At 43.6% G+C, this 125,289-nt stretch overlaps 4 protein-coding genes and 1 long non-coding RNA gene across 9 annotated transcripts; all 5 read right to left on the reverse strand.

The window, feature by feature from the left end:
- Positions 1 to 534: 534 nt before the first annotated feature.
- On the reverse strand, positions 535 to 70,040 carry MYH9 (myosin heavy chain 9). Its single transcript, XM_083860512.1, has 41 exons — positions 69,912 to 70,040; positions 54,356 to 54,708; positions 49,344 to 49,500; positions 39,209 to 39,236; positions 38,388 to 38,481; positions 33,431 to 33,523; positions 32,680 to 32,743; positions 32,053 to 32,151; positions 31,040 to 31,183; positions 28,031 to 28,126; positions 26,808 to 26,926; positions 25,565 to 25,717; positions 24,201 to 24,374; positions 23,233 to 23,406; positions 22,616 to 22,730; positions 20,283 to 20,476; positions 19,830 to 19,951; positions 19,397 to 19,466; positions 18,291 to 18,451; positions 17,447 to 17,555; positions 16,353 to 16,484; positions 15,513 to 15,719; positions 14,883 to 15,020; positions 14,264 to 14,387; positions 13,303 to 13,474; positions 12,482 to 12,694; positions 11,891 to 12,035; positions 11,266 to 11,472; positions 10,236 to 10,340; positions 8,669 to 8,821; positions 8,078 to 8,326; positions 7,413 to 7,625; positions 6,524 to 6,736; positions 6,010 to 6,171; positions 5,194 to 5,322; positions 4,784 to 4,872; positions 4,454 to 4,577; positions 3,189 to 3,397; positions 2,661 to 2,769; positions 2,192 to 2,364; positions 535 to 2,025 (listed from the first exon to the last, which is right to left on the reverse strand). The coding sequence occupies exons 2-41, from the start codon at positions 54,686 to 54,688 to the stop codon at positions 1,908 to 1,910; spliced, it is 5,883 nt and encodes a 1,960-aa protein (XP_083716638.1). The 5' UTR covers positions 54,689 to 54,708; positions 69,912 to 70,040; the 3' UTR covers positions 535 to 1,907.
- Positions 70,041 to 75,108: 5,068 nt separating this feature from the next.
- LOC310908279 lies at positions 75,109 to 83,045 on the reverse strand. The gene is made up of 3 exons (XR_014589825.1): positions 81,496 to 83,045; positions 80,737 to 80,798; positions 75,109 to 78,595 (listed from the first exon to the last, which is right to left on the reverse strand). It is a non-coding gene; the product is annotated as an uncharacterized lncRNA (long non-coding RNA).
- A 10,739-nt stretch (positions 83,046 to 93,784) lies between these two features.
- TXN2 (thioredoxin 2) lies at positions 93,785 to 101,160 on the reverse strand. Of its 2 annotated transcripts, none has more exons than XM_083859907.1 (4): positions 101,112 to 101,160; positions 100,386 to 100,570; positions 99,244 to 99,367; positions 93,785 to 94,541 (listed from the first exon to the last, which is right to left on the reverse strand). In XM_083859907.1, the coding sequence occupies exons 2-4, from the start codon at positions 100,568 to 100,570 to the stop codon at positions 94,425 to 94,427; spliced, it is 426 nt and encodes a 141-aa protein (XP_083716033.1). In that variant the 5' UTR covers positions 101,112 to 101,160; the 3' UTR covers positions 93,785 to 94,424. The 2 variants fall into 2 exon arrangements, with proteins under 2 accessions (XP_083716033.1, XP_083716034.1); XM_083859908.1 differs by lacking the exon at positions 101,112 to 101,160 and adding an exon at positions 100,939 to 101,103.
- Positions 101,161 to 101,693: 533 nt separating this feature from the next.
- Positions 101,694 to 111,211, reverse strand: FOXRED2 (FAD dependent oxidoreductase domain containing 2; the record flags this gene model as incomplete). 3 transcript variants are annotated; one of them, XM_083859104.1, is made up of 10 exons in its annotated part: positions 101,697 to 102,664; positions 103,108 to 103,165; positions 104,273 to 104,443; positions 105,268 to 105,509; positions 106,002 to 106,167; positions 106,808 to 106,974; positions 107,652 to 107,921; positions 108,387 to 108,638; positions 110,122 to 110,667; positions 111,137 to 111,211. In XM_083859104.1, the coding sequence occupies 9 exons, from the start codon at positions 110,643 to 110,645 to the stop codon at positions 102,583 to 102,585; spliced, it is 1,932 nt and encodes a 643-aa protein (XP_083715230.1). In that variant the 3' UTR covers positions 101,697 to 102,582. The 3 variants fall into 3 exon arrangements, with proteins under 3 accessions (XP_083715228.1, XP_083715229.1, XP_083715230.1); XM_083859103.1 differs by having other exon boundaries at positions 101,695 to 103,165; XM_083859102.1 differs by lacking the exon at positions 111,137 to 111,211 and having other exon boundaries at positions 101,694 to 103,165; positions 110,122 to 110,693.
- Positions 111,212 to 111,401: 190 nt separating this feature from the next.
- EIF3D (eukaryotic translation initiation factor 3 subunit D) lies at positions 111,402 to 118,979 on the reverse strand. 2 transcript variants are annotated; one of them, XM_083858687.1, is made up of 15 exons: positions 118,875 to 118,979; positions 118,444 to 118,577; positions 118,102 to 118,147; positions 117,585 to 117,721; positions 117,402 to 117,487; positions 116,836 to 116,908; positions 116,585 to 116,697; positions 116,244 to 116,376; positions 115,535 to 115,682; positions 115,170 to 115,300; positions 114,637 to 114,722; positions 114,282 to 114,411; positions 113,658 to 113,800; positions 112,564 to 112,844; positions 111,402 to 111,568 (listed from the first exon to the last, which is right to left on the reverse strand). In XM_083858687.1, exons 2-15 carry the CDS (start codon positions 118,564 to 118,566, stop codon positions 111,555 to 111,557), a joined length of 1,644 nt encoding a protein of 547 aa, XP_083714813.1. In that variant the 5' UTR covers positions 118,567 to 118,577; positions 118,875 to 118,979; the 3' UTR covers positions 111,402 to 111,554. The 2 variants fall into 2 exon arrangements, with proteins under 2 accessions (XP_083714813.1, XP_083714812.1); XM_083858686.1 differs by having other exon boundaries at positions 116,585 to 116,700.
- Between the last annotated feature and the right edge of the window lie 6,310 nt (positions 118,980 to 125,289).

Consider the following 125,289-nt stretch of genomic DNA (forward strand, 5'->3'; position numbering starts at 1 on the left):
TTTGGGAGCAGCAGCCACATGTGCTCTCCAGGGAAGGAGTTTCCTGTAATCCTCCCCACCCCTTGTTTGCCAGAGTCGTCGTGGCAGCAGCCTCTGCTGGCAGCACAGGCCCTTCATGGTGAGCGCCAGCACCTCCTCCCCCATCGCTGCTACCCAGGGCCCAGCCCAGCCCCAGCTGCAGCTCCCAGCTAAGACTTTCTCAGCAAGGTCTAAATCTCTGCCAGCACAGGATGAGAGGGACAAGGAGTTAGGAGCTGCTGGTGTTGCACTCCAGCTTCTCCTGCCCTGGCTGTAGGACCAGAATGCACTTGTAGAACTTCAAGGGGCCAGGAAGACCAGAATATAGGCACAAGTTTCTTACTCGATTTCTGGCAAAAATGTAACAAAAAGCAGAGTTTCTGTGGCTACACAGGGTCTTCACTACACCGAGGGAAGGGCAACACACGCATACAATTGCAGCACATGGATAATCTTTATTGGTAACATCAGTGGAGCACCAGTAAACCATTACTGACTGTAGTGGTGACACACAGCTGAGGCACATGCTAAGGCACTTTTATTATATAAAAAAAATTTAAATTCTTCTGTGACAGCAATTGGGACAGGAGGCTCCTGTGTTAGGGCGCTTCAGGCATACAGTATGGTGCTTCATATTTAAATCTTACTTTGCTCAAAAGTAGGTCTAAATGCAGCATATACAATATGGTTAAGAATACAGGTAAATCCAGCAACCAGTGTACGGTGTAGAAAAGTAAAGATTATCTATATATAACCATGGTCCCAAGAGAAAGGCAGTGATAAAGACCTTTATTTTTTTTTTCCTTAATTGCTTATTACAAGAAATACAAAGGCCTTACGTATGTCTGTGCAGATTAAAGGATTTTTAATATACTCTTAGTCAATGGTGCACAATAACTAATCCCAACCCCTGGTTACAGAGCAGGTGCAAGAGGCTTGGACATGTCAATAAGAGGAATTTCCCTCCCCTTATCCCTTCCCTCTGCCCACCACCCTACTAAATTCCTCTAGATTCTGTCTATTACCATTAAATATATTTGGTCCCCTAGAGATTCTCAGACAAGCACAAGGACATTGCTCTGCTCGCCCAGCCTGTCATTAACTACTGGTCCACACTACCTTAGATGAAACCACTCAGAGGCAGAGACACAAACAGGACATCATTGCACTTCAAAGATCAGTCCAGACAGGAAAAAGAAGAAGGGAGTAAAAAAAGAAGAAAAAAATTGGGGGGGGGGGGGGGGGGGGGGGGTGGAAAGAAAAACAAACAAACAAACAAAGACAACTTTGGCAAGTCCCCCAGGTAAGTGGTCCGATGAGGAGTTTCCCTCTTCAGCCCTCCCTGGAAACACATGAAAAAAGAAAGGGCAAATTGCCATGGCCAAAGCACACCGTTTTTCCTGAAACTGCTCTCAAATCACATGGGTGGGCAGATTAAAAGAGGCAGAAGTCTGAGGTCACTGAACATGATTGCCAAAAGCAAACAAAGAGGGAGGGGAAAGAATACAGGACAAAGCTTCCCTGCAGCTAGAATTGAAGACAAAAGGAGATTTACAACAAAAATAATCTTTCCCTAACCCCACCCCTCCAAACTGTGTAAGGATTTACCAGCAGACATGGCACAGACAGTTCTACAGGCCTTTGCAGTGGCCAAACTGCTGGTCGAATTTCAGAGCCCTGACTCTTTGGCATTAAATACAAAGAGGATTAGGAAACTGCAAAGAGGAGAAAACTAGGAACACAGATGCCCGATGGCTCCAGGTACACAGACCTGGGCTTGCTCTGCAGATCCCCAGCCAATTTGGGAGAGGGTTTGCTAAAAGTCCAATGGAAGAGGAGAGGGTAGGTGGGTTGCTCCCTCACGTGTAACCTGGGTCAAATGGGAGGGCTTATTCAGTAGCTTTGGCATCACCAGCATCTGCCTTGCCATCCACTTCCTCGTCAGAGCACTCTCCTGTTCCCTTCCTGACCATCCGGCGTGTCATGACAAACGGCAGGTCCCCACGCCTAGGGAAAGACACAGGGCAGGTCAGTAACGTTCCACAGAATTCACAGGCAGGACAGACTCTGGGAGGAGGTGAGGAAGCACCTGGCCCGCTGTTTGCTGTGGGCAGCTACACAATGCCCATGCTGCACTAGCTGACAAGGTGTGGCACAAAATGCTCCTCCCTACCTGAGTTTACTCTTCAGGGAGCTGACTTCTCTATTCATTGCATCCGCTGTTTCAGTGGCATCCTCAAGCTCCCGTTGGAGCTTCCTACGAGATGCATTGGCTCGTTGGGCCTCCTCTTCTGCTTCCTCCAGCTGGCGCTTCAGCTGCTTCAAGCGCATGTTTGCCTTGTCCGCCTGAGCGTGTTGGGGCAAGAAATAATAAGTACTCAGTATTTCCCCCGAGCTGCAGCACAGTAGTTAGAGTAGGAAAAGCAGAGTTTCCAAAGCTCTCTCTTGCCTTTCTGAAGGGAATTGCCTAGGACTTGAGAGGTCCTAGTTTTTCTTTAAAAGAATTACATTTTCATCCCTTTCATCTTGTAGTTATTACAGTGACGGAGAAGTGAAATCCATAGAATGGTGAATGCCTTGGTCATAGAAGGGAAAACCTGCCTCCCAGAAGACTCACAGACACTGCAGGTCACTGTACCCACCTGATCTTTCAATTGCTCAGCATTACGCCTCTCATCATCCACCTGTAGCAGGATGTCCTTCAGCTTCTTCTCGGCACGGCGCACCTGCTTGCTGGCAGCCTGGCGCTCCCTGAACAGAAACAAAGGGGGGCTCAGACAACAGCTTATCTCCCACTGTCCCCAACAAGATCACCTGATCTGGGCAAGTTAGAAGTGAGGAAGATAGCAAAGGTCCTCCTTAAATTAGGAAGAAAAAGGGATGGGAAGCAATGTTCCCCAGAAATGACCAGAAGGCTGATGTCACACGGACAAGAGCTACAGAGGAGGAGCAACAAGTGTACCACAGCAACAGTTTTAGGAGTGGTTAAATTCAGAAGAAGCTATAAGTGTCTACTATGAAAAACAAGGAAGGTGTGCCAAGATCTTACTTCTGTAGTACCCTGTATACCTAGGATGAAGCTCTCACTCAGACAAATCAGATTTAAGAAGTGCTTAAAATGCCAGAAGGGGTGGAAGATTGTAAAGCAGACAGTTTCTCCTAGTACATACTTTGTCTCCATGTCCAACTGCTCTTCCAGCTGTGCTATCTTTGCTTCCAGGGCTGTGATGGTAGCCTTGTACTTGGACTTGACAGCACTCTCCATCTCCTGCAGTTTGAGCTTGAGCTCCTTGTTCTGTCGCTCCATCTGCTGGCGAGCGTTCTCGTTCTTCTGCGCATTGCTGCGCTCGGCGTTCAGGTCTGCGTTCATCTGATCAATCTGCAGGGAGAGAGAGATAAGTCCTCAGCACAGCCAGTGCTCCTGCCTGAAAGGCTCATTTATTTCTCAGACTTAAAAAGAACAAGGACTCTGAGGGTGAGCTGAATACTTGGAATAACTCCGATGCAGAGGGAGCTGTCTGTAGGCAGGACAGTTCTCTAAGTATCTTAGTTTACCCAGATTTTCAAAGTAATTCCTTGAATAATAGGTTTATCAACATCCTCTTAGGGATAACTAAACTTGCCAATCACATTCACTGTCCCCTGGGTCTAAGGTCATGGTCTGGCACTTAACATAGTAATTATCAGTCTGACCCAATATAAATGTTTTACTATTTTTTTTTTATTTGCTGTCTGTCTACTTCCACTACAAAGCAGCAGCTTAAAAATACTGACTTTCAGAGGTAAAAGGGCAAGAACTTGTCTGCTTCCAAGCCAGGGCTCTGGCTGATAGTCAGCCAAGTAGAGAACTACACTCTCATCTATCAGAATGAATGGACCCTTTGGAAAACGATCAGCCCAGCTCCTTACCATGTTGGAGTGGTAAGAAAACAACATGCTTGACTCTCAAAAAAGTTGGGCAGATAAAGTATGGCACACAACAGGCATATCAAGACCATGGTTTCTATAGCAGCCTAACAAATTTCATATGTTCAGTCCATTTGAAACAGCATAGAACTGGCAGAAAAATAATTTTCCAAACACACTGTGGCACTCTTCAGCATGTCAAGCTGGAGCAGCATGCCACACATCATCTTTCTCAATATCCCTTAATACAGGAAAAAGGGACTGGGAGGGGGTTGGTTTGGTTTAAAATAAACTGGGGAGATTGTTCCAGCTACCCAATAATTTTAAACAGCCAAAGCCAGTGAGTTAACATCAATTTTGGCTGCTATTTTCTGTACTGTGATATTCAGCTGTTTCATCTTGCTCACACCTGTGGCCTTCTGAGGGCCTGCACTGTGCACAAGGCAGTTGCTGACATTACTCAGAGCACAGTTTGACAATTCACAGACACCAGAGAACCCCCATGGACCACTACAGCCTAAACAGGTACCTGAAGATTTGCCTTCTTGAGTCGGTCATTGATTATCTCCGTGTTGCCCTGTTCTTCTTCTAACTCCTCCTCTAGCTGAGCTATCCGTGCCTCCAGGCGCCTCTTCTCCTCCATGGCCAGGGCCCTACAGGACACAGAGTGATGAAACCATTAAAGCAGCACTGATAGCATCAATATCTTGGGGAAAACTCATCACTTGTATACAAAATTAGCTCAGTCTTTAGAAATCAGAGAGAATACAGTGTGTTCTGCACTCTACATAAGAATAACAGGCTGAGAAGTGTTTTCTCACAGCAGCTCCTCCTCCCTTAAAAGGGGAGCATTACTCACCCTTTACCACTGTTGTTGGCAATTTCATCAGCCAGCTCATCCCTCTCTTGCTGGGCCTGGCGCTTGGCACGCTCAGCAGCTGCAAGTTCCTGGAACGAAAACAAGACAGACAGTGATCCAATAGGAAGCTACCAATTAATGCAGCATAGGAAAAAGGAGTTACTGGTAATAATGGCTGGTATGGTCTCTAGCATAATCCAAAGCTAATTATATGACGTGGTCTGTTCCCTGTCCACCCCACAGCCTCCTTTGCTGTCAGGAAATGGTCAAGTTCTGCATTTTGAACTGGACCTCATATTTGAGCAAAAAGTACAAAAGAAAGGAAATAAACACTCCAGCTTAGACTGCTGCATATAGTTCTTCGCCGAAGAAAACAAACCAACCCTTGACTTTCATGCATATTCCATTACCTCCTGCAATTGGATCATCTCTGCCTCCATACTTTTCAGCTTCTTCTCATTTTCTTTGGCCTGAGCCAAGATCTCTTCTCTGGAAGTACGTGTGTCCTCCAGTTCCCGCATGTAATCCTTCATTTGTGCCTGAAAATGGAGAACAGAAAGGGATGAATTTCAGAGCATTCATATTAAGAGATGTGGTTTGTTTGTCTTATGGGAAACATGGATGGAAATCAGAAAAAGGGATTCATTACTTTTCAGAAGCCACAAAGGTTGCTGTAAAAATAAAAGGAATCATCCTTTTTGCATTTCACAAGTAACATGTAAAAATATCAATGAAAGCAAACAGGATTGCTTATTTGTAGAAAAAAAAAAGTCAGATAAATGGAGAGGAGAAGGGAAGGTACAGGAAGCTTTCTAGTGAAGCAATGGAATGAACTGTCTAGGGAGGATTTAGTTTTTCCTAAGAACAGGTCAGACAACTGCTTGCAGGAATTTAAAAAGCACAGCGGAGCCATCTTGGGGCAGGAGTAGGCCTCAATGTTATTTAAGGTCCTCTAGCTTTGCGGCTCTGTAATCCTTTCCAAAAATACAGCACTAGAAGCAAGCACTAGAGTGAACTTTGCCTACAGCTTGTCTCCCAGGGAGTTAAACAGGCAGATTGGGATTAGAAGGATGCTTGAAATGCCAAAAAAATCTTCACAGTGAACTGCTGCAAGATTCTGCTGCTCTTCTGACACTAATGAATTGTTCTGGCAAGGTGAAATCTTGCATGCTGTTTCCCTGGGTAAAAAGCCTGCCCTGACAGCTGAAACAGCTGCAATGTTTCACCTGCAGTTTGCGCAGCTGCTTGATGGCTTCTTCACGATTCTTGTTAGCAGTGTCTATATGGCTTTCCAGATCCTTCAGGTCCATCTCGAGCTTCTTCCTGGCAGCCACAGCCATGGAGCGCTGTTTTCGTTCATCCTCCAGTTCTGCCTCCATCTCCCGAACCTGCGTGGAGCAGCAGAGGCATCAGCATTTCAGCTCCTTCATTTGCCACACACACTTTTTGCATTCCCCTCTCAAAGGCTGAGTAAGTGCATGCATATGACTTGTCTTCATTCCCCCTGGCAGGGAGATGGGGCTGATATTCTTCACTAATAAGGCCTCACAGGTTCCTGTGATAGACAAAGACTATTGGAACATTCACCCACAAAGGAGGAAGTCTCTCACAGCTTGGCAATATTGCCTGGAGTACTAACATTAACAACAATCTTTGGCTTGGCACTGTCTGACCGACCATCTTTGGATAGAAGTGCCTTTGTGTACAGAATGCTTTGAGGATTTACAGAGCAGTTCTTACTTGTCTGATCAGCTGTTTCTTCTTCTCTTCATTCTGTTCATCACGCCCTTGGAGGTCCCGGTCAAACTGTGCCTTCATAGCCTGTTGATTCACTTCTAGCCGCAGTTTGGCATCCTCTGTGGCCTGCAGTTCATCCTCCAGCTCTTCCAGCTGTGTTTTCATCTCCTCCACCTGCTGCTCCAAGGCTCGCTTAGCTTTCTCCAGCTCATGGACCTACAAGACAGTACCGCATGTGATGCTTCCGAAAGAGTGCAGACAATTTAATCTACCCAAACAGAAAAAAGGCTAAGAGCAGCCACTCACATCAGACAAGATACAAGAACATTCCACCTGTCCCTTGTATTAGGGCAGAGGCATGCTGCCAGTCTGAATCACTGCTAGTGGTAATTACCATCAGTTCTGGTTTTGTGTGTGTGGTGGTGGGGAGAAAGGGAAAAGCATTTGTCAGCCCAGTCCTGACTTAGTGAAGACTTATCAGAGCTGGACTACCCTGGTTCTGACTGAATTCAAGAAAATACTTCTTAGCCTCTGAATTTATTCTTTTCCTTCATTAATGTAACTTTTTTTTTTATTTTAAATTGGGAGATAATGTCTTCCACTGCCTGGTTAATTGCTGTATTTTACATATCAGATTCATACCATATTTTCATTTCTGTCACAAGGATACTAGGTAATTTTCAGCTTTGCCACTGCCTCATTTGGGTCATTTCCAATTCACCTTTACCACTTACTGATGTAATACAAACATAACATTTGCAAACTCACAATGTATCCAGTATTCCCTACAACTTTCCTCTGTGTTACCACTGGCATCAGCTTTTTGCAATACAAAAGTAACAGTATCGACTGTGTGACATTTCCTGCCCAGACACTTTAACTGAATACTTACACTTTTGCCAACATCATCCTTTGAGCTCATGAGATCTTCCATCTCTGCACGAAACTGCTTATTGACTCGTTCCAGCTCAGCCTTCTGCTCTATGGCTTCTTCCAGGGCTCTGGCCAGGGACAGGGCCTTGGTCTCCTTCTCACGGGCCTCTGCCTCAGCGCGGTCCCGTTCCTCCGCATACTTAGCAGAGATGGTCTTCTCCTCTGCCAACAGCTAGAAGAGCACAGCATCATTATTCTGAGAAATTATTGATCATTTGCTAAATAGGTAAATATGCATATTTTCATTAGTGTTCTTAACAGTGTTCTTCCATGGATAGAAGGAATAAAGAAAACGCAGCTTAAGAGAATGAAGCGTGCCATCCCACCTCTAACAACTGTGCTGACCCCAAGTAAACAAATCTCTGATTTCCTAGGCCTCCAGCCTATTATTTTCAACCTTCTCTGAGATGATTTGCAAACAACTTCAAGCTCAATCTTGGTTTTGATATAAAAGTTATCCCTTTGGAAAAAGGAACAGCTTAACTTCCTATTCATAGTACAAAATTAATTTACACCTATTAAAGCTTTTTTCTCCACTCTACGTGCTCTGCCTTAATTCAGAAATAAATATGCATTCTCCAAGCAGTATTGTTTAGGTATTCTTAAAGCAGACTGAAGTCATACCTGATCAAACTTCTTCTGCTTCTTCTCTAGATTGGAGACTATCTGCCGCTGATGATCCAAGTCCACAGCAAGGTCATCTAGCTCTTGCTGCAGGCGAGTCTTTGTTTTTTCCAGCTTGTCATATGCAGCTGTCTTCTCTTCATATCGCTGGCTCAAGCCCTCCAAGTCCTTCTGCAGCTTCTTCCTGGCTTCCTCTGCTGACTCAAGGCAGCCCAGACCATCATCCATTTTCTTCTTTGCATCTATTGCCTAAAGGACCAGGATTGCACATGAAGCCACAGAAAACGTTCTGTGCAGTTTACCAGCACCAGAAGTTTAGGACTTCCCAGTAAGAGAGTCTGCTAGTTTCTGAAGGTACTACTCCCAGTTCAGATAGTGTATGACTGAATTCCTGGATGGAAATCTATGAATGGTTCATATGATTATCAGAGACCTCCTCATTTCTTCTCTCACTCAAATCAGCAAAATCACCCTTGCCAGGAAAGGCTGTGCTACCAGAAGTCAATTCTGCATTTAAATCTTACTTCTCTAAAGACAGACATGTACTTATCCTTCTTCTCAAGTTGCTGCTTTACAGGATGCAGACTCTACCTGTTGCTGAAGCATAGAGATCTGTTTCTCCAGGTTTCTCTTTGCCTCCTCCTCTTCTTCCAGTTGTTCCTTGAAAGCATTCTTCTCATCCTCCATTTGCTTCAGCTTAGTGCTGAGGCTCAGTTTGAGGCGAGTCTCCTCCTGCAGCAGCTCCTATAAAGCAAACATCCCAGTGGAATTCAGTACCACTCGTTGGATTGAAAGGCTCACAATCCTCCCCCACTCTCTCCAGGAGTGCTTCTGAAGTTGAGTTTAAGCATGCAACTAATTTCGCAGATAAGACAACTGAAGACACAATTTAAATAACTGCCTTTCAGTGAGTCAGTATAGAAACAAAATATTCAGAAGGGTCCTATTCTCTCCTACACTCTAATCATTAAAGTATACTCCTTGCCACACAGGCCTTTCTCAAGGACTTACCACACAACCTTTTCCACAGTCCTTTCTCAAGTCCCCCAAACAGCACTGAAAGCATTCAGACTTTTTCCAACAATAGCATGACTGTACTCTGTTACATGTTTCTCTCATATTCCAGTATCAAAGGAGCACACATCAAGCCCAAGTGCTTGTGCATGGTAAAAACAATGTTGGTGTCAGCAGAACTGTACAGCGCTGGTCATTTACTTACAGCATTACTGTTCCTAATGCTTAGGACACAACAGCATTGACTGACTTATGCTGCCAGTGCTTGAGCTGAAGGATCTGTAAAGATTAACCAATCTTCAAAGTAGTGCAATTTTTTTGTACTGTGCCTTGTCTTTGAGTCTGTTTTTTAAAGAGTATTAAGTAGACAGAACATCAGTGACTGTTCAAGGTTACTTATTATTGATATGCTCTTCCTTTCCCTTCCAACCTTCTTAGCACTCCATGCTTGACCTTATGAGTCATATTCTGGAAACTGTAAATGTTTGTTTTTCCCGAAGTGTAAGACTAAGGATGATTTATTTCCTGAAAAAATACAAAATTTTTTCATTCTATCACTTCCCCAACATCGACTGGGAAATAAAACTTTCTGCTTAATTTGACAAATTTACTGGAAATCACACACATGTGCACACACACACACAGAGAAACCCTGTCAAACATTTAACTCTGAAGATCTCAAACAAAGAACTTCATTCCAGTCAGTTGAAGCATGAAAGTGCTCTCAGCTGTAAAGGTGATAGAGCAGGACTTCTAAGCCCAAGACAGGGAAAGTCAGATATGTTCCACTGCTGAGGAAGCAGAAGGAAGATAACCAGCTTGTTTCTGTAAAAATGCTCTCAATATCATGCAGTATAAACCCCTTAGTGCAAAAATAAAAAAAAAAAAAACAAAAACAAACCAAACCAAAAAAACCAAACCAACAAACAAAACAAACAACAACAGCAACAAAAAAACCACCCCAAAAAACCAAAAACAAACAAACAAACAAAAACAAACAAACAAACAAACAAAAAAAGGAAAATCAACGAAAATCCAGACCCAATCCTTTGAATTGTTGTATAATCAGTACTCAATGGCATCCATTTCTCCCTTTAGCAATTCGTAACAGACACACAGTTGCCTTGGTTTTCAAAGCTCTCACCTGTGTATCCTGAAGCTGTGATTCCAGAGCAGAGAAATCCTTTGCTAATTTGATTGATTTACTGTCAGACTGGTTCAGAAGACCTGTGACATTGTCCAATTCAACCTGAAGGAGATCAGAGTATCAGTTACTGAACAAAGGCAGGAAGAGCTCAGCACCTATGAGACCTAAAACTGAAAATGGAGACACTTCTCAACAGGAGGGCACGTGTATAATCTTTCAAGGAATAAACACATCATTTCTACAGTCCCAGGAATTAAACATGAGAAGGTGAAAAGAGAATGTTATTTCAGATCATCTCTATTGCAACGGCCTGCTGATTTTGGTTGGTTTGGGTTAAGGTTTATATGAGATTTTAGCCTGGAAAGCAATTGTAAAAATTTTTATTAAACTGTCTTCTATTTTGTACTATCTGCTTCAAGATTATATCTAAAATCTCAAAATCACATTTTCACACTTCAAAAGGTTGTGCATATGTTGACAATGTTCAACTTTTATTGATAACCCTCCATAAAGGAGAAGGCCAAAGACAAGGTTTCGTGTCACTCTAAAGGATTTGCTCCTCCTTTGAAGAAAGGAGGAGAAACCTGTAAATTCCCACATCATCCTTGAGCTATCAACCATGTGACAAAACTTCCAGACACCGCCTTCTACATGAGTTACACAACCACCAGTCTGTGTGTGCCAGTCCAGGTGCTCCAGCAGCTGAGTGCTCACAGAGCTGTGCAAACCACTGCCTGCCTTCGGGGGCACAGACACTGACTCCTTGAGCCTTATAGAATTCAAACAGCAACTGGTTATTTCACCTTCTCAGGGCTGCTCAAAATAAGTAACATCAATCCAAATATCCTGATCTGGCAATGAGTTAAGGAGTTTGCATAGTACTTGGGAAGCAAATGATGGATTTGCTGTTTGTAGGAACATTATCCTCAGGAAGAACAGAATTTTTGAACTAGCCATGGGAGACACCACCCTACAACCTTTTCTCTTGAGCCCTGGTCTGAAGCTAGGGAAAACCCATGCCACTCACCTGCAGTTTGTTAACCCTCTCAGTCAGTTCAGTCTTCACTCTTTCGCCTTCTGTAAATTTCACCTGCAGTTCCTGGAGCTGAGCATCCACTTTTTTCCTCTTGTGCTCAGCATCGCCTTTGCCCTGCAGAAGAGCCTTCACCTCATTGGATAGCTCAACCTTCTCACTTTCCAGAGCTTGTTTTGCTTTTTCAAGATTTGCTTTCACCTGAAGAGGAACAGGCAACAAAACGCTGTATGTTTAGCAGTTAAGTTTCAGACTGCCTACTCAGAAAAAAACCAAGATGAATCAGCCTGTCACTGATTATCAGGAGACAATCTAACAATTGGAGAAGACAGCAATGCAGAAAAAAGTCCTGCACTATGAGATTTCCAAATTAAAGGTTGCACAAGCTAACAAGTGCTAGCAGTAACAATGTCATGGCTGTGTAGCATAACATGCCTAACAGGAGAAAAAAACCCCAAATTTCACTATTTAAAACAGCTTTATATATGTTTCATGGAGAAAAATTATCTACCAAGGGAAGAAGAACACATGCATAAGTATCATGAACACTTTGTGCTCCTCTGCACTGTCATTTCAGGGAGGCTGATTGCTTTGGCCTTGTGTTTTTTGTTCCACATACCCGTTTGGTTTGTTCTAACTGCTCTGCCAGCTCTTCAATAGCCTGTGAATGTTTCTGCCTCATCTCTTGTATTTGAGCCTCGTGAGTCTTTGCCTCATCTTCAAGGGTCTTCTTCAAAACCGTTACTTCTTGTTCTCTCTTTGACCTGAAAAATTCACAAATTCCATTTAGATGCCAAGGAGGGAATCAAACAGAGGTGTATATCCACCAACAGCATCTCTAATGCAAAAAAAAAAGCCAAGATCTGTTTAGGCTACAAAGATACTTTTCAAAGGTAGCACTAAGCACTGCATCCTTCTTAAGTGCAAGCTGGCAGCATTATTTCTGCCTAAGAAGTAACAGCCTGAAAGTACCAATGTTTCAAGGGTGCTACTAATAATTTGGTTATGGAGAAAATCAACTTTCTGACATCAGGTGAGGTAATGCAGTCTTGACTAGGGCTTGCACACCACCTCCCTTCTGTAGCCACTGAAGCTGCTAACCAGTGATAAAGGCAGACTTGCTATGGTAAGAGACTGAATACAGCAGCATTATTAAGAACAGCCAAAACCAAACCCAAATAAAGATAACACAGCCCCACGCTGGAGTTACCTCAGCTCCTGCTGAGCAGCTGTAGAATCTAGTGTGTCTTCTAGCTCTGTTTTCAATGCTTCCAGCTCTTCTCCCAGATCCCGCTTCTGTTTTTCAGCTTTATTCCTGAATGCTCTCTCTGACTCCAGGTCTTCCTGCAGCTCAGTGATCTGGGATTCGAGTTCCCTGATCTTCTTCAGGGCCATGTTCTTCTGAGCTGCCTCTTCTTCCACTCTGTGTTCAACAAGGATCTGGTCAGAGCCAGACTAAAACCATACACAAACTAAGACAAACTGTCCTACCAAAAACAGTCAAGAAAAGCTGGTATTGGTCAGCTCTACAATTGTATATTCAGATGTTGATCCACACACAATCTACAAACTCTAAGCTCTATCTCCCAATACTTGAAACAGCACAATTACTCACCTTAAGGAAGAGACAGCACAATTACTCACCTCAGAGAGAGACTGACAACAGAAGAAAGCAGAAGAGAAAGCACCACTTTACATTGGAAATTGGACACTTTACTGAGTAGATGAACACAGCAACTACCAGAGAGACAGCGTGTTGCCTCTACTTTTTAATCCCAGTTTAAGGATTACTACTACAGTCAAATGCATGCAGTGCCTATTGCATCCATAATCAAGATCTGTACAGAGAATGTGGCAGTGAGCAGCAGCTAAAGAACTCTAATGCCAAGGACATGGATCTTAAATAGTTCACAGCCTAAAATACAACATCCACAGGTTGCATTTATCCCTGTTCACCTTATTGCAAGTGACACAAGACAAGAAATACTTCCCAACCAGGTGGCCCTTGAACCTCACAAGTCAGGTTCTCACCTAGCTAAGGCTGCCTGCAACTCCTCTTCCTTCTTGGCCAGCTGCATTTTGAGTTCTGCAATCTGAGCCTGCAGCTCAGCAATCTGGTCATGCAGATCAGTGGAGTCCCCTTCAAGCTTCCGACGAGTCTTTTCCAACTCTTGCCTCTGTTTTTCTTCGCGTCGCAGGCGTTCTAACAGAGATGGGGACGCATTAAGTAACACAGATGACACACACTCAGAACATTTTATGAGCACAGACACAAATAGATCTATTTATACTTTCCTGATAACCCAACTGTCCAAACTGTAGCTGGACTGCATTATTTTGTCAGGACCTATACATGCATCTGCTCCATATTTTGCCCTCAAAATATATCTGGGCAGTTTTCCTTCCCCTCACCTTGCAGCCAAACCTCCTTTTCCCGCTTTCACTGTAACTGGCAAACACAATGCCAGACTCATGCCATGCAGGCATAAGAGCCCATTTAGTGACGCTGAACACAAGGTCTGCTCTCCCTTTACTGAAACTAAACAGGCAGTCTCCAGAATACCCTTCTAGAACTCTGAAGAACATGTGCAAACAGGCTATCAGAAACAGCACTAACCCTGACAGAATGATGCTGCTGGAAGTAGAAAAGTGGAGACACTTCCACAGCAGGAAAAGAAAGAGAACCAGCCTCTCTTCTCCATTTGCCTGGCTGTTTTGGAGAAGATTTTTATTTAGATCAAGGGCTCAGCTGACAAGGCACATAACCTTCAGCCACACAGAGCACAGCTCTATCAAACTGATCAATAGTTTACACACTATAGTCTAATTTTTAACCCTTCAGAAACTCAGGAGGACGAAAACTCTTTCAGAAATGAAACTGAAGTTCAAAAAAATTTAGCAAGAAATCACCCAGAACTAATCAGGCAAAGTTTTTACAAGATCTATCTTAAAAAAAAAAAAAAAAAACCCAAAAAAAAACCACCAAAACCACCTTCAAGGTCTGTGATCATGGCCTCATGCTTATTCTTCAGTTTGGCTAAACTCTTAGATTTTTCCTCTTCCTCTGTTAGGTTTGTTGTAAATTCAGACATTCTGTCTTCCAAGAGTTTCTTTTCCTGCAAAATTGAGAAGGCAGAGTGAAAAGAGTTGCTGGAATTAGAGGGTATTTTTCCAGATCTGACTGCTTAGAAAAGTCAATGTCATAAGTGCTTATTCCTGCTACAAGGAAACTCAGAAAGAAGGAAATACTTTTAGGATCACAAACAGAAAGTTGCAATTAAATTAAGGATTTGTATACAATAGCCCTTTCAAAACTAGAAGGGAAGTCTATTGATAAAATAATTTGACACTGTTTGGCATAAAAATGCATCAGAAAAAGTTTGCTCGTGGATCATTATTTAGTCAAGGTTATTTGAATATCATACAATACTGACTGTTGAGAATACAGGCAGGCAGTTACTTTCAAAAGTTCAGGCCAGAATTCTCAAAGACAAGACTGAATTTATTAGTAAGTTTCCCTGTAATAGGGAAAAGGTCAGCCTTGTAGTGGCTTTGTCCAAGAGAAACACCGATGCAGCTTTAGCTTGTGGAATAAGATGCAGGAGTCTTACCTTAGCCAATTTGAGATTCTGATCTTCCAGAACTAGCACATCTTCTTCCAATTTCTTCAATTTGGCCTCCGTGGTCACTTTTTCTAGCTGCAGCTTCTGCCTTGCACTTTCCTCTTCCTCAAGCTGCTCCTCTAGTTCCTTCACAACACCCAAAGAAAAGCAAGGTATTTGTCAGTGCTGCTCACCAATCCATGGAACAGCACAGTTGCAATACTAGAATGGAAGGCTTCTTCACCCTTCCTTCAAGATACTATCAATAGGTCCTAGACTGACATCTCTGCCACGACTTAATGTGACATACTGCATGCCAATCAACATATTTTCTAGCAGAAAAAAACAATGCTATTTTGCAAAGAATACTACCATTCCTAAAACAAAGCAAAAACTTGTCTAAATTATTTGAGAAGTGGCCATCACCTTCAGGAATGAAACAGCTCATTCCAGATGACTGACTGACTGCCTCAGGCTCAGCACCAGAACTGCTGCATTCTATTGCTGTTTTCACAGATGGATTTTCCTATGCCTCTTTCCCCACCTTCTCTTTAATTTCCCTGCAAACTGAGGCAAAAGAACTACTGTAACCCTTACTATCCTCTTTACTGACAAGAGATAGCTTTCCTCAGGCATCACCTGGATGTTCTGCTGCATTTTCTTTTTTTCAGCCTGAAGATGCTGACATCGTTCTTCCTCTTCCTCGACTCTTGCTTCCAGGTCATGACATATCTCCTCCAGTTCTTGTTTCTTGGCTGTCAGACGAGCTCTTATCTCCTCAGCTTCAGCACACAGTTCAGTTTCTGCTTGCAACTGTTCCTGCAGCTGCATCTTCTCTGCCATTAGCTACATTGGATGCAAAACCAGAAATCAGACAAGCTCCAATTTACCAAAGCACTTAGCAATGTGTGTTAAGTGAAGTTCTGTGCACCTCTGTTTCACAGTTACAGTCTTACACATTGCAGTAGTCCCCTGCTGTTAACCAAATGCTAAATATTAAAACACAGTTTTAAGTGTGTGTTCTCCTTCAGAAATCAGGTGCTGCGACCACAAATTATTCACAAATTTCTCAAGACCATATACATTTGAAATATGGATATTGTCTATTTCCCCTTAAATAAGTAACAAATTATTATCAGCCCTATGGGAAAAAATAACCCTGCTCCCACCTTCTGTGTTCCAAACAAAAAGGATTCCATTAATGACAAGACTGAATTCAACCAGCTTTCTGTAACACTCAGCTAAAGGAGACTTTTTTTCCTATAATGGCTATAGAAGGGCAATAGGTATAAAAAGACCTACTGCAGGAAATGAGCTGCAAGAAGGGCAAAGGAAAGTGAACAAGAGGCAGCCAAGTCATGCTCCAGACAGTTGGAATCCTACAGTTTGTCCATCAGACCAAGAAAGCAAAGGAGGTGCTCTCAAGTAGTTGGACAGGTGGAGAGAGAAGAATTTGTATACATCAGATTTGCAATTCACCTGGGCCTGGAAAGTCTCCATCTCACTCAGTCTATTTTCTGCAGCCAGCTGCTTCTCCTTGACCTTTATTAGTTCTTCTTCCTTGGCCATCATCTCCTCCTCCTGTCTGCTCACTTGCAGAAGGGGCTTCACCTGAAAGAGAAACCAAGGGAATGAGATGTGTATAATAACAAAACCATGAAGAAATGCAAGAAATGCTCTTGTACTTGAGATAAGCACTGAACAAAACAACATTTCAGATAAGTGTCTTATATGAAGGACCAATTAACTATTTTGTTATGAACACTGGGAGAATCATACAGGACTAGATATCAGCTAGTCTGCCAATAGCACACTTTCTGCCAGCCCATTTATTCACCTCCAGGATGGGATTCTCCTCCAGGAAAGAGTTCAGTAAATTTCAGACCCTCAAGGGTTAATAGTGAGAGAATAAAAAGTTACCATACAATGGGGAAAATCACAGGTAAGTCAATGTCATATAGGTGAACTTCTGTAAGGCCTTTGGCATGGTACCCCACAAGATCTTTCTCTAAACTGAAGATATAAGTATTTAATGGGTGGAGTGTTTGGTGATTGAGGAACCAGCTGAGTTGAATCCAGAGAGGGATTCTGCCCTTCTGCTCTGATAAGACTATACTTGGGAGTGTTGCATCCAGGTCTGGGGTCTTCAGCCCAGGAAAGACATGGACTTGAGTAGATCCAGAGGGTCACAAAAACAATCAGAGTGCTGGAGCACCTCTAGTATGAAGACAGGCTGAGAGAGTTGGCTATTCAGCCTGGAGAAGAGAAGGCTCCAGGGAGACCTCAAAGCACCTGTCTGTACCTAAAAGGGGGCTCACAAAACAGAGAGGGCTTTTTGTGACAAAAGGGTAATGGTTTTAAGCTAACAAAGAGAAAATTCAGACTAGATATAAGGAAGAAGTTTTTTACAATGAGGGTGGTGAAACACTAGAACAGGTTTTCCAAAGAGGTGGTGGACAGATGCCTGATCTCTGAAAACATTCAAGGTCAGGTTGGATGGGGCTCTTAGCAAACAGATCTAGTTGAAGATGTCTTTGCTCATTGCAGGGGGACTGCAAAGGGAAAACTATTACCTTGGTGAACAACCTCCACCATTGCCAGTTCCGCAGTTTCAAATAGGCAGCACAGTTTCTCTGAAGCACTTTCATAGCTGTCAGCTGCTGCTGGCGCTTGGCAAATGCCCTGCAAAGCAAGTGAGGATAAGACGGAGGAACCCAGAGCAGCACACAATTCACACCATCAAGCCCTTTCTTACATACTTCTAAGAAGTATCTTAAGTGCTTTTTCTTTAGAAAGTTTCCTCTCAAAAAACAAGCCGTTTCCAGTGAACTTTCTCCCGATTTTCATTTTTTTTCTGCTCAGGTAAGAGTGGCTATTTTTTCCTTAATCTAATTTCCTATTTTAACAAAATTTCCCTCATGTCTTCTGCTCTGAAAAGCTTTACTATCTTCACTTCCAAAAAGGGAGATCTGAAACAGAGGTGTGTTTTTCCACCAAACTGACAAGTTCTACTTTTGATCTTAGAACTGTACCAAAATTGTAGCCCTACCTGATAGCTTAAAGAAACCCTACACCTCCTGCATCAGTACTGCAGTAAGACTTTTCCATTGGCACCTTCATAGCACTTCTGTCAAAAACTTGATCTGCTGCGTGGCATTCTTACAGAGAGGAAGAGACTTTACTGCTCAGGTATTTTCTGGGATACAGCACAGAGATTCTTGCACATGCCAAAAGTCTGGCATTACAGAGATGAGAAAACCCTAAAAGACCATCAACTGTTACGCACCATAAATAAATCATGAACTTTCTGACAGAAAATAATTTCTAGACATAACAATTACTTTTTTTGAAAATAAGCTTGTACTTGAATGGGAGAAATACATGTTTATGATGTACTTTAAAAATCATGGTACTTACTTTCTGGCCAGGTAGCCTCTGCAACATGCTTGGAATCCAATAATAACATCTGTGATCTTCAGGTCTCTCTCTTCTTCAAGATGAGCAAGGACTCCAGCTCTGAAAAACACTTTACTCTGTCCAATTCTGTAAAGGTTGGAATCTAGCTCCAATGCTTTGATCTAAAAAGAGAGAGAAAAGAATTCATGTTCTGCAAAGACTGTTTCATGTGAAACATTACAAAAGATATTTGTACCTCGTGGCTCTAAGACAGCCCTTCTCGACAATGAGCCACTCAGGCAAACCAAAGTTGTTAACTCCCAATAAATTCCTGGCTTATCCCAATTAGAGAAGATGGACCTCAGCCAAGCACAGCATCAAATGGAGGCAATCAGAGGCAGAAAATATGACAAAGTATCATTTAATACGGTATCAAGTACTCAAATTACAAGGATGCTGTGAGGAATGCATGTCCTGACAGCCTTTTCCTTTCCTAGAAGAAACACATCTGTTGATCCTTCCCATTTACTTTTTCTCAGTCCTATCTTTGTCAAAAAAACACACCCCAGACCAACTTTCCTTCCAAGGATTTGCTGCCATTGCTTATATTAGCTAAGCTAAGAAGAATCAGCTATACTCCTGTAAGACAGAAAAAAGGGAATCCCTTACAGCCAAGTTCAGTTCCAACCTAGTCATCAAGCTAGACCCAAACCTTTCCCTTTGACGTAGGCACTTCTACAGAAAGTAATTGGAGCCTTTATTGAAAGCATTTGTCAGCAGTAGGCCATTACAAAAAGTTTACTGAAGCTCATACTTTAAGCATGTACTAAAGATAGCATTAATACTTCTAGGCATTTTGATTCTATGAATACTGCTGGCATCTCAAAGTATGCATCTGTGAAAATAGAAAGGTCCTCTTTGCCTAGGATTATTGAATCTCATGCTAGACAAAAGCCTCCATCCATGAAGCCAAGAGGAAGCTTTTTGCACCCTTTTTCTCAGACAAAACATTTGACTTTGGAATTTCAGTCTGTGAATATAAGTTATATTTAGCATAGACAACTTCAACTTTTAAACCACACCCATGAAGTTTATCCTATTCAAGCTGAGTTTCTGGGATGTTTTACCATCAGCACGCAAGCCTGCTTTCCATCCATAAATCCTTTGGGAATTGCATTTGGAGTTAAGATTTCATATCTGAAAACAAGAAAGCATCAGACTAGTCACACAAGTGTACTTGAAAACAACAAAACAAAAGAAGTTAGTGTGCATTCCTATGCCATTATGAGTTCGACAGTTTTTCAAAAAACACTGCACCTCTAGACAGCAGAGTATGAAGCAGCAGCCTTGGACAGGGTTCTCTCTGCCTCACCTTAGCTACATCCTTACCAGAGAAATCAAAAACGTTTTTGGGAGGCTTTGTGCCAGGGAATACCAAGATACAGATGTATTGTCTTTGGAAAATTGGCAACCTAGTTGCAATAAAAGACTTCCGTTTTTGTACTTATATCTTAACTTTGCCAGGCTAAAGACTGCTTCAGATTCTTTTCTAGGGCTCACCTTTGTCTGAATTCCTGGAATACCACTCTGTTGGGGAAACCTTGACGACAAATACGGATTCCCTCCAGCACTCCATTACAGCGAAGCTGGTCAAGGACCAAGTGAGGGTCCAATTTTCCAGCCTAGTGAGAAAAATGTATATTTTATGAATATCACAAAGCTTTTATGAAAAGGCTTACCCCCTTGCCTCTCCCCCTCTCTTTTTTGTAAAGCAGCCAGTTCTCCCTTCTCTAGTTAGAAGCAATGGAAAGCTTTTATACCACCTTAAGAACTGCAAAGATGAGTTTCCAAAATTTTAGTAAGCATATAGTTATTTAGGATGAGAAAATACCCCAAGAAAACAGGGCGTCTTCCAGATGTCCTGTAAAACTTGACAAAAGCCATCAACCCAGCCACATGCCCCAGGAAGACCATGTAAGAATGCATGGGCTGTGCTGTTATAGCTGCCTTTACCTTTTTCTCATGGTTGGGGATAATGCAACGGACAAAGTTGGGATTGGTGTTCCTCAGTGTAGCCATCAGTTTAGCCAGCTGTTCTTTGTAGAGCTGTCCCACTGTCCGGAACATTCCCTTCCTGGTTTTAAAGGCCCCTGGCAATGCTGTATCTGACATACCAGCTACTTGATCCAGCCCAACAATACGGTCCACTAGAGAGAGCACAGGAAAGAGCATTAAAATTCTCCCACAAACAAAGGAAGTATTGGGGCATACAAAGAACATTTGGGTAGAACAGGATCAATGAGAGGAGATCCTTTTTGCTTCATCTCTACACAGATGTCAACACCTGTAGAAAATTTGTGCAGGGATAGGAGCAGGAAGGAAAAGAAAGCATCAGCTCACTACAGGAAGTTTGAGTGATGGAGTCAAACTTAATCCCAAATATATTCTACTGATGCCCTGGATGGCAGCACTGGAAGAGCAATCTAGAAGGGAGTTTCAGACGCTTCTACTTGCTTAGCTTAGAATGAAAAACAACAAGAGTTCTAGCTGCTAGCCCAGCAGAGTGAACTATTAGTCAACTCTGATCCATAAGGGGCCACAGATAGAGAAAAAGCCCAGCTTCACTCTTGCATTACAAGCAGGACTGTCATAACTGATGATCAGGAAAGTCATATCTACTCATAAACTGAACACGCACAGTAAAAAGCATGACAAACTCCAAACTTCAGGATACCCTGCTTGAGTTGTTTTTGGAGTACCAGTATTCTATGACACAGACATGAACAACAGCACTAGGAGAAAGTCAGAATTCCCTGCCCCAAATTTCTCCACTATGCCACAGTGACATTCCAAGCATTGATAAAACTATCACCTTGATGGATGGACAGATTTTTTTTCCCCCTCAACAGAAGCCAGCTAGATCTGAGAGCAGCAGCAGCAAGAAGAAACTAAAGTTTTACTTTTTCCTATTCCGTTTCTATGTGGAGACAAAAATTCACCCATCCAGCAAAAAATAACTGTATCACTATAAATTTCCACACCTCCAATACACTTTTATTAAGGGCTTTAAGCTACCATCTTTAGTGGTTGGCTGATGACTACACTCAGGCTCCCAGTTTTCACTTCAGAAAATACACCAGCTTGTGCTCAACTGTCTTCTGATTAAAAAAAAAAAAATGCAGCTGCTAAAAGACACCCCTACAAAAGAATAAACTAGAAAGAATATTCTAATTTACAGCTAATATTAGCTAAAAACTGTTCACTTCTAGAGCAGATGCTGGAATAGGGTCAAGGTTGTCTTATCAAAAAGAAAAGAAGGTTATATTACTAGATGACATCACAGGGAAATCCACAGACGTGCATCCCAGACTGTGGCTGTGTCAATTCTCTTCATCTTGGACCCTGCAATCTACTTCAAGATTGTGAAAAGGACAGTCACTTGCAACAGAAGATCTAGCCAAGAACAACAAATGGAAACTGCTAAGCTGTGGTCAGTTGACTTTTCAATGCCTAAAGTAGTCTCACACAGCAAAGGCCTTGTTAGGCACAACTTGTCCTGGATGAAAAATGGCCATCAGCAAGTTCCTTTGCCAAACTTTCTTTTAAATGATCAGTTGCTGAAGGGAAATCTCCATACTAAAACCAGTGTTCAACTGGATTTCAATTTCTATGCAGTCTCAGAAATCTTCCTTCCGTATCTTGCAAGAAATACAGCTGTGCTAGCTCTACATTCAAACAAGTTGACAGGGATTTGCTCCCACCCAAGTTATGCAAGAGCAACTTTTAGCATCTGAGTGTGTCTATATTTTTGTATCCACTTTCAAGGTGAATTTTATTTTTGTTTTAAAGTCCATGAGGAGCTACTAGCACAAAGCAGAGGAAATGAACAAGAAAGACAGGCAGGTATGACAAAGGGACAAAGAGAAAGTAACGGAAGCATTTCTTGCATGGCTCTAGGATGCATCACACACATGACACAACAGCTGGGTTTCTCAGTCACCTGGTTCTAGATGAAGAATAGGAAAGTGTTGATAGAAATAGGCTCTCTGAACCTTCTGCATCTCTGCAACAGACAGAGACGTCAAAGAAAACCTACCACAGAAAGTGACAGTAACAGTAAGACTCAAAAGCAGATAAAACCCAGAGAAGATAGAGTAAAATACTGAACAACACTGCAGAAGGGGCACACTTAGTTGCAGGACTGAAAACAGATTCCACCTCAGATCTTGAGTGTTGCAGCTATGCAAGCTGCTGGCTCATAATGGTGCATTCATATTTTATCCCAGTATTCCTCATTTTGAGATAGAACTGCGAGCAAACAAATGAAATTAAGTTTAATTACATACCATCTTTCCACAGCTCAGACACAAACTTATCCGATGACTGGTGGAGAAGAGTAGCAATGTTATCATTCAGTGGATCCATGTTCTTCATCAGCCATTCATCTGCCTTGTAATCCACCTGGAGAAGATAAACACATCAAGAATCTGGGGGGAAAGTGGGGGGGGGGGGGGGGCGGGCCGAGGATTTTCTGCAGCACCTAAGTAAGCACACCTATGAAATTCCAACCCTTACAGAAAGCTGCATGTTCTATTCTGTCAGTAAATTCTGTCTGGATTTGCAATGCTAGTTTGTACCATCCAGAGTGTGACAAAAAATAGCTGCATCAGCATTTTTGGTGATGAAGTCCTGATGTGGGTTTCTGAGCAGTACCTCCAGTCTCACCAAGTCACAAAGAACAAATTTCAATTGCTGTCAGTTTTACTTGTCTTGAACTTTAAATATAGATATAACTTGCAAGCAAATCTCCTTAGGCCCTCTAAGCTCCTCTGCAATGGAACACTTTCATGAAATCTTTTGATGGTTTCTCATAGGCAACCATTTTGGTAAGTAGCCATTTCTAAGAAGCAGTAGCTATGAATTAAATATTCCAACCTTCACATTTTAGTTATTAATCCTTTACCTTGCCAGCATAATGTATGATACAGAAGTCAGCTTTGTCTTTCAGCTGTTTTGGCTTCTGAAATTTTGGGTGCGTGCCTTGTTCTTGAACAACTTTTTCCACAAAGCTTTTGTCTGTTGCTTTTGGGAACCAACACTCTTCATCCAGCAAGGCCAGTATGCCAGGAGGCCCAGCCTTAAAGAAGAGAAACATCAAAACATCAGTAACTACATGACTACAATGATAATTAGTACCTTTAGATGGCTAGAGGAGGAAAAAAAAAAAAAAAGAAGCCTAAGCCTGATCCACGTCACATCCATCTCTTCTGTGATATCAGTTAAGCTACTTCCGTTGTAAATACAAATTGTTAATAGTTCTTCAATATCGTCATCTGAATTCTGACAATTTTTATGAAAAAGTCTCTTCTGTGACATGTCTAGGTTGTTTTTTTGGGAAAATATATCTTTTAATAGAAAAAATATAATTATACAGTTTTCTAAATATATTCAGGTGTCTAAATGCAAAAGGCCATAGCAGAAAGTTTCACAAACTAATCCTTACTATTGGAACATCTACTATGAAACTCATTCATTCTAAAGTTTCATTAGAGCAGACTGAAAACAACAGAGTTTCACAGCTTCTCATCACACCTGTAGTTAAGTAAGGAAGTTCACACTACTTATGGCAAGCTGCATATACATCTAACACCATGCAGACCTACACAATTGAGGACAATATAGTGAGAGGAAAAAGTGGCCAATTAGGTCCATTTTCATACAGTGTTTCCTACAGAATTGATACTAATAGCCTTATTGGTGACACACTTTCAGACAAAGAAGAAACTGTTCACTCCTGCTTCTAATCAAATTACCATGTCAGAAGAGGATTACAAAAGCTGGAGGGCCAGTTTCCAATCTAGAGGCAGAGATGATGTCCTCGATGATAAACCAGTGCAGCCATTTCCTGCAATGGTAAAACAACAAACTTACCGGCTTCTCTATGAGGTCAATGCAGGGCTGCAGGTCCAAGCCAAAGTCAATGAAATTCCACTCTATGCCCTCCCTCTGGTACTCCTCTTGCTCCAGAATGAACATGGTGTGGTTGAAGAGCTGCTGCAACTTTTCATTTGTGTAGTTAATACACAGCTGCTCAAAGGAGTTCAGCTAATGAAGAAAAAGGTAGAAAAGATGCTTGAGCAACTGCTTGTGAAGACACACCTAGCATCCTCTTAGCACAAAAGATCATATCTGTGGTTCAGGAATCCAAGCTAGAGTGGGGCAGACAGTCCACTGTCAATAACCCCTTTGGATATGAACTGCCTGTTCTGTCACACGCCACTGCACTCTGCTGCAGTCCCTAGAGAAGTTCATACACATTGGTCCTCAGACTTTGCAAAAGAATGTTTAGCTGTAAACAGCAGAAGAGTTACTGCAGCTACTTAACACAGGACAAGAAAGGACTCTGGTTTTCTCACAAATGCAGAGCCAGCAAGTCCTTTTCATAGGAAGAAGCTGCAATGGAAGCATGAAGACAAATTCTTAAAAGCATGTGGACTGGAAAGTCCCTTTTCAATCCTTATATAAGATCAAAGCAATGAAAGTGAGGGAAATCTCTTCAAAATTCCCAGATTTCTTCAAACAGTAAGGACAAGGTTAATTACTCACAGTGCATTTTGATGTTTGATCACACAAAACATCATGCAGCTTCTGAAGAAAGATATCCTGTTCTAATTCCTCCATATTTAATAATTCCTAACTATGTTATTTCTTCTCCTTTTCATGAGATCCAGCAACCATGAAGCCAAAGGTATATCAATAAGGGGGGGAAGGAAACAAAAAACACCCCCCAAAACCCAACAAACAAACGGGGAAAAAAACCCCAAATAACAGGCTCAACTTCTCTGTGTCTCAGTCTTCTATTTTATGAATGAATTTTGCAATTCGTTTTGCAACTGTTCATGACCTAGATCCAGTGTAATATAACACGTGTTAACAGGAGCTGCCTTGCTGGGATAATGACACGATGCTTCTTTATTGATGGTTCTGTGGCTGCTTCAGATTATAATGCAAACCACATCCTAAAATTATTTCATAGAATCCTGTAACAGTTTGGCTTAACAGTTCACTGTCATCTAGAGAAAGAGCTCATGTTCCTCTCTCTCTCTCTCAACTTCCCTTCAGCTCTTCTTCTCCTACACTTATCTTGCACAAGATTTGATATTGATTCCCCTTTTCATGGACTTCACATCCTTTTCCCAGAGTGTGTTATTTTCCTCACTCACTCCACAAAGACCTTCTGCGGTCTTTGCTCCATATTAAACCGTGCTGAGTGCAAGGACCTGACATCTCCTTACCTCAAAAATCTCAAAGCCAGCAATGTCAAGGATTCCAATGAAGGATGCACCCTGTCTCTTGGTCTTATCTAAAGCCTTGTTGATGCGCATAACCAGCCACCGGAACATCCGTTCGTAAGTGGCTTTGGCCAGTGCTTCAATGGCAAAATCAGCCTAAACAGCAAAGAGATAAACATCAAAAGTTGCATTATAAACCAAAGAAAGGCACAGACTACACTGTTTCAGGGTCTAGCAGCACAACTGTAGTCTGACAATTTTCTCTCCACCAGGAAATCCACTGAACGAGGCTTATTTCAGTTTATTCCAAATGGAAAGTAGATGGTATAGTGACATTCCATATACAAGAGCAAAGAACTGGTCTCTAAATTAGTGTGTCAAAATGAAATTTCAGGATGCTGCCTGCTGTAGGAAACAAAAGCTGCTATTAAAGAAAGAAAAACCATGCCAAGTCACTTTCAAAGATTGTAGTATCATAGGCCCATGGAAATGAATGTAAATTCTTTTGTAACTTCGGATTTACAAAGCCCAATCCCCCCCGTCACTACCCTATCCATGTTTGAGATGAATACTATGTGTAGCAAGAAATTAAACATCAAAAGGTACAGGCAGCATGGAAAGACAACCTGTGAGTTTTTCCAGACTTCAATCTCTTACCAATCCCTTCCATGTTACGGGGCCATATTTCTTTATTCTGTGTTCATAAAGAAGCCAGGCAATGAGTGAGCACAGGCATTTGCTCCGTTCAAGCAGGCTGTGAGCTCCTAGGTCGAGTTTCATTTACAGCACAACCAGTCCAGAGTGTTAGAAAATTTCCAACCAGTTTCAAGGGGGAGCAGAAAATTCTTCTATCTTAGTAGCTGACCTACTCAAAAATAGTGCTTTCTGTATTGCACCGACTTGAAAATGTCACCCTTGTATACCACATTGAAACTACTAACTCCCTAGGGACAGCCAGTCACCAAAAGTTCCCATTAGGGAACTTGTGTTCTCTTTATTTTTTTTTTTTCAGATGAGAAAAAGTGCTAAGGGATCATGTGAATTCTATCTTTATATGGATTACACGAGCCAGTGAAATATTATGCTAGAAGCAATATATTATGGTACAATGTTCAAGTCTGCTTGCCATACATTGCAATCATAAAAATGGTTAGTAAACACCACAGAAACCTCTGATACATTCATTAGCTGTGCAGCAGTAAGATTAGAGATACAAAATACTCATTCATTTTTTGAGAATGCCTACCTGCTCTTTGGTCTGAGCTTTCTGGACATAATCTCGTCCAACTTTGATGCGAGGAGTCAGGATACCTCTAGTGAAATCTGTGACATTGATACCCAAAAGGTGAGACACCTTCTGAGCAGCTAAAGATAGTAAGAAAAACAAAAAGATTCACATTATTTTGTTTTTCTCATAGAAAGCAAGAGAAAAAGAAAAATATTTTGCCAACTGTCATTAGAAAAGTCAGGAAACAAAAAACATTAAATGAAGGACAGGTTGCTGAGACAAAATACCTTCCTAACAAAAAAAAAAAAACCTCCAAAAAAACTCCTCTTGCAACCCATACTGCAGTTTACTGTTTCTCCAGAAGTCATTAGAGTACATTTGAAGAAATAGTCTCATACTACTAAATTGTAACACAGAAGCTTTAGAAAGGTCATTGTCTGTAATCAATTTAAAAATACATCAGATTAATGGATTTCTTAATCAAGCTAATTACTCTGTCTTCATCTACTGATTAATCTTTGACACAACTCTGTACTTCAGGTTCAAAATCCAAAACCCAAACGGTTTACTCTCCTCCTTAAAATTATATTTAGAGCATATTTTAAATAACAGAAAAAAACAAAACAAAACAAAAACAAAAAAACCAAAAAAACCCACTTAGTGATAGATTAGCAACATTTGCACTTCTGCAGTACATTTACAATGAAGGTATAAGAGTTAAGTCTTCCAACAAATAGTCTTCTAACCATGCAATACATACTATTTACACATTCAACAATGGGCAGTGCAATTAAAATATGTACACATGCTTTTATACCGACCATAAAACTATCCACCACCTTACTCCTACAGTTACCAGACTACCTACAAAGGCAGCAAAGAACATTCCTTAAAATCTGATAATATAGATTTGAAGGAGCAATTACTGCAGCCTGTTTAAAATACACTCCACATATTCCAGTAGAGTAATCCTTTTCATCTGTTCATCATATGTATTTCCTGCCTAGCCCTGACACAAGAACGGTGACACATTCCTGCCCATGGGTGGCTGCAAACACAAGGCTGGCAGAACACTCTGTGTTTGTATGGAGCACGCCAGGTCCTCTGACAAATAATTCACCCTGCGGAAAAACAGGACTCCAGCATTCCATACATACTGCAATACATTCTCCCACTTGCAATAACTTCCTGTGGGTTTTTTTGTTGCACTTTTACTTGGTGTGGGGGAGGAGATTGGTTACCTGTATTGTCTGGCATAGAGGCTTGGTCTGTATTACGCTCCTTCTTGAAGACTATGTTGCCAAGTTGAAGAACACCTGAGATAACCTTCAGGAGACCTTTCAAAATAGTAGTAACAGCTTAGTACCAAACATCACCAAAAGCCTTGATACGACTCAGTTATCTTTGCTAACATGGTTAAGAGGCCATCCCAGCACTCCAAAAATCTTTCTGAAATTTAGGAAAAAACACCACAGGCTATTCCTCTAAATGACTCCCTTTCAGGACACAGGACTTGCCCTGTCATTTCTATGCAAGACTACAGAGCCTAGAAATTTACCCATTCTCAATATCTCTATAAAACAGTGAGACAGGACTGAGGGTAAAGTGACACCTACAACATCTATATTTTTTTAATAAAACACTTTTTCTCTGCTTGAGAGTCAAAATCCATGCAGGGAATTTGATATTCAATTTTCCTCAACAGTTACTGTCAAACAAAGGAAAGAGACAGTTAAGACTACACCTCAGTTAAAGATTTTGTTTCTTTAACCCTGTAACACATTCAGTTCCCTGACCAAGATGCCTAGTCCTTACAGACACACATTATAATGTACAGAAGGCAGCAAAATGTGGGCGAAAGTGCCTGTACCATAACTAATACTAATTATATGCTGAAGCATCCCACCTCATTGCTAATGATATATTCACACTCTGCAAATGATGCATGTCAAAAAAGCCAAACCATCAGATGCCAAGACAGGGAAGATGGTGTCAATTCAATTTTCACCACATATCTGTCAAAGCTCATTACATAATAGCTTCTGGTTGCCCTTGAGCAAAGTAAACTGCCAGTCACTTGAAGGAGATCTTGTATCAAAGGCTTTTTTGGTCCCCCTTTCTACTTGTTTATGCTGATTTTGGCTGGGGTAGAATCTATTTTCTTCACAGTAGCTGTTATGGGGCTGTGTTTTGAATTTGTGCTGGAAACAACTGTTCATAACACAGGGGTGTTTCAGTTACTGCTGAGCAGTGCTTACACAGAGTCAAGACCTTTTCTGCCTCACCTCAGCAGTGAGGAGGCTGGGGGTGCACAAGATGGGAAAGGACAGAGCCAGGACAGCTGACCCCAACTGAGCCAAGGATATTCCATACACATGGCATCACAGTCAGAACATAAAGCTGAGAGAAGAAGGAAGGGGAGGATGTTGGGATTGATGATGTTTGTCTTCCCAAGTCACTGTGGGATGGAGCCCTGCTTTCCTGAAAATGGCTGAACACCTGCCTGCCACTGGGAAGTGGTGAATGAATTCCTCATCTTGCTTTGCTTCACTTGCATGTGCAGCTTTTGCTATACCTGTTAAACTGTCTTTATCCTGATCCATGAGTTTTCTCACTTTTACTATCTCAATTCTCTCTCCTATCCTACTGGGCAGGAGTGAGTGAGCAGCCATGTAGGGCTTAGTTGCCAACTGAAGTTAAATCACTACACTATCACAAAAAGATTTGTTTTAAGAAAACATCTTTTTTCTAAGAAAGTGAACAAAGGCTCCATATATGCTACATTAGGAGTAACAGAAAAGAAAAATATCTTTGTGATTGTCCCACTCTGCTTTGGCACTGGTGCAGCTTCACCTCAAGTTCTGGGTGCAGTTTTGGGTGTCACAATTATCAGGCAGATATAAGGCTACTAGGGAGTGTCCAAAAGATGGCTGTGAAGATGGTGATGAACCAAGAAAAAGCCATATGAGGAGCGACTGAGGTAATTTGGTTGTTCAGCCTGGAGAAGAAGGGGGACTTCACAGCTTCCTCACAAGGGAAGGGCCAGGCACCCGTCTCTCTGGTGACCAATGACAGGATCCAAGGGAACAGCATAAAGCTGTGTCAGGGGAGGGTTAGGTTGGATCTTGGAAAAAGGGCACCAGAACAGGATCCTCAGCAACTGTAAAATATTAAAGCTATTTTTACTCTAGTGCCTGGAATCAATAACTGGTCTACATGACAGCAAAGACATACCCTAGAGCATACATTAAAAACAACTTAAAAAACTGAGCATAGCAGGACACCCTGACAATTAATTAGGCTACCATTTCTTTTATTTGATTTAGGCAAATTTCTCTTCCTCCATACAGAAGTTTCAGTCTCAGGTGATTCAGGATATCAAAAAACATATTGAACTGTCATGAATTTTAACCGCTGGACTGTAAAGAGCAGAAAGCACAGGTAAATAAATGTTCCCTACAGCCACAAGACCTGCAGCCTCCAGCAGAGGAAGTGGTGACCTCAAACCACAACAGATGCTTGCTTGCTTCAGTGTAGAGACTAACAGTTCTAGCTCTAGAAGACCATACACATTTTGGAAGTGAGACTTTGCAGAACACTGATTCCCAATCAGTGGGGCATATCACGGATGAGAGAGTACAGAACTTCAGTGAACATGTATCACTGCTCTTTGTGCTGGCTGCGTGCAATTCTATTTTCACTGTCATGCTACTGTGCTCCAAGAATCAGACAATATTCATTTCTGATCAGCAGTTCAGTGTTAAGCTGGAAAGAAAGGCACTATGACCAGTCCATTTTCAAAGGACTAATCCAGCAGTTGTTGGATCAGATACTTTAGAGCCACTGCTAAGGGACAGGGGGAGCACAGAAGCTGTGCGCTGCATAAAAGAATGAGAGGACTCTTATATCTTGGATGAGTTTTTCATAAATTGGGTATACAAGCCCCAGACTGGGAACAAAAACAGCAAGCAGAAGCATGTTTTTATCAGCTGCTTGTTCTAAAGTTAACTCTATAACCTGAAACTCTGCTGGTAGATCCTGAGGTGGGTTACTCCAAAGCCACTAAATTTTGTTACTTGCACACTGTTTACTTGGGGCAGGGGAGCAGGAATGGACACAAGCAAAACAAAACCAACAAAATCCCTTAAAAAAGAGGTAACAAATTGAACCAAAACAAAAAATTAAGAACATTAGAAGAAAAAAGCTTGAGACATGGCCTATTCCGTCTTTTATTCCTTGCATATTCATACCGATCTGCTCTTCATCTGGGATGCCCATGATCTTCATTGCCTCCATGGTCTCCTGAAACATGTCTTTGTCTTGCTGACCTGGGATCGTAACATGCCCATTGGAAAGGAAGCGGTATTTGTTGTAAGGTTCCAGCAGCAGATCATCTTAGGAAAGAATTGAGAAAGAAGTTGCTATGGATTTATTTTTTTTTAAACAGACAACAAGCCACCACCAATATCAAATTTCTGACTAGCATACACTATCAGCTCCTGGATGAATCTAGAATTAAGCCCAGTTTTACTTCAGGCTGAACATTTAATGTATTTTAGATAAACACAGTTTTTCTGTGTTATTTCTTCCTATTCCTTCCTCTGGACTGCTCCACCAAAGCAGTGTCACTCATCCTCAGGTCCTAAATCTGTAAAAAGCAGGGATTAACTTGAAAGCAAATTTGCCTTTAATTTCAGATACCTGATTTGTTTCAAGTCAGATAAAAGTTAATATATTAACTCTTGAAACAGTAGCAGCTATAAGAAAGTCCTCTCCTTGTGGCATTCCTGCAGATCCATTTGCAGCTCTAGCACAACACAGACCCAGATTACCAGGCTGAGGCATTAAAACAAGGTGTGCTGGGATTCCAGACTGCTAGAGCTGCTTAGAGGCTTGCAGATTTGCTCCACTGAGTTACACACTGAGTGCATCACAGCAGGACCATTCCTGCACAGGAATAGTTTACATCATGCAAGACTAGACTAAACATGAGACAGTGATTTAGATAAGGAAGGGCGTAGAGTCATTGCTGGCAGGGAGACAAGTGCAGGAAGGAACCATAGAAGCAAGTTTTCAGGAACTGAGAAGTGCAGGGGGAGGGCAGATGGACATATGAGTGCATGAAAGACGTGTAGGAGAGCTGACCATATCCAAAAGGCAGAGAAGAAGGAACTGTGAAGGAACAGGTTCTTGTCTACAGGTGTTCTATACCCGCTGTTTTTGTAGTTATGGGATTGCCCCTTCACAACACAATCATACTTACTCTTCAAATGCTCCCCTGCCCCAGAGAGCAGGTAGTAAAAGATGTGGAAAGTTCTCTCCTCTTTGGCCTGGCGAATTGCACGTGACTTCTCCAGCAGATCTTCAGAGAGTCAAGGCACATGACAGGACATACAAATCCCTTCCTATTCTGCAGTAGGAGAAAAAACTACCTGATGTTCTCCTCATACCAACTCATGGGGTATTGACTTAGCAATCAATAACCCATTGAGCTTCTGGTCTCAGTTCTGCCAGCCTCTGAATGATGACTATGGTAAGAGAGACTTAACCAGTAAGAAACAAAAAAATAGTGGCCATCAATCTCCACTTGCCTTGGACAGAAGCAAGAATGACTTATGAAATTCCATACCCATTCATACTGCTGCAGTTTATGCTTGCATTTCATCTCTTAAAATTAGAATTCATTCATTCAGAAAAGATCTGTACCATGATCACAAACATCAAAAAATACTATTGAGGAAACAGGAGACTACAGTCGTGATCTTGATAGCAGAAATTCAGAGTGCTTCCAACTGCTTTTTCAATCTAAGTCAGTTGTGAAGGGACTGCTACATAGCATTCCTGACACCTCTAGAGCCTTGAACCTTTCAAGGGGTTACAGAAAGGATACAGGTCTCAATATTGGCTCCAACAATGTAGCCGTTGACATCAAAGTTGATTCTGATAAATTTGCCCTAAGAGGAAGACAATAGCATAAAATTAGTATTCTTTGTGTTCGGTAACAACAGTCAACAACAAAGGTAAACCTTCTTTTTCAATCCAGGAAAGGAAACTCCAAACAGGTCAGGCAGGTTTTAGGCAAAGCATAAGGTCAGCCAATAGGCAATGCCTGCTGATCACAACAGCAACTGAACAAAAAAGACACCAAGCACTTCCAGACACTTCTGTCATTGTGGCAACTCACACTCACTAAGTTTTAACCTAGATTTCTCACAACCAGGGTCCCTTCAATTTCATGTTACACTGCCTTGACAGTTCCACCTCTTTCAGTGTTAGCTTCAACCATTTTCATTTCACTCCAGCTTCCCCACCTGCCTCTCAGATGCTGTCCACTGTTCTCCAGAGCAAACAAAATAAGGACAAGTATTTGCTCTCTAGGATAAAACTAACTGTAATGATTACAACAGAAATCAGCACAGATAATCCTGGCACAGGGTCTGGTTTCTTCGTTCTAGAGACCTAAAAGATCTGCTCTGGATAATTCACTGAATGAAATTAATTTCCCAGATTAATTTAAAAGGAAGTCACTCAGTTACTCTATCCCTAACAGCAATTCACTCAAAAGCAGAACATGCCGGAAAAGTGTAAAATACACTTTTGACGCACTTTTTTGAATACACTCATGACAAAATAATACTCACAAATCTTGAGGAGTTGTCATTCTTTACTGTCTTGGCATTTCCAAAGGCCTCCAAGATGGGATTAGCCTGGAGCAACTGTCTCTCCAGTTCTCCCTAGAGAGCAATCCAAAATTAATAAAGTAGGTAGCAGTTCACCACATTAACCTTGGGTCAAACCAGCGCTGCAGTTTCAATTCACACTAGTTTGGCATCTGTTGCAGAGAAGCCATATTAAACCTTAGGAGATGATCCCTTAAATCTTCAAAGGAGACTCATTAGTTATCTGGGTTAAATGGAAGCATTCATAAATAAGCCTTATTCCCTTCCTCCTGGTATGCATTTCTGTTAGCAAGAAGCCCTTCAAAGTCACTTGGCTGTTACATCCTGCAGACTTCCCAGGGACAAAGTGAAAACCATACCACCATCCAAGATCAGGCCCTCATCCCAGAAGTGTACTGCCATAGAGGCTGGAAGAGTGAGGTACATCCTATCTTGCTACTTAAGGACAGCTCTGAATATTGCTACTAGTAGGTTAAGAAGTTAGTTCTGAAAAGGTCTAATGTTTTATAAAAACCAAACACAAAAAGCTTGCACTTTTATAAGTTTGTACTTTTACAAAGTACAAACAAGCAAAAAATCTCCTTTGTAAGGAGGAACACAAAAAAAAGAGAATTGGTGGTATCCCACAAACTGCACGATTGCTTGCATTCTGCTGGCATACTCACACACTCCTCCCCTCAAGGAACACAAAACACCAGAGTTGTAGAAAAAGAAATTCAGAACTTTTATCTCTGCCCAGTACTAGACCACTGCAGCATATACACCTTTCCCTGTAGGCTCTACGTGTATCCCTAACTCTTTTGAAAAATTACTTGTCCTCTGTGCTAAAAGCATGGAGTTCTCTATATTTCAAAATCAACTAAAAAGCTTCTGGAGACACAAAATTACAGTTTAGAATAATGTTTCTCTTTTTAGCAGTTATCAGTAAGTACTCAAGACTGTCTGTGCAAAAGAGAAGGAAATGAAGTTTGATTTGTGAGAACTGGGATTTATGGGGAAGCTATTTAAAGTCACTTCTAAAGGAAAATTGTTCCCATTTGTTCTCAAAGACAGATTAGTTCTTACAGAGTGTCTCTAAAAATACAGGGAATAAAAAAAAAAGAGGAAGATAGATGAGAAACTGTACAATGAACTACAAGTTCACTTCACTTCATGTTTGCAAAGTGCAAGGCCAAACAAGACCCTCAGTCCTGGTGGAACTGCACATACACAGAAGGGGTAGCTACTGCGAACACCTTCATTCACTGTCAAGTATATGTAACAAGGGGCTTAGCGCTGGTACGGGAACCTGAGCTGGGACATCATCTGTCTCACAACAAATCCAGCATCTGGCATTGGCAAGAAAAAAAAACCCTTGAAACTAGATTTCAGTCCTTGAAAATGTGTGGTAGTCACATTTCCCCTTGTGTTCTGCCACAGGTACTGACGTTGGAACAGTCTTCCCTCACACCAATCCTCTTTCCCATCCTGCAGTGAAGTCCTAGGCCCCTGTTTCTAACTGCAATTTGTTAGTATTCAAGTGAGAGATGACAGCAACACAGCACTTAAACCCAACTATAGAACAAGGAGGGAAGAGAAATCAGGCTTTGACATCAAATCTATTTTAATTATTTGGCTAAAATTAAAACTGAGGCCATACTAAGCTACACAAAGACCGGAAGTTTATGCAAACCCACATATAATAGACCATACTGTTACTTAGTATCTCAGGAAAAAGTGTCATTAGTTTCAAGTAGGTGTTGGTAAATTGTAGTTTAGAGGTGATTAGGTCTCTTGAAACACCAAGGTAGCAATGTGCATAGAGAATGCCGGCTCAGCCTCACAACAATATTAAGCTCTGGGGAAAGGAAAATGCTGAAGAGTTGGTCAAATCACTGAGTGCTTCTGATTTGTCTCAGCACCATGAAACTGTGGGAAAATCCACGTTCTCAGCATGCCACAGTAACAGTATATAAGACTAAGTCTGCAATTACTGTACCCATTCCATACTGCATGCTGTCTTTGTTTAAAAGGCATTCTGTTATGTTTAAAAGTTTTTATAAGTTTTTGGGTGGAGTTTGTTGGGGATTTTTTAACTTAAATTTTGATGGTCACCTTTCACTGATGGAAGATACTTCAATATTTTTATACAATTGGTAATTTTGCAAAGCAAAACCAGTACAAGACAGAGCTGTCCATCATAAGCTTTCTAAAAATGCTAAGGTTCCCTATCATTAAGATGCTGCCTATTTCCTGGTACCTGTAATTGCCATTCCTTGATGTGAAACAAATTTGTTTAACATTTGGCATGCATTTGCAGTATGTGCATTATTCCTCATGAAAAGAGAAGCAGAAAAAGCCACTGGGTCTGTTGGCCTGTGGTTTGCAATTCCAAACACTGTTCAGTATGCTCTCTTTCTACTGCTGTGAAATTACAGCACCAATTTAAAGCAATTAAAATCCTTGACATCTACCTACTCTGAACTTTTTTTTCATTTCATCCACTTTTTGAAATTTTTTAAAGCAAGATAAGGAGCTTTTCCAGCTATTTAGTCTTCAGAAAGTATGGAGAAAGGCATCCAGAAATCACATCTACCTTTAACAGCACACAATTAAAAAAAAAAAAAAATGGGAGAAGGTGTTTGAGTTGTTTGTTTGGTTTGTTGGAGTTTTTTGTTTTGTTTTTTACACTTCAGGGATTTGCTTTTGTATTCTTCTTTGCAGTCATGTGAGAGATTATCAAATAACTAAATCCCAACACCAGTGGATGGACGGAGGAAGGAGAAAGATCATCCCTAAAGGAAGTTTTGTTACAAATATTTAAATATCAGCTACTATTACCCACAAGTTTCCAATTAGCTGCAAGCACATCTTGAAAAATCATTACATGATATAAGAAGACAGTAGAGAAGCTGAGATTAAACATGGGAAAACACTAATTTCAACTTCCCTAAATAGAAGTTTCAACAAATGAAAAAAAAAAAGCTTCTATAATTAGATTCAGTACATTCTGCAAAAGGAGCCTTAGTGTGCTCAGAAGTAACGCCATGCAGGCTAGAAACTTATTTAACTGAATATACTAATGCACTGGGAATGGCGGAATGCACCGCTACCTCCAGAACAGTGAGCTAAAGAATATGTTTTATAAAACTGATTTTGCCCTGATACTTGGAAAAACACCAGTTTACATCCAAAAGTTCATGGCAAAGAAACTACCACGACTTTCTATAATATCCTTTGTTAAGTTCTGTGCCTAAAGACAAAAATCTTCCATGACTAGTACACCAGAGATACTCAAAAAATTAAACACATTCATCTTCATAAATTCTTATATTCTGATTATAAATTTGCTCCATAGAGAAGTGTTGCAGAGAGTATTCATTGCTGATTAACAAAGGCTTCAACTCTAAATCCCCTCTGGTAAGGTCAGTTTAGCCAAAAAACATGGGCAGCAAGACTTCTTGAAAAAATCAACACTCAGGGAAAAAAATTAAATATCAAACTTTGGCAAATCACCAACCAGTTCAACTTAGGACTTTTATATTCTCCGAAGCAGACTGCCTGTCCTGCTTTGGCAGTTCAAATTTTACTCATGGACAAGCAGTGGAAGAATACTTAACTCAACCCCATGATTCTATTTTCCACACTTAAAAAAAGAAAAAAGGAGAATGTTTCTAAATACAGCTACTGATAGACCATGGGAAAAGCCTTCATATGTCTAAAATTCTGGCACATAGAACTTTTTTTCTTTTTTTTGTAGAATTCCAGAGGTTAGTTACTATGTGCACGCACACACACAGTGTGTCTGCATGCAAAAACACCTTATTTGTATACTCCACACGCATTAGACATGCCTACGCATTAAGCTAGTATAAGAAAACTCTTATGCAGAGATGCAGTGGACACACCTGGCACTTGGGTTTCTTTAATGAACATTTCCAACGTGTTCAGATCTGGCTAACAAGCCCACACTTAGTTGAGTGTTACTAAACACTTAACTCATTAATCTTACTAGGAACACTACACAACTATATGTTTAAGATTCTAGGAAAGCCTTGTCCAGTCCTACTGTTCCAAAGGAATACTTCCAAAATGGTATGTATCTGGGAAAATTCTGCAAGAAAAATCTTTAAGGCAAACTAATATTGAGCACAGAACACAAGTAGTTTCTTGATATCACTACAGTCTCCAACTGAACATCCTTACAAAAAGATTACTGTGCACCACACACAAAAAAAAAATGTGACTTGTCTATGGATTTGGTTTAGCTGCAGAAAGTGATATTGGTGTGGAGTGAAAAGCTGCTCAAAAAAAAAAAAAATCACACAATGGGACAGAAAACGCATTCCTGGTGCAGAACGTGCAGTAAACGTGCAGCTCACCTACGAGGATACAACTGAAGAATTCGGCAATAGTCCATCGGGGGACAGGGAGGGGGAAAAAAATATAAGTGAGACATCTTTAAAGTCCTCCCACCATCATCACCACCCTCCTCTCATGTGTTCCTAACACTTGGCTGTTTTCCCCTCTTTTAATGTTTTCCTACCATTTCTAACTTTTCAGCTGATGTCCACTAGACTATCACTGTATTCTCCAGTTTTGAGACAGAATATGTAATGGCCAGACCTAATCTATAATGGTAGAGAAGAACAGAGGCAGATCCTCCACAGAAAGATCAGTTTTAAACTGCCTGGACTGGTTACAAGCAATACATCCACATAAAAAGATCAGTACAGGTGATGCATTTATGACTTTGAACAGTGTTCCCTGACTTGCAAGTTTTGACAGACTTATTGTTTCATAGTTCACTGACCTCCTCAATCCCCTGATAGATGTTAACATCTACACTTCTACTGAGAAATACGTCTTTTATCAGCCAGTATATATTTAGTGTCTAAAGTCAGCAGAGCAATAAAGCATCACTAAACCTAGGTCTTACCTGGTCTTTTTTGGACTTGTGTGAGGAAGCAACATGAGCCAGATACTGAATGACCTTCTTGGTGTTCTCTGTTTTACCAGCTCCTGATTCACCTCTGTAAAGAAAATTCTGCAAGTTATCCACAAACAAGATGTAAGGGAATGTTATCATCTTTCTAATCCCAAAAGGGCTACTGCCACCCTTAACTGCATTCTGGCCATTGCAGCACCTCCCTTAAAACCAAGGGAAAAAAAGCTGGGCTGCAGCTGGACTGCAATTTGGAAGGCAATAAAAAGTTACGCTTTCTAGTCACTTGGATAGAAAGACTGTCAAGTGGCTGAAGAATAGCTTGGAGGCTGCTGTAGAGGTTGGGGTGAAAGGTAATGAAGTAAATCTTTCAAATGGAACTCTCCTGACTGCAAGAAGAAACATAACAATTCCTTAAGCAAGGCTGAGGGTCAATCAATTCATTGTGTCTAGAAGACAAACTGCTGCATCAAGAGAATCTGTTACTCTATCAGCCTCATCAGGATGCATGTACTTAAACATAACATCAAATCTGAAGGATCACTCCAAGCTTTTTCCATTGACAAAGCTGTATTTCTTTAGTAGTTTGAGCACAGGAGCTGTTTCAAAGCCACACTTCCTCCATTTATTATAAAAATTATTTTGCAGAAGGAATTATATATTGGAGGAACTGTAGTGGGACTTTCCTTGACTCTCCATTATTACCTGATTCTGTAATTATACTACCAGCACTTAAAATTATAAGAGTCCTTCCACCAAGAATGTAAAAACACAAACTTTGACATGCAGACAAACTGACAACTGGAAATACTCACGTGCAAAGGATGGACTGATCCTCTCGATCTAGAAAAAATTTTAGAAGAGTAGTCAGACTAGAACTCCAAAAGTAAATTTCTCTGACAGAATGAAATCAACATCAAAGACACCAGGAACTAGCAAACAGTGACAAGTATCTTCAGAAACACAGCCAAATAACCCCTTCCCTAGCAAGACACTCGCCTCCTACCATATGCAAAAGTATAATGGCACCACAGCAATTTAGTTTTTTCATCCAGAAAGAGTATTATTTGCATTACAATTTTTCTACAAACACTATGGAAGTCTCCTACTGAATGTCTCTTTACCACACAGCTACAGTGTGGTGTGCATCTACTTGTTCTTCAGCCCCTATTACAGTGGGCCCATACTGACTTGAAAAGTTATCAGCAGAGCAGTGAAAATGGAAGAGGAAAGTGGGACAGCAACTGTTACAAATCCCAAAGTGCCTACGATTCACATCAAACAGAGGCTTTTGGACCAAAACAAACATTGGAGGCTCAGTGACAAAATATTTGTTACTAATTTTGTATAGGCTGGACCAAAAAACTAGAACACTGAGTAGTAGTAGCCTACATCCTATACAGCTGATTGTTTGTGGCACCATCCCTTATTGTATTAGCACATCAGTTGGTAACAACAGAAACCTTTTCTTTTCCATGTTGACATACCAACAGACAAACTAAATGCCTGTGCTCAGTTCCCAGCTGTGGATATCTTTCCAGTTGAAGAACCTATTTCACCCAGCCCATTCACCACTATCTTCCCCCACGTCTTTAACCTCCTGTCAGCATTCACCTATGATTCCACTTTGTTATGAACAGTCCTGACCAGTCCTTCCACAATGCCTTCATCTCACAGCTCCTGCAAACGCTCCACCAATTCTGCCCTGTTTCACTTCCATGCCTGCCCTCCACCCTGTGCCCATCTACACCCAGGTTCCACTCCATTTCTTCACATCACCAGGAATGCACTGGGAGAACTAGGAAGACTGGAGAGTGCCTGTGCCTACACCAGAACAGCCTCAGTGGCTTGTAGTCATCACAGGGACAGTGAAACACAGAACACCTGGGCAAGTCATTGACAGGCCACAAGAGCCACTGGGGCACTCAGAACACACTCTGCCACCAAACTCAAAATCCCCATTAGGCTGGGGTTTTTTTGGTTTGATGTTAGATGTTTGTTTTTAAATCAAGACCAGAGGACTCCCAGATTATTCAGTCTGAGAAGCTCAGTAAGACAGCAGCAGTTAGATTTCATTCAGGCATTGCCACTTTCCTTTTTCCACTCATTGCATTGGACTAACATCTACTCTCTAAAGAGAGAGAAAGAAAGCTTCAAACATCCATGAAAATATGCAATTCACTCGATCTCTCCAATAAATTTTTTCAGTAATCCGTGACATCCAACAGTATGTTTATGTGACTGTCTCCACATTTAGCTACTGGCTCTTTCTGTTCCTTTTTCCCATAGCTTAGAGAAACCAAACACACTCAGTATTCTTCCCACCAGGCAGTACTTGGACAATAAAATTAAGTCACTATTCATGTTGTTTTGTGCAAGATAGAGAGTTTGAGCTGTAATTAGGGAAGGCTTTCTAGTCTGATAGATTTCAAGTATCTGAAACCTCTTTCTATACCCTTGAACGCTGCTGCTGCAAGTGCATTTAACATTTCAGCATGAACATCATGAATGCCACATTCATCAAGAAAAATCTCCTGTACACCCAGTTTAAAAAGAGAGTAGTATATCTAGTCTTTGCACATATTTTTGTGGAATAAGAAAAGCTGGGAAACCTAACAGGTTTGAGATTCCATCTTAAAATATTCTGAAGCCAATAACAGAAGCATTAGGTCCACATACTATATATATATATATGTATATATATATATACATATATATGCAACTCCTGCTCTTAAAAGTGTCTTTACTGGAAACTGATAGTATGTAGATGAGCACAAAAAAGAAGAGGAAAATAATCTGCTTTTTTTTCCTGTTAAAACTCAGAATATTACCTGTCATTACCCTGCTAATACTGTTCAGAAAGAGCTGATCAGCCACAAGCCTGGAAAGAAGCAAGCAAAAGAAAATCACCACTCAAATGGTTTTGGCCTGGCAAATTCTTAAGCCTTCAAAACTAGATACTGCAGCTTTACTTAAATATTCATTTTTTCAAATGCTGAATTTATTCACTGCCTTCGAGATATACACTCCTTTTGCTGAGGGCCAGGCCAAGAGCAGATGTTAGCCAGCTCCAAAGGCCTCACATATTTAAGGTTCCCAGTGGGTCAAGTCCTCTGCATGACTGGGCACTTTGACGGTGGATCAGGGGAATAACTAATGACTCATTTATGGATTGCCTAAGGAAATGTATTCTTCAGTAGTACAACACCTGAGTACAATTCTGCACCACAAAGCAGCTATGTGAAAGGACAAGACTGTGCCTCTGAATAACATCTGACTTTCAAAAGCTTGAACAAACAGTTCACTTGTCCAGAAAAGGTTATGCTCGCATTCAGCATACTACAGAGGCTCTTCTAAGAAGTAGATTTGAGAGAAAGAAAAAAAATAAATTAAAAAGTTCTAAATAAGGTCCTCTTTATTGTTTGGAATTACGAGCTAGGATTTCTCAAAGAGACAGTGGAGCCCCAGGCACTTGAATAGCCTTCCCATTTCCATCCTAGAGATGATTCAGCAAAAGAATACGAGTAAGCAGACAGATAAACTGACTGCTCAACACAAAAAGAGACAATCAACATCAGATAATAATACCAAGCAGCTCTTTTGCACTGAACACTTCTTGATGATGTCAAGTTTTCTCATACTTGATTGAGATGTTCTTTCCAGCCTGGTTCCAGTAAGGCAAGGCAGCCACAGCATCCTGGATTGACCCTAAGGAATCCCAAAGGGGCAAGCACAGAATTTTTCCCCACCTTAACACAGCAAGGAGTTGAACGGTGGTCAGGCAGGAAAAGTCATAGACGGTGTTCAAAATCATCTTGGCATGAAGCTTTCCTCCCCCAACATACTTTCCTGGTGGCCCACTGCAGCTGCCTTAGTCATCTCTGCTTTAAGTCAGCAGGAACGTACCTGCGAGTGCAGGCAAGTCTCCGGGAGCACGCAGACACTGCCATAAAAGGCAACATTCCTGTTTGCAATCCGGGGGAAATTCTGAGGACTGCAAAGCAGCAGTCATTGAGATAGCTGGAATTCTTCTAATTGTGTATAGACAAACAAATAATGTGTTGAGCAACAGGAAGCTGGAGACCACCAAAAGGGCAAAGAGTTAACACATTCAAAGCGTAACTCCTAGATATCTTCAAATTCCAAACAGTTCCAAATGCCAATATTCATTCTCCATATGATACTGACTTGTACCATCATGAATCAGAATTCAGTTGTCCAGGCAAGAGGCCACCTCCACCCCTCCTCCTTTTTTTTTTCCAAGGATCATTCAACATGGGCATATTGCACTACTTCAGTCAGCACTTGCCATCATTTCATTGTCAGTTGTGCAAGCAATCTACTCAGCTAAAGAGAATGTGCTGGGTACCATAAATTCAGCTGCTTATAATAACACAATCAAAAAATGCTTGATTAAAAGAAATCTGTACCTGCTTTTAATTCCTAAACAGAGTCATTTATTAAAAACAATCAAGAATAACTCATTAGTTAATTATAGCAGCAGTTCTGTATTTCAAACCAGCTGAAAAGGAAAGCTTTTTATCTAGGCTCTTCTTCAACTCTCATCACCATAGCATTCAAGTGATCACAAGACATAGCAGCCTCAAACATCCAGAAATTCAGGAAGTAAAACATCCTTCAAATTTAAACTATACTGCAGTGTGGTATAATAAGATCAGTAGATTAATTTTACTATGTAAAAAGTCCCATAATATGTAACTTATTCTTGGCCTTCTTTAGTCCAAGAATAAAAGACTGCATTTTAGACTGCTGACTGCTTCAGCATACATAAAAAACCTAATTAAACCAAAAATGGTTTTCACAAAAGAGACATTTTTGTACATAGAAAGTATTCAACCAAATATACTACTGCAAAACAACAAGTATGAATGAATACTAAACTGCTGGGGTCAAATATATTGGCATAATTGATAAATTAATACAGTTCCAAAGTCTTGAATTTTTTTTTAATGTTTTGGGATGGGAGAAGAAAAAGGCTAGGAAGCTAGAAGAGAATGTGCAATTTAAGCTCCATGTCTCGGTTACAGAACATCCTACCAAGGCTTTATCACCCACTTCCTCTGCATGAGTGACTCTCGTTTCAAGCCTGTTCATCTCCATAAAAGGAGAAGTAATATAGCACTCACACAATGGTGACATCACCTCTGCAGCTAAGAGGAAGTGGAGCTGAAAGGCAAAGGCTTGGCTTGCTGTCCCCTGCCTATAGCTGACTCATTACGGCTAAAAGCTTAACCACCCACCTCCAAACCACGAGCATCTGGCAGGCCGGAGCAGCCCAGCCCTCCACGTTCCCGTTGCTGCAGTGCTTCCCAGCACCCGCTGAAAGCCTGCAGCCCAACCCGGACTGGCTGGTCAAGCTACAGAGTTGACCTAAAGCAAGAATTACTCTTAAATGCATCTAAGTGCTTCAACCACGCAGTAGTTTCAACCACACAGCTCCGTACTGTCTCTCAAACTTCTCTTCCAACATCAACATAATTTTACATCCCATATCCTTTCCTCAGGGCTCTTAACACAGGAGGAGCCCCAGGGACTTGACAAACTGTGCTACATGGAACAACACCACTCGCATCAGACCTAATCAAGTACGTTCTCTGTGGTGCTTTAACCTACATGGCTGGCTTGAATGGGATCAAAAACACTCCAGGGGAACACCAGAACAGAGCCCAAGAACCTGTTTTTACACTGTCATTTAAAGAGTGTATTACAGAGAAGTTTCAAAACGCTAACAGCTATCAAGTACAAAAAGAAAAAGAGAAATCAAATTAAGGAGAAATGTAGCATATCCAAGACAGCTCTCGACAAAAGAACTTCAAGACGTTAAAAAAAAAAAAAAAAAAAAAAAAAAAAAAAAATAATAATAATAATAATAATAAAAAAAAAACAACCCACAACCACTTGAATTGGCAGGACTACTGCAGTGCCAAGATTCAGCTCTTAATTAGCTGAAGTTTGAAAGCAGTCACAAGGAGAAAAGTCAATTTCATTTTTCAAAATGAAATATATCCTATGGGGTCAAATGCAAATATTTATTCCCCTAATACATTTTTGGACTAGAGTCCATATCTCCCTTTCTCTAGCACTCCTTAACTGAATCTGGAGATAGCAGAAAACAAGTCGTAAGCTGTAATTTTGGTTATGCAAATGTTTATGAAGTTCTGACAGAAAAGAAAAACTAGTATACAGTCTGCAAAAAGTCAGGCAGCTCACGATACTAAAACAGTGAACTGCAGGAAGACTAACAGCAGGGGCTGAACCATTACATAAGTGACTGCCAGAGAACTCCTGCTCTGGTTTACAGGAATGAAGCAAAAAGGGTGTGGTAACTACTAAAAAACAAGTGGGCAACGGCATTCTTTTTTAGCTCCCTATTCTCATGAAAACCATCTCAAGACACAGATTTTTAGAGCTGCATTTAGAAATTTCAAGTAATGCAAAGCATGTAAAACATTTAAGGAAATTAGAAACAATGTACATATTTTCTTGCCATTTGCATCAAAACAAATATCCTCTGTAACGAGCATCCAAATTTCACGTTGCCCTTTGCATGAGAAATTTGGACAAATCTGGAAAACACACTTGTGAAACCACAGGCTATATTCTTTTGGGTTTTAGTGGAAATAGAACTTGACCTTTACATGCAATTTGAGACATGTGCCTCTACATAATCTGAGCAGGTCTCAATTGAGAAGCACTGACAGAGTATTATACAGAAAAGAAAGACGCACTTTGGGGTCATGCATTATACAGAGCACCATAGCAGTCCAACACTAAGAAGCAAGCTGAGAAATGACTTGGCAGCAAGCAAGTTAAAACAGAAGCATTCTGCTAGCCAGGAAACTTAGCTAAATATGTGAACATTTAAGAATTACAAACAAAACATTTGAAGGTCTATATTCTACAGGAGCAGATCTAGAGGACTGTCTTTTGTGAAAATCTCAAGTGGTCCCAAGGTGCATGTGAGGATCTACAAAGCAAGTGATTTGTCTCACAACACATAACACTGTGTTTCCTCCCTTAATGTAACAAGGTCGCTAAAAACCCATGACATTACTGCGCTTCAGAACATTTTCTTTAAAACACCAAACCCAGTCCCAAGTGAACACCAGCACAGTTCTGGCTGCACAGGTTCCTTTGCAGGCTAATCCATCAAGGTCAAGGAGGGTTTAATCATTGCTCAATGATTTTCAGAGTTTTGTTAGGTGAAACATTAGCAGTCCTCCAATATTTTTAGAAAACAGAATAACAAAAGAGATGGAATACATTCATTAGCTATGTGATGTCTATTCAATTTCCTACCTATCTTAGTTAAGCAGATCTAAGCTTTGTAGACCAGAATAACCATACTGATCTAACCTATTATAGAAGTTTCAGATACTTTTCAAGGCATTAAAACAGATACCATGCTCCAGATACCAATATAATTTCCGTCTGGCACCATTATCTGACACAGAAAATTCTCTACATGTGTTCCAAATGGACAAACAGGTGCTGTTTAACGGCTTTAAAATATGTTTTTCTAAATTGAGGCCCTGGAGACTGTGAATTGAGGTAAAGAATACCTCTTCAGCATACACCTGCTGCATCAGAATAATGATTTGTTTCCTCAAGACACCACTCCACTTACAGACACTGTGTTTTAATCATTAGCACTAGAAGGATAATTCTTCTGAAAGCAGATCTGAGGCTTCTGGCATTCAGGTTACCCAGGGAACAGAAACATTAAGACAAATGGTTGTTTTCTCTAAATGCAAAATGTTACACTTTCTTGAAGCACAAAGTCTCTCCAGGTAACACAGCAAAATAATGTTGTTACCTCATTTTTGTGAGTCACAGTCTTGGGTCAGAGAACGGAGGGGAAAAAATCCTAATAACAACAAACAACCCACTCTGAACATGGCCTTCACCATTTTATTTCTTCAAGAAAGTAACTTCTGGTGAAAATTAGCAAAAAGCAATATAATCTCTTCTGTCAATGGAGTAACCAGAAGATACAAAAAGAAGACCAAGCTCACCCACAGCGCATCAGCACAGATGCCTGAAAAGGGTTAAATAGTTTGTGGATTAGCAGAGGTTGGAACAAAACTCTCATCCTCCTCTCCCTTCCTGATGAACCATCTCTTTGAAAGCACTGCTTATTTGAATACCATAAGTTGACTGAAAATCAACAACAAAAAAAAGATCTGAGTCCAAATCAATTAACACGCAATGCTTTTCCACAGTCAGCTTGAGAGATAAGTATACCCTGTGCTGACAAAAGTCAGAGTTAAGTCAGCATGCTATCCTTCTCCAGGCCATGAAGGATTCCCAGTCTTCAGGGCTCAGAGTAACCTAGGGAAGGCAGCCTAATCCTAAATGCCTCTGGCTCATGTCGAGCACCCGACCCTTTCATCTTCTATTCTCTGTACAGATTCCTGCCATACCACTGGCTGCTGCACCAAACCTCCCCCACCGCTGAGCAAAACTGAGAAAGTGGAATAGGAATGTTGCTTTCCATTCCTCTCGAGGCTAGCCAGGACTAGAGACACTGCCACAACCTACTACTCACCCTCACTCCCAGTAGCAGACATTGGAACGCTACTGCTACTCCTTGAAACAAGGAAATAAGGCAGTAAGTAACCCTAAAACAATCTCTAGAGGACTTGTAGCACACACAGGTACCTGTGAAGCCACACAGAAAAATCTTTCCAAACAGATTAAGGCAGGCTAGTTCAAAAGCTAATTGGGAATTCATCAAGCATTCCAAAAAGTCAGTAACAAGATATCTTAAACTAGGCAAAGATGATCTGGGGTAAGCCTCTAGACTGTCAATACTGCTGAGAATACAGCATAGCTAGAATTGTTCTGGGAAAGGTAAACACTCTAGCAGACCTCATATCAACTTTCCCATGCTTGGAAAATAGAGGCAGGCCTGCCATTCTTCAGTTTTGTACAACAAAGCAAGTCAAGTCTGGGATTTCCAAGAAGTTTTCAAGACATCATCCAAGCAGTGGTCTGACAGAGACATCACCTCTTTTCAACAGGAAAGAAAATACCCACACAGATTAATCACTGCCTCTGAACCACCATCAGACCAAGGAAGGTCACCTGGCCCCTGATGCAGAATTGTAGCTGTTTGGGTATCTTCTGTCACATAATTATATACCTGGCAGAGATGAAAGACAAGATGCAGGCACAAGCATTTTGAAGTGGTTTAACTGCAGTCTGTAAGGGAAATGGGCTTCTTCAGTCTACTCACAACATTGCCAAAGAAACTGTTTCTGATTCTATATAGACAATGTTTCTTTCTAGGGAACATTAACTTTGGTACAGTTAAGTCAATAGTCTGTTTAACAAAAATACAAACTAGTGCTTGAGCTAACAAGGAGCAGGCAATGGAGGGAAGGAAGTAGTAAAAAAAAAAAAAAGCAAAAGTGTAATGAGGTTTATGGACAACATTCTGCCATGTATAATATAGGTGGAGCATCTGTTCTTGACCATCATGGTAGATCCTGTCTTTCTCTAAGGCAAGTGAGACCCTTTGGAGGTCCAAGTTCACAGGTTTTTATCTTCTGGATACAGCATTCATTTCAGACTAACACACCGGCAGTATGGCTGTATTTCTTCAAGACCTGCCACATTTTCAGCAAATTGCCACCAATACCCTGCCACCAGTCCACTTCAGCATGTCTGTGTGCTCACTCCTCTCCATCCCAAGCTTTTATAAATATAGATTAACTGATCTATCACATTAGCTCATCCCTGTGCTCTGCTCTGCATGGCACCACACTTTAGCAACCTTATCAGCTTTCTCCACACCAAGTTTGTTGGAAGTCAGGTTGGTGGATGGAGATTTTCTCTTTCCACTCTGGGAACCTATATCATTATAGTCCTTCTATGCTTGGAGGTGCAAGTGGTAGCAAGGGCAGGTGGATAGCAGAACTCAAACTGAGACTAATGAGAATTTTAAAGCATGATTTTATTATATATGGACTTCATTCAAAAATGTGAGGCTAGTGACAAGACCTAGGAGGAACAAATATCTTAATGATTTCTAGGCATCAAAAAATAAAACAAGTAGTAACATTCATACAGGCACGTCAAATCAAACTGTCCATTACAGCCTTTAAACCTTACAAAGTGTGCCTCCTCATCAAACACAGGTACAAACAGGAAGAAAAGCACAAAATACTGAACCACACCTCAACCTCTCCAAGCACCACACACCCTACCACTGACTCTGTGAAAGACCTCCTCTCAGAGCCAGGGATATGCGCAGGGCACACAGAGCTCCATATTTAGAAGTCCTCAAGCAATGAACAGGTAACAGATAGTATCCACAGTTCTCTGATTCTCAGTTGTATAATGTGGAGTAAAATAGGTCTATTCACTTGCTTTCTTTTATCCCATGAAAAGGCAACAGATGTACTTAATATTTCCTGATAGTGAGTTTTATTAACAAAGTAAGAATATAACCAAACATGTTGTGACAATAAAACTACCACTGATCATCACACTTCAAAATATAGGTTGTACTAAGCTTGTTCCCCCAACCAGATTGTGCAACTGAATTTTAAACTGGCTTTTGTTAAAAGCTTCTATCAAACAATACACATACCTGCCCAGCCAAAAGCCATCTCAACCCATAGGCTCATCACTGAGATGGAAAATTTGCTACCTCAATTCTCCTTGCCTGCTTCTCTGAAGCTCATGCATTCACACCAGCCTGTTCTTTATGTCAAATTTAGCTCTCACCAGACTTTTTGTAAGGTTCTTCAAGAACCTTAGAGCAGGAGAGAGCTATTCACCTGAACACAACAGCTAGTACCAAGTATTGTTGGTAAGCAAGGACAATAATGCCTTTTGATAGCAGTGAGTTGTTCTACAGTGTTTTGACTGCAACCTTGATTTGCAATTTCAACAAGAGTCATTATCTCAGTCAGCACTCACCTTGCATCATACTCCTGTAGGCTGTGTCTGTGATGGCATAGATATGAGGGGGCATTTCATGTCTCTTTTTGCCTTTGTACATCTCCACTATTTCTTCTGAGTATATGGGCAGGTTCTTGTAAGGATTGATTACCACGCAGAACAGGCCTGAGTAGGTCTGGAAAGAAAACGCCCCAGCAAATAGAGACAAATTAAAAATGTTGTATATTTGTATATTTTAACTGTACATTACTAGGAAAACCAAACAAAACAGTGTTTTTTTCAGTACTTTTTCCAGTAATGCCATGTGGGATGCTTCCCACTAAGCAATATTAGAATCTGAGGAACAGCTAAAGTCCTATCACCTTGACCAGTACTCAACTTTTCCATGTGTGGACTGAGCATCAAGTGACCCATTGGTCACGTTAACATCACTGGCCTGCTCCCCAGAGAATTAACTGTCCAGTAGGACTGCTTTTTTTTTCCTATCAAAGTTCGTATATTCAAAGTCAAATGCTATTTTATTATACAATGTAGGTGCTTAGCTCCAAAATAGATAAATTTTATGTTTTGCCTCACGCTTGATACAGATTTATCTAGTTAGTAAATGATCACTAAACAAAATAAAACCTCAAGCCAAAATAATTACTAAAAGAAAAACAAGACCAATGTGCTCCTGAGAAGTTTTAAAGACTGCTGGCCTATGCCTAAGGCAGTGCTACCTTGTTCTGAATGGGAAGCTGCATTAGATGGCCTCCTGAAGACCCTTCAGCCTGAACACTTTCATGATTTATAATGGAGCAAGTATGACTAGAACTAGATTCAAATGTAAGGTCAGCAACATATATATATATATATATATATATATATATATATATATAATGTTCAGTATGTATGTTTAGAATGTTCAGTATTGTTATGAACCAGTCAAAATAGAAAATAATTCTAAAGTAGTCCATGCTAAATTAGTCAGCAACATATACCAAAGTTTACTTCTAATTCATATCAAATGATGTTAATTCATTATCTATGACAGCAAACTTCAATTTCTCAATTGGTTTCCGCTGGCTTAAATTGCACAGTTCTAATGGAATACAACTGTCAAAACACTTCCAGTGACAATATTAAGCTTCTTAAAAAAAAACCAAAACACAAACCCAAACTTTGAGATCTGAGTACACATAAAACCAAAAAGCCCAACAAACTTTTTACTTGCAAAGGCAATAAGAAGAGCAGAACCTTCTTAGCTATTTCCTAGATATTCTAAGAATAGCATTCCAAGCCCTGCTCCTGGGGTTTAGAGCTATCCTAGTTCCCTGTCAACTTTAGAAGCAGCTGTTTGAAATATCTGGAGATTAGCAGCTTTCTTCAGCAACTTGCAGTGCTACCAGAAGACAGTACGTTTGGCACTTTTTATTTCTATTGCCAAGATCTCTTCTACTGTTTGTTCAATGAAGGAAGAGTGCTCTGGAGTGGCAGAGAGTTCTCCACAAGGAGTACAGAGAGTACTTAATAGGATTTAGCTCCATAGCTAGATAAAGGTAAAGATTAGACTGCAGTGATCAGAAAGGTGAAAATAGCATCTACTACACAGTTTGTGGTCTTATAGCCAAACTTCCTACATGCTGTCTTAACACTAAGTAACAAGTCCACTCTTATATGCAGTAGATTCGGATATACATTCAGACAGATGCCCTCCAGGAAACAAGTTTTTCATAGATATTAAAGGTTTCTTTTCCACATCCCAGTATAAACAACCAAGATGTGTTTTGACCTATTTTGACCTACTCTTTTTTTTCCCCTTTTTTTTTCCATTCATTTTCAAAAAACACTTGAAGAATATTTAAATGGCTTACAGAAAATACTAAATGTCTTTCCAAAGTGGAAAACTATGAAAGCTGGCTAAAAACCTTTCGGCATAGTACTTCTAAAGTTCCAGGAAGCTAAGCTTCCATGAGACATTCTAGTCAGGTTAGGGTTCAGGTAGTGCTTGAAGGGAGCAGTTTAAGGAGTTTACAGCAACCAAGCCAACAATGTCAGTTCCTTTTTGCCTCAGCTTTAGTTCTCCATCAAGTCTGACAGCACTTGCACAGAATAAAAGCTGCAAATCTGGGTGATGCTTTCCCAGCCTTTGACTACACCAGTGGAAGAGAGTAGGATAAAGAGACAGAAATGAGCCAACACAAAAGCAGCATGTTCACAGTGCACAGAAGTCCACAAGGAACAAAGAGTTTTCTTAGCTGTATGTGTGTGACTCCTCATGGCTGTGACTGCTGACAAATTAGAATGGTTGCTTTACAAGTAAGTAGAGTGCATGTCTAAAGCCACCCTATGGATGAGAGGAGAAGTTTAGAAAAGGGAACACATTAATTTCACTTAGAGTGATGAAGCCATGAAGCAAGTATGCAAGAAGAAACTACAACCTTCTTCTAGCATTCTGCTTGCCAGGGGAAATACCTAAGAGAAGTCTCCATGCAGTAGAACGACCTCAGCTCTGTGAAGGGATATTTTTGCCTAATAGAGAGAGGCAACCAATCACAGCTGGGATAAGCAACTGAGTAAGACCACCATGTCACAACTGCTGGTCAAGCTCACTGACAATTTTATTTAGGAAGCAAATTGAGTTGTATTAAAAAGCAGAAGCTGACAGCCCTACCACAGAGAAGACAAGAGTCGCCTTCATCTTACTGAATTACAAATAAAGACTTATATGCATAAATCCCTGAACTGAACCCAAGGTTCCAATTGAAAGGCTCATCTATTATAAGTATAGCTGGCTTGAAAATCTGTACTTTGTCTCTGACATTACTATCTCAAAATAGAATTCTGGCATTACCTTTCACTAGCTATTTCAAGTGACACGCCAAACTGGAACTATTTTTATTTTTCTAACTGCTAAACTAGCTCTGAGGAGTTGAAACAACCATCTGCAGCACGGCACAAAGCTGACAGCATCAGAAAATTTATTTTCCAGTAACAGCTAACTTCAATAAAATAACTGGAACACCTAAGATTGTGTTTTGAGTTTCCCACTGAATACTAACAAAGCCATTCAGGTAAGCAAGAATGATTCACAAAAGCTGAAAATGATCTTTTGATTAAGTATTCCAAATAGAAAGGGTTAATATTAAAGCCAGTCTATTAGCAAGTCACCTCAGTGCATAACCAATCCACACATGGAAACTGCAAATTGGTGTTTGGAGTCAAGTTCTTAGTTGTTGAATTGTTTGACACTCCTCACTCAAAATTTGCCTGCACCAGCAATAAGATTTTCCCCCTTCATATTACAGGATGGAAAGACAGAAAAAAAAGATTAAAAAAATAAAAAGGAAAAAAGAAAATAAATTATAAAAATACACAGCCCTGCTGCCAAATAAGAAAGAAAGAAAGGAGAAGAACCAAACTATGCTTGTGATCTTTCCAGAGACATTTATGCTGGAGATGCATTGTGTGTACTCCCTTTCTTCAAGTGGATTAATAATCAGCTAACAGCCACTCCAATGAAAGTATTTTAAGCCTTCCCATTAATCTCCTGACTTGCTGAGAACTGCTGACAGGTGAGATCAGTCCATTTCACAAGTGCACAGGAACACAGTTTTGGCAAGACTAAAATTCTGTAATAGAGAAATACTATGCAAGGTTTGCTTGGGTGAAGGCTTTGGAGATTTTTTACAAAAAAAATCTTACAATCGTCTTACAATCCAATTAGAAGAACTCAAGTTATTAGTCACCGATCACGTCTGAAATTTCAGATGGTATGTGAAACAGTCCATTGCACAGCATGCAACAGACCTTGAGACACTGCTGAATTATTTTCAACAATTATTATATAACCTGGCAGTGTTTCCTATTCTAAAAATGTTACACACGGATCCTGCATATCCTATTTCATCTGAATAACATGATTTTTCCATCTGAGAATAGATTTTGACCAATAGTAGAAGGAGTTGTTAACTACAAGAATAATAAACTACACCAACCTTCAATCACACTAGCTCTCAAATTTTGATATCAGACTGTGGAAGTCAGACTAAATTTATATCAGCCTTGCATCCTTCAGATATTCTCTAACAATTTCTCCAGGAGTCATCGGTATGCCTTCATGCCACTCCAGAAGATCAGTGAGCACTAGTAAGTCATGAGTTTTTCCCTTGTGCTCTCCCAGGTCCTGTTTTAACCAGTCACTGCACACAAATTTTACGTTACCACTAAGTTTAATAACTCATTCTATAACTACAGAGTATTAATAAAGCAGAAACCAGCATGATCACTATCTGCTTGCTAATCATAGGCAACATGAAGAGGAAAATCAGAAGGGAACTGAAGAATCAGGTCAAGGTTTCAAAGTCTCCTTCCTCACCTTTCCCTATTTATTACCTTTAGTAATCAGTGCAGCGGTTGCTGCCTGCTTCATTGGGTCTGACCCTTGGTCCCATAAATGGTATCTGTTATTTACACAGCAATAAGAAGCAGGGACCTCTGCTCTTGTCCTTTTGGGGATGGAAAGAAATGGAACACTTCCTATCTGTGAGTACATGCAGGCACGTATGTTCCTTCTCTAGTAAGATGCTCTGAGATCCACACAAAAAGCTTGGCACTAGCATTCTTTCCCACTGAAGCTCCAGATATGGAAAACACATTTCAGATACTGGGTGGATTAAGACTGTTTTTTTAATTATTATTATTATTATTTGCTTCGGTTCAGATCAGACTCCCTTTTTACCACTATCCAACTGCTCTTGTGTCTTGCTAAAAGAAAGTTAAAAGGCATTAAAAACATCCTGCAAACAAAGACATTAAAACATTAAAGCAAGATTTACCACAGCATTCCTTGAAAGCTTCAACATTAACCAGAGGGGGATTGGCATAGTTTAGTGAAAAAATTTTAAGTAGAGCAAAGAAGGTAAGTCACATAATGAGTTGTGTATAGGGACAATGAAAAGCTAACATACACATTCAGGAGCAAAGTAATTACACTAAGTTCACACACTATGTCATCAGGAACTCCTACCCCAACAGACAAGATTACTCACATAGATCAGTCCTGAGTAGTATCTCTCCTTCAAGTTGTGAAGCACAGAAGCCTCATTCAGGCACGTCAGCTCTGCCATATCTTCTACTTTAGAGAATTTGGGGGGGTTCATCTTTTGGATGTCATCCTTATTTACTTTAACTTTCTTCCCGTTCTCTGCCAGTTCCACGATGGCTTCATCTCCTACTTCTTCCTTCAGGCTAGCTGCCTCAAACCCATTCTTCTCTGAGGGAACCCATACCAGCTTCTTAGCTGCCCAGTCTGCCTGAGTCAGGGGGTTATTAATGATGTTTTTGTCCACATAAAGGTACTTATCTGCGTCTCTTTGCGACATTGTAGTTTACAACTGGGGACCTGTGAAGAGAGGGGGAAACAAGGAAAAAGGTTATTTTTAAAGCCTCAAATTGCCTCGCAAATTCCTAGAGGCAGACAGGCATATGCTAAGTACTCTGAATCCCTGGCCATCAGAGCAGGCCTCTCCCTCCTTTAATTTCATGTTCTCAAGCACTGCTAAAGTTGTCAAACTTCCAATAAGGCCAAGGTTTTGCTTGGCAAAGTATGAAAAAAACCCAAACTAGCAAGTAGTTTCAAAAAAGCCCAAAATCTACAACAAAACACTGACCGTTAAGCATTTGGAAGCCATTATTTGTCAAAAAGAGGAAGCACCAAGCAATTTGTGCCAACCATCAGACAGTATGTCAGTAACATTCAGGTCAAGATTAACCCTTCACTGCTCTCCTTGGTAGAGATATTGGCTCAGAAATAAAATCATAAATGTGTAATCAACACTTACTTTGTATCTCCTTATTCTGATAAGCTATAAATCTAAACCCACAACTTCTCAGAAATGTCAACTACCGCCTAGAATGTGAGGTGCACTTTGCTTCTAAAAGATAGCAGTAATTTGCAGACACCAGATAAGACTGATATTAGATACTTTCCATCACCAGCTTAGTAGTAATACCCAGCCCACCAGTTTATATCTTTTTTTTCTAGATAATGTTCAGTAGCAAAATATCTCCAAGACAGTAACAGAATAAATCAGGAAATTTTACAGCTAAATATCTCCTACTAACATCGTTCTATGAAGCAGTGGTCAGGCAGAGGAGAGAGTTTCATCCCTACAAAAGGGAGACTTAGCCTGCATACTTGAAAAATGACACCCTAGATTTAGTGTTTCATCAAAACCAGAACACTACCACCAGGAATTTTCCAGTTTATAAGGCAGCAATTTTATTAGTGCCATTCAAAAGTCCTTTCAATCAGAAAAGGACTGCATGCGTCAAGGCTCATTAACTATGTAACAGCAGCCTCTTTACAAGAGCCCATAAACATTACTTCTTGAATTCTTCCTCACAAAGATACCAGTGTCCTCAATATATATTTTTCATAGCTTGCATAGAAACTAGAGCTCTTTACCACCTAAAGAACAGGAAATGAAAATACGAGTACTCGTGTCCTAGAAGGCTATCAGGAGCTATATGGGTAACTTTTCTACAGAATTCATATTTACAAACGAGCAGGCAAATCAAGTAAGCGAAGTCTGACTACACACACTGCAGACAAAGAAGTATTGAAAGCAGGACAGAAGCAGCTCAATTCCCAAAACATGCATGAGAGCAACAATAGATGTAGAGTCCTAGCATTAGTGAACAGTGAATGAAGCCAGAAAAACATCAGCCATAATAATGATGGGTGCAAATGCCCACACCAGTCATTTTTAAGCGTGTAGGGAAATTCCTTTTAACAAATGTATCACTGTAAGTGGTATGTAACTTTGTGCCAGAGACTGTATGGACAGCTGTATATTCACAGTCAAAAATTCTTTAGCAAACAAAGAGAAAATCACTATAAATAATCACTTCCTTTAGCTCGAGTTTAAAAACTTTATCTTAAACCTTACAGGATATGCCAAGCAGCTATTCCACATGTGACCTCATCTTTCCTTCCCCACAGGGTCCCTGACACTTCCACCTCAACCACAATGGTGATTCTCAGAGCAGCTCCACCCTGGCTTTTCATATTATTCCTGAAAACTAGATTTTAATGGATACATGACAAAGAGATTTGTTGTAGAGATAAGATGCAGCAATCTGGAGGCTCCATAAAAAAACTTGAGCTGTCAGGAGAGCTCAAAGACCATCCTACAACAGCAAGCCTGAGAGTAAATAGCAAATAAAGATCAACAATTCAACAGAAAATATCAGGATTTCAAGCCACAGCAGAGTATCATCAGCAGGTTGTAATCAAAGGGTTAAAAAAAGGAGTGGAAGGAAAGAGGGGAAAAAGAAAAAAAAGAAAAAATTCAATTGTGTTTAGAGTTGTATCAGGTTTGGCAAAGCAACAGCTGTGCTCTACCCTCCATTACACAGCTTCCTGCCTATGCAACTCTCAGAATGTAACCAGTTGCCTTTTTTGGCTATAATCAGGCAGGACACAGAGGCACTATGTTTCAGCTCAATTCAATTTCATCATTTCCTGAGGAATCCGAAGTAACCAGCCATCTGAAGTGTCCTACATTACATAGTCCTGACTTCCTCACTGCTAGAGTATATGCATGCATTCAGTACACCTTAAGACACATTCTAGGACAAAGACTAATTCTTTTTGGCTAAGTAACAGATAAGACCACAAAAAAAAAAAATCTTTCAAAAGGTATCCTCAGTCAGTCTTGATCTGAAGAGAACTAAGGAAAGAAGATAGTTACAGAGAAGTTAATCAAATTCCTTGTAGGAGGAGAACCCCAAATTATCTCACATACTACAAGAGTGCATTCTTCAGCCTATAAGAGATCAATCTAGAGCATCTGTACCTTTTTATTTTCAGGACTGAAAACAACTTTTACAGTAAGAGGAGAAATAGCCTAACACAGCTATTCCAAAATCTCACCAAACAAGATATTTTCAATATATTAAATATATATTAATATAGTATATCATGCTGTATATATAAATACATATTTAAGCAACCGTATTACTGTTATAATATTTTTATATATTTTTAGTATTTTAAGTACTATCAAATAGTAGTGATGAGATTCAAAAAGGGTCTGCTCCTCCAACTTGAAAAAGACTTGAAAATTCCCCTATTGCATAGCAGCAGCAGCCTTCTTATTATCATCTTGAACTAGCTTTCCTATGTTCCAGAACAGAATCCTCACATAGTAGAGGTAAAAGACTAGAGGCTTGAGCTAAGATAACATGGCATTAGAGCTATTCTCGAGGCTGACTTCAAACCCACAGGGCGTCCAAACTAGCAATACCACAAACCAACCATTAATTTGTCTTCTCCATAAGAACAGTACCAGAGGAATCAAATTCAGCAAGTTCCATCTCATGGATTCCTAAACTTGTCTCCCTAGCTTATGCTGCATTTCACCGGGCATTTCTAAAAATCCCTTAAAGTGGACAAGGAAGGAAGCAAGCCCAGTAAGCTCTTACAGCCTCACAGCAACTCAAAGTGAATGCAAATCATTGCCATTTTAGGAACAAATTAGGAAGCAATTTGTTTGGCTGGTAGTTTGCATTTGGGGTGTAGATAATTATGTAGGACAAGGACAATTATCTTTACATAACTACTGTGCAACTGCCAGATGAGAATACCATTAACAATATTATTTTTGATGCCAGTCTATAGGCAAGATGACCAAAGAATACAGAAGGAAAACAGACCAAGCTTGTTTTGAGTCTAAATGCCTCCTTCCTAGTATTGTTTCCAAAAATGACATACTACAGTCACTTCCCCGTTAACCCAGTATGTTCCCTTATTGTGGTTCACAGCAGTCTGGGGAAGAGGCTGGTCAAACTTTGCTAGTTTTCTATTATTTCAGGGTCCAAAAGACATTCTTTGCCACTTAACTAACTACATAATTACCACAAAGATGCCATACAGTCATAGATAGAGACAAAAACATCCCCAAAGTCATTAATAGGATGGGACCAAGACATCAGTATGTAGTTCAACCTTCAAAAAATAATACCAACTGTCCTGTTGACATACATATTTCCCAGCAGACAGATTCTTTTGAGAAGAACAAGTCAAATACTGGCAACCTAAGATGACATGCACTCCCTTTGAATTAGGCAGAATTACTCCAAACCCTCACTGGAATACACTTATACAGATAGAGGTTTGCCTTAGTCTCCTGCAATTTCATAGCCTTAAGGCTGGAATTATAGGGATACTTCACACACTCTACTTAAAGCATCAAGTGCTTCCCTTGAGAACAAATGCTTTATCTGGTTTGGAAAGGTTGAAAAGTTACCTCTGCTGTAAGGTCCCTTTCTTTCAATTACAAGTGTTTTACAACTGCTTAAATCACAGAACGTTACCTATTTGCAATTTAATTTTCAGTAACTATTTGTATTACATCTCCCATTCCCCCCAGACATTTACTCTGCCTGAGTAGCAGCCAGAGAATTGGTCCTGGGAGTGAGCCACTGCTCAATAAGATAAAGCTTGGGCTTTACTAAACTATGGAGGCAACAGCTGAAGTAGAAATAGAAATCATAAGAGTATTAATGGCGGGAGTTAAAGTATCGTACTTACAAGTATTAGAGCACTGGCTGGGCAAGGAAACACACTGTTCTTTCTTGGCTTCAGCCTCATTCTTAGCAAAGGTCCATTACTACACTGGAATAGACAGTTTTATTCACACATTGCTTCATTTCCTTACTTTAATGAATTATGAGAAGTTTGTGAAATAGTGTGCTACAGAGGATGCAAAATAGCCATATACATGCACTGAATCCTTAGCAATTCAGATCACCACTTCAGAACTTTGCTATAAGACTGAGCCTGCATGAAAAGGGACATATGTGGATAATTAGGGGAAGTTTTCTTCCATTTCATATCCACCATTAAAACAGTTACAAATTTTCTGTGATTTCATATTAACCAATCCTCCCACATTGTTTGCCTAATGGCTTTTCTACTTGCAGTGCAAGAGGAACTACCCTAAAGGCTGACAAAAAGAACGAACAATAAATAGCAAACGTATTTAGACTACAAGTTAATTTCCCTTTCTTTAAAGGATTCACCTTTTAAAAGCAGTTCACAAATATAACTTTCCCACCACTTTCCAAGCTGCCTTACCTTTAGCATGTTGTCAGAGAGTGCAATACAAGACAAAGGCCCTTTCACAGAACAAAAGGAACATATGCCATTTCTATAAGCATGGCAAGACTTCTGCACTAGAAAATTACAGCACTACTGGCCACTTATGGCCCTATTTCGGGTACAACTAAGTTGGACCCAGTGAAGAAATTTGATTATTTGTTAATACATGGCATTTAAAAAATAATCTGACCTTGAGAAGCTGCAATGATCCAAACTAAGTATAGTCAGTAACATTCATATGATGGGAATCCTTGCTAAGCATATGATCTGAACAACTAATACTTGCATTATTGCTGCAACTCAACTCTTTCACTTTTCCCAGCCAGCTCAATACAGTTCATCAAAACAGTTTTAAGAGCAGCTAGAAAGCTAGACTAAACTAGTCTAAAATAGATTTTAGTGGCCAGGCTAGTAACAGTGACCATGAACTGACAATATAAAGCCCTAACCCACCAATAAAAAACTTCCTATAATTCCCTCTTATTCACTAAGAAACTGTTCAGATCTCATTTGTTTAGGTTAATGTGACACTTCACAGCTCCAAGTGCCATTATGTTTATGGAAAAGAAGACTGTTAAGTTTCTCAGCCCAAACTGCCCCAATTTGTAAGCAACACCTACATAAAAATGGGAGTTTAAATCACTAAGGGTGAGAAATGAATCACAAGGAGGAGGTACAGAGGAAAGTAAAGGGAAAAGCCGGCAGAAAGCTGAACTGATGGACAGGTTATATCTGCTTATTTCTCAAGTTCAGTATATTGACACATACTAGTGCTTGATGCTTCAGGCTGAATGCAACAAGAATCATGACTTTCAGTTATCCCACGAGACAATACAACACCAGGCAAGTACCTGAGTTCGCAATTAACACCCCCTCACAGACAGCCCCCCAAGCTGAAGGTACTGAGCTGCACTTACCCTTTGCATTCAGAATGCTGCCATGCAGACTCATTTCTTCTATTTCAGCTTTATTTGAGACTCATAATGACTGCTATTAGGCTTACTGTAGTTCACTGTTTTCCTCTCTAGTCACAGTCTGACGCACACAATACACTGTTGAAAGATTTATTTCACAACTGGAATGCAGTTTGCTGGCAATTATTGTTGCATATTCGGTTTGAGTGTAGTGTTGCCCAGACTTGCCAGCTACCCTGTTTATTACTGTAAATTAAACTCAAGGTAGAGCACTAATGTGCCCTCTCTGTATGTACCAAGAAGGAGGAACCTAATTATCTAATGCATAAGTGATGTTTCTATGCACACAAGTGACCTACTGGCCAGACTACAGGGAAGAGGTTAAGATAAAAGAAAGAAACTAAAGGAAATTCTGCCTAAAGGCACTCAACACACATCCCCTAGAACAGTGAATATGGAATAAATGTTTCTTGGTTTCTCCATGTCCAGCCCTCTTCGTCAGCTGCCAAGCACCATTCTGCTATGTGTGAAACATATATTCTACTGTAACAGCTGACAAAAGGGGTTTGCTCTGGCAGCTAGGTCTTCCCATGGTAAAGTGCAAAGGCCACAAAGCCACATACAAGCAAGACTTAATAGTCACCTTTTTTCTCCACTGGGTTCAAATACAGCAGGACTGTGAGAACAGTCTGACAAGCACTGCACGTGTACATTTAACAAATGTTAATACCAATCTGAAAAGGCTACTTTTGGGTACCAAAGACTGAAAACAGGCTTCAGCACGGGGTACAAAAGCACAGGAACGATCTTGGGCAACCACACTGCATGCAGTAATTAACCACTGTAGGTTATAGGCAAATAAAGCAACGCATAGCTTCCCTAAGTTAATGCTAGGGAGGGTATGCTTGCCTCTATTTTAATTGCACCTTATGAGTTCTGGGAGACATAAAGACACACTACCACGTAGATAGCACCACTATAGTTAATCAGCTCTATGAAGCCTGTGCACACTGTTTAAACACACCAAACACTGATCTAGGGAGGGGGAGGGTAGCCTTCTGTTGATTTCAAGTCCAGTCTTTAGCATGACAAAGCTAGGCTGGCTGCCACCCAACCACATTCACTTTGAATAAATATTCAAAGTTTACAATCCTGCATAATACACTTTCTGCAACTGTTGTTTCTCATTAGTGGAGTACAGTACATGCCTTCTCAGCAGAGGCGAGAATTCTTACAGAGACAGTGTGCCCGCAAGGAAAACATTCCAGGGGGAGAACACATTCTTCGTGACCACTCAGCAAAGTAACCCCACTTAACGAGACAGCTGTAGTTCAGAAAATTACAGCCCATCCCTGGTGTTCAAGCTGTTTTGCTGGAAGATTTGTTTTCGGGAGGCATAATGGCCTGCATAGGTTCTGATCAGGCATGCAGAGTTCCCTACAGACATTGCATGAGAGAGGGGAAAGAGCTCAGAAAGTTTTAACCTTTGTTACCTCAGGGTCACTTTTCATCCCTTCCTTAATATTCTGATTTAAGGCTAAAAAAGTACCTGCCAAGAACTCCGAGGCAAGGTGTGAGGCAGCTCTACATACACCAATGAGGACTCCCCGTTATCTTTGTCAATGCCAGGTTTCAATTAATTGCAACAGGGAACAAGGAATAAATTACAACTAAATACGGAGACAAAAAATTACTGTTCTGCTTCACCCTTTTAGATACAAATATTTAGCATGTATGTGGCCAAGATAAAGTCATCTTACAGGAACAATTACTCTTGCTAACGCCGACTGACAAATTGTTTGATCTCAGCATCAATACTACTAATCATCTTCCAGCTCATAATGAAAAGAAGCAAGAATCAGTGTAAATAGGTCCAGTAAATAATTTTTAAAAGTATTATTTTTACTTTGCAGCAGAAGTTTCTCTAGACACTTTCAGCTCAACCTACTGGGCCAATCTAGGACTGTGTACAAACAGCTTTCTGCTACATCTCATATTTTTATTCTAGTTTCAAATCATTCTGCTGCACATTAACAGCAGCTATGGGGATGGCAAGCAAAAACCCTGGCACAGAGAAGTCTACCGCCTCCAGAGTCCAAGTTCGATTCTCAACCCTTCCAGCAATATATAACAGCTGAATAAGAAGGCCTACGTCTCTGTTTATGACAGTGATCTCTGAGGTAAAGGTCTGGAGAAGAATGACTTCCTGGATATGAGAACACAACACTCCTACACAAAGAAGAAAAAGCTACACAGCCTTTACATTCCAGGATGTAAAAGAAGGCCAGGTTGAAAATATTTATCTTTTTAAAATTTTTATTATATTTGTTTTATAAATACTTATGCTCATAAATATCACATTCAAGATAGTTTGAAAATCCAGATTGTGACACTTTCCTATTGCACTCAAGGTCTGGCACAGTTTCTTAGCCATCCATTATAAGCACTGTTCTACAGAAAGAGCACACGAGGAACACTGGTCTGGCCTGTACACCTCAGCCTCAAGTTTGTCTTCTGGTTAGCTTGCTCCCTCCCTGAATATGCTTTCTTCTCTCATTGGCAAACATCAGTCTTTTAAAAGGAACAGCATTAGGCATTGCTAATTTTAGAATTCACACAACTGTGCCCTCCTATCTGGATCTCCTGAAACACTAATTTTTGTGTTAGAGGAGAAGAAAGGACTCATCTTTCAATCTCAACTGAGTAAAAGCAAGGGCACCTGAAGTAGAAACTTAGTCTAAACTATTATAATCATAGCTATATGACACAAAATTTTCTCTGTACTGCCAATACAAGAAAAGACTTTTTTGGAAAAAAAGAAAATTATCTCCTTTTGACAGGTGACTAATATGACATTTCATGGTTCTCGTATGAGGAAACAAATATAATTCGAAAGTTTCCAATAAAGTATGGGTTTCTGCCCTAAAAGGATAAAAACCAACATAAGGTAACACCGACCACAGAGTAGCCAAACTGTTTCATGTGTTTCCACCATAGTTAACAACACTGTCCACGACCGTACACACAGCAGTGCTGTGGTGATAAGGCACTGGAACAGGTTGCCCAGAGAAGTTGTGGATCCCTGGAAGTGTTCAAGGCCAGGAGGGATGGGTCTCTGAGCAAACCTGGTCTAGTGACAGGTGTCCCTCATGGCAGGGGATTGGAACAAAATGATCTCTAAGGTTCCTTCCAACCCAAACAATTCTACGACTCTCTGATATTCTTCTGCTTATCTACATGAGCAAGAGCTAAACCACTACTGTAGCTGCACTTTTTCCTGACAGAATTAGCAATAATACAATATAGTGATATTTATCAGTTAATTCTACATCAAGTTTTTTGAGCACTAAAGAACTAAAACTTATTTATATAGTTTTCCCCATTAGGAAAGGAATTAAGATTTGCCACACAAAGGATTACTTCCCACCATGTGGAAGAAGAAGATAAACTGATTGTGCACATGTATATGTTAGTGCTACATGGACAATGTAGATGGTTTTTGGAAGTTACATTAATTTGCCTAATAAATTGGCAATCCTTCTTTTATGACTAATACATCTTTCTCATTACATTTGTATGTTCTCATTTTACTTTTCCCATCATATACTGCATTAAACTTGGAAAGGGCCATTAAACCAATTCATAATAATTTACTGTGTAATGAAATGTCATAAACTTTAGTGTCTGCTATAAAGATGAATACTGCAACATAAACCAGTTCACTTAGATTTTATTGTCTGGGTTAAGTCACAAATCTTAAGTCACAGTTTAAAGAGTTTTTATGCTTGTAGAGATATCTTATTTGGTATTTATGCTCCCCAAAGAAAGAAAATTTACTTGGTCAGTATGCAGACACATCCACTTAGAACAGCAGTTTCAATTATCCAATGATTTAACTATTTTAGGTAGCCTACTGGGTATCTGCAGCCATACTTCCATTTATCTGAACAATCCTGAGATGCCTGAATATATCCTACTTGATGTCAGAAAGGGATAAAAACCATTTCTATCTCTGAACAATGGGGAAAAAGTGATTTCTGAACCACAACTATGAAGAAGCAAATGTATTCAAATGGCAATCTGCTAAAAAAATAAAATTCCACTAATACAAAAGAAATATTTCTTGGACTACTTCATATGCATTTACCAGAAAAAAGTAAAGTTGTTTTCTAGATAGTTACTGCAATGAGGTATTTATTAGTTAAATTGCTGTTTCTGGTTATCTTCATCTCAAATCCTCCTTTTCTGATCTGTTCCACCAACTGATAAGCAAACAGCTATCCATCCTCACAACCACTCAAAAAACTCGAAGGAAAATGTCAATACCTTCCCCAACATTTTAAAATTATGACTGATACAGCCAAAACAGAAGCCTGAGAGTATTTTTCTTCATCTACGTTAAAAAAAAAGGTGCAAACATCAATTTACCTTATAAACCATCTAGTTTCAAGTGCTTAGCCAGGAACCTATTATTCTAATCAAGTTCATTAGTTTGATTTCAGATTTACATTCAGTATTTCTTGAGAAGTTCCTTCATCGAAACACCCTATATCTGTTCGAATTTGTCTAAATCCTAAGATAAGATTTCTTTTTCTTAAATTGATAGCACATCAATGAAAACTACTTTGTTCACACATTTCAAAATAATTGGTTTTATCAATTCTGGCACAGAATGATTGGAATCTCTTGCACTAAATGGCAGGCAGACCTACATGTAACAGTCCCTGTCAAAAAGAGCTTACTTACTAACAACTGACCTACAAACTGATACTACAGTTCAGTTAAGTCAGTCGCATTTGGAAAAAAAAAGAAGCAACTAAAATTTTAATTGAAATTTGGCTGTAGGCTTCCCTTTTTTTTCTTGAACATTTAAAACCACTTTTTTACTAAAATTAACTGAGTTGGTTGTTGGCCGTAACTAACTTTAACCAAAGTCAAATCTACTGCACCTCCAAGGTTGCTTAAAAGAGCCTAAATTCAAATGAACTGGTCAGATCTTGAGCTTAAAAGAAAAACACAGGTGAATGTACTCTCATCATTACAAACAATAAAAAGCAAAGTAAACTATTACAGGATCATGCTTTAAGTCTTAGATTTTAAACAGGAAGCTGCCCAGCAAGGAAAAAAAAAAAACTCTGACTGCACACAACTGACAAAATAGAGCTGTAAGATTTCTCTAAACCTTTTTTCTTACAAGTCTGAACACCCACTTTGCTTTCACACAAATCAGAACTCAAGTTCTGTGCAGAGGCATATATCACAATGGATTTCCTGCCAAGACTCATTAAAATGGTAGCTTTTGATGAATGGAAGTATTCAGCAGTTACAGAGACCGTATGATACAGATTTCCAAGTTAAGTTTCCCTTAAATATTAATTATTAGCCCAAGTCTACTGAAGCCGCTCATCCATGTGGTTTTATTTACTGCTTCCAGTAAAGTCATTACATACATGCATTAGGAGAAATTTAAATTTGTAGTCATGAAAACAAGCAGAATCCAAATCCCATGTACAAATCTCTAGAGGCATAAATTTCATAAATAGGTCATGGAGTCAAGACACAACGTACAGCATTACATTTCACTGTACTTCTCTGCAACCAGTATCAATACATTTTTAATACTTCTACAAGAAATAATTTACAGTAGACAAAGTATGCCAGATACATTTTCCAGTTTCCATTTCACTATGGTTAAGAAGGAACATGACTTAGCAGTACTAGCCCCAGAAGTATCACACAATGAAATCAATCACAGCCTCATTACCAGAAAACTGTTTCTCCAGACTCTTTAGGATGCTCAGAAAGGGAACACATTGTAATGAACAGTAACAGGCCAAAGGGCCATTAGTTTAAAATGAGGACTAACCCATTATGCTGAACACAACTGGAGTGAAGTCAGAAGCTGTTAAGCTATTACAGTGGCCTAGGACTACAAGACAAATTGGTGCTGAGATTATTACTTCAAGTACTCTGAACAAGTTCTCACAGCCACTGAAGAAAAAAACAAAACGGACAAACCATAATTAAGATGAACTGGTAAATTGATGCATTTCATTTAGCTGGACAACACCTATTTGCATCAGCTTCCAGTGCAGAAATTGCATTTGTGTTCTTGCCTCAGCACACTCTACTAAAATCAGGTTGCTAGTTTCTATCTCCTTCTGCACTAGAAAACTCAATTAGAACCATGGTGTGGTTAAACTGAAAAGAAATTTAAGGTCCAAGGTCACCATGCCACCATTAAGTTAGAGCAACTGCCAGCAAAAACAATGCTGCTGTAGGCAATCCTCTGCTATTATAGTTTTGTTCCAACCCACAGAAGACTTAATGTCAGGCACACGATTTCTCTACTTAACATGCAAACAGCTCTGCCTCAATTATAAACTAAGAAAGCAAAGACTAATGAGATATTTATACAAGAAAGCAAACACAAAAAAATGTATGTTAGAGGGCACTGAGTGCACCATTATGTCAAACTAACAAAAATACATTAAATCATACACTGAGGATTCAGGTTTTGTACACCTTTTAGTAAATACGCACACTAATTCTGAGCCTCTAACATGCACTCTAGTCATCAGTTAGTTTCACCATGTTACCCAATAACTCAAGCTACCACACAAAAAAATAGATGTAGTGTGGGGTATATCACAACTTTACCTTTGACTTCCCCTTTCCGTAAACCTTGCATTAACTAGATGAGTTCCTGTACCTCCCAGGGGTCCAGTTATAATCTCACCCTATTACAGTCACCCTAATCCATAAACGACATCAATCTGGGCAAGACACAGGCCTAGGGATGGGGTGGAACCAGAAGACTGAGCAGAATCAGCTCAGAAATCACAATACCTCTGACGCGTGTCCTGTCTCCTTTGTTCTGGAAATTAACAGAACCAAAACTGAAATTTGGGTATAGGCAGACTAATCTCCCAGTACAACTGAAGTGTATTTTCACAAAGATAGTAGTAGCTGATATACATGCACTCCCTCATCCCTGCATGTGAACAGCCTGACATACAACTAACTTGTGAATTATTAAATGAAAACAGTTGGTACATTATTTTAAAGACTTCCCAAGATAATAATGCTTCAGGTTTTCAAGACAGTTTGTTGAAGTGTTAAAAGCAAGTCTTATATTTGTAGTAGACACATTTGCAAGGCCAAGTAATATTGCAAAGAGACTTAAGCACCTGTGGCATCCAACTGCAAGACAGTTTTCAACTTGAAGATGAGTATTAGAAGTACCACTGGCTACACAGCTTGAACACTCTCCAACATTTTGCATAATACCTAAATAATGTGCTGGAGAACAAAGACTATTTCAGCTTCCTAAGTGAGAGATTTTTCTAATCTATTTCCTACAATTTTACTGGACAAGGTTGGGGTTTTTTTCATTATAATTATTATTATTATTATTATCATTACTTTTTCATCATATTTATTTAAAAGATTATGGTGTAGCTCTACTGTGGACCACGGGTAGAAATATCCTACCAATGTACGCAAAGCCCAGTAATAGGACTTCAGTTTCTCCCCTCATTCTTTTGAGGCAGACAGAACCTGACTATTAAGTCTTCCTGTTTATACAGAAACAGACACAGGCTACTCAGCAGCGCAAACACTTCTCCAGAGAACTTCCAAAATCAGACTTTGGCTATACAAGTCAAGCATCCAAGAGATGACACCAGATTCCTAAAAGAACCACATCACTCACTAGCTTGGTGCCAGTCACACTCACTTTGACATTTCAGGTTAGTAAAGAAGTTCAGATTCTGATTTCTACCCACTACTGGCAATTTTGCTTCTACTTTAGAATTATAGAAAATGTTACCTGTCTACCTCCATAAAGACAGTGCACACACTATGAATAAGTGCAATAAACAAAGCTATCAAGAAGTGGAACACATAAATTTCAGCAGTTCCACCTGATACGGAGCATCACAGAACTGTTGTATAATTTCCTTGTAGTTCTCCTTACAAGGTCAGATTAGCATAAAGTCTTGTGTTTATACAGTTTGGGAAATTGTGATTAACAACTTCAAAACCCTTCTGTGCCACTTACATTTATCAACTGCTTTTCCCTCATTACAATTTTCTAGTTAATAAAAATATTTGTTTATCTCATTGAAACCTTGTGAGAGCACTACAGATGCAGACAGTGGATCTATGAGTCGATACATATCTGCATCATGATTTGCCTTTTTTTGCTGGAATGCCATCGATAAGCAAACTTAGTCACATTGTGACCTAGTGACTAATTTCAAAAGCATTTTACACAGGCAGTAACTGATTAGAGGGCTATTACTTTGGAGTTAAAACTTTACCATGCCTGGCCTTATGAACAGGAGATGTATGCAAGAGTCAAGAATGTGTAATTTAATCTTTCAATCCATGGTTCAACAGCCTCTGTGTAAGTCACCTTGTATTTCCTTACAGCAGAGAGATTATAAATGGACCTTGGTCTGCAAACTACTACAGTATCTTTACAAGTTCAAAGCATAATTTTTAATGCATTATTTGAGAGATTACTCTGTTTTGGAAGATCAGACCAATTATAAAAAAGCTTAGGTTCTTAGTTCACTCTGATGGAGTGTGGCTCAGGACATCACGACATAGGATACAGAAGAGAAACCTACAGCAGAAGAAAGATCAAGAGCACAAATAGTGCTTCAAGAGGAAAAAAGAAAAGAAGTGTAAGGAGAAAAAGAAAGTGGAGTTAGAGTCACTGCAGGCAGAGTCTGTTGACCAATGAAATTTACTTCTGAAAAATCGTCCTTTATTATCAGAAGTGCGTTATCTTATAAAACTCATTTCACCCTGTGTTTAGGCAAATTAGGAGCAATTCTCATTAAACTCCCTGGGCAGGCGCCACACTCAGGGGCTACGAAACTTGTTGCTTTCCACATCTACCGAGGACAAGTTGGCAAAGGTACCATTCAAAGCCGGAGAACTTTTACTACTCGGTTGGAGGTGATACCTGAAAGCACAAGCTATCTGCAAGAGCTCTCAGTGCAAGCTTCATCTTGCCCTGTCACTCCCTCCTCCCTCTCTCCTAGCCCAAACCGAACGAGGAAGTGGAGCCAGGCGGGCGGGCGGAAGCCAAGCCCATGGCGGTGTCTGCAGGAGGGTTGTCAGCCCGTGACTCAGGCTACAGCCCTGACAACTGCCCGGCGGCCCCGCCGGCCTCTTGCGGGCCGGGCACCGGAGGGAAGAAGGGAGGGGAAGGAGCTGGGTCCGGTGGAAAAGAGCGCCAACCACTCACCCCACCTGCGGGAGGCCGGTTCGCGGGGCGTGCAAGGAGCAGAGAGGCAACTCCCCGGGCACACACTGCCCGGAGCACGGTGGAGACACGGGGAGCACCCCAGCACGGCACAGGGACGGAGCGGCAGAGCAGCAGGACAGCGGAGCCTTCTCGCCCGGCCGGACAAAGAGGCGCCAAACCCGGCGAGGGAGGAAGGGAAGCGCGGCGCCAGGGGGGACAAAACGGAGCCTCCCGCGCCCACTGCCCCGCCCGACCGGCTTCACCTGAGCCCGACTACGATGGAGGGAAGGAAACGCCGCGGCGGCGGCTGTTCTCCTCACGGCAAGAGTGCGGCGTCCTCCGGGTGCGGCTCCTCCCGCGGCACCACGACCGCCGCTTGCTCACCGGCTCTGCTGAGCCGCCCGCCCGGGCGGGGACGCCCCGCCCTCCGCGCCGTCGCTCGCCAATGGCGCCGCCGTCTCCCGAGATTGACGGCCAGTTTGACCAATCAGAGTGGCCGAGGTGCGGCGGCTGAGAAGGCCGTTGAGCCGTTAGCAACGCCCGTGCGCCCCGCCCGGCCCCGCCTAGCTCAGCCCAGCCGGGCCCCGCGGCCGCTCGGCCGGGGAGCGGCGCGGCTGCGGGTCTTCGGGGGCGCCGAGGGCTCCAGCCCGCCGGCTGCGGGGTCGAGTGGGGTTCTCTCGCTTCGATCCCCCCGGATCGAGCCGGCCGAGCCGCTCTAACAACGGCCTGCGCCGCGCAAGTCCCACAATGCCCCGCGCCGGGCGAATACCGGCGGCCCGCACCGGCCTTTGGCGCTCCTGAGGGCAGCGGGTGCGGCCGGGGCCGGGAGCAGGGAATGCGGGGCACAGGGCGATGGGCCGCCGCCTCCGCCGCCGGAGGCCGTGCCAGAAGTCCTCGGAGATGGGAGTTGGGGTGGGGCGGGGTTTCCGTCAAGAGGTTCCCACTCAGCCTTGTTGTAGTGCAAAATACCTGCGACAGAAAGATGCCAGTCGGAATTAAGTTTCACAGAATCAGCTCGGTTGAAAAAGATCTCTGAGATCATCGAGTCCAACCTATGACTGAACACCACCATGTCAACCAGACCATGGAGATGAGTGCCACATCCAGTCTTTCCTTAAACACCTCCAGGGACTGTGATTTCACAACCTCCCTGGGCAACCCATTCCAACGTCTAATCACTTTCTTTGAAGAAATTCCTTCTAACATCCAACCTGGCTCAGCTTGAGGCCATGCTCAATCACACTGTCACTGGTTGCCTGGGAGAAGAGACTGATGCCCACCTAGTTAAAACCTCCTTTCAAGTAGTTGTAGAGAGTGATAAGGTCTCCCTTGACCCTCCTTTTCTCCAGGCTCAACAACCACAGGTTCCTCAGCTTCTCACCTTTTGCTCCGGACCCTTCACCCAGCTTTGTTTCCTTTTGCTGGACTTTTAACTGACAAAACTGAGGCAGGCAGAAGCAAAGCAGCCCCTGATGCTGCTGAGGTGTTTGGAACAGCCAGTGCACATGCTCACAGAGGCCCAAAATGTACTTTAAAAGGCATGCTGAAACACTGAGGTGTGAAAAGACAAAGGTGGTATAATTCTGCCTCCTTATATTTACTGTAACTTCGGGATGAGCTAAAGGAGGAAGCAATAGCCAGGATGCAAGACCAAAGTCCTTCTGAAAAGAGTGCAGCGTATCTAAATCCATATGTCAGATCCAGACAAGCAGATAAGGTTTACTGCACAGTTTATGAGCATATAGAAATACTATAAAAAGGAAAGGCTCCTTTCCTTTATGACTTCCTGCTTTGTACAAGGAGGGTACATTTGCACATGTCGGTGCCAGTGACAGAACATGCAAGGGAAAGTTTACCGGTGGCAGTATCAAAGCTACGAGCAGAAGATGCAAATGAAGTTAAAGAGGCTTGAAAAAAGAGGGAAGTTAGTGAAAAAGTATCTAAAGTAAGCATTTCTTGTCTGAGTGGAACACTTTAGGCTTAGAAAGGTTCACAGCAGCAGTTTGGAAACAATCCTAGATATTTTTATCTCAAGACACACAAGACAGTGGGAGAAATCACTGAAAGATTGTACAGTGGGTATCAGGGACACAGAGGTGTCCCTGTCAAAGGCAGAGGTGAGAAATGTAAATGCAGATGCAAAATATAAAAGAGAATTTAATTTTGTGGTGAGAAGGGAATATACAGGGTATGTTTCACTAGTACTTCAAGGCAGAAAATGAAAGAAAGCTGGAATTGTGACAGACAGTTACCTACATAACCAAATACCTTTGGATTTACTGTGAGGGTGATAAGGCACTGGCAGAGGTTGCCTGGTGAAGTTGTAGGTGCCCCATCCCTGCAAGTGTTCAAGGACAGAGTGGATGGAATTCTGAGTAACCTGGTCTAGTGGAAGGTGTCCCTGCCCATGTCAGGAGAGTTGAAACTGCCTGATCTTTAATGTCCTTTCCAACCCAAACAATTCCATGATTCTATGGTGTCAAACAATCCAGTGGCTCATATTGAGCCATGAAAAAAAGTGACCAACATATGGAATGGATATTTACTGGCTGAACAAGCAGGTTTTAAGTTCTCCCACAAAAATGAAGCAGAATGAAAATAGTGGAGGTAACCAAATATGCCAAAAGCTTCCTAAGAACACGAAAGCTGCATCATCAGCCAAGTGGCAGAGAAAGGAAAGGTAAGCAAAGAAAAGTAGTCAGTATCAAGTCTAAACAGAGCATTTAAAGGAGGAAAAGTAGCAGATCTTAGCTAGGAAAGCAAGTACAAAAGGCAACATGAAGTGACAGCAGTAGTTATGTTAGAAATAAAAGATAATGCCTGGGAGCATGAAATGCAGTCATAAAAAGGCTGTCACAAAGTCATTTTTGATGAGTGGATAATATTGGTAATTTAATTTTTTTTTATTCTTCTCTGACTCTCACACTTGTGTATGTGCTCTGCTCTTCCTGATGCTCAGATATAAGGCTAAGGTCAGACTGGACTACCTTCTTAAGGTTTGGTCCACTTTTTTTCTTTTTAAATCTAAGAACTTGGTCCCACACCTGTTTAATTGATATCAAAACTTTCTTGACGGCTTTAGCAGTAAAGCATGAAAACTGAGTTCAGAACAAATATTGGTGCAGGTTTACACCACCTTCCCCTTCACAAAAAGTGTGTCCCACCTCTATAGAAGACTCTGTGTGTATCCCTCATGGTCAGATTTGTAGATGTGCCATACTTGAGGCAATTCAGATTTTAAATGTCTGTTTTCTGCAGCTTGATTACCTTGGAGAAAAGTGCAACAGGTTTTTGTCGGCAGGAAGTTACCCAGGAAAGGGGACATACCTCAGAGAAAAACAAGTATGACTAAAAGAGCTATCAGACTGATTTTACACATCTGTTACTTTCTACAAATTCACAGGATGTTTATGTGGATCTCTCTGATCACCTTCTCTCACATTTTCCACCAATGTTTGCAAGCCAGCATCATTTGGGAGAACAAACCTGTAATGGTCACTGAATTTTGGAAAACATCTCAACAGCAAACAGATTTACCAGTTTCATGGTAATAAATTATTGACACTGTAGTATTTCTAGAGGGAAATAAATCTATGAAGCAGCAAGCATCCAGAGATACTTCTTCAATTTGCCAGCCTTTACACACCAGACAAAGGGCCACTGCTGAATTATAGTGTTTTCCCCTACCCTTGTCTAATCCAAGACCAGTTTGGTCTTAAGTTTGTTGCAAACAAACTTTGCTTAAATTTGTTGGCAAACAGCAAGCCCTGGGAGAAGCCTGCACTTCATCCATCAGCAATAAATGTAGGGACATTTGATTTTTGTATCTGACAAATAGATAAGAGTGGCCAAATTAATTTTGGTGAATAATTTTCAATGTTTTGGGGGGCAGGAATAAACTTCTTCCAAAATTAGTTTCTCACTGACAAGCTGGAGAGAGTGAAACAAGAGGAGTGACAGAGAGAAAAAGGTGTTTACCCCATCGGAGGAGTCACATTGCTAAACTCTAACCACAGTGGCTTTAGACAGAAACCGCAAATGTAAAGATCTGGAGAATGTCACAATCTGGTGTTGCTAAGAAGCCTGAGCCCTGCTTTTGCAAAACTTGAAACCTTAGTTATTTCAGTGCAGATTCATAATTAGAATTGCTTTAAAGAAGCAGCTCTGAAGTGGCTTTAATAGATACACCCATACAAAGCAGCAGCTGTAAATGCAGATGAGATCTTGAAGCATTTTCAGGTACTGTAGCAAAAGGAAGTGGCTCCTTTGAGGCGGGTCTGTAGAAGAAAGTCACGTATGTCTGTGGACTTTGTGCCTCTGAGCAACCTGAAATTTGTCTGCAATTTAAACACCATGTATTAGCACATAACTTCCTTTTCCCTTTATACCGGTTTTTTAATTGTTCTGCTCCCAAACCGAATGCCACATCCAAACTGTGAGAGTGTGAAAGGTGGAAAGCCATCTTAAGAGAGGTGGAAAGAGTGAAAGCAAGTGATGTTTCCCTTGAGGCGTGGGAGGGGTGTGTGTGTGTGTCAGAGAACAAGTAAGTGAAATGTGTCCCAGGAAACCTGTCTCAGAAGCAGCCAGGAGCAGATGTTAGGAGGAGAGTAGTCCTTTTCTTACAGAATGATGTTACTCTTAGCAGAACTACCCAGCTTCTGGCATGGCTGTAGAAAAGGTAAGGCTTAATTGGCTCACTTTCATATGTCAAGGAGCAATTCCTTCATACCCTTTTCATCAGCAAACTGGTTTAAGGTGTTGTCTATTCTACCACTAGACATTTGGTTTTAGTGCTGTGACATAGCTTACCACTGCTCTAGCAGTGATAGTGAAGATGTTTAAAAAGTCATATTGTACACTGGATCACTGAAGAACAGCTGAAAAAAGAAGGCCAAGAAAAAAAGATCAGTTCACTGATCTAGTTTATAGGCCCTCAGAGAGATGCATCAGCACAACCGAGGGGATTAAACTGAGGCACTGTGATGGCAGTCTTAAATTGACTTTGCTGATAGAGAAAATTTAAGAAGGAAATATATGTACACCCCAAGACAGGAGAGGAAGGGAGGAGCTGTACCTGACATACTCTAGCATTTGAAACAGTTATTCTATTTTTCACCTCTCCCCAACCCTCAACCCTCCACCCACACAGTTCCATGTGAACAACCTGCTGAACTCCTGCTCTCTCATTGTAGTTCTCGCTTCAACTTTAGTAAAAGAGGAACATGTTTTTACTTTCTCAATACATTAATGACAAGATCTGCTGCTGAAAACCAAACCATTTACATACAGCATCTCTGGTCATTTGGGATACCATTCAGAAGCACACTTTTCTAATACTGTACTGCAGTAAGTATATTTATCACATGCCAGAGTCCCTTCTTTCAATAAAATGTGAATGACACCATCCTGTAGAAAGGACTTTATTCGGGAAGCAGGTTATCAAACAGCTGTGCTCTGGCTGAAGTAATGAAGTATCCTCAGATGAGGATATCCTAGATGAAAACTTCTGTCTGAGGCAAAGTCTTCTTGGACCTTGTGAGTTCCTCCAGTCCCCGAGATAAGATTACAGCTCCATTTGGCATGGTTACAGACACCACATTCCTGATCTGACATACTAAGAATAATGGCCCAGAGCTCTTTTCATCCAAGAGGTACCTCTGCCATTTAAGTGAAACCACAGTGCTAAGCAACAGACATTTTTTTGTTCATTATATCCTTGTCCAAACTTTGTTTCCTTTAGCCCTGTTCTCTTACTGCTCACTATGTTCTATTCAGCTATAAATTCAGAAAAACATGCATCCAACACCAGTATACAAAAGGGCAAACACGAATGCAAGCTATCCAACAAAAGAATCTTTGTCCCAAAACTCAGATTTGGAATCTGTTTCCTGCATTGGGCCTATCCAGCATAAAACATCCTGTAGCCTGCCTTTAAAAAAGCACAGTAACTGTTTTGGGGGGGTTTGGGTTTGTTAGTTTGGTTCAGATTTTTTGTTTGTTTGGTTGGTTTTGGTTTTGGTTTTTGTTGGTTTTGTTTTGTTTTTGGGTTTTTTTGTGTGTGTTTGTGTGTGTGTGTGTGTTTTTGTTTTGTTGTTGGTTTGTTTGGGGTTTTTGTTTGGGTTTTTTGTTGTTTGTTTGTTTGGTTGGTTTTTTGTTGATATTTTTTGGTTTTTGGTTTTCTTTTGTTTGTTTTTGGTTTTGTTTTTTTTTTTTTTTTTTTTCCCTTGTTTTTTGTTTTTTATTTTTCTGAAGAAAACAATCATTTTCACACTATCTGCTACACCTTAGCTCCTTCAGTGATAATTCAGCAAGTACAAAATTTTAAGATTGTCTGCCCTGGCCTCACAGCTCCCTGGTTCAAGAATTGCTAAGGAGTCTTTATTAACATATCAAATACCTCCTTTTCCTTCTCTGTTTCTCAGAGGGGGCAAGAAATGCTTCAGATTCCTGAGGTCAGAAGGGTTTGACCTTAGCAGAGAGTAAGTTGAAAGAATAGCATCCTTCCCCTGCCCCTCTGTCACCCTGCACCTGTCATACTTATGACAAGCCAGGCTTGGGTGAGGTACTGATAAGGAAAATACACTTAAAAAAGATGGACATATCTATCTAAACACTGTTTAATTCACTCTGATAAGGTAGGGCTGTGGAGAGCTTTCTGCCGCCTTTGCTTATATTTTCCTTCTGTAGATCTCAGGCTGGGCCATGTTTTCACAGAACCAAGAATTCAATAGCAGAGTGATTGTGCTATCAAAAACAGGACTTGGTTCAGAGAACACGTCAGAGTGACAGCATTTAACTATTTCACAAAATTTATTCATTGTTTTAATTGCTTTTCAGCATCAGCCACCTTTAACAGATCTCTAAACAAAAGGCATCTAGCTGAATGTTCACTTCTCTCTTCCTCCACCCCCTTTTTTAACACGTTCTTTACAAAAAAACAAAAAACAAAAAACCAAAAAACAAACAACCAAAAAAAACACAACAACAAAAAAACAAAAACAAACAAACAAACAAACAAAAAAAACAAGAAAGCACCCCTACTTTCAGCTTGCTGCCTTTCTTGAGGTTACTGTGTGAGATTCTTCTCCACTAATGGTGCCTCTCAGTTTATTCCGTGTCCACTGTTTGTTTTTGGGCTCAGCCTGCTACAGTAATCAAGGCCAAATATTTGCTCAAATGAAGTGGCCCTGTGGTTCTCATTTCAGGAAGCTGGCTGAGGACAAAGTGAAACTAGCTTGAAATTCTCTAGTATACCCAAGAAATGTTAAGAGCAAGGGATTTTTCCAATGCTGTAGAAAGTCATCCAGATTCCCACTATAGCTTTGTTGTGGGAACTACAGGAGAATTAACTTGTTTATAGCCTGCTCCTATTAAAGACACCACTTCTGTCTGCCAGAAACCAAAGTTGGTCCCGTCAAAACCAAACTTTGGGATCATTCTGTAAAGCTACAGCCAGAAAGAAGACCCAATGTGAAGTTACTCGAACATTCATTATCCCTCTTCTGCAAGGCTGAAGCCTACATTTTTCTGATAAGAGGAGGCTACATCCTTTGTGCTTGCAAGTCAGTGGCAGGTCTTATAAACACACCCACGGATTCTCAGCATAATGTATTGCAAGCTCTGTGCATCTGGAGCCAGTGCATGCTTTTCTCAACAACCCCCCTTTCATTTCTGCCAAGATTCCCTCCTACATTTAGGACTTTTTTCCTGCTCTCGAGAGCCTCCTCAATTCTTCCAGCTCCTCCAGCTTCCTACTGTCAGCACGGACTGTTCTGTATGGCTTTGCTGGTCAGCTCTGCCTTTGGGAACATATGGACCAGCGCAGGAAGCTGGGCACAAAAATCTGTGCATTACCCTTATTCTCAGACCTGTGTTTGGATAAGGGGGATGGACCAGAAGACTGAACTGACAGTGCTGACACAGGAGGCAGAAAATTCACCAGGACTTCCTGAGGCATTAGCTTTGAAGGATGTGAGAAATTGCCAGCACAGATCAGATAGGTGCGGTGCCATCACTGTGGGAAGCCTCCTTTCAGATAAGGTGAAGATGAGCTCCATTTAACACAGTTAGCCTTGTCTCCTATTTATCAGATCATCATTTCCTGGGATTAGTCTGGAACAAAGAACTCACTGGGCATCCTGTGTGATTTTATAACACACCGATTCTGGTCAAAAATCAATAACTCGCTGAGTAGCAGGCTTCTGAGCTGCCCAGGCTAGCGCCTGCTCTTGCAATTTCTCAGCTACCAAGAGACAGGAAAATTTTAGAGGAATCAAACCCACAAGACAGAGGTGCTCAGGGACTTCTGGAGTTCCTTCATGTCAGGTAGTAACTTGTGTTAGGCCAAGATGTAAGGAGTCCTACAAGCACTGCTGCCTTCTTGCACTGGTCCAATGGAATAAAAAAAATTTAAAAAAAAAGAGAAAAAAGAAAAGGAGGTTAAAAGGTTTTCTGTGGAAGAGAATATTATTAATATTATTTGGACTTTGAGTTATAAACTCAAGTATGAAACAGACCTAAAGCACAAAATAAAGTAGCACTGCTCTCTCCTACCTAATGGGGCAAGTCATTCAACCAGTGGTAAATTCTGTCCTCTCCCTCCTTGACTTTTCTGTTTGTACATAAAGTTAAAGCATCCTTAAGCCTCTTACTGCTCTACTACTCTCCTGATTACAGCTGCCATCTAACACTGAACTTGAAACACACCCCTGTACCTAAGTTTGTGGCTAATTGCGAGAAACTGCAGAAGCCTGTAATTCTTTGACTCTTTATAGAGGAATGTACATGTATAAAAGCCTTTTGAATTTTCATAAGCCGTCCCTTAGATGTGGGATAGCAAAATAAAAAAGATGAAAACAAGATGCTCACCCGATGATTCAGCTTTCCTGCAAAGTTTCTTCAACTAGCCATCATAACCCTGAAAATAATCTCCCCATTTTCCTGTGGGCTAGAAACACATCAGCAATGAGGATCATAATTTAAGGTATTTTTGTTTCTACTAAGAACTGTTGAGAAAAAGCTTTGCATTACATGGAGAAAAAGAATCATATGCAGAAAGAGGGTATGCATATGTTTGGTATTGTTGGATTTTGGTTTTTGAGGATTTTTATTTTTATTTTTTTTTTAACTTTAAGGAATGCTAAATCAGGCTTAGCTTTGCTAGGAGACATACCAGCTGTCTCCAAGCTCTTTTTATGATGATGTCTCTTGTACCTTAATTGAGAAAGCAGGGTGTGGAAGTTTCAACAAAGGCTCCCCTTTGTAGTGTGTTAATTAGGCACAGGAGTTGACAAAACCCCTTAGTTATAAACAATTACCTTTCCCCAGGCTTACTTTCATTTTCCTGAGGTTTCCTTAGGTTTCCAGAGTGGACAAGACTAATTTCTAAAATTAGTCTTCTAATTAGCAAGGGAGAAAAAAAAAACAACAAACAAAACCCCACACCAAATCCAAGCAGAAAAATAAGTAAAGCAGGAGGAAAAACACCATTATAATTAGAAGCACTTAAAGATGCAGGGTTTTTGTACTTCTTCAGGATACAGGAGACCAAGGTCTTTTAAGTCCAATGTAAAGACCCTTCTAAAACTGAAAATCTAGATTATGGTCCCCTGGAAGTTACTCCGGGTGTAAATGCTCGGGAATGTGAAAGTATGAGATCGGGATTTGTGTGCCCTTAAATGATTGCTATCTTGCCCCTGCAGGAGGAGGAAAGAGAGGAAAGTAAGAATGGCAACAATTTCTGCAGACATCTCCTTGCCTGCCGGTGTCCTGGCTGGCTGCTCAGCATGTGCCCAGATTTGGGACACACAACAGCTGGGAGGGGAGCGGCCCCTGCCCTTCTCCCTGATGGCAGTGACCTCACCCATTGGCACCGAGCTGTCCCCAGGGCAGCGCCACCCACCCAAGCACTGAACCGTCCCCCTCCTCCTTCCTCTGCCTCCTGCCAAGGGAAGGAGCAAACCCCAGGGGCTCGGGGCTGTCCTTCTGCCTCAAAGAGAGGCAATCTCGACGATGGAAAACTGTACTATAAGGATGACTGCCATCTTAACACCAAACATTTTCCACCCTGTGCCCTGTGTTAGCATGAAAATTCTCATGCTGCTGCACTCTAATCTTGTTTTCTGTTTAATTTCTGGAGAAAGATCAAGCAAGGCACATGAATCCATGGTATTGGGAGAAGCACATTATGATTCAGTCTCTGGTCAGTGTCACACTTCTCTTGTTGCCTCTGATAGTGCTGTTTACCCTACACCTTTACAACATAGAAGGCACCAGATATTCAAAGTTGCCTTTGTGTCCAAGGAGATGCCCAGAAAGCAGGGGATCGACATTTATGTGGGACTGGGGAAATAGTAGCTCAAGCTACATTCCCAATGGGGGCTGCATAGCCCATCCTGCCAGCAGACCTGGAAAAGACTGTTTAGGGGAAAACTCGTAACTCTTAGTGGCAGCTTCCCAAGCACAGCAGTTCTTATTGGGAACTTGCCTCTCCTGTCTGGAAGAGACTGCATATAGCCCAGGAAAGATAGGAATTCTGACCTTTATTGCTGCACATCAAACCATTCTTCCTTTCTCTCTGTGTTGCAGTAGCACAGACTAATTCTGAAACCATGATCAGCTCCTGCTGCTTTCCCCACAGAGCTTTCAAGCTCAAGCAGACCAGGAAAATTCAGTGTGAGAGCATGATCAGAAGTGAAGAAAGGTTGAGAGTGGCCTCAATGCGTGCAGCAGGTCCCAGGCAGGAAGTACGTACAGGTACTACCCTGACTGACCAGCAGTCAGGGAACTGAGAACCCCATGGCAGCACAGAGCTACTGCACGTACGATGGAAAATGTTTAAACTGCTGTAGTTGGGGCCCACAGGAAACTTTTGGGAAGTGTGTGCTGGGTGTAAGACAGGAACCAAGAGAGTCGGTGTTTAAAATATGCACTGACGAGTTGCTTCATTACTTAGAGAAAAACTGAGTAGGGGGAATGGGGTAAAACTCAACTACATCAGGAAACAGGTGAATAATTGTCTGACAGATACACCTGGTCTCCTGACTGCTGGTGTAAGACTTTGCTGCTGCTCAGCCCACAGTGTCTTACTCATCATGATCTCCTTCCAGGAAACATCAGTCTTCTCTGCATTTAGGTATGGATCTCACACACTGGAAAAAAAGCAAACAGAAACATAGGGTTGCTTGTCATTTTTGCTAAGTGTCTTATTTTGACCTGATCTACTTTCACATTCTCCTCCAACACCTTACCCTGTTCATATACCCAAAAGAAGAAGCAGTGAAGTGACACCCTTCAAACCAATGAAACTTTTGGCCCATGAGCTGCTGACGAAAGACGCATATGGGTGGACCACAGCTCCGCTCCTGCAGGGCTTTCTAAAGCAATTAAACAGTCCCAGGCAGGAGGCTTTCTGCAAAGGCCAAGGTAAGGAGTCGTGAAGGGCAGAGCACCAGGAGAAACTGAACCTCATGACCTGGACTTGCACATCCATGTGCAGAGACATGGGAAACATAGCCTTTCTGGAGCTGGAGTGGTAAGTGGAGCTCTGGAAGCTGGAGGCAGGAAAAGCCTGACTTGGGAAGAGCGAAGCAGGTAACAATCATACAACTATTTATGGCTCTTTTTCCTTGTGACAACCGCAGCCTTATAAGGGCAAGAGCGCTCCAGCCGGCACAGAGCTGCGGAGGCGGCGCCTCCTGGGGCACTCCTGATGTTTGCTCCCAGGCTATCTGCCTGCACAAGCCGCTGACCTCCTTCCCGGGAAAAACCCTGAGAACCCTTGCTGAATCCAGCTGTTCAAATTTCAAACTACAAAACGCCTCGGCTCCCCTCCCCTTCTCCTCATACCTTCTACTACCTGGAGCTGTGGTGAAGCAAAGAGGTCTGCTTTTGTGATGTTGTGGGTATCAGGGAGCACTGGGTTGAAGAGTGTCCCCACAGCTGACGTGGGAAATATATTCTCATCTGGTTGTGACAGTACTGAGAACCAGAAGAAAAAAGAAACAAAAAAACAAACAACCCTCCCCATGCCCCTCCCCCCAGTGCTGCTTGTTGGACACAAGCAAGTGTGTGAAAGGCTGCAGCTGGACAATCTGGTGCACAAACTCAGTTGCAGATCATGGATGTGCTTCAGAGCCCCCCAGTATCTCTGGCTGAGCTTCCATTATGTGTGTTGGGTTCTTACACATTTCAGCCCTGTCCAATCCACCCAGATGAACTATGCTGGAAACGGTTTGCAAATAAAACTGAATATAAACATGATAAAAATGTCACTGTCATCAGATAAGGTTGCTATGCACATGAAATTCCTGATATGAGTTCATTAAACCAAGAACATGAAAAGTTAAGCCACGTGCATATGCTGCCTGAGATGGGGAGGAGGTATGATGAGTGGGGATTCAGGCTGTAACTTTATTTTTTAGCATTCTACCGGCCCATAACCATCACTCTGGTGTGACTCAATTTCTCCCAACAGGAGGGGAAAAAGGAAAAAAGTTACAGTACCCACCTCCCTCTGTGAATACTGGTGTGGTTTGGGAAGGAGCAGGAGGCAAGGGTTAGCCATGCCACTTGAGAGCTGTGGAGGGCTGGTTTTCCAGAGGGCAAAGCACACACTGACAAAGCCAGGCCTCAGCAGCCTTCACCAAAACCAGTCATATTTAGCACTGCAGGAGGCAGTTATCTCTGTATTATGTGAGGAAACAGGCACTAAGAGCTTCCTCTATTATACACTTCTCGTAATTGGGCTGTTTTTGACTTGCAGAAATGCCTGGGCTAGATGCTCCTACATGGACTTACCAGTTCTCAGACACCCCAGTTTGCAGAAGTGCCAGATGCAATGACCTTCCCTACCACCTACAGAGTTGTAATAGAGCTCACTCCACATGTTTTAAGAGAGGGGCAGGAACTATGAGAGTGGTCTACAGATCAGAGTGATTTCAGGAGATGCCCTCTCCTAAGCCTACCAGACAGCCACCCTTTATCTGCTTTCTCTTTTTCAAGAAAGAGGAACTGTGCACACTTTGCACTGGGATGAGCAACATGGGTTAGATTGACCTGCAAAGGTGGAACATCATGTTCTCCTCAGCTTGTCAAGGGTCAAGGTTGGGGTTTGATAACTGTGTGAAGCCAAGGGTTGTTCCCCTCCCTCCTCTGATCTTCACACTCCCACTTGCCAGTCTCGGATGACAGACAGCTGATTCAGCTGGAAACAACCCTGAATCAAAAGAAAGACAGATGTTTCCAGTTTGACAATTTTCTTGGTACATTTGACTATGTGCCTGCTACAGAGGTGCTGAAAATGCAGTCATGAGCAGCCAGACCAACAGGCTGCTCAGAAACTATGAGGGAACTGAAGTTCAGTGGAGGCCAGAAAGCTTACCTTTCAGGGATATTGTGAATTAATTGAATTCAGTTGTGTGGCTGGTCACAGCTGTTCTTATAGCATCCCATATGCAAGTGGTTGTAATCAGTATCTGAATTAAAGAATGTCTACTACCAAAACCACAGCATCATTTAGCATAAGAGGTAATTTTGGAGGTCTCCAGGTCAACCATCTGCTTGGAGCAGGACCAAAAATTAGCCTTAAAGTTAGATCAGGTTGCTTAGGGCCATATCCAGCTGGGACTTGGAAAACTCAGAGGGTGGCAAATAGTTGGGAAAGATGGGACAGGAAAGGCTTGCGGATATGATTGGTAAGAAATACTGGAGATATAAACCTGTGAGTGAAATAGAAATGAAGGCCAGCCTTGAGATGTAGGCATGCTAGGCAGGAAGACGGTGATTAGCTGGAGTCAGGACAGAAAACAGAAGGACTCAGGAATGTAGCCCTTCTCCACCCTGCCAAGGTATCAGGGAAAAAGTACATAAGAAAGTAGTCTTTAAAGTTTAGAATATAAAATGATATGGTAATATAGTAGTTCTCATAGGCTGCATGCAAAGTTTGTAAGTTTTGTATCTTGCACCGGTTGGTCACTGTAAATTAGAATATTCAACACAAAGATATATAATGTATTGTAACAAGGTCCTCGCTCTCTTACTCTTGCCCTCTCACTCTCCTACCTCTCTTCTACCTCCCTTGCTCCTACCTCTCTTACCCCACTTAGCTTTTTTACCTCCCTCACCTCATATACCCTCTCTCTCTCCCTTTCTCCTTTGGGGCTTTGCTTCAGCCAAGGCTGGTGGCTGAAAGCAGGCCCTCTTTACCCATGACCCTTGCAATAAATCCACGTGTTCCTAGAATATCTCAGGTCTGCAGAGTTCCTTGTCCCTGCCATCCACGGATGCTACTACAGCAAATCCACCATCTTTTCCCCCATGTCTTTCCATCAGGACATGTGCCATCATGAGCACATCTGGCAGGTTATACCTTCCGCATAACCACTATTTGGGTAGTAGAAGTCAGTGGCTAGATAGTCCCCCTCATGTGTTTTCTTATCCCTTTGCAAACCAACTCAGCTCTCTCAGACCCTGCCCATATGTCAGATGGTCCAGTTCCCTTGGGCAGCTTCATACTTCTGCCCTGGAGTTGCTCCAGTTTGTGAGTGTCCCTCTTGCAAATGTGAAGGACTATCCTGAAGCAGCCTGAGGAGGGAAAGCAGGTGTCTCTGCCTGCTTGTAGAAGCTCAAGTCTTTGAGTGTGAGCATTGGGGTGTGCATGCACAGCACCAGCATTTGTCTATATGTGTACACAGTGTCACAGGGTAGCTGTGCATCTGCCTCTAAGGTAAATATTGACTCAGAAGTTTAGGTCATAAAAATGGGTGCAAAATCACTCAAGGCCCTCGAGCTGTACTGGTTTTTGTAAGCAGAGCTTTCCTGCAGGTGTGCTGTGTGAATGCCATCCGTGCCGAGTCCCAGGGACATCTGAGCATGGTCCTCCTGCAGCAGCTCTGTACCTTAGCACAGACCCTCCTTCTCATTATTGTTGGAGAAGATGTTTACACTCAGATTAAATCTGGTCAGGTAGCTTCTTGATTACTCACTTCTCAGCTATTACTCTGCTTCAGCAATCCTGAAGCTCAGGAAGACAGGGTGTACTAGGCAGTTAAGTAGCCAGGTCTGGAAGACAACAGAAATTATTTTCTGCTCTGGTGATGTTGCCAGAGGGCAGCACATCACTGCTGTGATGTCATGAGCATGAGGCACAGCCTTCAGAACATAAAAAAGAACACCCATTACTCAGGGGACCGACACGTGTTTTTGAAGGAGTCAAGTGAAAAGGGACACCTCAAAACTTTTACTTGCTTGCTGTCTTGGGGATATGGTAGGCAAAACATTGCATAACTGTGAATCAGCAGTGCCTTTTGAAATACTGGGATTGTGGCTCGATGAGCAATCTCTCTGGTGTCTTCAAAAATCTTGGTACTGTGGTATTGGTGGACTGGGCAGGGTAGAGCCAAGGCTGGGCCAGTGACTGCCCCAAGCTACAGAGGTGGCAGCAGCAGAAGAAAGCCCTGAGGTGCTGGTTCTCAGCTGGCCACATCCACTCCTCATTTTACTGCAAGAACTACATCAAGCCTCTGTCATAAGGAGCTTTGGTGCTGCAGCCCAGGCTGCTTGGATGCCTGACACAGAAGGAAAAGAGGTGTTGGGTAAAGACCTCCTTGGTGTTAATCTCCAGGCTGGAGCTGTATTCTTACAAAGAAGAGGAAGCGAAGCATGTAGTTTGCATTGGGGAATGGAGATATAAATCTGGGTTAACATAGGGTGAGGTGCTCAAAGGTCTGACCCAGAGTCAGACGAAGTTTGTTCCCCAGCTATAGAAAATTATTACAGAAATGCAATAAAACAAGGTTTTACTAAAAGTCAAGGACAAGAATCACCAGCTGTTTATGTCACTCAGCTCCCTTTATTCTGAAACAATTAAGGGACCGCTTAGGTGCCATGATGAAAATATATTCAGGTCAAGTTTGAAAGGCAGAATTTGATCCAGGGATCAACACCTCCTCTTGAGACCCTTTTGTAAATCCCAAAAGCAAGGCAGAGAGGTGAAATACAAACTCAGCTGATCTTCCCTATGAGCTTCACAGGATCTACAGGACCCAGCTAGGATCCCCTGGGTTGTGTTGGGACAAGAAGCTGTGTCTGCACCAACACCCCTGCTGGATATAGGTTAGAAGGCCCAAAACACGTGCACAGCCACCATGAGCCATGGGACCTTGTTCTCTGCCCAGGGCAGGGTGGCCAGTCCGGCCCAGCTTGGCAACCTGGAGAACCTCACCAAGGCTTATCTAGTTCTGTGCCCTTCTCCCTCCCCAGGCGTACCCCCAAGGCCACATTTTCCTGCTTCACCCCAAAGGCTTATTTTTCTTATTTTAAAACAAACGGAGTGGTGTCTGTTTTGATTTCTAGAAGAAGGTTAGAGGGAGGTCAGAGCTGACATCTGGGCTGGAGATAACAGTCTGTCTAATTAGCAAGCCCTGGATAATGAGGGTCTTCCTGTCCCCTCTCCCTGCTCTGATGTGAGAAAGGACAGCCAGCGCAGGCTGGTGCAGAAATGGGGCAAGAAAACACTCTGTAGGGCAGCATTTCATCTTCTAGTGTCCCCAGCCCAAGTTCGTGGGCTGCTGATAGATGCCTGTGGGCAACACCTGGAGGCTGCTTCTCCTTCATCTTTACGAGGACACCATCTGCAGGTGCTCAGCCTCCGCAGACTCTTTCCAAGGCATTGGTCATGGATTTCCAAAGTGCCAATGGTGCTGCCATTCATCCTCTCTGCTAAGCAGGGTTTATGAATTTAGACACCCTGGGTGCTACCTGTGCTGCTGTGTGTGTCACAAGAGGAGACACTGGGAGACACAATATTGATGGGAGACAGATGAGGTGAGGACAGTGAGGTTCCTGAAGCATGGCTGGGCTATCTGCTGCCCTCTCCTCGGCCTAGGGAGCTGTACATTGGCAGTTCTGTCCCTGCTCTCAGGAACTGGGTCATTTATCAGGGCAGTGCAGCCTGCCAGGCTGACATGATGCAGCTGTTTGTGCACAGCAGTCCCGTGAAGAGGAAGCCGCTATGGCTGGAGCCAGCTTTGTCTGGGATGCTGGGCTGAGGGGACAAAGGGGCAGAAGTGCTGGGGGACCCAGTTTGTGAGGCTCCTGCAATTTGTAGATATAGCACCCAGCAGCAGGACAGGGAGATGCTGGAATAAGGCCTGACTCAGCTAGGACAGAGGCTTCCTGGCTGAATCACCCAAGCACTGTGCCTTCCCTGCAGCTGCCCCACTGTGGGCTGCTGGCATTTTTGCAAAACTCTGGGAGGTTACAGGCACAGGCAAGCATGGTGGGGGCTGAACTGCAGCCAGGCACTCTCCAGGTGAGATTATGACAACAGGCACATCTGGTCTGTGAAAAACCCCGGCTGGCACCCCTTAGCAAAGCCAGTGAGACATCAGCCTACTTGCCTCATCAACTCCATGGCAGAGAGATTTGCTGACAGCAGCCTCAGATTCCACCCTCAACGGAAATGCCACAGCCTGTTGATTCCTTGGAGGTGACATGACAATCATTCCTGGCCTCCATAGAAAACCCCAGGGAGGGAAGGAAAAAGGAGGGAGGAAAACAGGGCTTCGGATGTAACAGTGGCAGAACTTAGCCATCATGACCCCAGCTGCAAGCTGGACAAATGAGTCTGGGAACAGTGCCCTTGGGTCAGTCATGTGCTGCTGGCCACCATGGGCTGGACACAATGTCACAGGGAGCCACAGCATTGTGGGGAAGTAGCAGAACAGAGAGATGACAGCAGCCTAAGGAGTTTGCTTGCAGACATGGCCACATGCTGTCAGTTTCTGTGCTGCAAGCTCCGGTGAGAGCAGCAGTAATGGGTCTCTCTTATTCCTGCATCCTTTCATCTCAAGGATGCTGTCAGCTTCTGCCTTCATGTGCAATGCTAGACAGATTAAGAAAACCTCAGACATGCTTCCTCCTCAGAGTTTCCAAAAAATGGAGAATAGAACTTGAACCCAAGGCCAGGGAAAGGGGAATGAGAACTAAACAGTGTTCAGACAGGTACAAGGGGGTTGGAATGCTGGGCAACCGCAAAATTTAGCATGAGAAATGCAGTGGTAGGTGTGACAGCAGCAACCTTTAATCTTGCCTGAGCTCTATGAAAAGTTTCCATGCTCCTGCCAGGATTTTAGGAGAAGCCCATGGGACCTGGCTTGGCTGGGAAGGGGAAGCTGGATCTCCTCAGGTAGCAAGCTAGGCTGAAGGATCAACCCCTTGAGAGCAGACCTGGCAAGCAAGAAGGAAGAATGTGGGGGTTTTGTCTTATAGCTTCCTGCCAAAAACTGGCAAAACTGTAAACAGGAGTGCCAAAACTGTAAACAGGAGTGCCAAATAATGTCTCCCAGCAGCTGCTAAAGCTGTCACCTGGGAAGCTTCCTGCAATCAGCCAGTGCCAGGACAAAAAAGGAGCTCCCACATGCTTTCCTGCAATTTGTCATATGTCTGATCTCTGTTCTGCTTAGTGCCTGTCATCCTCCCTTCCCCCAGAGCCATCTCATGCTCCAACAGGACGATGTGATTATGAAGACCAGCCTCTGGTGTGGAGCAGACTCATTGTTCAGCCTTGCTTCTCCAAGCAGCAAGAAGTGCCTCTGTTTTTGACTTCTGAGTGATCCTGTAGCCTCTCCTCAGAAATTATTTCCCTTGGGCTGGTTCTACAGGCACTGGGTGGACTTCCCTGGTGCCTCAGAGATCCACAGCCCTCCGCAAATCCTCTCTGCCTGCCATGTGTTGAAGCTCCAGGGGTTACAGTGACCAGAGTTGGCAGGACGCTGCCACTGTCTTCTTTTTCAGACCACTGCACCTTTCCAAGGCATTAATCTCTGGGTCTGAACAGTGTCATGCTGGATCTCTCCATACGGGTAAGTATTTTTAGAAAGTTTGAGCTCAGACTATGCAGTCACTTCTGAGCTATGCCAGGACAAAAAGAAAACAACCACTTCTGCCTGAACAATACCAGCACAGAACAAAAAGCCACTGTAAATGAAGTTTTTCGGCATCACTCAAAATTAGCCCAGCTTTGAAAGATGAAACTTGCAGTCCAAAAAAAAAAAAAAAAGAAAGGAAAAAAAGCCAAGAAGGTTCCTTGTGTCCTTGTGAACAAGTGAGCAGAAAGAGCTTTGACAGTTTACTTAAAAAGCCGGCTTAAAGCAAAATGATGTTATATAAATACCAGCGGGCATGCTGGAGCTTGCGTTGACTCTATTCCGGCCAGTGCGACAGCCAGACCCAGGGTTGGCTTTGTTACCTGCTGCTGCCTGTGCCATGGCCCCGCGGTTAAAGCCACGTGCAGGGAAAGGAGCCGTGCAGTCCCTGTGCCCGCAGCTACGGGCGCTGTGGGGAAGTGTTAGTGCCTCACGATGGAGCAAGACAGCAACCCCGGGGGATGCAGCTTCTCCCTTTCCCGAGGCCCTGAAGCTCCATATGCAGAGCCCGCCGGGACAAACATCCTCTCCCTGACAGCTGTGTGGGACTGGCACGAATCTGCAGCCACGCGGGTGACCAGAGGTCACCATCTCAGGAAAACACCAAAATCTCTGGTGTATGTTGTACCCCCTGGATGACTTGAAGTCAGTATTTCTGAGGACTCTTGCTGCAAAAATTTCCTGTTTTTCAGGAAATTGCTCAACCACTTGTCCACTTGTAAGAGAGATGGAGCCAGGGTGCCTTTAGCAGCAGAACGAAAAGAAGCTTGTAGAGGCTAAGAAGAGTACAGGGAGCTCAGCCTTGACTTGGATGGGAGAGCCAGCAGGCTGGCTCCTGTCTTTTTCTGTCAACAGCTGCAGCTGCTGGGGATATCCATGAGCCACAGAAACTCCTGGCACTCTCCACAACAAAGAACAAGAGTATGCGAGTAGAAAAACATGTCTATATATATATATATATATACCTTGCAGGGACCCTATTTCATAGACCTTTCATGCAAACCATGGAGAAAACCCATCAATTTTAGTGCATTTTTATTGTGAGTTTAGGATCATGAGAGACTAGGAAGAAGTGTGAGCTGGGAAGTTGGGTGCTTTCCTGTTTCCTGCAGCTTCCAGCTGTCCTCCAACACTCTGGACAGAAGTGGCTCCAGTGTCCCCCTCTGGCTTGTTCTTGTAGGATGTTTCTCTGTCTCACTGCCCACCCTTGGGCAAGGGACTCCTTGCCACCAGAAAGGCAGCCACAGGGTTTCTCCTCATTCCATTCCCTGGGATGTGGGCAGATACATTTCCAATCTCTCCCTGTAGGCCTCCCATTTTCACCCATTTGGCTCTTCTGGTGTAAGAAATTTGGGGTTTCCCTGCTGCTCCTGTCTCCATCCTTCCCTGGCTGGTAGAATGCACAGAGAGAAAAAGCAACCAGGCATGGCTTAGTACAGCAGCCCCCTCCAAGCTGCATCCAGCCTGTGGCTACCACTGTCTTGACAGTTGCAGTCTTTGGTTTTTGGCTGTGAAAGGTTTTGTGGAGAAAAGTGTTGCTGAAGTTACAGAGCCGCAGAGGCAGAGAAACTACAAAGCTCACAAGGGCACCCCACATCCTTGAAAAGAGCAGCAAGACATGGCAGAACACCACCCCTGTGTGGTGATGGACGGTGTCCTAGTTTTGACCGGGACAGTTAATTTTCTTCCTAGCAGCCAGTGCAGTGCTGTATGTTGGATTTAGTATGAGAATAATGCTGATAACATACCAATGCTCTATTCTTTCTAAGCAGTGCTTACTTTAAATTCAAGGACTTCTCAGTTCCCTATGCTCTGCCAGTGAGGAGCTACAGAAGAAGCTGGGAAGGAACATGGCCAGTAGAGCTGATCTGAACTGACCAAAGGGATATTTCATGTCATAGGACATCATCCCCAGTATACAAACTGGTGGTTACCTGGAAGGAGCCAATCACTGCTCAGGGGCAGGTTGGGCATCAATCAGCCAAGTGGTGAGCATTTATATTGTGCATCACTTGTTTCTCTTGTGTTTTCTCCCTCGTTTTGTAGTTTCCCTTTTCATTACAAATATTATTATGTTATCCTTATATTTAAATTTATTTAAATTATTAAACTGTTATTACCTCAACCCATGTTTTTGCCTTTTTTTCCCCTGATTCTCCTTCCCATCCCACCAGGAGAGGTGTGAGGGAGCAGCTACCCGGTACTTAGTTCTCAGCTGGCATTAAACCACAGCTTGAGCCTGGGTGTGTTGCAGGGGCAGGTAAGGAGGATAGGAGATGGTGTAACAGGTGATCTAGTCTGGTTTTGGTTTGGAAATCAAGCCTATGGTAGTTTTATCTTATCTTTTTATTGACTAGACTATTGCAGCTGCTGTTACTCTTTAACTTGCAGGAAACTCACAGCAAGCACTTGCCATCATTTAGAAGTAGTTTTGAACAACACTGAGGCTAACATTGCTGCTAACAGCCTTGCAGGGCTGGAGAATTTAATTGCTGATTTTGTCTGAATCCTGTAATTACTTGGATGAGAAAAACGAGGTGTGTGAGGGGAAGCTCAAAGTAATTAACAAACTGTTTGGGCCAACAGCCTTGGCTAGGCTGGTGAAAGGCTCTGCCTAAGGCAGTGTAAGTGGAGGCCATTTTCCTGTCGACATGGAGCTGGTCTTTGTTTTGTTCTTTGCACAGGAGAATCATACTTGTTGATAAAGCAAAGGATTTACTGGCCAGGTTGCCAAGGTGAGACCTCACTGGAAACAAACTGGCCCAAACCATCCCCTTCAGAGGACCACATATACACAGCCCACTGTGTGCCACAAGCTAAGTAATCTGAGTTTCCCGTCCTCTACAGCCCTTAAAGCTGGTCCTGGCATAGCACCTCTAGTAGAGAAGACAGCAAAGCTCTCCCTCCCTCCCTCCTTGCAGATATTCACTATGAGCCAGAGTAGCTGGAAATTAACTTGGAGTTCAGCAGGCAGGCACAAACATCTTGGGGAAAAGAGCAGCTGTGTTAGGGCTTGATGCAAGTGTAAAGCCAACAGAAACCAATGGAAAACCTCCAGGTGCCTGGAATCAGGTGCCTTGGACAAGATTGTGAGGATAGAGGCAATGTGCCTGACCCTTGGGGGAACCTTGGCATTGGGTTCAAAACATGCATGGGGAACAGAAGTGGGCTTAGCTGAGCGTTGCTCCCCTTAGGAAGGCAGTGACTGCCATGTCCTCTTAAAACAGAAACAAGGAACATTAAGGGTTGAGAAAGCTACAGTCAAATAGACAGGCTTGGGTAGAAGAGAGCAAATGCTTGACAGATCAAAAGAGGATTCGATATGCTTAACACCAAAAGGGAAAACAAACTGCATCCTCACTGGAGAGATGAAACATATTCCCAGCTGACATGGAAAAAACAGTTACTGCTGAGGAATTACCCATTGCTTTAGCTCCCTTCAATTGGGAAAGGCCAACATCACATTCAGGAGCAGAAAAATTGCTCTTTAACCACTACATAAATACACTGCTGGCACTGCTTCCTGCTTGCACCATTTGTTATTAACACCACTGTGGGAATCCCTGAAGCCTTCCCTGGCAGCTGGCAAACAGGGAGCTGAATTAAAAACCTGACACAGAAAATATCCTTTTGCTCTGAGTCCTGTCTTGTGGTGGAAACCTTGACACGTGCTTGAGGAATCTCAAGCTGTCCCCAAACCCCTCCTCTTACTGTCCACCTGTCACATTGTTCTGCAGGATTCCCACATGGCACCACGTACGTGGGTCTTCAGCATTTATCTCAAAGAAACAGTTGTGGCTTTCACATAATGCACCCTGAGGTGTGCTGGCACTTTAACAGCAAATGACACTTCAGCTCTGCTTTTCCTTAGAAGGAAGCAATAAAATAACTATTTTATACTGCCCCTTAATTACACAATGCAAAGTCACTGTGTTTTTTCCTGTTCTGTAGGATGGTAAGGTAAGAAAGTTGATTATTGTTGGGTATGTGACGCTGTTCCTCTACTTTTCCTGCTTGTGCAGGAAAATGGCGTCTTTACTAGAAGTGTTTACGCAGCAGGAACACCGAAACTGCAGGGGAAATTGCCCAGGCTGAAACCCGAGGAGGTCAGAGCAGCACAGCCTCTGTGATCTCCGGAATAAAATGAAATACCAGTTTTAATTGATCGTAACTGACCAACAGTTCTTTACCAGATTACATCCAAGTGACATCACCTCTAGCAGTGTGCCAGCAGTGAAATAAGCCCAGCCTGAATGGGAGGCAACCACCTCAGGGCACCAGTACCACCTTGTGCTGTGGCCCAGGCTCCAGGGTGACAGAAGGAGGTGGGAGCAGTGATGCCAGCCAGCAGCACTGCAGTTGCAGCCAGATTTGGATCACCACTCCCCTGGTTCCTTCAAAGGTCATAAACTGTTACTGCAGAGGTACAGGAAAAAAAATTACCTGGCTGCACATATGCCAGGGAGGTGAAGTGGAACAAAGCCAAAGCAGATTTAAGAGTGACTGAAGGAAACAGAAGCTGTGGGAAAAAAAAAAAAAAAAAAAAAGCGCAGCTTGTACATAGTTATTAAGCACTTACAATGTTCTCATGCAGCTTAGATAAGCAAGCTGGAATTAAACAGTACAGTAGTCATCAGTGCTGGTGCTGTACTCTGCCTGCAAGCACAGGAGGAGGCTAGGAGCACTCAAAAGCCAGGTTGACAGGAAACAGGTGTACGTGAGGAGGAGAAGGAAGAGGCTGGAAGGGCTCAAGACTGCTTAGATAGAAGCCCACAACCTGCTTAGTCCAGCCCATAGTCCATAGCCCATAGAGGTCAGGGCAATTGAAGTCAAAAGCCTGCCTTCTGGCAGGGCTCACCTCTGGGAGCACATTTAATTATTCACAAGATGGAGAGGGAGGCTCTCCGGCTCCACAGACAGGGGAGGGGTGAGAAAAGCACACAGGCAGTGAGCACAGCTCAGGTTCCCTGTGTGCAATGAGCAGCTGTTCATCTGTGTGTGAGAGGTGAGTCTTCCCTCTGGCCCCCTGGATCCAGCAGCACACAAAGGGGGTCCTACAGGCAGCACCGAAAGCCCCATGGAAGGAAACCCCTACTTTGTTTTTCAGCAATTACCTTTTAGTAGGGATCAAGACATAACCTGCACTTTCTCAACCCATTATTAGAAACTATGCTGCTGATACTCCCAACTCACCTCTCTGGACAGACAGATTTGTGAGAATCAAGTTTTATTCTCCCAGCTAGACAGCAGTGACTGATTAAAGTTCTCTACTGCAGACATACAAAAGGACATCCATAAAATAATTCTCCCTATTTTCTCTTATAAAATTATGATGGGAACCCATGGATTTGTTGGAGGAGTTGTACCTGTCCCAGCAACACAAGAACAGAGGAAGAAAGAAACAGGTTTCACAGACAAGGCAGAGGCATTCTTAGCTTTAAATGAACCCACCCAGGGCTGGTATGTACCATCATCTTGCAGGGAGCAGCTGCCCTCTGCTCTGGGCTATCAGATGTGAGGCAAAGACAAAAACAATTCCTCCTCATAACTCAGCAGCAGCAGCTCTGCATGTCAGCTCTTGGCTGATAAACACAGGCTCCTAATTCCAGCCACATTCCCCGTTTTGAGAATAAGCAGCCCTGCTCCTCAGTGCCCTTTCCAACTACTGCTGCTCATGAGAAGGGGGAGGAGGAGGGAAGAGTTACAACATTTTCCATCTCCTAAAACCACCGAAACAGAAGAAACCCCTGGGTTGTTCAGGGCAGGCAATTGACCTGCCCTCAGCTCTCCCAGGTAAGGAATGCACAACATGGATGTGTCCAGAGGCAGAGATACAGCCTTCCTTTTACTTCAGGCTCCAATGAGTTTCTTGAGGAATGCCTCCAGCTGATCCTCGTCCTTTATGCCCACAAATTTATCCACAACATCTCCGTTCTTCATAGCCAGCACAGTTGGCACTGCTGACACCTGGGGCAAGAGAAACAGGAAGACAGGTGAGCAAAGCCTGCAGGAAGCCACCTGCACCTGGTCTCCCAATGGAAATCTAAGGAAGTGGCTACAAGGGAACTGAGCATGCACTGCTCCAAGGTAAGATGTCCACTTGCAAGACAGGCCAGCTGAACTCCATGTTTCCCCTCTCTGCACTGACTTACACCACTCTACTCAAGACAAGGCTGAGCTACTTTCTGAGTTTAAGATGAAAATTTTAAAGACAAAACCACAGCTAATATAAACCCCATCTCCAGTACAAATGCTGCTTCTCCTTCCCTTTTGTCCTATCATAATGAACACATCTAGGACACATCTCAGACATAATGACCTTTGGACATTTTATGGCCAGGGTAGCATCAGACTGGACCCATATTCTTTTCCAGACAGGACTGGAGCTCTAATCCTACTCACCCCACCATTGCACAGGCAGATTTCCTGTTCCATCATATTATGGCAATGACAATTCCCCTCCAAGCCTTCTTCCTTTCCCGCTTCTGTTTTCAGTGGTTTATCTGGTCACAAACCAGTGGTCATTCACTGCAGATCCCTGATGATTAGGTAAGAAGTAAAAAAGTCCCTTTGACCAGAGCTAGTGGGCAGCTGTGCTGCTCTGGGCGCTGCTTTTTTAGCTCAAACAAAGTTTTCTGGGAATTATCCAAGGGAACAGTGTTGGAAATGACAACACTCTTCAGGGACTTGCTGGTTGACTGGTGACAGCACAGACCCCAGGGACTTGACTGAAGGAAACAACTAGAGCTTGGAGAGCTGCAGCAATTGAAGATCCAATCACATTTCTGACCCCAAAGCTTTGATGCCCTTATGTCTACAAAGTCTCCCCCTCAAAACACATCCTGTCCTTATCTTGCCCGCTGACTCTCCTCCAGCCTGCAGGGCCTTCCCATGTGTACTGCCAGCCCTGCTGCCAACAAAGATCTGCAAATCCCTCTGGAAACTCATCAGAGGGCTGGCTTTTCTTCCACTGGAACCTGACATGAAAGAGACATTTTGTCTTCCCTTCCCACACGGTCCCAGCCGGGCAGTCCAGCAGAGCTCCCCACAGTGTCCTTCAGGGCTTGTGCAGTCTCATCTGAAGGGATGGGAGCGTTGGGGCTGCTCAATGAACGATCTTCAGCACCTCCTAGTGACTGCAGGGAGCAGATCCAGAGGGCCTGGGCCCCAGCACCGGCGATGCTACATAGCAATACATTGCCTCGCAATTTTAGGAGAGAGAAAGGATGCATTGCACTCAGCTGCTCCCTCCCTGACAAGGGCAAACCTTCACTGAGCCTCCCTCTGGTTTGCACAGTGGGTTAATGCCAAACAGAGTTGCTCCAGTCCCATCAAAAAAAGCCCAAGAGCTGGCCCCTATTAGGGCCAGACTGAAGAACAGGCAACTCTTGGAAGCTCTATGGAGAAGCAGCCATGTTGCCAGGCCCTGCAGGCTGACCACTGCACCCACGAGTTTCACATGGTCTCAATCCCTCTCTTTCTCTCTTAATGCTGGTGAGCATTAAAAAAATTCCCAAGAAAGAGTGGAAGATCTGGGGCTAGTGCTGCAGAGCCAGATGAGAACTAGGGGCACAGAACAACTTTCCTCTGCTCAGAAAACACAATGTTTTTGTCAGCTTCCTTCCTGCCAGCTGCAGCAAGGGCAGCCTGTTAATGGAGCACATACTTTTGTTTTGCTATTTGAGAAGCAAATGTAAGGGAATTTCTAGAATGCAAAGTTGAGGGTGGTTTTTTTCTGTCTTTTTTTGGGTCCCATCTGCACTGAACCTAAACAAACTTTCCTCCTCCCTGAAGAGCATTTCTACAGAAAAAAATCAGTCTGCTTTTGATTAGTGTTGACCACATAAACAAATAAACATGGCCATCCTGGTTATTCCTGGCAACACTGTACCAAGGGAATTCTCTCCCATCTGAAACTTTTATACAAGCTTAGACCACACAACAGAGCAGGGGGAAGGATTTCACCCAGGCTTCTGAGTGAGGAGGTAGCAGGATGGAGCCCCACTGATGAATGACCATCTCTGTACCTAGCAGCTCTCCTGAGCTGCCCACCCACAGTGGCCAGAGAAGGGGCTGCCTTTCCAAGTCATCACACACAGAGGCAACTGGCTAAGGCAAGAGATGAATCTAAAGAATTTAAAGAGACTGCAAATAAACAAAAGTACGTCTTCTCCCTTTTTGCTCTTGAGGCGAGAGGTCAAGAGCTGGCTGGAGCAGTGGAGAGAGGCCACAACCAGAGATGAAAGGTGTTAGATAAAACGAGGAGACCCCAGAGAAAGCACTTTTGTGCTGGTCATAACAGGACAGGGAAGGGCACTGAGGACATTCCTAGTTGCAGGAAATGCATTCATGTTTTGTGCTAAGCTGGGATGGCTGAGAGCCAAGGGCAAGCAAGCCACTTCTGTAAAGGAATGTGCCAGCATTCCTCGGCTCTTCCAGGGGGTCTCCCCCTCCCACTGCCTCCCCCTGCGCCACAGAGGCTGCTGAAGAGGACATTGTGCAAGCAGGCAGCAAGCTGGGGGCTGAGTGCGTGCGTGGGCAGGGGAATAAACATGGATGGAGCGAGACTTCCCGGCAGCTAGTGAAGGAGTTATGGGGGTGGCATGTACACTAAAAACCCCCAAACAAAGACTTCCTCACCATGCAGACATCTGATTCCCAATGGAATGGCTTTAAAACAAATGTTTTCTGATCCCCTCTGAACATCACCTGTGGTTTTCCTGATCTCTCACAAACACTCTATTTGGTCCCTCTCTGATCTCAACTTGGTGCCTCCCCATCAGCCGTGACATTTCTCCTTACATGGCACTTCCCAGAAGATGAAGCAAAACCAAGCACACGCTCAGCACGCGAACCAAACTTCTGCCTTGGAAATGATGCTCCAAACTACGGAGATCTGAGCAGAAAATTCTGTCTAAGGATGGTGTTTTAGCCATGGGATAATGGCCAAGACAAGACACACAAACATCACTCGAAAAGTGGAGGAGGGCCTCTTGCAAAACAAAAACTTCATCATGTTTGTATATAAAATTCTAGAATGAACTGCTAGAAGCTGACCCTTCTCTGCAGCCTCAGTCCTACCTGCAAACAAACACACACAGCAGGCAGTGCTCCCTCAGCAACTGTGGGGAGAGGACATGCAGCACATCCTCAAACCTGCAAAACTTGGGACTTTCAGCCTCTTTTCACAGACCTTTCTATGCATGCACACACCCTGCTTGTCATTTCACACTCATCTGAGATTATCCTCTTGTAATCCCAGCTAATTCTATCTACTGGAAGGCTTTGAACAACATGTGATTTGAGCTAATAACCTCTATTCTCTTCTCCTTAGCATGGTTGCTACCAGAGCTTTCCTTGCATCTATTAGGATTTACACACTTTTAGATCATCACTAAAACCAGCTCATCCTCTTCAACTTCTCACCAGCACCCTCTGAGCTATGCAGCCTTTTGGGCTTGCAGCAGCCAGCCCTGCTTAGGAGCCAGCAGCCATCTTCCTTGGCCTGGGCTGTATCTGCCAGCATGCCTCCACCCTGGAGAGCACTGGAAGCTCTCATGTTGAGCTTGTAGGAGCTGCAACTCATGACTGTGGCCACCAGCTGTGTGGGCATGCCACCACAGCACAGGCAGAAGGGTCTCCCTGGGGAAAGAGTGGGAGGGCACAAGCTGTTTCCACTTCCATCTCCTTCCGGCATGGCAGGGTGTGGGAATGGCACAGCATCTTCTCCAGGCTCAACAAAATGACAGCTTGCTGAGGAGATGATTCACACTTTTCAGGGCAGCTTGAGGAGCTTGCTGTGCTAGCTGTCACCCTGGGAGCAGGACTTCATCTGCAGAGGGGGAGCAGATCCATCTGTGTGATACCCAAGTGAAAATGAAGCATTTTTTCCTCTGTAAAACATAACAGCAGAATGCCCCAACTCCATGGGCAGAGTGGTTGTTTACAAGGAGAGACAACAGAGGCAAGCCCAGCCCTGAGAGGGGCTTTAGTGTTTCTTAAACTACCTAATCACTGACAGAGGGGACAAATAAATGAATCATGTAAACTAAAGCCATGGCCTTCTCCAGTCATTCTGCTCCTTCCTGGGAGAAAGGCAGCACGGGGAATACACCAAGCAGTAATGTCACACATTAGTGTAAGCACCAAGGTTCTCTCCTTTCAAGAGCAAGACGTGTGCTCCTGCTGTTTATGTGTTTTTTCTGACCTGGCTTCTACCTGTCCAAACAAAACTCACTGTGTCTCCTTGTGCTGCAACTTAAGGATGGGGACGTTATGACCCAGCAAGAGATCCCAAACAAGGAAGAGAAAGAGAGGATGGGCTGGTTGCACAAAGAACCACATTCAGCAGCACAGCAGAGTGGGGCTTGTAACTTCATATTCTTGCCCTGCACCTGAGCAGCCCCAGCTGGCAGCAAAATGCTGTGTGTGCTTGAGGGCAGGGAAGTGTTTACACTGACAGACACCTGCAAGGCCTAGAGGACACCTCCCTGCAGAATTAGAGGTGGGGATGCTGGGCATGACCAGCAGAGCCAAGCAGCAAAATCCATCTACTGACAAGTGATCCAATGGATCAGGAACTTGTAGGCTCTGGGCTTCCCCTCCAATGCTGCTGCTGTGCACCTTTGCACTGCCAGCTAAAGAAAGACTGTGCTCTTCCACCTCCTACCTCGTACTCGATAGCAAGGTCTGTGTGATCATCGATGTCCACCTTGGCCATCAGCACCTTCCCCTCCAGCTTGGACACCAGCTTCTCTAACCTGGGGCCTAGGATCTTGCAGGGACCACACCACCTGATGGAGCAAGAAAAGAGAGGGGACATTAGGAGAGGCAGGTGCCGCCATGGAAGAATGCTGGTACACCAGTGCCTTTACCACAGTTGCTGTTTCACTCAAGACTCACTGGAAATACAATTCCTGAACCATGGCATAGAAAAACATTTCTCTCACAAAGGAGGTGTCAAAGGTTAAGGAAGCTCTGTATCCAGTTTCAGGCTTCAATTAATTGTCCTATCCTCCCTGGATGAACCTAACTAATGCTTACTTTGGTTTGTCAGTTGGTTTATTTACAGCATAAGTTTTTTGACTGTTTTGTGTTCTGTTTGCCCCAAATCAGCTATAACAGGCCCATGTAACAGTACTGAAGGACTATGAAAATATGTGAAAAACCCAAAGATAATCAGTAATGTTAACAGAGCAGATAACATCTAGGAATATTTTTACTGGCAGATTGATGACAGCATTTTTATTGATGACAATTGCTGTCATTGGTGTCACATGGCTGTTATTAACACATAAAGGCAAATTTGCTATAAAGAGCCTCAAAACCATGCAACTTTAAGAAACTTGGAATGATACACTGTAACAATGGTGAGGCATAGCAAGTGCAGAGCTCTCAGGGGCTGTTAACAAACTTTAATGTTTCTAAGAGGACATTTCATCCAAGAAGCCAAACAGGGCATATATCAGAGCTTTTTCCTCAAGCATCTTTTGTAGGATGATGCAACACAGGGGCTGGGGTGACACATGACACCTGAGCACCGGGAAGGTGCAGCTATGCCACCCTGGGGAATGCTTTCCTAGCAATCCTGTTTGACACTGCTGCAGAGTGTGACTGTCAGACGAATCTCCATGGATTGAGCCTGATGCGCAGAAGCATCTTTCAACATCAGATTCCACATCTTGGGAAGCCTTCAGGCATGCTCCTCCATGGTATGCCCAGAGTGCCACCACATCAGGAAAGTCACAGGGACACACCTACACATCAGGAGCGATGGTGGAGAGGGCTGCAAGTGCCACGAGGGGAACTTACTGCGCGTGGAAGTCCACCACAACGGGCTTGGGGCTGTTCACCACCCGGTCCTGGAAGTCGCTGCCGTCCTGCACGTTGAAAGTGTTCCTGCGGCCAGCTGAGGTGCTAAAGGCCCTGCCGTGGGATACCAGGGACCCCCGCGCGGGGCGGGAGAGCAACCGGCAAAGCGCCAGCCTCTGGGCCATCTGTGGGGAGAGTGGTTGGTGGGGGGGGGGGCGTGCACCCCATGGCTCGTCCAACTGCAGCAGCATCCTGCTCCGAGTCCCCTCGGCAGGATAGCCCTCAGGCCAAGGGGTGTCCAGGAGTGAAGTTTATAGGATATGACATGGGAATGCTTCCTTCCCCTGTGCCCAGGCTCTGCCCCGCTCTGCGGCTCCAACCCCACAGCCACCGGGCCCCCAGCTGGACCCCGCCCCCTCCCCGTTTACAGGAGACAGCTCCAGGCTCAGGGTCCTCGTTTCCCTCAGCCCTGCAGAGCAGAGCTGTCCTCACCGCCCGTTCCTCCACACCCACAGGGCAGACCCAGGCCGCAAGATTCCCACAGCTCCGATACCGCGGGGCTTCTTCAGCTGATGTCCCAATAGCTGGCACAGGGCCCCCGGCCCCCAACCCTGTGGGGGAGAACAGCCCCAGACGCCGGCGCTCCGCTGCTCCTCGAGCCCGAAGGCAGGAGGGTCACAGCCGGGAAGGCCCCGCTCCACCCGCCGGGCCCGCGCCCGTTCGCACCTTCACGGGGGCGGAGGTGACCCGCACACAGCGAACTTCCGCCCGCCGCCCCGCCCGCCTGCGCTGACTGGCGGCCAACGCCGGAAGACTGCTGCAAACGGACCGACCACACCCCCAGCCGATTGGCAGCCGCCTCAAGAGCCGAGCACCTCTGATTGGCTGCTGTGCCTGTCCTTTAGACCATTTCGTTCCGCCCCTGAAGGGACCTGTGGAGCTATCACGTGGGGCAATCCCTGGCTGCTGATTGGCGGCGGCGCCCTTCACGGGGCGCAGCCCGAGCGGTGGCCCGGGCCCTCGGGCTGGCGGCTCTCTTCAGGCTGAGGCTGGCACAGGGACGCGTGCTTCACCTGCTTCTTTAAGCCTTCCTGGAAACACACAGCTCTACAATTCTCTAGACAGCAATTAACTCTGTTCCACAACGCGCCCGACCGGGCAGGGCATCAGGACCAACTTGCAGCTCAGGGGTTAGCAGGGCCTACGCCACCCTCTCCAGCTGCATGTGAATAGGCACTGTCTTCCAGCAAGAGCACTGCTTGCACAGCCCAGTATTCTCAAAGAGACTAAGGACTCCTCTCTTACTTCCTTGACTTCTTCTGCTCCCCAGCCTCTCCAAGGAACTGGGGTTTTACTGACATAGCAGCTGAATTCAAAGGTTTGGGACAGCTTTAGGTACATGTAAGGTACAGCCCCCCTCAGTTTGGAAGCAATAGTGTGTATTTTTCAAGAAGCTAAAGGGATGGAAAACGTGTGGAGACAAAAGCTTGTTCCCTGTCACCCCTCCTCTATTTCCTAGAAATCAGGGACACCATGAGGTCAAGACTCAAAACTGCTCTTCCTTTCCAACTCCAGACCCATAAAAGGAGTCCACAGAGGGATGACAGGCAAGAGCACATGGCTCAGAGAGGGAGCAGTAAAATGCAGACAGTCTCCCTGTCAGTCCCTCTAGGATCGCAAAGTGACTGGAGTAGAATAACACAGAGGCATTTTAAGGAGCATTTTAACAACATCAAACTTTCTTGATTGGACATAGTGCAAATAGGAGAAATATTGGTCATGCTTTATAAAAGACAGGCTAACCTTCTAGGCTGCTTGGTGTGGGAGAAGAAAAACATGAGGACAGCAGAGCCAAACTCAGTCTCTGTGTCCCAGGCATTCCAAGCAAGCTACTCATCTGTCATGGAGGGAAGAGTTCCTTGTAGTGTTCTCTGAGAAATTATAAATTATCTGGCCTGTATAGTAACTTAAAAAAAAAATCATCTTTCCCCACTCAAGCTACACAACTGCCCTAACCAAATGCAGGAAAAATACCAGGAAGTTTGCCTGAAGTACCACTTCAGCGTTCAATGCACAAACAAATCTTCAAGTCTACACATCCAGGGACCAGAGAACTGGCATTGGGGTGCCACAGGATGTGAGCAGGTCACCTCTGAAGGGGGACATGACATCTGAAGTTTCCCAGGCATTTCTGCGCTCACTTCTGTGGCCTCTGTACGTCACTGCAGATATTTGTCAGTGAGATAAACACAAACACCATCTTCAGGCAACTCTGAACCCTGCAAGGACAACATGGGAACCTCAGCATTACTGGATTGTGGTCCCTCACTCAATCCTTCAGAGCATGTTGGTCCTCTTTGTAACAGCAAGATCTGAGCAAGTCTTTGGCAACTCATGATCAGTGGTAGGCATGGGATGAAAAAGGGACACAGGAAAGGGCAGAATCCTGCTGTGGACCTCTGTTACAGTACTGTCACAAGAGCACACATGGATTTCAGTGTGGAACAAGAAAGGTTAAAGCTCATCCTTGGCATTAACAAGATGCTGCAGAGGATGAACTGGTATCCCATGATCTCTCATCAACTGCTCCTGTGACCCATCATGGCTGTCAGGGGGTCTGTCATCTGAAAAGTCTGTGTGAGTGTAATCCTGGAGCAGTCCAGCCTGTACCGCGTGGTGCCGGAGCTCCTGGCCCCCCACTAGTCCCTGCATTCTCACGTACCCCTGCTGGCAGGAGGGAGGCAGCTTTTCATGGGTGAAGGCAAACAGGAAACAGGACTCTGCAGGGGAAAGGATCAAAAATCAGAGTCAGCAAAGACACCCTTGTAGGGAAATACTCCCATGAACTATCAGGGACTTGTTCAAAACAAAAGGCAGAGAGGATGAGGGAAGATGGCTGGAGTTTCCCACCCGGTACCTTGCCCTGGGTGGCAGCACAGTAATTGACTTAATTCTGTGTTGTAATTCTCTAGGGAAATGGTTTCTCCCTTCTGACCCCCTGGACTCCCTGACCACTTAGAGTGACCCTTACTCCTTCTTTGACCCCATTGGCTGTGGTCCAGCTATCTCTCCTCTGAGCTGGGAGGCTATAAATTGTCTCCCCTTCCTTTGTACTATCTCTTTCCCCCCTGGAAACTCGAAGAATATATGCCTGGGACAAATGTCCTGGGGAAAGGGCCTCTTCTGAGATATCTCACCTCGTCCTTGATATAATTCTCTCCAAATCCTCCTAATAACTGAGCTAGCTAAAGCCCCCAGGAGGAGGGCAGGAGAGGGAATATATCAATTCTGCAGAGCTCAGGAGGTGCAGAGAGGGATCTCCAGTCTGCACACAGAGAAAAAGGAGCTGGATTTGAGCTTGCATCCATCTGGCATCTTCTTAGTGATACAAGATGGCTTCCCTCTGTGCGCCACATGGGCTTCCTGCAGGAAGGTCCCGCACTAGTCTTAAGACCAGGAAGGGAGGCAGCAGAGGCTCTTCACCTTTCACATCACAGCACTTCCATTTCCCATGGGAAAGCAATCCAATCACTAACACATGAGAACTAGTACACAATGGCACAAAAAAATGTTCTGATAATGAAGGAGAAAGGAAAGCTGCATCTAGAAAAAGGATTGAACCCAACATTATTTGCCTTTCTCTAAATCCTGGCATGCCTGGGCCAGTCTTTTTCTACTGGTGAAGAAGAGAAAGGACTCTTTGGGAATACACACACAGAACAACATTTTGTACCATCTAGTGAGTGCGTTGAGGAGGTGTGACTGACAGTGAGACAAGCAGCTCACCACAGGGAAATCTCAGCTATTTGCAGAGGAGATCACTCCTGGCATTTGTTCCTCACATTCCTCCTCCTCTTCCTGCCACTTTGACCCTGTGCACAAATTACCTGCAAAGAAATTGCGCAGGTCGGTGCTGAGGCAGTTCTCCAAAAACCGCCGCAGTGGCAGGATGTGAGCATTCGGGGCTGTCCAGTCAGTCAGAAAATCCTCCACAATGTGATGGATGGCATCTGGCCGGGGCAGAGGCCAGTCTGGGTGACGGAGTCTCATCTCACGCTCTGCCAAGAGAACATTAAGAGAGCCTCTTAGAAACAAAATGGCATTAAAAAGAGCTTGGGGAGTGGAAGGCAGCTGTGACGGCTGTTTCCGCTTTTGTCCTGATCTTTTAATCCGTTACTTTCATTTGCAATCTCCTCTGCTAGCTCTGTCCTCAACAGCCTTGCCACTGCACAGCTGCCTTCTGTCCCTGCCCACAGCATTCCTGTCATTTCACTCCTGTTTCCCCTGGGCTAAGCTGCGTTTAATGCTGCTACCCATCATTCTTATTTCCATGCAAGGCAAGCTGGACCCTGACCCTAGTTTTCTGGAGATGAGGATTTCAACACACTCATTTCCCAAGGAAGTCTATTCTGAGCCTGTTTGCTGCTGGATGGAACACTCCTCTTCAAACCCTTGCCTATGGCTGCCTCTATGTCTGTGTGACCTCTCGGACCTGGGCCTGCCAGAGAGCAGCTTTCTCTTGGCAGCAAGATGGCCAAACAACAACAGCCCAGCCTCATCTGTCAGGCTTTGCAAAACACACATAGGGTGCCAGCCAAAGGGAAGATCTGTTCCTGGTTTTGGGCATGGGGAAATTTCCAGCATGCCTGTTTGTTCCTGTTTTCAAACAGGAGGTCTCTGGTACAACCCCCCACCCCCTATATCAGTCTTAAAGATGGAACTTTCTTGCCAACTCTCAGCCTCCTTTTCAGCTCATACAATGGTGGGGGGTGTCTCACAGGAAGGGGAAATAGTGCTTTCAGGTACCACCCCCACTTTGGCTCTGATTTATCTTTACCCCTCCTCATTTTGGTTGTGTCACATAATTATCAGGAAAGCTAACCTGTTGGGAGGTGTTTGTAATAGTAAATAACAGGGTGTAAAAAGTTGGACTGCCAGGCATGCTGCGCCTCTCCCACAGCACGGTTGTAGTAGAATACATCCTTGTCAGCCCCAGAGAAATTCCTCCCATACTCCATGATGATGACAAAGAGCCCATTGCGAGCCTTTCTTCCCGTCTGCATTTCCAGCTCAGCCAGGACTCCAATAGGGTATTCTTCCAGGTATTCAAATGTTGTGGCATTGCTGTGAATTGCAAATACACCATTGGAATTTTCCACCAGAGAAGGCCAGCTGGGATCCAACCTACTCTAAAGCCAAAAAGTCATCAGATAGCTACTTTGATTGGTCATTACAGATCTGGGCTGGACTTAATACAGAGCTTATAAAAGCTGCAGATACTATTACAGACACCAGTGTTTTCATGAGATGACGGGATTCTCTCTACAGTAGCACTGCTCAAGGAAAGTTTTCCCCTGGGGTCACTGAAAAGGTACTACACCTCTGAGCCTAGAGGGAAGGTTTGGACCATTTCAGTCCTTTAAGAGGGAGAAATAGTCTGCACAATTGGGCACCAGCTGCAGCAGTGATACAGGCTTGGGGTGGCTGCCCATGCAATGGTAACATTCTTAGGCAGGAACAGTGCAATTTGGGTGGTGGCACCACGGGAAGCAATGGTAAAGAAACAGAAATGAAATTATCGAGTGGAGTGCTGGGAATAATTACTCACTCACTCACTCTCTCAGCAGTATGATGTCAGCCAGGACACTGAACATCTGGTAGAGGCCCGAGGCCTCATTCACCCTCTTGATGATGGAATTGGTCAGCTGTGTAATAGGGTAGACTGTGGATGGCCAGGGGACACCATGGTGACGGTTTTCCAATAGGTGATGGACTGCCCGAGCTACGACACAGAGAGAAACAAAGTCAGCTTATTCAACAAAGCCAAGCTTATGCTTTAAGAAATCCAATCTCTGCACTGCAGCAGGACTCAATAAACAACCTTTACAGCTCCTCTGTGCTCAGGATCTCCCACCCCAATCGCTGGTAACTGCAGTGGAGATGTCCTCGGAAAGCTGATGTGATGCTAAGTGGTGGGGGAGGGGGTTGGGGGTGTCCTTGGGGATATTTCATTACTTCTCAGCAGTCCTTTAATGATAAGGATGGGCACACACAAATAAAGAAGGAAATTCTCTCTACTGCCCACAGCTGCTGGGTTTTAACTCCACAGCACAGACCTCTCACCCACAGCCTGTCACAAGGCAAAGCCTCTGGCAGGAAGAGATCTATTGTGTTACATAAATAACAGTCAGCAGGCAAGAGAGACACAAGACAAAAAGACAGATAACCACAAACTTCATATATGACCCCAAGTCACTTCTCCTCCACTTCAGATGATGCAGCTGCAGCTTGACTATGTTTTGTCCTTTTTATTGCCAGAAAAAGACTAAGGGCAATCTCTTTCCAGCAGTAATCTATGGTTTGTTCCTTTGAAGGGAGGAACAATTTCCACCTCTGCCCTTTCTGTACACCCCAGTACTCACTTGTATACCGGAATCCATGGATGAAGCCCCCAGCAGATTTCCTGAAGTCAACTGAATGGCTAGCAGTACCAAGAACAAAGAGCCCCCGAGTGCCTCTAGATTCATAGCTGGGTTTGATTTGAGGATACTTCTTAATATTCCCTTTTCCTGGCATCATTCTCAGGGATCTGATATGCAAAAGAGAATAGAAGGCTATCAGGAAGGAAAGGATTAGGAAAACAAAAAGGGTTTCTGATACACATTATATTGCAGTCACTGCAAGATTCTGCTTCAGTGGCGTTTACTAATAAAATGAGGCTCTTTGCAAGATAAGGGTGTTTGTCTCAAGATAGCCCTGGACAAGATCTAATTCTCAGCTGAGCCACTAACAGTGAATTTTGGAAGACAGTGAAGTTAAGCAGTATAATTTTAAGCTGCAGGATGTACCAAGGTGGAATGAAGGTTGCATCCTCAGGGATTTTTTTTTTTCCCCAGACAAAACCTTTTTACAGCTTTATCGTCCTCGTTTCAAAAAAACCCCAAACATTGCTAGCCTTGTCCATGTGATCTGGCAGGTCAGGACGTTAAGTTCTAAAGGTACAAACTTTTCTGTGTCACTCAGGTCTCATTGCTGCCATCTGCACAGCCTTAGAGTCCCCCATCAGTCAGAGGGCAGTGACACGCATTCCCATTGAGACACAGTCTTACCTGCAGGAGAAACAAATGACTGTGCAGCACCAAGCAGCTCAGAGCACACAGAGGTCCAAACAATGCTGCCAGGAGAAGACCTCCTCTTCCCCTTCCTCCCTACTCAGGCCCTTTAGCTTCAATACCTTCTTTCATGGAGATCCTGGTTCTCCCTCACCTATTATAGATAGAGAAGTCAAACTTCCAGCCCAGGCAGCGGATGACACGGTCATAAGGTGCACGAGTGGCAAAATTGTCCAGTTCATCCTGAGGGAGGGTGATGGAGTCGATGTCTGCGCTGATGTTCCTGTTTTCCAAGTAGAACCGCAGTGTGATGTGCAGCTTTCCCTTTTTGTCCTTAACAATAGCCAGATCTTCCAGGTCACCCTCCAGAAGTCCATCCAGAGATTTCAGCTGATAGGTGTCCAACAGGCCATTGTTAATTGCTCTATGGAAAATACAAGAATGTAAAGAAGGGAGGTTTTGTCTTAGCTGCTGAAAAGAGGATCATTTATCAGGCATCCCAACTCCTCTTTAGTGTAAAGGTTATTCCCAGAGCCTTAGGGCTCACAGGAACAGCACAGGTAACATAGCCTCACTGCCCTTGCAGGATGTAGCTAACCTCTTAACTTTCCTCTGTGTCTGGAAGCAAGGGAATAACTTGAGAGCCAGTAGATTTTAAGGATTACAGTTTCCAAGTGAACATGTTTCTATTTCACACAGATCCTAAAAAGCTCTCACCAAGCCTCTGCATTCAGCAACTGCAACCTGGTTTGCTTTAAAACAAGGCCCAGTATTTCCCCTGTGGTCCCCTTGACCACAGCAGCAGTCCAGCCTGTCACCTGGGAAAGAAGTGATTCTCCTTGTTTGTACTTCAGCTGCGTCACAAACAGCTATAGAGGTGGTTTCTTACCTCAGATCTCCGACGTAGTGGGTGGCCCACGAGAGGCGCACACGGGACCGGCTCACCATGTGGATGAAATTTGTGACACCCAGGATGTTCTCTGCTGTCTCAAAGGCCGAGTTCCCTCGGCCCAAGATCAACACAGTTTGGCCAGTGAAGTCCTCCGGATTGATGGACACAGTCTCGTAACCCTCAACATATTCTGAGCCAGGAAAGTTTACCACATTGGGAACCCACGTCCCAGCAGCAACCAACAAACAGCTGTAAAAACAGGGATAGCACTAGGAAATACAGGAATTTCTGGAAAGGGGCTCCATCTCCTCACTCCTTCCTCCTCCCACTGTGGAAGGTGGCTGCAATGTGACCCCCACAGTGATACTGGACCAGCTGCACAGGCCATCGTTTCAAAATAAATCACTACCTAGCTTCAATTAATGACCTGCTCCTTTCTTCCCTATCCTCAGGACACCTAAGAACACTTTATATATAGCAATAGTCAGTGTGGGTGCTGTACATAGGCATCTCCCTCGCCTGTTCATGAATGCAGCTTCTAATCACGTGAAGTCATTGGCAGTATACATAATATAGCTTCACAGGTTGATTATATGTTGCAGAAAAATGACTTTGATTTAAAATTTGACATTTGGCGCAGCAGAAGTAATTTTTAACACAGACAAAATAGTTATGATATTTTGAAATGTAACTCCCAGTCATAAAAACATGTTATCAACATTAGTAATTGTTAACACCAAAAATAACTACAGTGATCTTTTTATATCACTCCATAAGAGCTTTTACTTGATTCTTGAGGAAGTTTTTGTGACTTAGATAGAAATACCACGCAGCTGAGGGAAGCAGCACTGCCTGTTGTCCCAGCCTTGCTTACACAGCATCCCGAGAGCAACTTGCTCGCAATACGTAGGTGTCCGGGATAGCCTTCTGTCCCCTCGGAGCCTGCCAGCAGCACACTGTCAAGTGACAGCCAGCACGACCTGTTGTCATAGAGCTAAGGTTCTCAGGAGAGGTGAGAAATATACTCCATATGTTCACATGAGTAACTTTGAGGTTTTTAGAGCTCACTGGCAGAGCAGGATACACACACGTAAATAGGATGAGTGGAAGGGGAATTCAGCTACCAGCAGCCTTTAGGGTTATTTCTCACAGTCCTTGCCCCTCCCCCAAAAAAGCTCTACTTTCCTCTGCTTCCCCCTTGTGTTCCAGCTTCCCTTGTGTGCCAACCAGGGGCTTTGCTTGTCTGGCACACACCCCTGAGCACATGTGGGAAAATGAGATCGAGATGTCATTGCACTGACTCAATCCAGTTTGTAATAAAGACAGTATTGGCTGTAAGTTACTCAGCTACAACTGAGTAACTTACAGCTACTTAGCTACTGAGTAACTTAGCTACTTTTTCCACAGACAGCAATTATCTAGTGATAAAACGAAAGTGATTTCAAGCATACATATCAAGGACAGACCCTGCAATGACAGCCATCGCAGCCAATTTGTGTCTGCCCTCGAAAACTCCTCAGCTGCCCAAAGCAAAACACTGCTCGTGAAAGGCAATGCCTTCCCAGAAGCAGTTATTCCACCCATCCACCTGCCAATCCCTAAAAAAATGTTTTCCGCCTCTGATGGTGATTAAGACTCTAAGAGGCTGTGAAATCTCCATCCTTGGAGATACTCATGCCTCAACAGAGGCAACTTATGCCTCTGAGCTGCTTGTTCCAGGTTCACCCATTACCTGCACTTGTAGTTCTTCCTGTCCTGGTCGGTCAGGAGAAAGTAATGGCCGTTCCAGGCCTGCTCATTCTTCTCCAGTGTCACATGGATGATGGCCGTGTTGTACTGAACCTGCAGCTTCAGTAGGGAAGCAAAGTCCTCCAGGTAACGCACCATGGTGTCAGCGTTGGGGAAGAAGTCACGAGAGTAGTGTCGGAAAAGCAGCCGCCGGTCATGGCTGAGGAGTGAATTCCAGTCATGACGGAGGTTGAACTCACTGTTGGACTTGCCCGTGTACTGCTTATTGATACTGATGAGTTTGCGGTGCCGAGGGTAGAGCGCGAAGAAGCTTCCAGGAGCATGGCTTCGCTCAAAGACAATGTAGTCCCGGCCAGCTTGTTGGAAGAAATAGGCCACCTGCAAGCCCGCAGGCCCAGCCCCAATAACGCAGTAATCGTGGTAGAGGAACGTGGCACCTCTCACCACGCACAGGCTGCCAGCACACAGAGCCAGTCCCAGCAGTGTCCCGCAGACCGCCGGGGCCATGGTGCGGCTGGTGCAGCCGGCCCTGGAGGGAAGAGGACCGGGAGACATCACCCCAGGGGCTGCAGCCTCCCCAAAGACCCCTGACCCCACCAGTCCTCGCCCACCGCCGCCCAGACCCGACCGCCGTGACGCCCCCACACAGAGTGGGGTGTTGGGGCGGGGCCCTACTCCCTTGCCAGCCAATAGTAGCAGGGGTCCCGGGCCTTCCAGCCAATGGACGCACGGTGCCCCCGCCAACAGCACACAGGTGGCAAAGTGGGGCGGCACCTGTGGACTACTGGCCACGAGCGCCTCTGCGCCCCATCAGCCAATGGGGACGGCTGATGCCCCTCAACCAATGGGAGATGGGGGTGCCCCGAGCTACCCTCGCTCCTCCGCCAATAGGGTCCCGGCCCAGATGCCCCAGCCAAACGGCGCACGAGGCGCCGGCGGCGCGCGTGACACGCGGGGTCGCCGGCGGCCGGGCAGACCCATCCCGCCCGGGGCCCCACCTGCACCATGGAGCTCCCGCCGCGCCGCTCCTCCCGCTCCAGGCTCTTCCCGCTCCGCTCCCTCCTCCTTCCCGCGCCGCCTCCCGCCCGCTGCGGGGGCGAACGAGGGGGGCGGCGCGCTCCCCGCGTCACGTGACACCGCCACCGCCGCCGGCACCATGGCGGCGCGCGCACCACGCGTCCGGGGGCGGGCGGCGCTTAAAGGGGCAGGCGCGGGACGGAACCGTCAGGGCGGGGGGCACCCGAACCAGGCACACGCACACAATTAGCGCCGGCACGCGGCAAAATCAACTTTATTCCGCTTTTCCCCGGTTACAACGGATGTGCAGCACAGTCGGGGCGAAGGTGCAGCCACAGACCACCCCCTCGAGACCAGGGCTGCCTGGGCACTGCAGCCCCTCAGTGCTAGTTGCAGGGTTCAGCTCTCTTCCTCTGAAAAAGAAGAGAAATGGAAATGAAGGCAGCTGGGGAAAGAAAAACACCCAAACCCCAAAATTAAACCCTCGCTGTCAAGGAATTGCCACAAGGAACACAAAAAACCAAGGCTGTCACTTCGGGAGATTATCCCACCTGCAACTGTCTCCTCGCCTCCCCCCAGCTTCCCAATAAACCTGCCCATCAGCCAAGATCACACACACTTTTGGAATTACACAAATTACATTCTGGAACAAAATTACACAGCAACCTAACTAACATTTCCATAACAAAAACTGGAGTAGCCGGGTTAAGCTTACAGAATAAAAATAAGCTGGGAGATATTCTTCCTATCACAGAAGCAAGAGCTCTAGGATAAATGGTTTCCCACTGTCAAGAGAGCACACACAGATCCCATGTAAGGGATCAAAGATGGTGTTAGGCAGCAAAGGGAAGGCAGCAGTCGTCCGCTGGGCACCTCCAAAATTCCCATCCTGAACAGCCAGCAATTGCTCAGCTTCAAGAGTCACTTTAGAAAAGCCTTCACCATGTTCCCTCAAATGAGCTCTGTCACCATGTTTTAAATATGTCACCTTATAGTTACTGCTATTTCTAAAACTGCAGTCAGAAAATATTCCAGTACCAACAAATTAGCATCTGCCCACTCCTGCAGACCTTGGGGCTGCTGAATGAAGGCTCCTTGGGAGGCTTTGTTTTCCCAGTCAGTGCTCTGGATCTAGGACCTTCCCCCTGACTCCTGGAGATCCTCAAGTATCTGTACAGAGGCAGACTATCTGCATTTTTCAATCTCCTCTTTCTTCCAGCTGAGTAGTCCCAATGTCACCCACACCTCTCCAACAGAGTCTCATCCTTGGGACCACATATTCTCCAGCCACGTTCCTCTCCTGCCATTGCACTGGTCAGATCTGACTCTTTAGCTCTGGTCTTCATCCCCCCTTTTCATCCAGACCAATACATCACTTAAAGCATAAAGCTACATGTATGCTACAAACCTTCCTCTTCCTCTTCTTCCTCCTCATCCTCCTCATCTTCATCAGAACTGAAGGTGCCATCAGGCAAACTGTAGATGCGGATCACCTGCTTGTTGGGGTCCTTGAGGATGAGGTACTTCCCCTCATCCAGCTTCATGCAGATGTCAATGACGCATCGTAGGATGCCCCAGGCATTCTCTATGCTCAGATTAATCTGGCTGGCAAATTCATTTGGCTTGAACTGCTGTGTGCCCAGGATCACGTGGCGGGCAGAATCCTTCACGTGGTAACGGGATACGTACCTTAGGGGGGCAAGAAGTAACCAGAGGGATATCAGGAGATTAAGCCCAGAGAGCAGAAGAACACCAGCAAGAAAAGCAGCGTGATCATCTTATTTTTGTTTTCTGGACTGAAAAATCCTAATACTCTGACATTGAAAGCTAAGAGGATCTGGCTACAACCTGTCAATTTGTAACACACCTGAAAATCCCCAAATCGGATGGAGAGGTACAAAAGATAAAGAATTAGCCCCAGAGGTAAAATTAAGCAATAGCACGATTAGCTGGAAGTTTGGAATGAAAAAGATGGAAAAGTATCAGTTCCATGTCTGTAGATGGAACTGAGGGTTGCAGAACCACTAGAAATTACTTAGCAAAAGCCTCTTGTTCATTACCTACAGCACCCAACTGATTTTAAGCTGACAGTTTAAAAAACGCTGTGGCCATATCTTCACCCACCATCTAATTTCTCAGTAACAGGGCACTAAGGATCTCAGATTCCTGATAGGAACCACTGTAAACTGAATTTATTGTCACTGTATTTACTTCCCTTGCTGGTGACCACAGCAAAGAGGCTGAGAGCCCACAAGGCCACCTGTCCCTCAAGTGTGTGGGGTCAGTCACAGCTGGATGCTGAGGGGAAGCAGCTTACACCAGGGCTGGTACACTCACAACAAGCTTTCCTTCCACTCTAGTGGAAGTGGCTACTAGTTGGCCACTCTAACACTGGGTGATTTTAGCATTACTTGTTCTGTAGATGCTTTACTCAGACATACACCAAGTTTAATAATGGGAAGTGCACCTGCAAGATATTCAGTGTGAACCGCCCCCCCTTACCCAAGTTTAAGATACTCTGATCCAGCCAGCAGTGCACAGCATGTCCAGCGGGCCAATTTGTAGCTGTTGTTCTTCAGCTCTGTGGCAATCACAGCCCCTCTCTGAGAATCTAGCTTCTGGCGCCAGTCCACTCCATTGCAATACTGAGAAGAGAACCAGAACCAGGATCAGCCTGACAAGCCAGCAGCAGCCATCTCTTCAGCCATATTCTCATCACATAGGGAAGTTGTCTACCCTATGGTACCACATGAGGGAATGTAAATTGCAGCCTACAGGGAAAGCTCTTGCACCAGGAACAGAGAAATGCCAACAGCTGGGATTACTCAACATTTGTGGCACTGGTTAGAAAGGGTAGTTTGGGAGGGAAGAATTCTCAAGAGAACCATAAGAACAAAAACTGTCTACTGTGCTGAACACCCAGGGAAAAGAGGGTTCAAAGCCAGCTACTTCACATTAAGGGGAGAATCCCATCAGCACTGCTTCTCCACCAAAGTTATACTCCTTAGGGAATCTAACACGTGGAGGGACACCGCTAGATGTTTGTCTTATCTTTCCTGCTGTACCTGGCATGTCAGCCAGCAGGGAAGCAGTTAGACCTAGCTTGGGGATCCTATTCCTCCTCACCCTTGAATCCCACTCGTTCAGTGTTTTGATGTTGATGAATGACACTTCTCCATTAGCTCCTGTCATCACTCCATCATGTTCACAGCGGACAATGAGATCTATATCATCTCCCAGCTTCCACCTTCGGTATCTGCCAATAAGCAATCAGCTGGTTATTTCTGACCTTTGTTCTCCTCCAGATCCATGTAAACATTCAGCAAAATCCTTTCCTCCTCTTATCTTTTCACTGTGAGGTCATCCATGAATCCCTCTCAAGATAAAGCTTCTATCAATAACACTCCCAACCCGTTTTGCCTCCATATCATGCTGACATCCTGCCCCCTGCCAAACCCGGGCACCAGAAATACTAACTTACCTGTATGCAACAGAGGCTACTTCATTTTTATCCATGTCATCCTCCACAAAGGGGTTTGGGTTGGGGAACTTGTATTTCTCCTTTCCCTGCAGATGAAAACAGCAGTGCATGTTAGGAGACAATTTTCCCTTATTTAAAAAAATAATTCTTTTATAGCAACAGTAGCTGATTTCCCTTATGAAGAGACAGACCAAAACATTACGACAGCTGATGACAGCCCCATGCCCACATTAGTCACAGCACTATAAGCAGTACTTGTACTGGCACTTAGGCTTCATTAAGTGTACTAAGCCTATCTGCATCACCAATGGGAGTAGGATGACTTCTCAGTGAAATCAAGGTGAAAACCTTTCTACAACAAAGTCACACTGCTCACCAGAAATAATCCCACCTCTTTCAAAACTGAAAGACCACTGGTATAACACAACTGTCAATTAAAATGCTTCTGTGTTGTATTAAAGCAGCCTTAATGAGGTCTCTTCTTCAGACTCTCTGAAACACAGACCCCACTACTCATCACTGTTCCACCTTACCATTCTCAGACACTGCTGGGAGAAGTTGTGATTGATGTAGGTAGCTTCCATGGCCAGGTTGCGTGGAGAATTAAAGGAGTTGCCCTCTTCCTGTGGTGGTTCATTGGCTGTTTCACTCACTGTCAGGAGGTCTGGAGAGAAAACCAGTCATAAGTGGTTTTACTTGGGGGTATAAGTATGTCAGCTTTAGTGAATTTACAGTCCCACATCAGAGCAGATCATTACTGAAGTTTCCCACATAGCTCTCACATGTACTGCCATAATCAGCTTGTTCAGGGGGCTTAGCATGGACACACAAATAAGCATGAAGAATATTAGACCCTTTAGCTACTTTAAGAGAAATTCCTTTCAGGACTTTTCCTCACCAAAATCTGAGTTGTCCCTCTTGTCAAAGAAAAGCTTGGATCCAACCCTCTGGACAATGATGTCCCAGGAATAGACAGAACGAGTGCAGCTCATCAGTGTGGCCAGGATGGCATCTGTGGCAAACACATTCCCTTGTGTCTTGGCCAGCTGTGAATGTAGGAGGAGGAGAAAACTGTTTCAGCAATTAGAACAGATATCCTCTCTCTAGGCAGGACGAGAAGTGCTAACAAACCAGGTCACTGATTTCTTCTGCTGTTCTGACTGAGAAAGTTGAACTGGCAAGTACCACGTTGACTGCCAGACAAACTCTTAAGGTACTACCCAGCAATCCTGGCCCTCACCCACGCAAGGGGAAAATAAGAAACTACTACAAAACCTTAATTCTCTTGAAAAATGCATGGTTTCTTATTCCCAGTCAGGTCTCAAGAGAGAAATGTCTGAGCCTTCCTCTCCAAAAGCAAGGCCCCAAGGATCAGGTCTCCAACATTAAGTTTTTGTCCCAACATAGCTCAAGTACTGGTCTGCTTGCCCTTCCAGAATTATAGCTCTTCCTTGGCCAGTGTTCTTAACTGTGCATTAATCTAGCTCTGCCCTCCACCTAAGAAAATACTGGTACCAGCTAATGCTTCTTGCTTTTGCCCTTTGGTCTGACAATGACAGCTGGTCTCCAACAACAGCACACACTGAGGTCTACAAACTGGACCATACCTTTCGGATAACTGGGTCATCCGTAGTGGTGACGGTATGGAAGATGCGCTTAATACTTCTCAGGAGCTTCTCGTTCCTTGTTGTAATGCGGTCAAAGGCTTTGTCATAGTACTCTAGGGCTCCACAGCACTCTCTGCAAAGGTAAGAGGACTATCTGGATACCCCTCCTACAGATAAAAACACCCATGAACCACACAGGGCCTGCTGTGCGTTCCACTACCTCTCCCTGGTCTTGGTACCTCAATTGAGAACATTGGGACCAGGCATGAGACCCTTGAGCTCCTGCTTTCCAAAAACTCGTTATTTCAAGGAGCAAGCAAAGGGCTGTTCTAGGAACTCACATGTCCTGTGGCTCTGACACCTCCAGATAGCGCATTTTCATCAACCGAGGGAAATCCATCTCCTCCTTCACCTCCCAATCGCTGCGAACTTCAACAGAGGAGTCACGAGGTTTCTGCTGTGCGGCCAGAGGCGGGACAGGTACAGAGAGAAAGGGAGACACATCAGGATATGTGCAAGAGCAGCTGCTCCGTGAGCGCAGCCAGAGAAATCTAACCATCAGAGGGGGCACAATGCTCATCAGATTGTCTACCTGTGATTTCTGGTCCCATTTCTGCCTCACTCCAAACTGCTTCTGAAACTTCTTTTGTAAGCGCAAACGATCTCTAAAATGACAAATGTGACAAAAACCATGAAGAGAAGTTCTTGGTTCCTATATGCCACAACCATTCCTCCACTTCCAAACTACTACCAGAGAAGCAGTGCTTTCAGGAACCGAGCTGCTGAAACATTTGTTGAGCCATCTGTTGACCAAGATGCCTGAGGCATTAAAAATTCTGTTCTTTGCTCTGAGCAGCTCTTTATATAGTTTTACCTGAAGACTGAAAAGCAGTTTTCAGAAAGGATATTCTCTTTTTAGAATGCCACCTTTACTTTCTAAACACAATTTAAAAAGTTCTCCTAAATAATTAGGCAGCCATTTGAAATCCATGCTTTGGAGTACTACTGACACCAGCAGAACACTGGACTAGAAACATCCTGAAATTCTTTGCTGACCGTTTGCTCCAGCAGATTCTGTTACTGTAAGTATGCAAATTCATCAACAGTATGTTCACACACTCCAACTTGAGCTCAGTATGCTTGCCTCTGCAGCCTCACCTCTCCTTCTGCTTGGCACTCTTTGGCAGTGTCTGCATGCTGAACTGCAGCATGTTCCGACGGTCCTTGTCTCTCCGAAGGTTCCTCTGCAGGAATGATGGAAAGAAAAACAGACATTTTAACTGGGAAAGAATCCTGTGCTGCCGAAGCTCCCCTCGGATCCTGTCTCCAAGAACACGTTACCTGTGCAAACCTCATGCGGTTCCTCTGGTACGCTGTTTTCTGCGTCCGGGCTGTGTCCACCAGTTGGAAGCTGGTCTCATCCTCCTCGTGGAAATAGGCATATTGGCTTCCACCACCAAACTGCGATGAGTACTTATCTGGAAATAAAACAAAGTATCTCAGCACCAAGGTTCTAAGAAAACACCCTGACACTTTGCCCCTTTCGCTCCTCAACACCCCATACCCAAGTCTGATGTCTAAACTGAAACTCCTGCCTTACACCTGCATGTATTCTCCCCCTTCAAACCTCCCTTATAAGGCTGGGTAATAAGGCAGTACAAAAACCCAAAGCCCCAAGGACAGAGAGGGCCCCACAGAACTCTCCCAAGGGTAAAGCACGCTTCCTAAAGTAAGCTGCCTGTCTTGCTGAGGTGTGCAGGTAATTACAGGTTGGGTGTGAGACACGAAAACAGGAACAACGCTTGAAGAAAACTTTGCAGAAAATGAAGACCAGCAACAGCCAGCAGACTACACGTACTTGTGTATCTTTTATCCTGATACGTGGCTCCTGTCCAATCGGCCACCTAAGAACCAGCACAAACAGTTAAAAGTAAGTATTAACATATTTCCCCCCACACCTCTAACTCTGCACACGCGGGAGTCCCAGCAGCAGAAACAAACGCTGACATATGCTCCAGGTCTAATCCTTTTGACTCCCATCTCTGCCTGCCAGACCTATCAGGTGTTCAGTGTGTTAAGACACACTGCCAAGGGTGCCAGAGGAGCAGCCATGGTCACAAAAGCGAACACCGCAGGCAGCGTGCGCGGGGGAGGGGAGCCAAAGGCACCCAGAGCTCATGGCCCAGCACAGCACAGGTACCTTGCCCAGCCGGTCTCCTTTGCTGAAGGGCTGGTAGGGCATGTCCTTGAACTGCTCGGGCACAGCACACGGGCCCCAGCCGGAGGGGTTGTCCTGGATCACGGGTGCCACAAACTTCGCCATTTTTTAATTTTCTAAAGGTGAAAAAAAAAACCCAAAAACCACCTCAAACCCTCAGCTGCCGCGCGGTGTGGCACCGAGACCTGACGCCTTGCCTCGATTCAGGCCACCGAGAAGGGAAGGCGCCTCCGTCAACCAGGCCCGCGGAGGAAGAAAGGGTCCCAGTGGGCGCTGCCCGTGCCGGGTCGCGGGGACGCGATCCCACCGGAACCGGCAGGGCGGGGCCCCAGGGTCTCGGTACGCGCGGGAGGTGCCGGCGCGGCAGGCGAGCTGCTCCGGGGAGGCCCGGGCGGCCCCAGCGCCTCCCTCACCTGCGCGGCTCCAGCGAGGCCCCGATGGCGGCGGATCCGGCGGCGGATCCGAGAGCGGCTCCGGCGGCGGCGGCGGGCGAGGAAAGGGCCGCGCGCAGCCCCGGCGCGCCCTTGGCGTCAGCGCCGCGCGACGGTAGAGCCCTGTCGTAAAAGAACCGCCAACCACCCGATAGAGTGACGAACGAACACGGCTGCCGTAAAGCGGCAGCGTTGTCGCAAAATGACAACTAATAAAATAATTTTTTTAAGACAAGGCGTTGTTTGATGTTTGATCTTTGTGTAGTTTCAACTCTGATCAACAAGAAAAGAGGTTTAATCTGTGAAAAAGCAGCTAACAAACAAGCTCCAAGTGATACAAGTCCAGGTGTTAGAAATTACTTTGCAGTAGAATTGCCTTGTTAAGGTTTAGGGATCAACGTTTTTCAGTGACCTCAGGGAGGGCTTAACAAAACTTGGGAAGAAGGATGTACCACAGATAGTAGATGCAAAGAACACGGACTTTACAGGCCACGAAGACATTTGGCAAAACCCCCAAGATAAGGAAGAAATAAAGACAGGTCAGCAACTGGGTTAAAGGTAATTTGGCAGGGGGAGACCATGGCCACTGAGCCAAGAAACCACCGACTCAAAAGGAGAGAAAGACTGAGCATGCAGATTAATGAGCATGAGCAGAGAGAAGTTCATTAACCAACAGAAGACAGAAGACTAATTAAAAAGAGTACTTGGTAACTTGTAGCCAAGAGTCATTAATGCCTTATATATAAATATATAAACAGTGAAAAATTTTGGTAGTTTTAGATTTGCCATCCAGCACCTTTGCAGAACTGTAAATAACTCAAATATCTGGATTATGTGTGTGGCTTGGCCTCTTGCAGACCAGATGAAAGAACCTATTTTGGGACAACACTGTCATTTACAGGAATTTCATTCCTGCTTAATTGCCACTTAATAAGGAAAAATATACAGGAGTGGAAGGAGAGCGATGTTAAGGATAGTGTAAATTTGCACTCTTGATTAAAAAGCTTGATCTTGGCTTTTAAGTGTAAAAGCTATGAGTGACATGTGACAAAACCCACTCACTTTGTACCCAGATGTCATAAAAAGGAAGAAAACTTGGCTTTCTATGTGTGCTGACAGTTCAGCAGAGCACAGCAACTCAGACAATGGTTGGAAAGCATGTCCAGTGCTAATGATGGCTAAACTTCCTGGAACTGTGGAACTTCTCTTAGGCAGAAATATTCAGCCCTATGGTAGGCAAAAGCCTATTGGGAATGATTTTGGTGTCAATGACTTGCCTTTTTTTTTTTTTTTTCTCCTCTAGAAAAACTTGAGTTCAACTTACTTTACAAATCATGTATTGGAAGAATATTGATCCTCAGCATAGTCAAATACAGATTTCAACTATTAATGTGTAGTTTCTATCTGGTAAAGTTTGCTTTACAATGATGGAGTTACTGTGATGTCTGGTTGGTAAATTCCTGTTTTCCCAGATAAAAACAGGTTAAGAGATGACTTTGATAGAGAACAGACTTACAGGAATCTGAACAAGAAATACGTAAATAAAGTCACATGCTAGGACAGGAAACATAACTTAATGGCGTGCCTCTTCATTTTCTCATACACACAGCTTCTAAAAATAAAAATGTATTCCAAATTCTGCAATGATTCTGTGGAAAATCAGGTACTTATCAGGCTGTAGTTGTATGATCATTCAACCAACCTTTTTAGAGGGTGTTACAAAAATCATTTGACTTTGAGAGTAGTAGATGTGTTAAAGAATGGGAATTGCAGTTGCCCTTTCTGTGTTCACAGTGTGGTATTCAAGCTTTCTCATCGTCCCTGATGGCTTCCCTGGACCTGCTGGAAGGCAGACTCAGGGCTAGAAGTTGGATTCAGCCCTACGGCCTCTCTAGGAGACCATGAACCAGTGATTTAATACGGAAGTGCCTCGGGTCCCTGTCTTTGTATTTGGGATAGTATTTCTTCTCAGGGAGTGAGGGCAATAAATCATTAAATCTCAAATGTCCTCATGGCAGAGTGATTGAAATTTTCTCTATCCCTAAAAAGTGCAGGATCTGGTTTACAAATCTCTTCAGCTCACAGGCTAAAAAACTCTTTAGAGAATTTTACTGAGTATCTTTTACCTAGGAAGAGTCTCAATCAGTATTTTCCAGGCAGAGAGGTTGTACATTTTCTCCTTTATTTTCTACTTGTGATTCCTCCTCGAGAAAGAACTGAAGCTGCAGCGGTCTTTGCTTTCACAAGACACCCTGCCATTAATCAGAAGTGGGATTATTAAAGTGCCTCTTCCCGCTAGCAAAAAAAATCCACTTATAGAAATACAGTTTATAAAATACAATTTGTAACTGTCTCACCTAAACCGCCTTTTTGGAGACAAACATCATTAGTGCTGGACCTGCCTTGCTGGTTGCTCGCAGTGGCTCCGTGGGATCCCAGCTCCAAGTGACCCCCCAGCCAACTCCTGTCCCTCATCTCCCCTGGATGGACAATGGGCTCTGTGGGCTCAGAGGACTCACAGCTTAGGAGATGGTGAAGAAAAGAGGAAGAAGTTCTGAAAAGAGAAATAGACTTAGGAATGAATGAAGAGAAATAGACATAAAACAAAATCCCATGGTTTCCACAGTTTTCTCTTCCCTCCGGAGCCCGAGTGAGGTGCATGCAAAAGAACATAGTGCTGCTGCTGTGTACCAGAGATGGCAGATCCTATGCACCTTGGTCTCAGCCCATCAAATTTCCTTTTCTGGAAACACAGTTGGATATACGTGTGGGTTGGAGGAGATGGCATGCATAGGGAGCGGCTGGTGCGGGATAAATGCTCCCCCAAGCATGGATCTAATCTTCCATTTTCTTAGCAAGGAGAAGAAGAATTCTATGAAAAAGAAAAAAAAATCCAGTCTTAAGTAGGGGAGATTTTCTGCCACATTTAGAATCATAGAATGTTAAGGGTTGGAAGGAACCTTAAAGATCCTCTAGTCCCAACCACCCCTGCTGTGGGCAGGGACACCTCCCACTGGACCAGGTTGCCCAGGGTCTTATCCTACCTTATTGAACACTGCCAAGGTTGAGGCATCCACAATATCCCTGGCCAACCTGTTCCAGTGTCTCATCACCCTCACAGTAAGGAATTTATTCCTAATATCCAGCCTAAATTTCCCTCTTTCAATTTGTAGCCATTAGTCCTTTTCCTATCAGTACAGTTCCTGATGAAGAGTCCCCCTTTGGCTTCTTGGTAGTCCCTCTTCAGGCAGGTCTGCCTTGCTTCCCACTTCACACCAGACAATGCAGCTCCTGTGTCATGCTGGGGCCCCGCAGCTCCGTGTGCCTCTGGTCCTGTCCTGCTGACCCCACACGCTGCTGCAAACAGTTCCCCTCCTGGCCTCTGGTTTTCATGAAAGGCACATGAAATACATTGCTTCCTGGAAAAGTACTCCAAATACACTTGCCATGCAATCATTTGATCCTCGATCCATAATTTCAGTTCATCAGTTAATTAGTCATTTAATCAGTTAATAAGATTAATCACTCTTCCCTGGAAGATGCTCATGAAAACAGCCAGGATAAATTGCTCCCATCTGTTTCTCCATTCTTCTCTCCCACTTCTCTGGCTTTGGGCTCTGTGCTGGTGTTAGCAGGCCCATGAAAGAGGGGCTCATTCCAGCATCTTAGATGTTCCAGTCCAAAACCTTTGCCATCAGGCTTGTTGGAGAGATGCTGCCCCATGCGCTGGCACTGTGCTGAGCAGCCTACTCCTGCTGAGAGAGGATGATACACAGACAGCAGTGTTACCAGGGGCTTGCTAGGTCTAAGTGAAGGAGAGCAAGTTCAAGCACCCAACCCGTTAGGGGCCTTTCCTAGAAAACAGATCACTTCTGCCTTGAAAAAGCTTTGGAAAACCTTAAGATGGGTTGCTTTCCAGCTTGTATGATGGTACTTCCAATCAAAGAGGCAGCTGAGGATTGGAAGACTAATGTTCACATTAAAACACTATTTTCCAGTAGTTCCTTTTCTCATTCTTATAAGAAATGCATCAAAAATAGACAGTTGGGCTCCTTTTCCTCACTAAAGACCAAACACACCATATGCCTATGCCATATGCTTAATCTCCACTGCCCTGTGCTTCTTGACAAACCCAAAAAACAAGGGAAATAGTCTTCAGCCTTAACACCTTCCCACTGCAGGGAACCCTGATGTACACATACCTCCTCAGGTCAGATTCCTCTTCTGCAGTCATTGTCATCATCTCTAAAGCAGCAAAACTTACTGCTGGTTCCAGGGCTTTTGTTGTAATCAATTTTGGCCATGTATGAACTGGCTCATTCCCCGCGCCGATGTTCACAGGCTGGGAAACCGTCCTTCCTTCCCTGGCCCTCTCTTTGCATCCCATCTTTTCTGTGGCACTTTTATCTGCCTCCTCAGTCTGTTGTTCTCTCAGGCCAGGTGATTTGCTGCAATGCGTGGCCTCCTTTCCAAGAACTTCATTCCTTTCACTGGTGTCCTGGTTGCTGAACTTTAAACCTGTCCCCTTGTGTGGTGGTTGCTCACCAGCTTTGTCAGGGAAATTCTTGATTGGCTTTCCAAGAAAATTCTTTATTGGATTATCAGGAACTCTGGAAAAATGGCCATAAAACAGTGTTACTGTGTACGTGCACTGAATATGATTTTTAATTTACTGTGCAATCTAGCAGGGCTGGGAGCAGGTGACACCTGGCAGATTTGCTGTGTGTGTTCAGACCAGCCATGTCTGTCCAGTAAGGTCCTGACAAGGAATGTGCTGAGTTTATTATTTTCAGTAGCAGATAGCTTTCACTTTTCTCCTCTTCCTCCTCCTGCTGTGCTGAGCTCTCCCTGGCTGCTGAGCTGGACTGTCTTGTCCTCACAGACAGACAGAAACTGAGCAAGGGCAGACTTACCCTTCTTAAACCATGCTGCTTCAGTAGACTGGGCTCAGAGCCTGACCTTGCACTGTCTGCTCTGTCCATGTTACCAGGAAAAGCCACAACCTTCTGGTGTACCCAAAAAATGTCTTTCTGTGAATTAGTGCTACCTGTCTCTTGCCTGATTTTGACTGTTTTTGCCTCCCAAGTTTTCTGTAGCTACCATCAAGATCTGGACCACACAAATTCCCAAAGAGGCAGTGCATGTGTCATGCTGCATTGTCACGCTTGGCTGCTGAGCACTGCCCTTTCCAGACCTGTGGAAGGAACCCAGGTCCTGCTGCCTCCCCTCAAACTGTCAGCAAGACTGTCTCCTTTGATCTGCACTCAGTGCTGGATTTTATCCCAGCAGCCAACAGGCTAATTCCACAAGTTTATTCTACAAAGCTCAATTAGAGCAGCTAGTGGCAGCAGCGTCCCAGCTGGCTCCAAGCCTGCATCAGAAGAGGAAGGCTGGTGCAGTGGCTGGGGTATGAGCTTGGGAGTCCACAGGCTCAGCTGTAAATCCCTGCTCTGTGGCTGTTTTCTAGGCCACATCAGTGAGCTTCTGTAGTGGGAGCTTGTCACCTCCATGCTATGCTGGGAGGGACAACATTCCCTGCCTGACAGGGGAGATACAAGCTGTGGTGATGGGGAACCATGTCAACAGAGGCTGCTGCATCTGGGAAATGCTGCACAGATCCAGCCAGATCTACAGTGGCGAAGAGGATAGGGCCCTGGGTGGTGGAAGGTGCAAGGCACACAATGCCTTCACACTGCTGAGTTAGCAGTTTGCTTTTCAGCTGCAGGAGCCCTGCTCCGTGCCCCTGTGATTATCCAGTGCCTGAATTGTGTGCAGTACTGCCCTCAGAAAGACCTTGATGTGGGCAGAGCCATAAGCAACATGGTTTTTTTTACAGGGGCCTTGCCCAGCACAGAAGCACCCACAGTTATTTCCTTCAACATTATCAGTGTTAGAGTAACTTGCATGAAAAATTAGAATCTTCTGGCACATGCTGTGCAAATGCTCTTGCCTGACTGGTCTCTTCTCTGTAAAACTAAATGTTTATGCCAGCCAGGAAAAGAAGTCTAAGCAGAATATCAGGAGGCAGAAAAAGAGTGCAAGCAATTTCTGCTAGGAAACACAGTTGAACCCTTTTTGCACAAGACCTAGTTTCAAGACAGTAAGGAACCAAAAGCAGATGCTACCTATGTATAACATACTGTTCCCTTCCCAGGGACTGTCAAGAAGGTCCCCACAAAAGAGAATAGCATCAAGGGATAAGCTGCAGCCCAGTAAGTCCATGGTTGCCATTTCCTTCTCTGCTCCTTAGTAAGTCAGGGACAGGGCTGGCCGACACGCTTGGCTGTGGACAAATGTGCCTCTTGGGGTACAGGGAGTGCAGAGGGTACAGTGAGTACAGAGCCTCGGGGCCATTCCTTTCTCTCCTCTTGAGCAGATTTCAGTGCCATCTGCTCTC

This window comes from Zosterops lateralis, assembly GCF_965231275.1.
Source record: "Zosterops lateralis genome assembly, chromosome: 4".
NCBI lineage: Eukaryota > Metazoa > Chordata > Aves > Passeriformes > Zosteropidae > Zosterops > Zosterops lateralis.

What these genes read in the sequence shown, in the direction of transcription:
- MYH9 (XM_083860512.1), bottom strand. Translation starts at nt 54,688, where the DNA reads ATGTCGCAAAGAGACGCAGATAAGTACCTTTATGTGGACAAAAACATC. An exon ending in AGTTAGAACAAACCAAACGG is followed by an intron (nt 11,473 to 11,890) that starts GTATGTGGAACA and finishes GTTCCTCTTCAG; the next exon opens with GTGAAAGCAAATCTTGAAAA. An exon ending in CAGTTGGACATGGAGACAAA is followed by an intron (nt 2,770 to 3,188) that starts GTATGTACTAGG and finishes GTTTCTGTTCAG; the next exon opens with GGAGCGCCAGGCTGCCAGCA.
- TXN2 (XM_083859907.1), bottom strand. Translation starts at nt 100,570, where the DNA reads ATGGCCCAGAGGCTGGCGCTTTGCCGGTTGCTCTCCCGCCCCGCGCGG. An exon ending in GTGGTGGACTTCCACGCGCA is followed by an intron (nt 99,368 to 100,385) that starts GTAAGTTCCCCT and finishes TTGCTCCATCAG; the next exon opens with GTGGTGTGGTCCCTGCAAGA. An exon ending in ACCTTGCTATCGAGTACGAG is followed by an intron (nt 94,542 to 99,243) that starts GTAGGAGGTGGA and finishes CTCTTGCCCCAG; the next exon opens with GTGTCAGCAGTGCCAACTGT.
- EIF3D (XM_083858686.1), bottom strand. Translation starts at nt 118,566, where the DNA reads ATGGCGAAGTTTGTGGCACCCGTGATCCAGGACAACCCCTCCGGCTGG. An exon ending in GTGTCAGAGCCACAGGACAT is followed by an intron (nt 116,377 to 116,584) that starts GTGAGTTCCTAG and finishes TTACCTTTGCAG; the next exon opens with AGAGTGCTGTGGAGCCCTAG. An exon ending in CCCAGCAGTGTCTGAGAATG is followed by an intron (nt 114,723 to 115,169) that starts GTAAGGTGGAAC and finishes TTTCATCTGCAG; the next exon opens with GGAAAGGAGAAATACAAGTT.